This window comes from Pogona vitticeps, chromosome 3, assembly GCF_051106095.1.
Source record: "Pogona vitticeps strain Pit_001003342236 chromosome 3, PviZW2.1, whole genome shotgun sequence".
NCBI classification, from domain to species: domain Eukaryota; kingdom Metazoa; phylum Chordata; class Lepidosauria; order Squamata; family Agamidae; genus Pogona; species Pogona vitticeps.
The window spans coordinates 96270857-96415035 of NC_135785.1; positions in this window are offsets into that span (position 1 = coordinate 96270857).

The window sequence follows — 144179 nt, forward strand, 5'->3', positions numbered from 1 at the left end:
ATTCCATCAGGCTTCTGGAAAATCCAAAGTAAACTTTCTCAATAGGAAAAACTCAAGCTTACTGTCCTTTGAATTATATAGTCCATGCCGAGTCCTGTATGTTGGCATCCATCTTCCGTCTCCCTCGTGGTAGAATCTCCTCCTTTCTTGTTCCCATGAGGCTTAGGGAAAGTTGTTTAGTCTTCCTTACTCTGTACTAGCCAGGTTGCTTAGTTACGAGATAAAACTACGCTGGACAGTCCAGATGTACAGCTAGGAATCAACTTTGGAAATTTCCACTCTCAACTCACACACAGAAATCAAGATGAATTCATTTTGGCTAACTTTGTGATTACAAATCCCATCAATAAATCATTTTATGAACTTTCATAACCAAGCTTATCACAACAGCCATGCCGATCAGTGGGAGATTCAGAGAGTCATAGGAGGGCTAAGCTAAAGGCCATGGCTGTGCGTTTAGTGTCTTGCTTTGCCTCAATGGTAACGCTTTAGTGCCAGAATGAGGATGAGGTGTGTGGGACGCAGACACCAGAAGTTGATCAGTCATCAGCTGCAATTAGAGGTTGGCAGGATGAAAGCGAGGATGCTGCGTTGGGAGATCAGTTTGTGATGCCGCAGCGCCAGGGCAAAGAGGAGGAACAAGGGAGGCTGACATCAGAGGTTGCAGAGTTAGCTGCAGCAGCAAGAAGTTGGTAGAAGTGAGTCTCAGAGGCGGCAGCAGGTCAACAGTTAGCCAGGCTGAGCATATTTCAGCAACAAGCTGTTTACAGGTGAGCTAGCGGTTGCACCGGACACCCTCCTGACATTGGCTGCTGGGCTCTGGCCAGGCAGTGGTCAGAGTCATACATCATTACACAGCACACATTCTGCAAGGGTTTAGGACCCATCCAATCTCTGCCTACTTAGAGCATGCCAGCAGAAAGCCGGATGGCTCCCTATCCATAAATTAATTTTCTAGCACCATGGGGTTTGGCATACAGTGCGGGGGTTTGGCCTTACCCTCTGGTGCCTGACACTAGATGTGACTTTGCTCCTCTAAAGCAGTGGTCCCCAACCTTGGCCCTCCAGATGTTCTGGCCAGCAGAGGTGGTGGTGAAGGTTTCTGGGAGCTGTAGTCTAAGAACATCTGGAGGGCCAAGATTGGACACTACTGGTCTAAAGGCTCTGCCTTTTGGAGCTCATGACATGCTGTTCGGCAATTGCATCACTCTAGCTACCAATGAAAATATGGATGGGGTCATGTAGCCTTGTTCAGCCTTTTATGTTGGACATAGACAATAAGGAGCTTGAAAGAGGAGAACCCGAACTTACGCTGGGACGAGCCTTGGCCAGGCCTCAGGTTGTATTATTATTATTATTATTATTATTATTATTATTATTATTATTATTATTATTATTATTATTATTATTATTATTATTATTATTATTATTATTATTATTATTATTATTATTATTATTTTTGTTGTTGTTGTTGTTGTTGTTGTTGTTGTTGTTGTTGCTGCTGCTGCTGCTGCTGCTGCTGCTGCTGCTGCTGCTGCTGCTGCTGCTGCTACTACTACTACTACTACAGTGGTGCCTTGCTTAGCGATGTTAATCCGTGCAGCAAAAATCACTGCTAACCGAAAACATTGCTAAGCGATTTTTAAAGCCCATAGGAATGCATCAAAACCCCTTCAATGCGTTCCTATGGGCAAAAAAACCCTCACCTTTGAGCGAAAATCCTCCATACGGTGGCCATTTTCGCTGCCCGGTATGCGAGGAATCCGTCCCAAAACACAGCGGGCGGCCATGTTTTTTTCCCGGTGGCCATTTTGGAACCACCGAACAGCTGTAGGAAAAAGATCGCTATGTGATAATCGGTAAGCGATTTTTTCCTATTTAAAACATTGCAATGTGATCGCTTTTTCGATCCCAAATTCTTCGTCGCTAAGCGGTTTCATCGTTAAATGGGGCGCTCATTAAGCGAGGCACCACTGTGTTGTTGTTGTTGTTGTTGTTGTTGATGATGATGATGACTTACTTACTTACTTACTTACTTAACTTATATGCCACCCACACTACCCAAAAGTCTCTGGGCAGCTTACAACTATTTAAATACAGTAAAAAAAAACAATTAAAATACAATTAAAATATATACTTTTAAAACTGCCATCAGGACCCACAGTTGATATTATTTTAATTAAAAGCATTCTGGAACAGGAAGGTTTTGACCTGGCATCGAAATATCATCAACGTTGGCACCAGACGAATCTCAGTTGGGATTGTGTTCTATAGTCTGGGGGCACCAGATACCAGACAGGCTGAAATTTAGGTTGTAGGTGTGGCACTGGGCAACCTAGCCACATAGCTGGTCAGACTAAAGTCCCTGGTGGGCACGAGGCAAGTGGGTCACCCACACTCACTTTGCAGGGACTATAATGTGAGGGGGAACTTGTAAGTATGACGGTTAAGTTATGAGGATCGATATTCAGCAGTCAGCACTCTAGCTCATCGCGTCTTAGAGCTTGGGCATAGAGGAGCATCAGCAAAGTCCAGGGAGGTAATAAAGGCAAATGGCAAAAGGGGTCACTTTAATAAAGGGCCCCAGCTCAATTGAGATATGGTATAAGAGACATGATTACAGGTCTACCCTAGGCAGGCAGATGTAGTTCACCCTTTGTAGGTTTTAGGAAGGGTTTCAAGACACCGGCTGTAGGGGAACAATGGACTTGGAAATGGACTATGAAATGATTTGGCCCGCTCAGGTGGAGCACTTGCAGTAGTTTATAGTTGTTCACATAGGAAAGGACTGTTGCCAGAATCTATAAGGGTTAGGATGTCAGCATAGATTTTCACGTCAGGATTTGGGGGTATCAAGATCATACCTCTTATTTATGCACAGGAAGACAATTACAAGATGGCTTAAAGAAACGGGTCAGGTTAAGGATAACATGTTACCTGTGTACCAAGCATCGTACAAATTGGCCATCAGCGGATTGCCATTTGTAAAGAGGAATCTGAGGCAATGTTCTTTAGGGTGGCATCATTGTTTACATATTTTGGCACATTAAGGATTGGTGAACTGGGAACTGTACGAAAGAGTGACTTGACCAAATGAACATTACAGTGGCAAGATGCTAGGCAAGAGGATGGTACAGTCGGGATGCACATTCACCGATCCAAGGCTGAAAAGGTGCTGATCTTACTTTAGCACTATGTCCTATAGTGGAGGTATGCCCAGCAAGAGCAGAAGGTACATGTTTAGAAGTCAGGAGGCAAAGACAGGATTACTTCCTTGTGCACTAAGACGTGCTCCTTTAACAGAGTACCAGTCATGGAAGATCATAGACATGGCACTGGATTAAGTGGGAATTTCAAGGTTGAAGGTTTGGTGCACATTCTGCTAGAAAGGGTGCTGTTTCAACTGCAGCCGCCCTAGTCTACTATCCTGACGATACACAAAGGCTTAGACGGTGGTAGTTCAATGGCTTATCATGAATATATCAGAACACTCCCTCATGTCTGGGCAGGCGCCTGGTTCTTTTTGTCGTTGGAGGTCCGGTAGTGATGGAGAGTGATTAGCAGCATTTGGCTTGCAACTCCCAACTGTGTTGTTAATACACTTGGGAGGTAATGATTAGGCCTGTACAGTTGAATGGACTTGATCTTGATGTACTACTTGACCTCAGGCGTCTGAGGGCAACTGACCCTGCTATGGGCATTATATGGTTCACGACCATCCTGAGGCTTGAGTGGAGAACAGAATGGTGAGTTCAGCAAGTTAACACTGCGTGGAAGATTGGTCACCAGAAGATCTGTGTGGTTTGGCCCAAGCTCTTTTGGAAGGCCCAGCTCATTAATATTGCATGGAAGTGTTGACAGTGAAGTGTATCGAGCAGTGCTCAATGGCTTTGGTTTGGTGAATAGTCATCAGAAACCGCAGGGAGAGGCCTGAGCTGTGCTGGCATGGCCAGTGGATTAACACTGCGTGGAGGAGTGTTGACAGTGAAGTGCATCAGGTACTGTTCAATGGCCTCGGATCAGTGAATCGTCACCAGGAAATAAGCATGGCTCAACCAGAGTTCTGTAGCACAATAGAATGCACCTCTCAGACAGAGATTTGGATTTATATATTAAAGACATCCAGGGGGGCCTGCCTATGAAGCCTTGGAGGTTGGTTGGCGGGCATCAGACTGTGGTGGGTAGTGCAGATAGAACAGGTTTTGGTGAGTCCCCTCGGAATCACAGGTAATGTATAGCTCCTCTGACCTCCCAGTGCTGCGGATCGTGCGATTGCAGTGCTTGGGGGGGGAAGATGAGCTGGGGCCACACCCGGACCAACAGTCAACAAAGAAAAGGTGGCTCAAGGTCCAGGGGTGGTCAAATTTGGGCCGGCTGGGTTCTCACTTTCTTCACGACCGTGAGAACTTGGGGCTTGGGATTCGCCCATTATTTTGGTTAGTGGTCCGTTGAGACGCCTCTGAAGAACCTGAATTCCGCATTATGGCAGGACCCCCTGTTACATACAGCACTGATGGTACCTGTCTGTCATGGGTTTGGAGGGAAAGTTCCATCCTATGGGGAGTGGAAGGCGGGACATCAGGGGGAGGAGCTGTACTGTATATATATTTGGAGCTGATGTGAAGAGTGAGGAGTTGGAGTCTGTGGGTCAGACTGAGTACAACTGTGTGTCAGTTGGTACCTACCTGATAGGTTCAGGTTTCTATCTGGGTAGCCAGAACTGATAGGTTCAGGGTCTGTGCTTTACTTTAAAGTGTTCTGTGTGAACCAAACTGTTGTATGTATGATTGAGACTAAGGCACGTTACAGTATCTTATTTACTTGATCTTTTTATTTACCCTGTTTGTTATTTAAATAAACCTTGTTCTATTGTTTGTTAAAAATCCATTCCTGGTCTGTGTGACTCCTTATAGGGAATGGTTGGTGGCAGCTTAATTAGAGTGTGGTATACTCCAGTAGGTCTGGGGTTGTCACACCCCCCTTTCACATTGAGGGCAAGATTGATTATTCAATAAAGTGTGGCCCATGTTTATCCCATAATACTTGTCTCCTGTCATTATTCCGGGATGGGTGGCAATGTATGATCCGCTGACGAGCTTACCTTCATCAGCGCATGTTGCCATTGCCTTCCTCCCTGGATGGGGTGAGGCGCTTGGAGTCTCGTGCGAGCATTCCTGGAGGGGAGGGGGGAACCCTCTCTGTCCTCTTCCTTTCTGGCAATCCACCTGCCCGCCCTAATTCTAATGTGAGTTTATCTGGTCGCCTTTGGGGGCCAGATAGGAATTTTTGACCCATATCCTGATTGTTTTCGATGCAGGGATTTTTTGCCTATCCCACACTGGAACAGGTGCAATGGCATTTTAAGAGGTGGAAAATATTCGGTCACACAGGCAGGTAGTGCAGATAGAACAGGTTTTGGTGAGTCCCCTCGGAATCACAGGTACTGTATAGCTCCTCTGACCTCCCAGTGCTGCGGATCATGTGATTGCAGTGCTTGGGGGGGGGGACCATCGGTCAACAAGGAGAAGGTGGCTTGAGGTCCGGGGTGGTCAAATTTGGGCCAGCCGGGTTCTCGCTGTCTTCACGACTGCAAGAACTTGGGGCTTGGGACTCGCCCATTATTTTGGTTAGTGGTCTGTTGAGACCCCTCTGCAGAACCTGATTCCACATTATGGCAGGACCCCCCCTTTCACATTGAGGGCAAGATTAATTATTCAATAAAGTGTGGACCATGTTTATCCCATAATACTTGTCTCACATCATTATTCCGCGGTAGGGGGACAGTGCTGTGTGACAGAGCAACAGTTCCTCAATACCTTCTGGACAAGATAGAAACAAAAGCAACAGTTTGATCACCTGTTTTGAATTTTGACAGAAAACCTATTCAGGCGTTCACCTGAACATGTGAAGAGGGCTCCAGTCATGGTGCAAGTCACCTTTACTGGGCCTTCATATTGTTTACTGTGAAGAAGAGCTTGGAAATGTATTTGGTCAGTTCCCATGAGCCCTGCTTTATTGGGGTTCCTGATCTCAGGAGCTATGTAAGGACATTTAATAAAGTATGCTTACAAGCTTCTATTCAGATCCTTGTGCTCAACACGTGATAGCCTGAATGCATTCTGGAGTGACAGTGGGGCATAGGGATAGCTTACATGTGTACCCATGTTACCACCACAATTACAGACTTATCCATGGATTCATGCCAAGCTCCTGTGGGACTCTGTTGCTGTGTTCTGGTGTTTTTATAGATTGGAAATACTGCTTAATAAACAGCCATCTGCATTCAACCCTTTAGTCTTTACAAAACTTTGGAAATATGTCATTAAAGAACAGCCAGGATAACACTCCAACCTTAGAATTCATAGTCTCTTGCGATAGTCTGGTTGAAGCATTATGTTTGCATCAGAGAACAGCAACTACAGTGAGGGCCACACCTCAAAGGTCACATCATTGTCTACACACTCCCACTCTTCTGGGGATGAGGGAGAAGGTCTGAGGGGAGCTTCTGTGCACATCCTCTTTAACTCAAGTATAAGCCCTCTCCAGACTTTCTCCTTCAAAACAGAAAAGCAGGGGTAAAGCGTGTGTGCATTGCCTCATGCCTTTTCCAATATGCTGATTAGCTCTGTTTGGGCACAATGCCTGAACAAGGCTATTATTCACATCTCTCTTACACTCATTTGTTCCCTTGGGTGTCAGATGCAACATTCTTTTATATCCTCCCATTTTCCCCTCCTCCTTTTACCCACACCATCTTCATGTTCAGGCATGCCAAGATGATGGAAGTGTTTGCTACTGTCTACATCTAACTTTACCATTTCATTTAACCCTGCAGTTGAACTCAGGAAGTCTGGTAAATCACAGTCATGTTAGATGAAGTATGAAATAAAGAGAAAGAAGGGATGGCTGACGCTGAGTGATGTTGTAGCTTGGCACTAGAGTGTCCTTAAGAAATCATATGTTTAAAACTCAGCTGGGCCAGTCTTCCAAGATAAATGGAGCCAGGCTCCCAGTTGTTATCCGCAGTAATGGCACAAATGTTTGCCAGCAGATGGATGGGGAATTTTGCTTAGTTTCAGATTTTTCCCATCTGCCAATTCTGGATTGATTTGCAGCTGTTCAAATTTAATCCTCACCTGTATTGTATTGTGTGACACATACCTTACTTACATCCTGCCTGGGTAACTGTACTGCAGTCTACATGGGGCTGCCTTTTGAAAGTGCTAAAGAAACTTCAGGAGGTCCAAAACGCTGGGGCTGGTTTTAGGGTGCACATATCCTCCCTGTTAAGAGCACTTCCTCTGGCTAAGGATCTGTTTCCAGACACAATTCAAAGTGCTGGTTGTAACCTATAAAGCCCTGAACAATTTGGGTCCCAGCTATCTCAAAGATTATACAGTGGTGCCTTGCAAGACGATTGTCTTGCTGGATGAAAAACTCGCTAGACAAATGGCTCCAGCGAGGTTTTTGGTGCATCACAAGATGATTTTTTCTATGGTGGTTTTCCGCAAGACGAATGTTGCCGTTCAGAGGCTAGCCAAGCGCCATGTCTGAAGATCCCACCCCTTTCCCCCGCCTTCAGCAAGCCTTCGATTGGAAAAAGGAAAAGGAAAAAAAAAGAAAGCCTTTTTACGTTCGGAGCCTTACCAAAGGCAGGGGGAAAAGACACGATCTTCAAAACTCATGCTGGGCTAGCCTCTGCAAGCGTCCATCGTCGCATGGAGGGATCCCCGTGAGTCCTCGGATGGTGCAGGGAAAGCCGCCATAGGGCTCCGAAGCCAGCGCGCACAGTTGCAGGGGACCTCTGCCAGTGGTCCGATGGTGCAGGGGAAGCCATCGGAGCACTGGCGGAGGTCCGCGGCAAACCCGCACGCTGGCTTTGGAGCCCTTTGGAGGCTTCCCTTGCACCATCAGAGCACTGGCAGGGGTCCCTCCACGTGGTGATGGGTGCTTGCAGAGGCTTGCCAAGCACCATTTTTGAAGTTCCTCAGATGGTCCAGGGAAAGCCTCTGAAGGGCTCTGAAGCCGGCACGCGTGTTTGCGGGGGACTCCCGCCAGTTCTCCGATGGCATCCCCTGCACCATCGGAGCACTGGTGGAGGTCCCCTGCAACCATGTGTGCCAGCTTCGGAGCCCTTCTAAGGCTTTCCCTGCACCATCGGAGCACTCGCGGGGGGCCCTCCATGTGGCGATGGGCACTTGCAGAGGCTTGCCAAGCACCATTTTTGAAGTTCCCACCCTTTCCCCCTGCCTTCGGCAATCCTCGGAACGTAAAAAGGCTTTTTTTTTCCTTTTTACATTCCAAGGCTTGCCAAAGGCAGGGGGAAAGGGTGGTAACTTCAAAAATGGTGCTTGGCAAGCCTCTAGAAGCGCTCATTGCTGTGTGGAAGGACCCATGAGTCCTGGGATGGTGTGAGGGAAGACCCGGGGGACCCCCAAAGCCAGCAATCACAGCAAGAGGACCCCCCACCAGCCCTGCGATGGTGCTTCCCCAGCTCCCCTACCTGGTAAGTGACTTTTTAAATTTCCCCCCATAGGAACGCATTAATTACATTTCAATGCATTCCTATGGGAAACTGTGCCTCACAAGATGAATTTTTCGCAAGACGGCATTGACCGCAGAACGACTTCATCTTGCGAGGCACCACTGTGTCTCCCTTTATGACCCTTCCTGGGTGTTAAGATCATCAGGGGAGGCCTTTCTCTCAGTCCCAAGACCCTCAAAGGGCCTTCACTGTTGATGCTTCTAGGCTCTACAACATGGCTGGCCCCATCTCTGCTGTCCTTCCACAAGCAGGCAGACATTTCTCGACAGGCAGGCTTCCTCTTAGTAGCTGGCTTTCTAAAAGCAGTTTGAAGGCAGAATGGTTTGTCATTTTTTGGGTTTTAAATTCATTTTAGTAATGCTTTCATTTTAGTAATGCTTTTCAAGACATCAAGAAGAGGTGGCAAGAATACACAGAGGAATTATATCAGAAAGATTTGGATATCCTGGACAACCCAGACAATGTAGTTGCTGAACTTGAGCCAGACATCCTGGAGAGTGAAGTCAAGTGGGCCTTAGAAAGCCTGGCTAACAACAAGTGGAGGTGATGGCATTCCAGTGGAACTATTTAAAATTTTAAAATATGATGCTGTTAAGTTGCTGCATTCATTATGCCAGCAAGTTTGGAAAATTCAACAGTGGCCAGAGGATTGAAAAAGATCAGTCTACATCCCGATCCCAAAGAAAGGCAGTGCCAAAGAATGCTCCAACTACTGTACAACTGTACTCATTTCACACACTAACAAGGTTATGCTCAAAATCCTCCAAGGTAGGCTTCAGCAGTATGTGGACCGAGAACTCCCAGAAGTACAAACTGGATTCCGAAGAGGCAGAGGAACTAGAGACCAAATTGCTAACATGTGCTGGATTATGGAAAAAGCCAAAGAGTTCCAGAAAAATATCTACTTCTGCTTAATTGACGATGCAAAAGCCTTTGACTGTGTGGACCACAGCAAACTATAGCAAGTCCTTAAAGAAATGGGAGTGCCTGACCACCTTATCTATCTCCTGAGAAACCTATATGTGGGACAGGAAGCAACAGTTAGAACTGGATATGGAACAACTGATTGGTTCAAAATTGGAAAAGGAGTATGACAAGGCTGTATATTGTCCCCCAGCTTATTTAACTTATATGCAGAATACATCATGCGGAAGGCTGGACTGGAGGAATCCCAAGCCGGAATTAAGACTGCTGGAAGAAATATCAACAACCTCCGATATGCAGATGATACCACTCTGATGGCAGAAAGTGAGGAGGAATTAAAGAACCTTGTAATGAGGGTGAAAGAGGAGAGTGCAAAAAACGGTCTGAAGAGCAACATTAAAAAAACTAAGATCATGGCCACTGGTCCCATCATCTCCTGGCAAATAGAAGGGGGAGATATGGAGGCAGTGACAGATTTTATTTTCTTGGGCTCCATGATCACTGCAGATGGAGACAAGCAGCCACAAAATTAAAAGACGCCTGCTTCTTGGGAGGAAAGCGATGACAAACCTTGACAGCATCTTAAAAAATAGAGACATCACCTTGCCAATAAAAGTCCGAATAGTCAAAGCTATGGTTTTTCCTGTCGTGATGTATGGAAGTGAGATCTGGACCATAAAGAAAGCAGACCACCGAAGAATTTGTGCCTTTGAATTGTGGTGCTGAAGGAGGCTCTTGATAGTCCCCTGGACTGCAAGGAGAACAAACCTATCAGTTCTAAAGGAAATCAACCCTGAGTGTTCACTGGAAGGACAGATCCTGAAGCTGAGGCTCCAGTACTTTGGCCATCTCATGAGAAGAGAAGACTCCCTCAAAAAGATCTTGATGTTAGGAAAGTGTGACAGCAAGAGGTGAAGGGGACGATCAAGGATGAGATGGCTGGACAGTGTCTGCGAAGCAACCAACATGAATTTGACACAACTATAGGAGGCAGTGGAAGATTCGAGGGCCTGGTGTGCTCTGATCCATGGGGTCACGAAGAGTCGGACATGACTAAATGACTAAACGACGATGAGTAATGCTTTCATCTAACTTTTTATACAATGCTTATTTAATTTTTTTTAAAAAAAATTCAATAATTTGCTGTTTTTAACTTTGAAAAACTGTCTTTTTTAATGATGTAAGCCACCTTGGGTCCTTTTTCAGGAGAAAGACTGGGTAAAAATATTTTGAATGAATAAATGAATGAATATTGTTAATACTTATGGTACTATGAGTTCCATCTGCATCTAGACAAAAATGTATTTCTCACACAACTTTGGAAAGGCATTGATTTCTACAGAGCCTGATGAACCAATGAAACAAATTAACCCAGTGCACCTTTAGTACATAACTACCATGTTTTCCCAAAAATAAGACAGGATCTTATATTAATTTTTGCTCCAACAAATGCATTAGGGCTTATTTTCAGGAGAAGTTTTATTTTTTTCATGTACCACAATCTACAGGGAAACAGGGTACAGCTTGAACAAAACAATTCACAAGTGAAAGCTGATCTGAATTATGAAAGCATTCACTGAAGAGCTGAGGTACAGTACTGTAGTTAAGAGCATATTTAATTTTACTTGTTAAAAGCCTGATTCACCCCCTTTATATGTATAAAAAGAAGATGGCAGAGGAACAACTAATAAAGGTGGGTAGCATTGTAAAAAGATGAAAATGAGAATTTGACTTCTTCTCTAGTTTTAATTGGAGCTGGACAATGAGGGGCAGGTCTATTGTTTTGTATAATACCTTTCCTTTGAATCAAGTTCTACTAAGAACTATTACTGGTATATTTGGGCTAAGTATGAGTATTAGTGAAGTTGCTATGGGAAAGATTCAGCTCATGGACTAACCAGAGCTTATGAAAGGCTCTCATAGCCATTGATTGTGTCTGGACATCCAGTTACAGCGCATGTTCTCTTGGGAAAAAGTTTTATCAGTCATCCAACTATGGGGGAAAAACATGGGCATTTGTGCCACTGTTTGGTCCACTGTGGGGATGGGCTGGTTCACTCCCATTGCCAGCAACTAGATGACACAAGGGCCAATGTGAACCAGCTTATCTGCATAGTCTTCCTATCCGCTCTTTTTTGGCTCCCTGTTAAGGGTTACTTTTTTTAGTTGCAAGTAAAATTGCTCTGTTTTGGTTTGTTTCAAGCACATGTAATTGCTAGAATCAAACCAAAGCAGAGTTTGCTGCTTTAAATTTCCCTTCCACTTTCAATTTCCCAATATCATTAAGTCGTTCAAGAAGATAGCTTAGGGTTATATGGAAATAGCTTTTTAAGTAAGTATCCTAGTCTACTATTCATCTTCAGTTGGTGGATCAGGCCTCACTGCTGGGTGACATCATTCACCCAAAGTGGACTGAAGCAACATCACTACCACAATAAAAGTACTATATTTTTCCAATGTATAAGACGATCCCCCCTTTTCTAATCCCAAATTAGAAAAATTGATCCCTGCCACAAAGCTTAGCAAAAGGAAGGGAAAAGCAGGGATCAAAGGGCTCCTTTCCACTGCTGCTTTTCTTTGCCTTTTGTGAAGCCACGGGGCTTAGGAAGTGGGTAAAGTAGCCATGAAAGGGCTTCAGGATCAAAGGGTTGTGATCATGAAGCCCTTTCATTGCTGCTTTACCATAAGGGAGCCTTCCCTTCCTTTTTGCTAAGCCCCATGGCTTTTCAAAAGGCAGGGAAAAGCTGTTGCCTTCCATGTATAAAACAACCCTCAATTTTTTTGTCTAATTATTTAAGGAAAAGGTGTTTTATACATGGAAAAATATGGTATATTACAAAATAATTGAAAAAGCAATATACAGTGGTGCCTCGCATAGCGAGGTTAATCCGTTCCGGATTAACCTTCGCTATGCTGAAGCATCGCTGAACGGGGCAGCGATTTCCATTGGAACGCATTAAACATCGTTTAATGCGTTCCAAATAGGGCAAATACTCACCGTTCAGCGAAGCTTCTTCATGGCCGGCAGCCATTTTCGCGCCCTCGCCTCACTTAACGAGGGGGCGAAAACGCTGCGCGCGGCCATTTTAGGCCATTTCCCGGCTTCCGGCGGCCATTTTGGCCGCCGAACAGCTGATCGGCAGGGGGCGAATTTTTCCCTATAGGAAAAGCGTTGTGCGATCGCATTAGCGATCCGAAAAAACGGATCGCTATGCGATTTAATCGTTATACGGTGCGCTCGTTAAGCGAGGCACCACTGTAGATGGTTTGTGATGAGCTGGTTCACACTGGCCCTTATGTCATCTAGTTTCTAGCAAAAGGAGTGACCCAGACCACCCTCACAATTTAAACAATAATGACAATACAAATAAAAGAATGGAACAAACAATATAGATGGCTTCTGACCAGGATGTGGGAGGCTTCCTGTAATATGAGGGAAGTGCCCATCTACTCCGATCATGAGATGCCCCTAAAATATGATCCATAAATGCATATTCTGTCAACTGTGAGTCCAAGGTATGAAAAAACTGAAGACTATTCCACCTAGTATGAGCCAATTTTCACTTCAGTTGGGTCACACTTTCAAATGCAAGTGAGGAAGTGCTAAGCATCGATGGTGCTTTGAGGGGAGGACTTGGGAGCACAACCTACAGTCCCACTCAGCATAATGATCAGGGGAGCCCAAAACATACCAGGGCTGATTTATGGCACTCTGAAGTAATAAACATAACCTCTTCCTCTGTCCATGTTTATCTGGTGATCTAGTGGTTTAGATATCCGGCTATGGAGCCAGAGGTTGGGAGTTTGACTCCGCAGTGTGCCCTTTTGACAGGGGCTAGACTTGATGAGTCAATAGGGTGCCTTTCAGCTTTGCAGTTCTATGATAATCAAGGAGTAAAGCATAAGTACAAATCACAAAGTGATATGCTACAGATTGCACACTGAAATGTGTAACTGAAATGAATGGAGTGGTTTATTGATAGAACATGCTCCACGCACATAATTAGGAACCTAAAAGATGACAAAACAATGGCCAGTATCCTGTTGTTAGTCCCAACTAGCATGAGTCCATTGATTCTATGGAACTATCTTGTTATTTACTATTCTACAATTGATTCAACAAACCTGTTTTTAACTGAAAAAAGGAACAAGACACCACTCAATATGATTGCTAAGAAAGTATGGCATGCCATTTTCTACTCCATTTTCCTCCAGAATGTGTAGCATCAAACATCCTAAACAATTCATTTTCTTAGCCATTTCTAACTGTCTGACATTTTGGAGAAATCTGTTGTGCATTGAATGGGCTCAAGGATCCTTTTGCCACCTGAAAAGTCAAATCATGAGAAAGGGGGGGGGGATGAAAGGGGATGTAGTGAAAAACAAAACACCAGAGTCAAGAGAAATGAGAGGAGGAATTTGGTGAAGGGAAATGGATGGCATGACTGTGTCCCTGAACAGCTTTTAAAAAAACACTGATCAGAGATGGGAGCAGACCAATTCTTCACTTCCATCTTCTTTAAACATTTTCATTGGCTTGAGAATGCAGCATGCAAGTAAATGTATAGATTTTTTTCACTTTGCTTAGCCCGTAGTCTTTATAAAGGAAAAAGCATTTTATTGCTTTCTTTGTCATTTCTTTTTTTGTCTTTCCATTTCCTCAGAAGTAGATTCCACATCAGCATGCTTTCTTTGTCCTTAACATCAAGAAAGCAAGGTCTTTAAATTGGCTTTCATTATGGTTCAGAAAAAGTTCCAAGAAGCTTGGACAAAATGGAACTATTCTACCATTGTTAACCATTTTGATTCATCATGGCTGCTCTTAGTTAAAAAGGGGGGGGGAATTAGCATGCCACACCAAAATGTACATAGGTAGGAAGTCAACTGTTGAAGATGAAATTACATAGATTAATATTGCACACAGGTATGTTTTTATTACAAAATGTAAATTCAGGTATTAATCCTTTCTTAGGAAATCAACATTTGTGTACTTGATTAAAATATGATAATGTCTATAAGCTGTCCAAATCTTTTGTGTATTAATGAAAACAAGAGAGCCAATTTCTCACAAAAATAATGATTCGGACCTGTAGACAATTCAGATACTACATCTGAACTCATGAAATCACAGTGGACTGCAGAGTTTCCTCATCACGCAGCAATCAGGCAGAGAAAGAAAGGAGTGGGGAAACTTGTGAGTGAAGAATATGAGAGGATAGGTAGATTTAAAAGAGGGCAGAGGAAATAGCTGATGAAAATAAAGGAGAGGGAGAGATGATTCCAGGACAGGTAAAACCAGTCTAGATTTCTGCCTTTGCAGAGCGATTGGCAGGGAAGCTGGAAAAGGTTAAATGAAGATCTTGCCTTCAGACATCTTCTTTCACTCCCACCTTGGATGTCCCTGGGAACCAGCCCACCTATTGGTTCTTCTACTCTCTCATTCTGGGTGGTGATAAACTCCCTTAGGCAGTGGCTAAACAAAAACCCAACACAAAACTGAGCTTCTTAAGAAAGCCATCATGCTTGAAACTCAAGTGGCCAAGCTGCTAGCCCCCTTTGCCTGGAGTTGCCACATGCTGGAACTGGAGGGGAAAAATGAGGTCAGACTAGAACTTGACTATATGTAGTGACAGCAAATTTGGGAGCTCTAGTGATGCCTCTCTGTCTGTGTGGGATTCAATGATGCTGACAACCTATAAAGAACCGACAGAAGTCCTGAAACAATTAAGTTCAGTATCACATGATCATGTAAATTGGTGCACCCCTTTCCCAGGAGTGGATTTCATGTGTGTAACCAAGGTGGTGTTCTCTTGGGAAAAAGTTTTATCAGTCATCCAACAATGGGGGGGGGGGGGAACCAACCAACCAAAACAAAAAAAAGTGTTGCCATGTAAGTCCACAATCCAGAAAAACTGCCCACATGACACATGTACACTGTGCATTTCCCACCATCACTATTAGACAAATAACAAACAATAAGCCGCACTTTAAATTGAAGTGTAATAATTTATTAATGAGCTCAGACAGGCCAAAAGAACCAAAATCTTCCAATAATTAAGTTGTGCTAGCAACAAGAATGGTCAAAATACAACCACAGTTGCTCAGAATTATCACAGCTAGTCACAAATTCACCTTATTATGTGCAGAGAAGATATCCTGCCATTTTGCTTTCTGATGTATCCATTTTCACAGCTTTAAAAGTGCATTTATTGTATTTCTTATCATATAGGTACATTGTGCCCAGTGTTTGTGAACCACGTAATTGTCCTCTTTTTTCTTTTTTTGGCTTGTTGTAAATGCTTGAACCCAGCGGGTAGTGTTCACATTCTTTTCTGAGGGCTTTTTCTCTTATTTTGCACATGCTAGCTAAGAGCCCATCTGTACTCTATGTCATGAGAGTCATTTAACATCCATCAAGTAAACGGGCCTTTACAGGCATACATATCCTGGCCTCTCTTGATACCATTAGCTCAGTTATTTTGATATCTGCTTACAGTCGGTTGTGGTGTGGGGAAGCACTTCACATCAGTCATGGGAAACAAGGCATGCATACTCACCCACTTGGACCACGAATCACCACTCAAAACGAGAATCTTTATTTACATGCCTTATCGAAAGATATCCTATGATACAACTCAGTGGAGTGGTTCTGGAAAGCTGAGGCAAAGTCAGACAGCATGGCTACTTACAACATTACTCTAAACCTCTTATGGATATGAGAACATCCAAGATGGTAACCAAATTGGGTAATTCAGGCCTACTGATAATAGTGTTCTCACTGAGAACATCTTATTTATTTATTTATTTGTTTGTTTGTTTGTTTGTTTGTTTGTTTGTTTATTTATTTATTTATTTATTTATTTATTTTTTATTTTATTTATTTATTTATTTATTTTTTATTTTTTTTTTAATTTAAACTTCTATGCTGCCCACACTACCCAAAGGTCTCTGGGCGGCTTACAACAATTAGTTGTTAGTTGGTATGACGATGGGTGACCATGGAGGAATGCCACATGCTTGTACTGGGAGGGGACCACAGCTGAGGGGCAGCACAGATGCTCTTTTTGCAGATGATACCAAGGTTCAATCTCTAGGCACCTCTAAGAAAAGCGAGGGAGAAAATCCTGCTGGAATCCCAAAGAGTCACGGCTGGCTTGTGAATGATATAATGCATGCATTGATCAATCAAGTACAAGCTCTTCAAACGAGAATGGAATATGGTCTAACATGTGCATACAATATCATAAACAACTGGAGAGATAGCTTAACTATAACACTGTTCAACAGTGGAACAAATGAATTCAGGCATTGGTGATTTTTGCATGCCAGGAGGTAGGAAAGCAGCCGTCCATTAGAGATAATGTCAATCCCTGCATTGAAACCATGTTCCATTTTAACTGTACAGTTATATGATTCTGAAGTCCCTGATAATTTGAGAAGTGTAGTGATGTGTTTTCTTCAGTCAAGATCAGGATTCAAAGAAGGCAAAAGAATATAAATATGCAAAGAGGTATCTTCCTTCTTTACAGTATATCCCAGTAGCACCACTGTTCCCTATAGTTACTGCTCCATTCCCATCAATTCATCATCTCTTCTCCAAATTCTGTATTCCACGGTCAAATAAATATAATAAATATAATGAGTCTTGTGATCAGTGGTTAAATTGCTGTGCTGCAGTCAAGGCTCTGCTAACAACGTGAGTTCAATCCCAATAAGCTCAGGTAGCCAACTCAAGGCTGACTCAGTATTCCATCCTTTTGAGATTGCTAAATTGAGTACCTCACTCTTGTGGGGGGGGGGATGTGTAGTCTGCATAATTAAATTGTAAATCATTCAGAGAATGTTCTTCAGGACCTCATGACCTCAGGGCATGGGACTCACCTGTTTTTTGGGAGAAGGGGTGAGATCCCAGTTATAAATCTGATTCTGCACTTGACAGGCCCCTTTATTTGTTTGGATGTTGAAATTTATATAACGGTCAATAACAAAGTGTGGCCCATAGTTTACCATTACCTTTGTCTTACTTCATTATTCTGGGGTAGGAGGGCAAAGAAAGAGAAAGAGAAAGAGAAAGAGAAAGAAAGAAAGAAAGAAAGAAAGAAAGAAAGAAAGAAAGAAAGAAAGAAAGAAAGAAAGAAAGAAAGAAAGAAAGAAAGAAAGAAAGAAAGAGGATTTTGCAGATAGTAAATTCATTGCTTCCCCCCCCTTTTTTTTTTAACTAGAGTAAACTAAATCACAGATCTCATCTTTTAGCATTTTTATCTGCAGTCTAAAGTTGCTTCATAACCAAATAATGTCTCATCACTTAGATTATTTTTCCAACAGGATGCCTATTTCAGTGACAAATACCCCACATATTTAAGCATTCAGCAGAGGTTATTGCTGCAGTATTAAAAGAAAAAATTGGTTCTTGTTTCCTTAGAGTTCTATGTGAAATCCCTACAGTTACCTTTGAAGTATGCAGTACCAGCAGTTAACAAAATGCTATATTAGCTGGAGCTTTTAAGAAATGAGCTTCTTTGTATTAATAAATATAGACAGCTTATAAGGAAAGGAGAGAAGCACTAAAATTAGCATACAATGAAAGAAGGATCAAAATCAAAATAACAGAGTGAAGTAAAGGAATTTCGGCAAGCTGCAGTGGCAGCTGCTGGGGTGGAAAGATTATTTCCTCAATAGCTCATTATTATGGATTTCATCTCTTTCAACATAACAAGAAATCTGAACAATTTTAAAGCCCTGTGAGATTCTTCACCTCCACTCATGGCTGATGCAAAAAATAATTAAATACATAAAATTCCACCTCTCTCTGCGATTTTAGCAAAGTGTCTTTTATGTACTTTCATAAGGACAAAAGGACTGAATGATTGCTTGAAAAGATGAAAGCAATCTATTCGTTGCTTCAAATTGTTATAGTAAGCTCCGATTATCCTACTTTGGGGCAATGTGTACCATTTTAACTGTTGTACAATATGCAAAGTTTTTTTTACCACAATGAGCAATTTGTGCACAATGCCATTCTCACAAATACAAGAGCTCTAGCAACAGTGCAAGAAAATTCCATGCTATTCTCTTCAGTAAGGATGAAAATGTTGTATTTCCTTAGCCTCATTTATGATGACTAGGGATTGGCATTCAGATACGTAGGGAATTCTAATCTTCATCTTCTTTGTCCCCATCACAGATATCCCGCCTGAGAACCCATTCCCTTCTCTCAGTTAACTCAGTAAAAATTCAGATTCTGCCCGTGTCTCATTAAAATCAAATCCATATTCTGTGTTTTTGCTTGCCATGTGGGTGTGAAATAAACGTAACACTGACTGGATAACATTGTGAAATGGCTACTTATTTCCAAATAAAAATTATTTGGACTTTCCATGTCTGAGACAAATGGATCAGTTTTAGTTTACTTCCTCGTCTAGCCTGTGTATTAGAACCTTGTTACAAAAGGCGGAGGACTCAAAGCAAGCCAGGCTACCATGTGTTAAGATTTCAACTTGACAGTCTCTGCAGAAAAAGTGAATAGCAAATAAAATGGTTTCTAAAACACACACACAGAAAACAGTAGACAGGAAAGGAATGTATGAAAGAGAGCAGATTATATATTTCCACAGCCTTGTCCCTCTTTCTCCTGAGTCTCTGAATGCAGACACGTACGTAGGATCAGTTTTGTGACGCCACATAACTGAACTGTAACATATTCAGTGGAGGTTCGTGAACTAATTCCATAAATGTCAGTGAGAGAATCCACGTTGAGCATTTTGATTGTCATCCACAGTACAAAGCAACATCAAAACCTCCCCTGTAGGGAACTGTGGGTTGAATGGGTATTGCATATGAATATCTCAGAATTTGCCATCTCTTGATACAAAGAAATGTTTCCTTTTTTCAGGTGGCAATCTTTCCCCCTGCACAGATCAAAAGAGGGGGATGATCAGGTGGACCCAAAATGAAAGTCCATGGATTTTGAAAACTTGTCATCATGTGTTCAGCCTGTATCTAGTGAAGTCAAGAAAAGCAAGTATTTACATACCTAGTAGCTGCCACTGAAGACAGCCACACCAGCTCTTAGAATTCTAAGGATCAAACTAAAAAGGCATACTTAGTATGTTGTTTGAGAAGGTGCTCTCTCATACAGTGAAAGGGATCTGTTCATCACAGCACATGATTTTTGCCACATATGTATCTTGCATTTAGAGTGCTTTTTAAATGGTTGATCAGTGGAAAGTAAACATGGGCCAAATGTCGGGTCCACTGGCATGTGTCACCATTGTGGATCTCCTATTCCTTCCCCCTCTGGAAACAGCGCGATAGATTGATATATTCCCTTATCAATCTAATACTATCTATGTATCTATTAGATAGATAGATAGATAGATAGATAGATAGATAGATAGATAGATAGATAGATAGATAGATAGATAGATAGATAGATAGATAGATAGATAGATAGATAGATAGATAGATAGATAGATAGATAGATAGATAGATAGATAGATAGATAGATAGATAGATATAGCATTCAAAGGTTAGAGTGGCTTTCATCTAAGGGGTAAGGCATAATTGGTAATTAATATGTTGGAATAGACAATAATTAGTGGTACAGTATTTTGTTTGTTCATTTATTGTCTTGCTGGGCTGCTGTGCCTGAGGTACAGAGCCTAGTGAATAGGGGGCATTTGCCTCAGCTTGTGGAGTCAATTGTTTTGAATTGGGCATTGTGTGTAGTTGGCAAGACCCTGCTGCCCAAGAAAGGACAGGGTGTGAATAAAGGAAAACAGCCTGCCAAATGCAGGGCATGCAGGGCTTTCTGTTCAGCATTGTCATCATCTTCAGATGAGGAGGGATGACCAGTTGGGGAGGAGCTACATTCCAAGATAGCTGCTCTGGATAAGCAAGGGGCAGAGCATGAGGAAACAAGAACCAGGGAGGACCAGCTGAGGCAATCGGCAAGGGAGTCTAAAGCACATAAAAAGGCAAAACCTAAGGGCTTAGCTAATGACCTCTTGTTCCTTCTTGCATCTTTAGAAAATGATAGGAAAAGTGCATCTGGACTGGCAGTGGACAAAGAAGAGTGACATTCTGGAGAATTTGAATGTACAACTGAAGAAGGACATGCAACTTGATCACGTAAATCCATTGGGAAGAAAGAAGCCCTGAGACGCACTGCACTGGCTGAGACCAGATCTGATGGGGAGTTGCCTTCCACAAGTTCACTAGTGGGGCACTAACAGTTTGGCCTTGGGGCAGTTGGACCAAATTGGACAGATCAGGCTGGGGTCGGCTCACATTGGTCCAGTCAGGGTGGGATACAATTAGGCATAGGCACTCAGAGTGGGCCAATGGGGCTGGGCGCTTACTAAGGACCAGTTTCTGGTACTTGGTGGCCTCCTTACCAGATGCCATCTTTTACCAACCAACCAACCAGGGCAGGCCGTTGGAGTTGGAGTTTGCCCTTGCCCCTCAGTCCTAGACACAGGTTATAATTCTGTTCCCCTTAAGGCTTTGCCTTTTGGGGATTACTCCCTCACAATGGGTGATCACTTGACACCGGCTATGAGGGAAAAAATCTGAAGGGGTAATTATGTACACATCGTTGAATTATTAAATAGAAATGTGGATACTAAAGAAATCGAGAAGGAGGATGAAGTAGAGAAGGAAAGGCATAGACGCAAGAAGCCCAATCGTTCTTGGGCCAATTGGCTGCCAGGGTTTTTGATCTATTTCAGAGTCATAGTTAAGGCAACCATAGTGGGCTTCATCACTGGTACAGTATTTAGACCTGATTTATAGGGCATATATGGATTTTCCAGGTCACTCTTGGTTGGCCTATGATGAAAATTTCCATATGAGAGCTGCTATTCATGCCAACATGCAATGGGACGAACCACACCTGGGGCTTTGGCTGCAAACCATGACGCCAGCCCACCCAGCACAGGGTGAATGGTTCTATAGCGGTCATCTGATTAGGAAGGCAGGCCAAGCAAACATTCTCCATGCTGTAGTGGGCCAGGTGGTTCAACCCTGCATGCTCTGCTGGGAGTTTAATGCATGAGGATCTTATTCCAGAAAGCCTTGCTGCTATAGGCATGAATGTTCTGCCTGTGGAGGATCACACCCCAGTTCAAGATGCTTTAAAGGGAAGAACTCCAAAGGGGAAGGCAAGGACCAGAATTTTGGGAAGAAGCTTGAGGGAGCCTCAGGTGTGGAAAAAGGGGCCCAGCCCCATTAGGTTAGATATTTTGGCCCGTTTGCTGCCTGGATACCTGAGGAGGGAAGATGCAGCATATTTGTTTGAAGGTTTTCAGATGGGTTTTCTTATACCAGTTATAGGCGAATGTAAGGCATTTGGGACTTGAACCATCCGTTAAGTTGAGCTGGATCAGCCAGAGCTCAGCTCTGTGTTAGTGAGATTTCACTGAATTATTATCGGCAGAAAGTTTCAGTACACCACCAGATGTGGTGTTGATCCATCTGGGTGGCAACAAGTTATCCAAGCAAAATGGCAAGTCACTTGTTTTGGATCTCTTGAGAGACGCAGTTGAAAGACAAAGTATCTGAGTTCCAGAAGTTTGGTCCACAATCATACCATGTTTTGTGTGGCCTGTGGATTGTAGTGCCAGTTGTTTGAATAGGGCACATAGGAAAGTCAATAAGGAAGTTTGTAGAGCAGTTGTTAATGGCTTATGTTTGGTTATTGGACACCCAGAGATCCCTTTGGACCGACGGTGGCTTTACAGGGGTGATGGTGTTCTCTTGTCGGATGATGGGTTGGAGGTCTTCTTGACTGACCTGCAAAGGGGCCTACGTGCCGCAATTTTCTGCTTCATGGGGGGAATGGGACATAGTTAGTTTAGCCCATTCCATGGCGGGTAGTGCAGAAGGAAGTTGAATCAGTGAGAGTGTCCAGGGAGTTCAATGTAAGGATTAGCACATCCAACCTCTAGGCACTGTGGATCGTGAGGTTATACTGCCAGGAGGAAACACCTGCTGGGGCCCTCCCTGGGCTGAGGGCTGCCGAAGAGAGGTGGTTTACAGGCCCGGGGGGGACCCCTTGAAATTATGCTGGCCATGGACATGCTATTTGGAGGACAGCGCAACAACAGGGCGTGGAACTCACCTGTATAAGGTTGGTGAGGAGTCGCGTGAGACCTTTGGCACCAAACCTGATTCCGCACTACCGCAGGCCCCTGCATTTCAATGTTACGATATGTTTCAATAAAGTGTGGTCCTAGTTTTGTCCATCACTGGCGTCTCGCCTTGTTATTCCAGGGTGTTAGTCCAGTTGCTGAGGCATATCTTTTTGAGGAAATATGACCGCAAGAGAGAAAACTGATTAACCATAACAAATAAAAATTTCTTTTAATGACTTTCAGTGAGAGCCCTCTTGTAGCTGGCCTGAACTGTTGCAAAACCCACATTACAACCTTGAGTCAGAGAGACCATTTTTCAGTTTAACCTACTGAAAAGAGTTGTTATGAGGCCAAAAGAGGGCACAGATACAGTATATATCCTCAACAAGATGGAGAAATAGCAGATAAAAGTTTAAATAAATCAATAAATACTGAGTCTTGAGATGGGATACAGGAGTACAATTGGCATGTCTGTTCTGAAGTGATTGCCTCTGGTTTGAGTGGGTGCAAAGGCAAGACTTTTCCTCCTACAGACAAGCACTGAAGCAATTGCCTAATTCAATCATCACCGTTCATTCAGCCTGCAGTGCCTCACCAAGCGCAGCATGCCATGTCATGCTCACAAACATACAAACACACACCACACCACCAGAGAAGCCTGACAAATCTTAAGCAATGCTTCAATAGAGGAAACATATAGCGCTGCAGTCTTTAATCGGTAATTGGTGGACAGATAAAAGTTCAACTGTTCTAAGTCACATCAATTGCGGTTGGAGAGGTTTAAGCACATGTTTAACTCTGCCATTTAAATCAATGTATGTGTGTTCTAAAGCTGCCTGACAAGGAAGTCCATAAAAATACTATCTCATAAAAGTTTTTAGTGGTCTGTCCTTACAAACACAAACATTAATCACTTCTAGGATGCTGAAACTCTAAAAGAAGAACAAACTTTTGAAGTGGTTGCTACCTTTTGCCAGGATCTGAAGCCCACTCTTAAAAGCCATAGCATCATTGTGGAACCGGAAGGGGCACCCCAGAAAGAAGGAAGGCCACAGCTAAAGCATCCCTTATATGCGATCATCCAATCTAAAAATCTTTTGAGGAGAACCATGCTCCAAGGCAGGCCATTCCATTGCCAAACAATTCTGACTGTCAAAATGTTCTTCCTAACATTCCTCAGCAGGATTGTTTTGCCTCCCCCAGCCCGGAATAAAGAGATGAGATGCAGGTGATGAGCTTAACTACGGCCACAACTTTATTGAACATTTAAACTTTAATATTCCACCTCCTGCCTACTGTAGTGCGGAGACCTAGATTATGATCTGGTCCTCTCACTGGACCTCTGCTCCCTACCTCACATGCGTGAGTCTCCTAGGCAGCCAGTTTCTGGCCAGCAAAGACTAGGCAAACACCACCCCAAGCTGCCTGCCTCCCAAGCCTTATGATCTGAGGCCCCCCACACATCACCCATTACAGCTATGAAATCTCAAGATCCACATTGCCATCACACTGGATGAGCTCGCATCTGCCCGGGTGCCAGAGGGAGCTCACCAAAGCACCTCCCATTTTGCACTATCCTTCTGCTTGCCTTTTGGTAAGCTTCCTGCTCCCCAAGAATCTTGGCTGTAAGGCTTGATGTCATGCTTTGCCAACACTGTGCCCACTCCACAGGTGCACACCATGTGCACAGCAGTGTCGGAAGATGCCATCATTTACCAAATCCCTCTCAGGATAAGACGGATGATGGATAAGCTGAAACTTGCAGGTTCCTTCTTAAGCACCACTCCCAATGGGAGAACCTCAAGTATGGTACTGGGAGAAACAACAAAAGGGACAGGTACCCTGCCCTCTTGAACTGCCTTGTCTACTTTGGCTCACGCTACATCCCCATTCCAATCACTGACTTCAGGCTGTCAGCCCACAATGCAACCCTAGCCCCAGCTACTAGTAGTCTGAACCGAAACATAAACCCATGTAACAAAAACTGGCATTGTCCTTCTTGGCACAATATCTTAACCAATTGGCCAATACATCTAACTTAATTGGGCTTTGTCCCTTTTAGAGGATTAAAGGAGTCTCTGAGACGTCTTGCCTCCGTTAGAGTCCTGGTTTCCTCCCTCCCCGGGTTACCCTTTAAAGCACATCATGAGATAGTATGGTCCTCTGGAAATGGACTACACATGCTTACACTTACAGGGTTTCCTGTTGCACACTCCCTGTGCACCAAACTCCCAACACAGGAAGCGGGGTTGAACTTCCTGCCCCCACCAGCACAAGGGGAACATTGGGCTGACTAGACTTCTGCACTAAATGCCAACTATCAAACCTCTCTCCTAACAAAGGTTGAGCTGATGTCATGAGCTGGAGCCACAAACCCCCTAGCAGCATTGTCTGCTCTCAAAGGGGACAGCCTGAAGTGGCACTGAGCTATCGCTTGCGTCTGGCACAGATCGGAATTGCCAGATACCCATCCTTGATGCCTGATTGGAAGAGGACCATTGAAGGTAAACCACGGTCCATGGTGCCTGGCTAATGCCGGGTGCAGGGGGCATGCCTATGTGTCCCCCAAGGTCCCCAGGTTGGCTGTTGTCATCATTAGGGTCATGGCAGGCTCCCATTGCTCCAGCGCCATATCACAGCCCCCCAAATCCATGCCTGGTACAGACACAGACTCAACTGAGCTTGGAAAATGGCCTTCTCTGCTGCTGAGACTAAGCCTTGCAATGCCACCACCCACTGGGACTTAACAGCCCCAACCAACTATATTGCAGCACTGCCACCAGTCCTCGGGAGCTCCTCTTTAAATCCCAGATCCACCATTGGAGAAGCCACAGGCCGCTACTCTGAAAATGGTAGCCACCCTCCTACAGAGCAGCTTGCAGGTGATTAGACTGGGATGAGGGCAGGATTGCCTTAGGCATGCCATCCCTGTCCTCACCCTGGCTACCTGGGCAATGCACCAGCTTTCTCCGTCATCACTTGCCTCAACCCGGGAGGGAGGCAAAGAGTCTTCACACATACAGCTCCATGCGTTTGCAGAGTCGGACATTGGGAGGAAAGGCCTTGCGGACTGTAATCTCTTCTTCCACTGTAATTCCTACTGGGAATTATAACTCCTGGGAAAAATAAAGTAGGGCACCTGCATGTCACAGCACTGGTAAATATTTGCAGACTGCATGAGAGGAGAGCAAGCAGCTGCATTTTTTTTCCACTGCTCACCAAGAAGCTTGTAACTAGCAAGCCATTTCCAAATCAAGCTGTGAACTGCTGGGGAGAAAAATCCAGCAGAAGAGAAAGGTCCGTGGCTCCTTATCTGATAGTTGTTTTTATTTGACCCAGGCAATTAGACAAATAACTATTTAAAGCAGTGAGGCTTCTTTGATGGATTTGCCCTGAAATTCTGTGTACTAAACTCCCAGAGTCTTCTTTCCAAAGTCTATTTGCACGCACACCCCTTCCTTGTGCTCGCATTGATGAAAGAGTACAAAACAGAACAGAACAAAACCGTTTCAATATGACTGCAAAAGCATTTGTGCAGAAAGAGGTAGGCATCTGCCTGTTAGTAAATGGCTACATCAAAAGAATCCTGAAGCTGGTTTACGGTATATATCAAGATGGCTCGCTTGTATTTATTGATGTTCTAATAGCTGTTGTCCATCCCAGAGTTGATCCATGGAGCCAATAGGAACTGTCTAAGTGTCAGCCTACTAAAATATCATTGATTCATTGGCTGAAATCCTGTGTAAGTTGCACAGTGTAATTTTTTGGAAATTAAAATGTTCTTCCTGCTGCCCTTCTCCAGGACATGACTTCACTGGAAGCAGTGATTTTCAGTAATTAGACTTCCTTCTCATAATCATGGCCTCCATGGGTTCCTTCCTTCCTTCCTTCCTTCCTTCCTTCCTTCCTTCCTTCCTTCCTTCCTTCCTTCCTTCCTTCCTTCCTTCCTTCCTTCCTTCCTTCCTTCCTTCCTTCCTTCCTTCCTTCCTTCCTTCATTTATTTATTTATTTATTTATTTATTTATTTATTTATTTATTTATTTGTAAACTACAACGTAAAATACATAAACCAAAATACAAATTAATTGCGTTCCCCACCACCCTAGTTGGGACCTCTTGCAATAGTCTTTTTCTTCCATTGTCTTTATTCTTCTTCTTCCTTTATTGTCCTCTTCTCCAGAACTGCATTGATTCCTGATTTGGAACGTTCCCTTTTCCTCTTGTTAGCACATATTCAATAAATCTGCCCCATATATCATTAAAATTATTATTTTTATCTCTTTTATTTATTCTGGCTTTCCGCCCTTCATTACACTATCTATTAATCAATCCTTGCCAAAATTTAAAATCATATTCTGTTAATTCTACTGGTAACATCCTGAATTTAAAAAAAAATAAGCTTTGGTAAAATATTCATTTTCATCAGCGCAATCCTTCCAAACCAAGAAAGTTTCAAAATGGAATATTCCTGTAATTTCTTTTTGATATCTTTTTTTAGGCCTCCATGGGTTTCTGATAATAAAGGAGATTAGTCACGATCCATGAACATCTCAAGATGGGACGAGGAAATGTTTAATTTCCAAAAAATTGAAACAGCACATGTTACAGGGAAAAGACAAGATGTGAATTGAAGACATGACAAGAAATGGAAAACCTTCTTTAAACCAGAGTTCATTGGTTTAAAGAAGCACAAGCCAGAGTTGCATATGGGGTGGAATGCAAGCCTACGACAGTCTATTTAAAAATCCGGAAATGGAGAGGTTTGATATTCCTATTTTTAATAAATCTGCTTCAAATTGCTCAACTTCAGTCCATTTTCTTCTCTTGGGAGCTGCTGACATTTTAAAAAGATACCTTAACTAAAAGTCCTTGAATATCTGTACTGGAAGCCTACATTGATTTTTATTAATGAAAAAGCTAACAAATTTGAGACATTAAAAACTGAGGTGACTAAAGGTACATACCTCTATAGCTAATGTTTTTCGAACAAGATTTTCCCACATCTTTCACACAAAATATCTTCTGTTGACATCAGCTGGAGGAGTGTGAATCTGAGAGAGAATTATATTTGACATAGCATTTGCCACCCAGAAGGGATACTTGTTTTCATCTTCTTGTTCCCACTTTTGGCCTTGAACTGAAATGAAGCCCAGACATCTCCGTTTATACCATGGCAGAGATATTAGGCTGTATCCAGTGGTGCATTTTTTTAAAAAAACTGACTAGCACATTTATTTCCACTAGGACATTAACTTAAAACTAAACAATCAATGCAAGTTCCTCAGTCATCTGAATTGGCCAATAGGGAAAGAATTTCATTTTAGATTTTTCTCTTAAATACAAATTTCCCAACATTTGCAAATTTCTTCATATTCAGCATGTGGGGGGGATAAGAGGTGAATGCGGAAGAAACTGCAACTGACATATTTGTCTGTCTAGGCCCTGGTCTTTCAGTGTTTTAAAAAGGTTAAACTCTGGGCTTGAACTCAATTGTATTCAATTATTTAGTCCCAACATAAGGTTGCCATTAGAGATGGGCATGAATCAGATAAATGGTGATTTATTTCAATTCATGATTCATCAAGACTTATCAATCATGAATTACAAATTTACAATTTTTTAATGATGAATTAATTGAAGCAATTCATTTTTTAACTTTAAAACTTGATAAAATGGCCCCTCAAGCACCTAGATATACCATATTTGCAAGGAAGCTTCCCCTGACTCTCCTCTACAAACTCTGCAAGTTTTTATTTCAGATGTCTGTGTTATATACCCACAGGGAAAGTTCTCCCCGGGTACCCAGAGACACCAAAATCATAGAGAATCATCTACTGACCCTCCTCTACAATCCATCCAAGTTTGGTGAAGATTGGGTTTCAGACCTCCTTCATGGATTGCTGCCTTGTCGTGGCGAAGGGGCTTGAGTAACTCAGAGAAGCTATGGGCTATGCCGTGCAGGGACACCCAAGACGGACAGGACATAGTGGAGAGTTCCGACTAAACGCAATCCACCTGGAGTAGGAAATGGCAAGCCACTCCAGTATCTTTGCCAAGAACGCCCCATGATCAGAAACAAAAGGCTAAAAGATATGACGCTGGAAGATGGGCCCCTCAGGTCGGAAGGCGTCCAACATGCTACTGAGGAAGAGTGGAGGACAAGTACAAGTAGCTCCAGAGCTAATGAAGTGGTTGGGCCAAAGCCGAAAGGACGCTCAGCTGTGGACGTGCCTGGAAGTGAAAGGAAAGTCCAATGCTGTAAAGAAAAATACTGCATAGGAACCTGGAATGTAAGATCTATGAACCTTGGGAAGCTGGAGGTGGTCAAACAGGAGATGGCAAGAATAAACATTGACATCCTGGGCATCAGTGAACTAAAATGGACAGGAATGGGCGAATTCAGCTCAGATGATTATCATATCTACTACTGTGGGCAAGAATCCCGTAGAAGGAATGGAGTAGCCCTCATAGTCAACAAAAGAGTGGGAAAAGCTGTAATGGGATACAATCTCAAAAATGATAGAATGATGTCAATACGAATCCAAGGCAGACCATTCAACATCACAATAATCCAAGTTTATGCACCAACCAGCATTGCTGAGGAGACTGAAATTGAACAATTCTATGAAGATTTACAACACCTTCTAGAACTGACACCAAAGAAAGATGTTCTTCTCATTCTAGGGGACTGGAATGCTAAAGTAGGGAGCCAAGAGATAAAAGGAACAACAGGGAAGTTTGGCCTTGGAGTTCAGAACGAAGCAGGAGAAAGGCTAATAGAATTTTGTCAAGAGAATAAGCTGGTCATCACAAACACTCTTTTCCAACAACACAAGAGGCGACTCTATACATGGAAATCACCAGATGGGCAATATCGAAATCAGATTGATTATATTCTCTGCAGCCAAAGATGGAGAAGCTCTATACAGTCAGCAAAAACAAGACCTGGAGCTGACTGCGGTTCTGATCATCAGCTTCTCATAGCAAAATTCAAGCTTAGACTGAAGAGAGTAGGAAAAACCACTGGGCCACTCAGGTATAATCTAAACCAAATCCCTTATGAATACACAGTGGAAGTAAAGAACAGATTTAAGGAACTAGATTTGGTGGACAGAGTGCCTGAAGAACTTTGGATAGAGGCTCGTAACATTGTCCAGGAGGCAGCAACAAAAACCATCCCAAAGAAAAGGAAATGCAAGAAAGCAAAGTGGCTGTCCAACGAGGCCTTAGAAATAGCAGAGAGGAGAAGGGAAGCAAAATGCAAGGGAGATAGGGAAAGTTACAGAAAATTGAATGCAGACTTCCAAAGAATAGCAAGGAGAGACAAGAGGGCCTTCTTAAATGAACAATGCAAAGAAATAGAGGAAGATAACAGAAAAGGAAAGACCAGAGATCTGTTCAGGAAAATTGGAGATATTAAAGGAACATTTTGCGCAAAGATGAACATGATAAAAGACAAAAATGGGAGGGACCTAACAGAAGCAGAAGACGTCAAGAAGAGGTGGCAAGAATACACAGAGGAATTATATCAGAAAGATTTGGATATCCCGGACAACCCAGACAATGTAGTTGCTGACCTTGAGCCAGACATCCTGGAGAGCGAAGTCAAGTGGGCCTTAGAAAGCCTGGCTAACAACAAGGCCAGTGGAGGTGATGGCATTCCAGTTGAACTATTTAAAATCTTGAAAGATGATGCTGTTAAGGTGCTACATTCAATATGCCAGCAAGTTTGGAAAACTCAACAGTGGCCAGAGGATTGGAAAAGATCAGTCTACATTCCAATCCCAAAGAAAGGCAGTGCCAAAGAATGCTCCAACTACCGCACAATTGCACTCATTTCACACGCTAGCAAGGTTATGCTCAAAATCCTCCAAGGTAGGCTTCAGCAGTATGTGGACCGAGAACTGCCAGAAGTACAAGCTGGATTCCGAAGAGGCAGAGGAACTCGAGACCAAATTGCTAACTTGCGCTGGATTATGGAGAAAGCCAGAGAGTTCCAGAAAAATATCTACTTCTGCTTCATTGACTATGCGAAAGCCTTTGACTGTGTGGACCACAGCAAACTATGGCAAGTTCTTAAAGAAATGGGAGTGCCTGACCACTTTATCTGTCTCCTGAGAAACCTATATGTGGGACAGGAAGCAACAGTCAGAACTGGTCATGGAACAACTGAGTGGTTCAAAATTGGGAAAGGAGTACGGCAAGGCTGTATATTGTCCCCCAGCTTATTTAACTTGTATGCAGAATACATCATGCGGAAGGCTGGACTGGAAGAAGCCCAAGCCGGAATTAAGATTGCCGGAAGAAATATCAACAACCTCCGATATGCAGATGATACCACTCTGATGGCAGAAAGTGAGGAGGAATTGAAGAACCTTGTAATGAGAGTGAAAGAGGAGAGTGCAAAAAACGGTCTGAAACTCAACATCAAAAAAACTAAGATCATGGCCACTGGTCCCATCACCTCCTGGGAAATAGAAGGGGAAGATATGGAGGCAGTGTCAAATTTTATCTTCCTGGGCTCCATGATCACTGCAGATGGAGACAGCAGCCCCGAAATTAAAAGACGCCTTCTTCTTGGGAGGAAAGCGATGACAAATCTTGACAGCATCTTGAAAAGCAGAGACATCACCTTGCCAACAAAAGTCCGAATAGTCAAAGCTATGGTTTTTCCTGTCGTGATGTATGGAAGTGAGAGCTGGACCATAAAGAAAGCAGACCGCCGAAGAATTGATGCCTTTGAATTGTGGTGCTGGAGGAGACTCTTGAGAGTTCCCTGGACTGCAAAGAGAACAAACCTATCAGTTCTAAAGGAAATCAACCCTGAGTGCTCACTGGAAGGACAGATCCTGAAGCTGAGGCTCCAGTACTTTGGCCATCTCATGAGAAGAAAAGAGTCCTTGGAAAAAACCCTGATGTTAGGAAGGTGTGACGGCAAGAGGAGAAGGGGACAACCGAGGATGAGATGGCTGGACAGTGTCTGCGAAGCAACCAACATGAACCTGACACAACTCCGGGAGGCAGTAGAAGACAGGAGGGCCTGGCGTGCTCTGGTCCATGGGGTCACGAAGAGTCGGACACGACTAAACGACTAAACGGACGGGGTTTCAGACATCCAAATTATAAACCCACAAAGTGGGTCCTCCCAGGAAAGTGTCCTATAGCAGCTGGCTTTAGGAAACCCAATCTTTACCAAATTTGGAGGGATTGTAGATGTAACGTGGCTGGCCACTCCAATGTTTCTGCCCATTCAGAATGGTCACCACGCTACCACACACTCTTGCTGCCACCAACCTTTCCTTTAAATGAAAAGGACAAGGGTTTCTTTCAAAAACAAAACTTTGTTTATTGATTACAAAAATAAAATAGGTAAATCACAGAAAGATAATCAAGGTGTAAATCACTTTCTTATTTAATTAAACTCATAGACTTTCCCTCACTGACAACTCTCACACCAGATCTCTCCAGATCTCACTCACTCTCAATCTCCCCCACTCTTCACCCCCCCTTTTTATATACCAGCTCCTCCCCTTCATTTCCACCCTCCGTCACACCATTGGCTGATGATTCACTGCCCAGCTGTGACGGACAGGTGATGTCATGGCTGCCCGTTACAGTAGAGAAGTCTCATTAGAAGTTTTTCTGTAATTTTGGAGTGTCTAGGTGCTTGTGGGGGGGAACTTTCCTGAGGGGCCCTATTTGTGGGTGTATAACTCAGACATCTGAAAGCCAATCTTAACCAAACTTGGACAGATTGCAGAGGAGAACGAAAGGAAGCTATCCTGCAATTTTGGTGTCTCTAGGTGCCTTAGCAACTTTTGAATGAATTTGATTTGGTTTTTTAAATTCATGTCATCTCTAGTTGGCCTCTCTTTGTTTCTGCCACACTTTATGTTTAACAGCCATACAGCTTGCTGATACCACAAGATCCATTCCATGCAAGAATAGCTATATCTGTTGACTCTAGCAGCACAGGTGGATGAACCTTTCATTTCATTTCATTTTGGAGGGGGGGGAAGGTGGAAGAATTCACTAAAAGTAACACGCTGCATACTCAGAATGGGACGAATCTGCAATTTAAATAATTCAAACACAATAGGAAGTTAAATCGACTGAAATTCTTCACTTTTCCTGGCCAAATACAACAGGTCAGCCAGTCTTGACACAGAGAGGAACGTATACACATTTACATTGTAATTATTGAAAAGAAGGAGTTTGTCAGAGAGAAAGATATGGTCATTCCAATTTGGTACCTCATATGTACCTGAATATATAGAGATTTAAACCCAGACCTATAATAGTCAATTACTCAAAGGCCTGGCCTTAGATAAACAAATCTGTCAGTTTTCCTTTCTTCCACATTCAACCTTTTTAAAAAAAATCTCAAGTTATTTCCAGCAAACCTGTGAAGAAAACTTTGAATTTTGGGGAAATCATATCAATGGATGAAATAAAGAAAATTCTCACCTCTCACTAAAGATGATGCTCTGCTTGGCTGATTATCGATTGTTAAAAAGATCCACATGATCTGCATGTCCACAAGGTTTAGAAATTGTCTTAATAAAATGTGTTTTCCAAGCCATCACTAAGAGTATTAATTCTTCTTTGGGGAGTTTGCTCTAATTGTGCCCAGAAAGATGACATACATTGAACAGCCATAATATTTAGAAGCTTACAGCTTTAGCTGGCTTAATGCTAAAGCCCTTCTTTGTAAGCTACTAATTAAGCTGTGAATGGTTTGCCACTGAGTCAATGGTTTGTTGGAATACACATACATCTCTGTGGGGGGAAAAATAAATTTCCAGCAATCGTTTGCTCAATTCATTACTATTGTGAAAGCCTAAACAAAACCTTCAAAGGATAGCTGCTAATGTCCCAGTACTTAGCCTGAGAACTTCTGGAACTCCACAATAAAAATGTCACCAAACATCCCGCTTAAACTGGTCAAGATTAAATTACAACTGGCTTTTAAAAGCCACAAGGATTCACCCAAACCAGGTTAGGCACTTACAGGTGCAGTGACTTCAGCTTTCTAAAAGCATGATTATGATACTAATATGGTTTTTCAAAAAGCCATGATGAACTCTAAGTACATTAATTAAGGACAAGAATTCTAGAAGATGCAGCTTTTCTGGAAAGCTAGTGTTACAACATTCCTGGTGCTCTTTTACTAGGTATGAGATTTAAGGACAATGGAGCCATATAGCTCCAACTAAATAAGGGTTCAATCATGTTGGTCAATATTTTGGGAAATGCTCCAAGATTTGGATGGACTGATTTGCTTTTTTTTCCGTTGACCACATGACAAAAGGAAAAATGAATCAGCTTGAAGTCTCCAATCCATAATCCATAATATTTTCCTCTGCTTTGAGATTTTAATACATCCATTCACATTGGTTCAGGTGGTGTGATCCCTTAAACCAATGCAAAAAATCTGCCACACTCATAGGAACAGCAAGATTTTTTAAAAATGGTTTAGGATTATGAAAGGGGGAAATGAGAGGAGGAACCCCTTGTTCGCAGTTTGTTAGGTGGTTCCCCTGTAACTATGCCTTCTACGGGTCTACAAAACAGCTGCAAACAAGGCTTTCCTCCTCTTAATCTCTGTGGTCAATTATTGCCAACAATCCTGGGGAAACTCTAATTCCCCAATATGACTTCACAGCAAGTGAATATGGGTGCATTCTCATTTCTCTTACTGGGTAGCAGCGCCATAAATCTGATTAAATATACTTGTTAAGGTAGTTAACCAGCACTGATGACACAGATGCACCATTAGCTACTTCTATCTGAATTTGTCATTTATCTTTATGACATCACTATACTTTCTAACAAGGCAGTATATCCACCCTTCCCACAAACATAGTTTTCTTTTGGGGCGGAAGTGAACTCAGTGGTATATATGAGCAATTTTCTAATCAAGTCACATATCTTTTTTTTTGCTACACCAAAACATACTGGCAAGAAGACATCTGAAAAAAGAGTGGCTTCTGAATATTGGAACTTTTCACCACCAAGCAGCATACCAGATCTGTTGCAGCTCTTCCTGCCTTCTCTCTTTGGATTTTTAGTAGAAAAGGTTTAGTAAATCCCATTAAAGAAGCTTTAGTTATCTTAGCATCAGTGAATTAAGCCTCTCTTTAAGGATTTATTTGTTCACTTTCAATGTGGGTTCACTTTTATAATGAATATAACATTATGGTTTTTTATTAGGATAAAACAATATAGGCATCTACAAGCTTGATGAAATGCATGACAGCTGCCTGTCCTTGACTTTTTTCTCCTATCTGTTTTCTTTTGAACTGTTGCTGAACATGCTATACATTCTTGATAAGGAACAGCTTCCTAAATCTGAAAGATTCCTTTTGGTCACATCAAGCATCACCACTGCCTCTTGTATATCTCCAAAATCATCATTAAAAGCTCTGAGACTAAAAATAAGCATACTGCAGAGATTAAATTGTAGAACACAGCACTATTGAGTCATTGACAATCTGTGCTCCTAAATGGATTCAGGAGTGGCCAGATTAGGGGAGGTGTGGCATTAATCCCACGGAGTTTAAAGAATGGCAAAAGACTGATCTCAATCAGATGTGAGTCAATAATGAGGGTTCGTCTCTGGATGAGAGATAGCCACCCAGAGCAACCTGATGCCTAGAGACCCCATGCCCTGAATATCTCTTAAAGGACCATGCTTACCCCCACCACCCAAATCTGCCATGTTGATCTACTATATTGGATCTGCTCCAATGTCCTTAACCTCCCTCTCCCACAATGCAGTTGTGATAGGAGGAAAAAAAGATCAACACTAAACAGTGTGAAACAATTTTCATGTTGTATGGGCAATATGTGAACAAAATTCTCCTCTGCCTGGAAAACTGACAACTAATCCAAGTCAATATCATCAACCAAGTCCTTTGTCTTTCCAGATGTTACTAAGCCCCAATTCCTGGAGCATGATCAGTTTTCACAGATGACAGAAAATGTAGTCCAACATCATCTGAAGGATCCCAGCTTTTTTTTCGGGAATGGGAATGTATAGACCACACTCTAGGTGGGTGATCACAAGGGACCAAAGGCCAGTCTTCAGATTTGCCGGGAGTCCAAGGGCTGTAACCCCACAGGGAGTGGCTGGTGTGGGGGGGGGGGATGGCCAAAGGGTTTAATTTGCTTGTTTAGTTTTATTTATCCATTTATTTTGCAAAACCTTCTATAATGGTTTTTGTTAACTGAAAATCTGTTTTAACTTTTTTAAAATGTAGGTTTAAAAAACTTTACTCCCCGTTCCTTCTAATGGTAAACACAAATATTGGAGGATCCTTTCAGAAAGTTGGGGTTGTGAGGGGCCACTATGGCACTGTGGGGCCCTGGAAGAACATGAAAATTGCCCAGCCCAGCAGGGTGCAAGGGGACTACCTGAGCAGAATTTTTAAAAAAAGTAAAATTGAGGAGTGGGTGGACTGGGATCCTCAAAGGTTCTAGGCATGGGGGGAAAATCCCTCCCCCCCGAGTTTACATGCACCCCATGGACTAGACTTTGTCCACCCTTATTCTTAGTGGATCTGGCTATGTAGCCTGCTTGAAGGCATTCTGTAGCTGATACTCAAAGGGGCTCTTTGGCAGACAAGCTGATGGAAAAAGTGTTCTCTGAATGCTGAAAATTTGAAAAGCGCTACTGTAGCACTTACCGGATTATCTATTCTATCACTCTGCAAGCAGATGATGAGACATTTCTCTCTCTCTCTCTGAGGTTCTATCTCTTCTGTAGTAATTTTATTAAAGCAGGCTATTTGATAATCTTCACCTTTCAAATTTACTGAACATACCTTTTAGATTTCTTTAGCTGTCAAATGATGTAAAAAGAGAACAGCTCCAAATTACCTTCCATTATAATTAGACTGCCTTTTGTTAGCTGGGAGGAGGCCCCCTGTACCCAGTTCCTTCACAACAGAAGTACCTGTTGAGTCTACCACTAGATTCTTTCAGGCACAGAATAGCATTCTCTCTGTAGGCTCAAAGAAATCTCATATATTGTATGGAAAATGCATCCGTTTCAAGGGCTCCAAACAGAATGGAAAGGAATCCTTTAATGGCACCTTTTGCACAGGATGTCACAAATAAGAAATGAATGCAGAAAGCCGCTTGAAAACACATCTTAGCAGCTAGAATAATTATTTTTAATTTTACAATACAGTTACTCATATCATGAAGTATTTTCAGGGCACAAGACAACCTGGCAGCAAAAGAAAGGCCATAAAAATAATTTCAGGCAGTTCGCTTCACTTGCAAGGTTGTATCGGGAGACAGACTCCTACACGTTTTTTTTTTTTTTTTGAAGACCAATACCAAAGGCTAATCTGAGAACTATCAGTAAACCAATTCCTGCAATTGTGACACACACCAAATTAAAATATTTGAATGTCATGTTAGACAGTCTGCTTGACATCTTTTCTTCTGAGGCTCCTCTACCACTGGAAAAGGCATTGCTGGAACTGGAATAAGGAGAAATAGAAAAGAAAAATGGCCTGCCAATGTTCTCCTTACAATGTGCTTCCACACAAAACTACTGGACAGCCCAAGACAGCCGCCATGGGCCGAACTTTGGTCGTCCACAGATCTGGACAACCTTGGAACAACTTGAAGGAAACGAACATAATTACTTTTGCATTTATTAGAGATGGAACTTTTAGATTTTTATGACTCTGACTCCCAGAGTCAGACTTCACTCAGAAGTCCCCAAGGAGAATTCTGGGAATGGGAGCCAAAAAGCCCTTCCTATCTCCATGCCCTTCCAGGGCCACGTCTGCTTTGAAAAGCAAGCAGGCCACCCCAGTGTACTGTGGGAGTCTCAAGGCTATCTTGCATTTGTTCATGGGAAGGCTAGTCCCGATGCCCATTGGGCTGTATAGAAGGTGCCTCCAATGGAACTACTGCTCCCATGAACTTTTGCAAACACACTATAGCAACTCCCACCGTATCTGATCACTTAAGCTGACTAAAAATGAGTGAAACCTGATTTAGCATTTAGTTCACTTAAAAATTGCACTTGCTATAGATATAGAAACATCTGTTCTAGAAGCATGGGTTAGTGGTTAGGCAGCTGCACACCATTCTTTATTCATAAGCCATTACGAGTATTCCCATATGTTTCATCTTTTGATTGCCTCATGTTAATGTCAGGCTCCTCATCTCTTTTTTTAAAAAAGCGCAATGCATTTACTTTGCTGATGCTATTTACTACCTGTTTTCCTGCATCAGTCACATTAAGCACTTTATAAGTGGTTTTTGTCTATTTCAGGTATAGAGCTAAGGTCACAGAAGAATCTCATTTGTTGTGTCAAAATAGCTATGAATAAAGTGTAGAAGTCAGACCTTGATTATTTGTAGAATGGCAACTGTAACTGTATATATTTAAGCTCAAGTTCTCTTGGAGGCACCCCGAGTTACAATGCACGTCTGGTAGTGGTTTCTCTGCTGGCCAATAAAGTCTTCTTCTGTGTGGTCCATGGGACATTTTGCAACCTGCAATCATTTCCACAACATTCAGAGTTATGGTCAGTAACCTGTTCTTCCCCTGTGGAGCAGAACACTCCATAAGCGGGCTGATCCATAATCTGGGTAGCTGGGTGTGCAAAGCCGAAGGTCACCCTGTTGAAATGAACAGGGATTACAATGTGCTTCATGCCTTGTTGCACAAGCTCAGAAACAATGGAACTCTGCATGAAACAAGCAGGATTCTCCCCAAAGAAACTTATACATATCAAGTTCCCAGTTTGCGGTTACTCCTTGCCTTGCCTTAGGATCACCTAAGAGCAGCTGTGACTAACTTTTGCACATTTTAGGCCAGTATACCTGGGGTGTCTGTTCTTGGGATGACTTGGGATACCTGCCTTAGTTACTTTTAGATACAGTTATTGCAATGAGCCCTATCTGGGGATACCTTAGAAGAGTTACCAGAAGCTCCATTTGTTCCAGAAAGTAGCAGCAAAGATGCTACCAGGTGATCACCTTTTGAAGCAGACCTTACAGTGGTTGCCAATGAATTTCTGAGCACATTTCAAAGTTCTGATGATGATTCAAAAGTCCTTTTAAAAAACCTTGAGCTCACAATACCTAACGCACCATCTTTCAAATGTGACTCTCAGCAGCTGAGTCATCAGGAGGAGCCTTCTTGGTTTCCGAACATCAGTTGTGTAACGCTGTAGGTAGATGGGGAGATCCATTGGCCACCTTCCTCATTGCTTGTCACAAGCTGGCTAGGAAGTTTTAAATGAATGTTCTGGCAGGCATCAGACCTGCAGAATTCAGGATCCTTTTGTAACTGTTTCTTTTTTTCCTGCACCAATTCTGTGGTTTTATTGCTGCTTACTTTTTTAAAAAAAAATTGTTAATGCATTCCAAATTGAATTTTTCTAAATACATTGTTACTAGCTTTCCTGAGTGCTGCGTAAACAGTGGATAAACATTTTCAATGGACAACAACCGCAGATTTCCTTCTCCAGAGGGCAGGGCAACCTGAGATGTGGCTCATAGCTTGTTTCATCATGGCATGTAAGGATGAGGAACTGCAATGTTGTTCTTACTGCTGGTAAGGATAAGGAATGTTCTGGTGCTCTTGACAGTTCTCACAGTAGTGAGAATGATATTTAGGGCATGACCACAAATCTTTGCATGAAATTACCCTTTTGGCCATAAAAAATAATTTGCTGAAAATGTTTGGAAGAACTACTCCAAACTGGGATGACTACAGCATTGTTTAAGAAGTCAAGTCTAGATTGGTTCTTTGCATTTTTCTTAACAATCTCCCAGTTCTGCTGTGATTGCTCTGTAGGTGTTTTTGTGTGCTTACATTTATGTGTTGCTTTGTCTCTCAAAGGAAAAGAACAGTAGAGAAACTTAATGCAAATTAAAGAGAACTTGGGGGAGATGACATTTATGTGTCTCTGTAGGCCTTTCCCCTTCATTCTTGGTTTTATGAGGGGACAGAAGGCCCCTCTTACTCCCTTAAAGAAATTTTACCCAACAGATGGGAATCTGTTTCCATTCTCTTCTCTGAAACAGAGACAATAAACAAAAACCCTGTAATAAACAAACAAACAAAAAAACAAGAGATATTAATCCTCTTCTGGCAAATGGAATGGCTGAAACTGCTGGTTTGCCATTAGGGCAAACTTGCTCTGAGTTGTTCAGTCAAAACAGCCTAAATCATCAAAACTGGGGATTTAAAAAGTATTATTTCCATCTCTAAAGGGATATATATCCAGGCAGATGAAGGACTCAGTCCCCAGCTGTAGTCTGCCATGAAGCTAGGCCCCAAGTCTCAGTGATAATGATGTGCACATTACTGCTTCATTGTAGAAAAGGTATGAGGAAATATTTGGTAGGAAGAATCCCTCAGTAGTTGTTTCCTAATATGTACATAGTTGCTACGCTGTCCTATTTGTTTCTAATCATTCTCTCTGGAATGCTCTATTATTCCATCTGTAACAATTGTTTTGAAACTGTGTTATTGTTCTGTTTTATGGGAACAAGGAGGTCATTTCAGTTATCTTCTGGTTTATTTGAATAAATATAAGAACATCTTTATTGGTTTCTGATCATTGTTGACACCCACCAAATACTGTAGGATTCTACATACTTTAAATATGTGTCTTCATTCCATGATGAGATGGCATACATTCCAGGAAACCTTATACCAGTGGTTCTTAACCTTGGGTTACTCAGGTGTTTTTGAACTGCAACTCCCAGAAACCCCAGCCAGCACAGCTGGTGGTGAAGGCTTCTGGGAGTTGCAGTCCAAAAAACACCAGAGTAACCCAAGGTTAAGAACCACTGCCTTATACCATTAAAGAAAAGAAAAGAAAAGAAAAAGCTAGTATTTAAGATCCTGAAAAACTTTGTTGTAGAGATGTGCGCAATTCTGAGGTACTAATAATCAGTACAGTGTGAAGTAATTTAGAGTATTTTTGTTTTACAAATTTCCAAGAGGGGAAATCCTAGTGTTTTGCAACAAAATGACCACTCAGGCAAGGAGGCGGGACAGGAAGTCTCTCTGCTTAGCTGTTGAGTGGTTGGCTGCTAAAGGAGGCAGGGAAGGGCAGCCTAATGATGTGGCACAATTTAGGTCATGCCCATCTCCACTTTGTTGTTTTTGTTGCAAACCTCTGGGGACGTGGTGGCACTGAGGGGGACATGGTGGCGCTGCGGGCTAAACCGCAGAAGCTTGTGCTGCAGGGTCAAAAGACCAAGCAGTCGTAAGATCGAATCCACGCGACCGAGTGAGCTCCCATCGCTTGTCCCAGCTCCTGCCAACCTAGCAGTTCGAAAGCATGTAAATGCAAGTAGATCAATAGGAACCACTTTGGTGGGAAGGTAACAGCATTCCGTGTCTAAGTCACACTGGCCATGTGACCACGGAAGATTGTCTTCGGACAAATGCTGGCTCTATGGCTTGGAAACGGGGATGAGCACCGCCCCCTAGAGTCAAACACAACTGACAAAAATTGTCAAGGGGAACCTTTACCTTTACATTTACCTTTACCTTATTATACTCTAAATCAGTGGTTCTTAACCTTTGTTACTTGGATGCTTTTGAACTGCAACTCCCAGAAACCCCAGTCAGGACAGCTGGTGGTGAAGGCTTCTGGGAGTTGCAGTCCAAAACTCCAGAGTAACCCAAGGTTGAACCAGTGCTCTAAATCACTTCATGCTGTACTGATGATTAGTACTTCAAATTTGTGAAAGATGAAGGATAGATATATTTAAGATGTCCTGTTTGAAGAGAAAGGATGAATTTACAAAATGTATTTGGACAGATGGTTTTTCCAGTAGCAATGGCTTTTCCAGTAGAGATGTATGGAAGCGAGAGCTGGACCATAAAGAAGGCTGACCACCTAAGTGTTGATGCTTTTGAATTGTGGTGCTGGAGGAGATTCTTGAGAGTCCCCTGGACTGCAAGGAGAACAAGCCTATCCATTCTGAAGAAAATCAACCCTGAGTGCTCACTGGAAGGACAGATCCTGAAGTTGAGGCTCCAATACTTTGGCCATCTGATGAGATGAGAAGACTCCCTGGAAAAGCCCCTGATGTTGGGAAAGTGTGAAGGCAAGAGGAGAAGGGGAGGACAGAGGATGAGATGGCTGGACAGTGTCACTGAAGCTACCAACATGAATTTGGCCAAACTCAGGGGGGCAGTGAAAGACAGGAGGGCCTGGCGTGCTCTGGGCCATGGGGTCATGAAGAGTCAGACACAACGACTAAATAACAACAACAAATTTGGACAGAAAAGGTGTTTGTGAAAAGAATAAAAATTAGTTTTAAATTGTCACATGGTAATCAATTTTAGATGGCAATAGACTACAAACATATAATTTACTGTTCTCTCCTGGTGATACAAGTACAATACAGACAGTCCTTTCTGTGCCTGGAAAGCTATTGTTATCTGAGGTAGCAGTTTTATTAGTATTGATTTCACACAATTATGATGAGTGTGTCATGTCTTAATACATTGGCACTTGTCAAGGATTAACTGTAATAAGGAGAACTGGGAAACACAAGATGGACAATTGGTTTTGATGTGCTGTTTCTGTGAAGAAAATAAAGCCGGAGAGATTGATGAGGCCCAGATGGCCAACCTGAGGCATCAGCTGTAGGAAAGGACGCAGCCCTAGGAGATGGCAGAATAACAATTCTAGGGCTATGACACAGAATGTGGTTGATCTCCTGGGCTCTTCTCTTGCCTGGCACTTGCTCCGCAAACTACAGGCAGAAAAGAGCCAGGGAAAGGGAGGTGTAAGTACTTTGCCTCTGTGGTCAAAAAACTGCTCCCACTGATTGGGATAAGAGCTCTCTAAAGATGCACTCTTCCCCCCCTCCATTTGTATGCTTTAGGGTTTGTTTGTTTTTCATGTTCTTTTATGATTTAGGTACAATAAAAACATTTTTTTTAAAAAAAGGAACTTTGTATGATATTTATTTATTTATTTATTTATTCATTCATTCATTCATTAGATTTATATACTGCTCATCTAGAACATGTCTACTCTGGGTGGTATGAGGCTATATTGTTCGGTTACTTTATAAACACATAGACTTTCAGAAAGCCAAATGGCCAGAAGCCTGAGTTGCCCCATCCAACTCATCCTCAGGCCTAGTTTGCACTCTAGTGAGTCCTGGATCATAGACCACTGGCTCCTGTGTCTCTTTCCCAGACTGCCTTGCACCTGAGGAGGCAGCGGTGGTCATGTAGGACAGGTCAGCCAATGGGAATAAAGCTGGCCGAAGATGGAGGGGCAGAGGAATGCCCAGAGGCTCAGAAAGTGGGAGTTTCTGCTCTGGTTGGCCCTGCAGGTAAATAAGGGAGAACCCAGCTGCAGTTCTAATAGTCTGCAGATTTATATATACCCTCCCTTATATATAGAATGTGATTATTGTCTACATGTTGTTAAAGGGGCAGGGGGAGTGGTAGTTGCCTGTTTGTCTAGTTCCAATCTTGTCAGAGCATCATTTGGTTTCAGCAGGGGACTGGTTCGCCCATAAGAGTGGATCCCTGGTAAGCAAGATGGGTGGGTGGCCCTATCCTAGGCAGGCGTTCCCCCACAGTGGGGATCGGAGAGTACAGGCCTGATAGAAGTATGCCTGGCTCAGGAGGTCTGTCACAGTACCTCACAACTGGTGACAATGGCTCTCCTACCTACTGGTCTTGTGCTTGGGAGGTATCTAGACCCGCATTCAGTTCACCCATCCTTGCTTGCCCAGTGAGGGGTTGGAAGGTTGGTTATCAGCTGGCAGACAGGTCAGCCAAGGTGGGGATCCGTTCCTTACACTGTGCCAATATTCTCTCACCACAACCAATCCAAGCTGTGGCCTTCTATTATCCATCTATGATTCCTTCTTCAATAAATCTGTTAAATATTATTGGTGTGTGTTGTGGACAGACAAGAGGCATACATGGTTATCTTGCTCAGGTTCACAAGCAGCCAAGCACTTATATGTCCTGTTCTACAAACAGAAGAATCGAGACATTTTCTGTACATGCGTGTACATTCTGTGACATGCATGGTGATATCTCAGCATACCAAATCTTGAAAAATGAATAAATCATGTGTTAAACTCTGTTGTTGTAATGTAGGTTTGGGGGTTTCTTTTTTTTTTTTTCTTAAAGCAGAATCAGAACTGACAGAGTGCAATGTACCAGTCGCTCCTTTGAAATATATCTCTTGTTGACAATCTGTTGTGAAGTTGAAAATCAAGGAGTGTCACTTTGGGGCAAATAATATTCTCGTGATATGTGTCAGATTGATGCATGCTGAGTTTGCAGAGTCTATTTGCCGAGTTCCTTTTGTTCTGGGTTGTGAACCTTAAATAGGATTTCCATTATTCCTTTCATCCTTTATCTCCCTCTATGTCTGTTTTAGGTTCACTTATAATCCTTGCTTCAATCCACACAAAAATATAGCAGCTGCTGCAACTCTGCATGGTGCCAAAATATGTTTATTCCTGTGGATACATTGCTGGATACAAAAGCATGCTTTACCTTTGTTCATTTGCAGGTTGACACTCAGGAATGGCACTTGGAACATTTTGACGCCCTTGCTACCACAAAAGCTGACACGCCATCTATTGTGTATGATCCCTCTTACCGATACAGGAGCATTTCTATTTGCCCCATTGCGTTAACACCATTGCAGACAGCATTCGTCATTGCTCTGTCTGGTTACCAAAGCAATCCTTGTGAGGTTTCTGGGCTCAGCCATCACTGTTTTCTGACAGCTTGCAGAGCACAGCGACTCAGAGACTGAGCTATTAATCATGATGCACACCATTTGAATCTTGTCCACAGCACGAACTCATTGCATGATCATAGGCAGAATTTGGAAAGATACTTTTAAAAATAGTTACAAGTACCATTCCAATGAACAAAAAGTCATTAGTTATCATTTTGACAACTCTTAGAATTACTTTAAGTTACTTTTAAAAGAAAAGCAGACTGCTATGAGCTGTTGGCATATGGTATAAAGCATTCTTAAGAAGTGAGTCCACACAAACTCTTCATCTATGAGTGTAATTTAAACAGTTATCGTTACAGTACAAAAAAGAGTAATGCCATATTTTAAGTTCAAATCATTGTGTAACTTATGAAAGCAACACCATGGGTGTTCTCACCCCCTCTGTAGAGAGCAGCACATAGAACCCAGCTGCCTTCATGCAAGACACAACAGACACAAAGGCTATCTTCCCATAAAAAGTTATATTGGAAAATGTCAACAATAAGCACAGCTGCAGGTTGGAGGTGGGGGACACCTATTCCCCAAATCCCTGCTTTGGAAGCTTGGTCCATGGTGCCTGTCTTTGCCTATGATATTGCCTGGAAGAAGCAGGACCAAGATCAGACCTGTTTACTGGTTAGGAGAACCATTGATGAATAAGGACTTAAGTGTTAGTAAGCCTAGGTTAGTAAGGATAAGGACCCTCAAGCAGAGCAGAGATTTGCAGCCCTGCTGGGTCTTTCTCAGCAGCTATGATGTAGGAGTCAGTCACAGCAGTCGATGCTGCCACTTCACACTTAATTTTGGGCAAAAGGAATTATTTACAAGTAACTAAAAGTAACTAATTGTTTGTATTTAATTACTTCCAAGTACTGGATTTAGGCAAACCATTTTCTTGGCCTCTCCCCATTCTTTAATGTGTGTTCAGTTACAGAAAAATAATACTAAAGTGTCTGAAAAATTTCTGTAAGTAACGTGCAACAGTATGAGTGGGAAATGCTTCAAACTCCCATAACTTTGTTCAGATGTCCATCAATGTGCTGTGGTGAGTCTCAGGTTCGTGTACTACCCCGGCCCTCTCTGTGCATGCATGAGGAACATGAATGTCTTCTCTTTCAAATTTGACTAAAACTGCTTTGTTAGTCCATATGTGAAAAAAAAAAACCCTAGTTTAATCAAAAGAAAAAGAGGTCATTATCATCCTACTCCATGGACACACATGGAGGAGAAAGAGGAAAGAAGAGGGAACTGGATAAGTTTGAGGTTTTATCACAGATCATTCGCAATCATCCAAACCATGATTTTGCTCAATGATTCTCTGTGCTTGATCTTCCTGATATTTAGACTCCAATTACCAGAATTGCTGACCCTTAATCATGCAGGCAGAGGCTTCTGGAAGATGAAATACAATGCATTTGAAGGCTCAAAGGTTGAAAAACAGTAGCTTGGCTGATTATCTGAACTGGGTTTAAGAATGTTGTTAATAATGATGATCATTACCGTGTGTTTTTAACACCCATGTCTTGTTACTGTGTTGTATTATATGACATCTTTTCTCAGCAGCAAATCCAGCCATCCAGGAGTGACTACAAGGGCATACATGGCTACGGCCTCTTCTATTTCAGAAGAAAACTCAGCCTCTCAATAATATTAACATGCACCTAAGAATTCATAAATTCCTGCGTTATTCATATACTGTATATCCAATTGATTCAGAAGTTACAGAACATGTTCCTTTGTAGCAATAACGGACAAAACTATTTAGGAATACATTTATGATTATACAATTTAATTAGGATTCTACAAGTTTGGCCTCAAGTCTCCACAGATGATAATAGTTCTCTGATGACTACCACCTGCCTGGACCTCAGCCCAGAATAAGTCACCCACCTCTGCATATAAAGTCCACAAACAATTCCCCATCACTCAACCTTTCTGTTCTAGCATTTTGGCACTGTTCAAGGCCTTTGCTTTTTAATCAAAAATTACTCACTGTTTTCTCCATTGCTCTTAGCTGCTTCATCTTGACAGAATATTTTCATATCCTATTTAGCTTTTTCATTTGCTGGCTGTTTCTCCCACCTTCCTCCTCTTTCAGTTAATCTTGCTCTGTTTCCATATCATTGGAGTTTACATATGTTTCAACACAGTCAATCCAATGTTGCACAAGATAAATGTTGCTGCGTTATTCATTTTAATCTTTCCTCATCTCATTTCCTGAAAACTTTTCCCTTCCCCTGATACATTAGGACAGCTACACCAATGGAAGCATTAATGACTCGGATGCCTATCTCACCATTTTATTATCATGGCATAGCAAATCTTACCTATGCTAAGCACTTGTAAAACATTTTATATCTACTGCCAAATTTTGGTGTTCATTATGATTGATGACTCTAGCTCACCTCATATTACATTATTAATCATTTCTATTACAGAGCAAACCAAGTATATTTAAAAATATATTAGCCCTTGTATCTAAGTTCTGCTTCAAAGCTTATCTGCTAATGTTTAGCGACAAAATCATGCATTATATTAAGTCAAGGTCAAAACTGCAAGATCAGCCTTCACAGTGCTAAAATGTTTAGATTCCACTTGTTTCCATCAAAAGAAGCAATATATACACCTTGGAGGGAATGAACTCCTCTGGTTGTGAAACGTCCTCTCCACGGAGATTAGTCAGTCAGTTTTCTGTTGCCCATATACTATATACACACATACAGCAATAATTTTTTGTTCCATATGGCTTTGAATGTTTCATAATTTTATCTAGATCTAGCTTTGTATATCTCCTTCATTTTGGGTTTGAATGCTCTGTTGAATGCATATTAATTTTACTGTGGTACAGAAATGTTTGATAAATAAATGTAAACAGAAGAATAATTTACAACAGTTTGACCATAAATGTGGTCTTACATGCAACTGGAGTTCCCCCCCCAAAAAAGTTGTGCAGCATTTCAAAATGCCACCGTTCATGTTGGCGTGTGGCTTGAATTCAAAATCAAACAGCTATTTGTTTTATTTACTACCCACCTTCCACCCATGAAACTTGAGGAGATAGGTTTCATGTGTGTAGGCCACCTCCCATCACATACATCTGAGGCTCACTTCCATAATATGAGGAAGGCAGTCCCCTTTCCTCTCCCACAAGCCTGATGAATATATGTTGATGATGAATTAATATCGCTGCATATTCACTGACAGATCAGATCCTCAATATTTTGGAAGAAGATATGTAAATAGCCAGAGATGAGCTGATATGTAAATCTGATCATTTTCACAAAATTTGTCCCCAAATGAATTTTGCTCCACATGCAGACCTCATAGACTGAAAGTAAATAATTTCAAAATTATCAACCAATCTGTTGATTGTTTTGCCTGATATATAGTACAACAGCTTGGAGGTCTGGTTCACTATGCCAAGGCCTGGATATCTATTTATCATTTTTTTTGTAACTGCTGAAATAATGAAATAGTTGGATAATGCTGGTTGAATGCTGATGAAGATAAACTGATACAAATGAGCTGAATTCTCTAGTCTGTTGCCACTCTTTAATGCGCTGGAATCATTGCACCCTCATATATTGCCTTTAAGAGGTTTTGGCTGGGAGGGACTACTGGACTGGAGCTACTGTCAATTAATTCAGCAACAACCGGAAAATTCTCCGCCTCAGAATTTTGAAGGCAGCCACAACTCTCTACTCAAATTTCCCCACTCTTTTTAGTCAGATAGTCTGTGGACAGTTAGAGGTACTGTATGTTGTCCGTCGTAAGTATCCAGTCAGACATATCATGAGTCAAGCATGAAGCTAATTAGCCACTTATGCTCTGTTCATGTTATCAGTTATTTTTCTACAGAATGCTGTTTGTTTTGATCTATGAAGAACTCTGAGCAAATGGAACTTTTTATTGTTTTCTCTTACCATGGTCTCTGAGTGAATCATTGAGACACTACATGCCAGTTGAGGAGAACGAAGCAATAAGGGATGGTCTACTGAGGGGAGAATTGGATCTAATTCTGCTCATAGGTTTCTGAACATTTTCTACTATGCATTTAGAGATTTTTTTTCTATTTATCTTTGTAGCAGTTGGATAATACTGGTTGAATATTGATGAAACTGACATAAATGAACTGGGTTCTCTAGTCTCCTGCCATATAAATCCTTCCTTATAAATTCTTAAAGCACTTTTCAGTTCAGTGACAAAGATGGAAAGGAACTTCCTATTGCTCCAAACAGACGTCTCAGATTGGGAAGAATATTGTTTTATAAAATAAAGGAAGTGCTTTCTGAGGCAAATTATCAAATTTTGTGCATATTTTTTACTAAATTTATGTAACTCACAGAGTTGTCGGAATTATGTTAAATGTCCAAAATCAGGATGACTGCAGCTTTATTGAAGACTTAAATACACTTGATCGGTTGTTTCCATCATTTTAACAATCAACCAAAATTGATGTGAGTTTTCTTTCTGTAAGAGAAAGGACATTAGATATATTTTATATAAATTGTGGACACCTCAAGGGGGGGGGGAGAGCTGTTTGTCTTGCTCAAAGGAAAACATGGACAAACAATCTCTGATCTTTCATTACCCCACCTACCCACTGACTATACTACAAGAATGGCCTTGTGTAATACTTTTTGGCCCTAGCAATAGCAGAGACGAATCACAGCTCATATTGAAGGAATCTGTTCTGGAGAAAGTCTTAAGGAAGGAAGGAGAGGTGACTTGCATAGATCCCTATCAGGGGAGAAGAACAGCATGCAACAGTGTGGACATGTTAAGGATCTTCCAGACATCACAAAATCCCAGGAGCCCTTACTTCCTAGGTATGTGATAAAGCAGGATATCTTCCTAGAGCTGGGGGCACCAAACACTGGTATTTGTTTCTTATATGGAAGTGAACAAAATCCAGAAGAAACCCTAAGGCATAACTAGTAAAATCCAGATGAAGGCCAGCAGGTTTAGCAACAAACTCATGAGAGGAATTCTGCGGTTGAACTCCTGTTGCACAGCTCCACCTGCACAATGGGAGTGATGTTATGGGCAGCAGGTTGCTGATTAAAGGCTTCCTTTTGGGATTTCAGGTTGCACATAGTTCATACAAAATGCAATGAGCTATTGTGTGCCCCCCAAATTATGAAAGGAAACCTTGAATCAGAAGCAGTCTGATTAAAGTGGAACTGGAAGAACCACTCCTTAAATATCTCACTTGCCTTGAAAGCCCTATAGCGTCACTATACATTGGTTCTGGCTTGATGGCACAGCACACACACACACACACACACACACACACACACAAATCTGTCACTGCCAATGACATCATTCTCAGCAAACCTCTGCCAACAATACTTCGGCCAATTTTCTGCTGAAATAATGTTTTGAAAAGCAGTACCTACACCAGAAGAGCTAGGTTTTTTAAATACTGTACTTGAAGGAGAATTGGAACTTAGATGTTCATAATTTTTTTTACCAGTTTTGTATTTTATAGTTTCCGATTCACTACATCACTGGTTTCCTTGGTGATATCTACACTTTGTAAAAGCCCTACATCATTGTAATTATAACTTCAATTACCTGCAGATGAAGCTCCATGGGTTCAGTTAAATGATGTTATCTATACAGTATGACAAGAGTCATACATATTTATCCCTGAAACTCAGACATAGCTACATATTGTGAACTTGCATATCTTTTTTTTTTTCAGTCTTAAAAGAAGCATCTCCTAATCATGAATCCTTGAAACAAACACCTTTGGAGTTTTGTAGCATACCATCTCTCTGCTGATTGTTTCACAAATAATGTGCAACTGTTTAACCAACATGTCCTCTCAGCTGTTAGTTATATTGGAAATTTCATGCAAGGACACCCTGGGTCCTTTGATGCTGGACACGAAGCAAACTGTTCCTTCTTCCTCCTCTTGCCCACAGCCCGGAGGAAGGCCCCCCGACACCTGTTAGGATGAAGAGAAGGGTTAAAATACACTTTGAACATAAATGTCCTTTTTCAGGGAAAATATTCAACATATAAATTAAAAGATCTAAATCTTCCAATTCACTTTCCTCACACGTGCTCAAGAGTGAATGCTAGATTAGGGCTGGTGTGAATTTTCTCCCATTACTAGTTATAAAATTACTTTCAGAAATAAAAAATAACTTAGGTGTAATGAGTAATTACTATGACTATATTTGTTGTTATGCACTGTCATGTCAGAATTGACTTACAGTTAAGTATAATATTAATGTCTAGTGACTTGTAGAAGTTACATTTAAAACTTTTTAGTGGATTTTTGATACCAGTTTTTCAGACTTTAAATCATGGTCTTTTCAATCCTAAGTGATAAGGGGAGTATGTTAAAAGATTTTGTCTGTTATATTGACATACATATTTTCAAGGTTCAGTATCAGAATTGTCCACTAAAGCGAACCAGAGGGTAGTTTCTTATGTGTTCTTGAAGGCTTTCACGGCTGGGATCCAATGGTTGTTGTGGATTTTTTGGGCTGTTTGGCCCTGTTATGGAGGTTTTTCTTCCTAATGTTTTGCCAGTCTCTCTGGCCAGATTCTTCAGAGGACAGGAGCTGGAACTCTGTCTGTGTACTGGCATAGTGTGTGGGATTGTTGAGTATTTATAGCTATGGGATCAGGTTTTTCTTCTTTTCAGGAGATTTGGTGTTTCCTGTGATCAGGGTGTGTGTGTGTGTTTTTTTGTTATGGGTATTTTGTTGTGATAAGGAGGGAGATTATCTGTCACTGTGATTGATGGGTATCATTGGCTAGTCTTTTGTGTGCAGTGATCAACGGTACTTGTGGCGGGGTAGAGTTCATTGACCTTTTTGCAGGCTGTATTTTTCGGTGCTGGGAGCCAGGCGTTGTTGATTTTTAGAATTTCTTGTTTTTGTTGAAGCTCTGCTGGTGTTTGTGGATTTCAATGGCTTCCCTGTGCAGTCTACCATAATGATTGCTGGTGTTGTCCAGTACTTCTGTTTTTGAAATAGGATTTTGTGTCCAGCTTGTTTTAGGGGATGTTCAGCTACTGCCGATTTTTCCAACTGTTTTAGTCTGCAGTGTCTTTCATGTTCTTTGATTCTGGTCTGGATGCTATGGTAGAGATACTTTATCGCAGACATAGGACTAATGAAAACTGACCTGTGGACTTCTATTCTTTGGTTATAACTCCTAAACACCTGTTCTTTTATAGCTTCCCTCAATTCCTTTCCTGAAGGTTCCTTTTCTTTCCTGCCTTTAGGTGCCGCTGGTTCCTGTACTGTTGTTAAAGGGCCTCCCAATGGGGCCTCTCTCTCTGTGGGTAGAAACTTGATGTCAGATGCCAAGTGTAACTCTCTCCTATGTAGGTGCCACAAGAAGTTGTGCAAGGTGCCAAGGTTGACCCTTGCTCCAGGTTATTGGCCACCCCTTCAGATGCACCTATGGAGGTTGACTGTAGTTTACGAAAACTAATGCCACAGTAAATTTGTTAGCTTTTCGTTAGTGATATTGACAATCAAATATCCCTACTTGCTGATGTCACTGGAGTTAAATTAAATCAATTCCTACTGAAAAGGCAATCACTCTTGAAGCAATTACAGGCAAACTACTGATCTGTTTTGATGGTGCCAAAAATGTTGACACAAAAATGTTTTTCAGAGAATATTTTCAATGCAGCCTCATGAGAGATGAAACTAGAGAAAGAAAGGCACAGCCACTTTTCCATGAGCAAAATACTTGAATGGAGCTACAGAAATCCATTCTGAAGTAAATAAGAGAAGGCAGAATTTTACTAGTGCAACAGGATTTCAGCCACTGTACAATAATGGTTCAGTTATTTGTTTTAGGATTCAGTCTCTTCATTCTTATTATATTAATTGATGTATATGTCTTATTGGTATAATCGTAGGCAGTGGTTTTCAGCTTTGTGTCCCACACAACTCTCTCTTTCACTTGGTCTCTCTCCTTCTCTTAGCCTCCCTGCTTTGAAAAAACAACAATACACACATATTCATCTAACAATGGTTACTGGAATTCCGAGCCACAACCCAAACCCTGCCCCCACTCTGAAGATTCAGATACCTGAATCAGGAATCAGGTATCCATCCAGATAGTTGCAACAATTAAAATGACTAATTGCTACATGTGGAAGCCATCTTCAAAAACTATCTGGCACATTTCTGTAATGTTGCTCCAACCTGGAACCATGTGTTTTGATATAGGACCGGAGGTGGAGGGATGCTGAATGACAAGCAACCTTTTGTCCAACAAGCTTGGGAGAGACATTCTTGACTAGACATGAGGACGAATATAAAAATGAATGAGGATATTCATTAAATACCCCTGATTCATCAGATATTCTTTGCTTCATATTCTTGGGGTCTAGAGACCCCAGCAAATACAAAGCAATGAATATAACCCTTTTATATTAATCCCTTCATTCCCTATCTGATTATGCCCCTGCAGATCAGCTGTTCCTCGGGGGCATAAGCAGAGAGGGATTCTCCCTTCAGGTGGCTTGCTAAAGCCTGCCCGAAGAGGATCCTACCCCTGCAGATGCGGGGTGGCTTGGTTTGCCTTTTCTCCTCTTCCTATACCCACGCAACATGAGGAGAGGGAAGGGATCAAAGAGGGATCAAAGGGATCCCCCAGCCACTGCAGGATCGCTTTGATCCCTGCTTTGCCTGTTATTGCTAAGCCCTGGGGCAAAGCAAGAGGAGGGAAGGGGGGGAATGACCCAACAAATGATGAATTGATTCGTTGTTTGTCAGGTCACTGGGGGGCAATTCGTCATTCGTGGGTCATCAAGTCTGACAACGAACCAAGACAAAGTGCCAAAATGGCACTTAGTCTGCATCTTGACCATAAAGATGAAATCTGAAAACTACCACCTCTGACTTAAATTGGCAGTCTAGAGTTTTAAACTTATTTTCAGCAGAGAACCCCTGGCCTACAGGTCTGCCCATGCTTTCGGGCACTTTTGTGTTTCTTCTGCACCATCCCCCAGATCTCTGGTGCCCAGCCTGATACAGAGTATATAGGGTCAAAAGTCAGCTTATGTTTGTACTGTTTTAGTGGTTTAATAAAGGTATTATCCAGCCCTGCCTACGAATACATTTTCCTGTATGACTCTCATAGAACAAGACAGGATCATATTTAAAATCAAACCGAAGAATCCAACTTGGGCAGGACTACAGCTGACAGGTCTCAGTGTACCAGCTCAGTCTCAGATTTGCTATATTTCTCCAGGACTCTAAAGGGAGGGACAAATCTTAGGTCAAGGAGCACTGGAAAGGGAAACACCCCAATTTGTGTGTGTCTGTGTGTGCATGCATGTCTTTAAAGCCTGGGCACCTCTTTCTAGCCATTCTTTCCTGGTTGTAGGGCTCACTGAATCAACATGCAGGCATTTTGTGTGTGCATGGGTCCAAAATGGACAAGGGATGCTTTTGGACACTCTGATTTTGGAGCCATTGTGCCACCTAGAGTGAGACAGTGAGTGGTGCATCAGCATCATGATTCATGAGACTTCTTGTTGCACAACCCTGGCAGCAGCAGTGTAGTGCCAGGGGGCAGGGTCTCTCAACCTTTGCCTGGTTTACTTGCATGCCACTGCAAGATCTTCTCTGCCTTCTGGCCTCAGATTTGGACACTGAAACCTCAGGAAATGGGCTTTTATGGATTTGACAATCCGAGATAAGATATGCATGATGTGTCTTTCAGTGCAAAAAAAGAAAAAAAAGAAAAAGGAATAGTAGTAGTAATGCCCTACAGTGTATTAAATATGCTGTTTGTGCTTGCTTATTCCATTGGCCAAAGATTATTTCATGAGCAGACTAGATGCAAGTACTTCAATTTAACGAGCTCTTGGATGGAGAAGATTAACTGAAACCAAGTAAGATTTGAGTTGAAATTAAAAACAAAACAAACCTATCAACAGTGGGTCTTCTTGCCCTAAATCATGTTTTGCCTCTTCTCACATTGCTTGGCTTGTGTTTTGTTTGGAAGGAGAAAGAAGGCAGAAAGAGAAACTACAAACAACTTTAACATGAATAGCCCCACATGTAAACCAATTTTCTTTTTTCCTTTGCATCTGCATTTTTTACTTTTGTTTTAATTAGTTCTTCATTATCCACTCTAAGCTCCCTGAGCCATATTCCACGCAACAGAATGGATATCACAGATTATTGGAAGACAGTGTGGGTGTGGAGTGGGTATGATGCATGAGGTTTCCAAAGAATTCAATTATGTACCTCAATAAGTCACTTATAGTCTTTACGTTATGACCAAATACTACACGTTGCAGCAGCTAAAACATTTTGCTGCCTGTCTGGTTTATGATATTCTATTGCAATTAGACAAATTGACTTGGGTGAGTTGCAGTACACAATTCAATTTTTAGAGTTTCACATCAATCACAGACATCCACCTCCAGGATGGTTTGGCTTTCTTGTCAATATCACATATCTTTAATAAATTGCTGTGTCTGACTTTCCTCAGCAAAACAGATAAATAAAATCACAGAATTATTGGACTACATATAATCTAAAAAGCTCTGAAAAATGAAATGGAATGCAAGAAGTAACCCTGAGTTTTGCTGAGTCTCTTAATACTGTACCATCGTGAACAATCCATACATAAGAAGTGTATTTGTGGTACATACATACTTTAATCCATTTCTCTTAAAAAATAAATTGTAATAGGCATATCTAATACAAAGCTGACCAAACAGGGTCTCTTGAGATTTTCATGCCATTTGAATGTGAGGATTACACCAAATGGCATATTGGTGACCCTATTTAACGCGCTCCAGCAGACTGCAACACAGCTGTGTAAACAAGCTAGAAGTTGGGATCAGAACTCATCCTTCATAGCTGTATTTTCAGGATAGCTTCCAGATGGTCTTCCAGATGTTGTTGAACTGCTGTTTTTATAAACCTACCATATTACCCTGCTCGCCCGGTTTTACCTGGATTTTAGATCTATCTTCTGGTGCCCATTGGCTGGCCTGGATTATAAGCTTTAAAAAAAAAAAGAAATGAAGTCTCTAGTCCTTAGAGGACCAGAGGTACAGGGCAAACTGTGCATCACTGTTTTAACCAATTATTTTATAAGAAACTATCCTATCTATGTGAGTGAAACTATGTATAGTTTAACAGGAGCTTAGAGATGTGTAAACCACAGATTCTCAGTAAATGTTGCATGCTCGGTCTATGCAGAGCTGCCTACAAACAGAAACAATGAACCCACAGCAATAAATGCTGGATGAAGGATTATCAGAATATTATACATTTAACTGCATTTCCAGCTTTGGCAGGAATCTGTGATGCTACGGTCTTCCAAAAACATCAAGATCCCTTTTGTCTTCTACAAGCTTCAGAGAGTTTAACTGGGAATTTAGGCATTGGTGCCCAATAGAAACAAAGATTAGCAAAAACAAGGGAGGGGAATATGATTAGAAGCTTCTGCTTGTTGTTGTTGAACTTGAGCTTGTGGATGTTGTGAATATTAACTTTCTAAAAAGATGTTTCAAACAATAAGGACATGGCAATGGACTTTTCAAGTAATTAAATAAATAAAATCAGAATTCTATTGATACTAATTTGCATTTTCTTAGTAATATAGCATGGTTCTTTGAACTGCTCACTGAGGTACAGATCTTAAATTAAAATGGTTGTTCACCACAGTAAATGTGTATAGGAAATTGAAGCATTGGCACATATTAGGAAGCAGAAATTGGCCAAACTGCTTCCTCGAACTACAGATCCCAGAATTTCCCAGCCAATATGGTCAATGATTATTGTGGCTCAGGGGGTCCTGGATGGTGCAGCCTAGAATGTAATTATTCAAGATCTGCTATGACTCTTCTGCCATATTGCAACATAACCCATAGCATTGAAACAGAATGGCAGCTCTTGGGGGGGGGGGGAAGGGGAGTTGGGAAGGAGGTGCCAAGATACTCAGAACTTGCCTTTGTATGCATGCTTCTATAAAAAAATCAAACAAGGCAAAGAATGTTAACCTAGGAAATTTTGTAGTTATAACAAAAAATAAGATTTTAAAAAATTCTTTACTTTACAGAAAATGGCACCTTATTTTTGTCTGGATTTTTGCAGTTTCCCCTGCACTTTTCCCTTTGCAGATCAATAATAATCTTCCACTTGCGGTGCATGCCTGTAGTATTCTCAGGAACACGTAGCTATATTTTTTTTTCATATCAGGAAAGATGGTGGCAAAGAACAACAGCCATCTCATGAAAATACCATCAGAAGCCCTTGTATGTGGGGAAATAACACTATTTTATTTATGTCCTAACGGTGTTTGTCTCATTCATGGGTTGCTGCCTTGTCGTGGCGAAGGGATTTGAGTAATTCAGAGAAGCTATGGGCTATGCCGTGCAGGGACACCCAAGATGGACAGGTCAAAGTGGAGAGTTCTGACTAAATGCAATCCACCTGGAGCAGGAACTGGCAAGCCACTCCAGTATTTTTGCCAAGAAAACCCCATGGACAGAAACAAAAAGATAAAAGATATGATGCTGGAAGATGAGCCCCTCAGGTTGGAAGGCATCCAACATGCTACTGAGGAGGAGGAGAGGACAAGTACAAGTAGCTCCAGTGCTAATGAAGTGGTTGGGCCAAAGCTGAAAGGACGCTCAGCTGCAGACGCACCTGGAAGTGAAAGGAAAGTCTGATGCTGCAAAAAAAAAAAAAAAAAAAAAAAAAAAAAAAACCTGCATAGGAACCTGGAATGTAAGATCTATGAACCTTGGTAAGTTGGATGTAGTCAAACAGGAGATGGCAAGAACAAACATTGAGATCCTGGGTGTCAGTGAACTAAAAATGGACAGGAATGGGCAAATTCAATTCAGACAATTATCATATCTACTATTGTGGGCAAGAATCCTGTAGACGAAATAGAGTAGCCTTCATATTCAACAAAAGAGTTGGAAAAGTTGTACTGAGATATAATCTCAAAAATGATAGAATGATTTCAACATGAATCCAAGGCAGACCTTTCAACATCACAGTAATCCAAGTTTATGCACCAACCACCCATGCTGAAGAAACTGAAATTGACCAGTTCTATGAAGACTTACAACACCTCTAGAACTGACACCAAAGAAGGATGCTCTTCTCATTCTAGGGGAGTGGAATGCTAAAGTAGGGAGTCAAGAGTTAAAAGGAACAAAAGGTAAGTTTGGTCTTGGAGATCAAAACGAAGCAGGGCAAAGGCTAATAGAGTTGGTCATCACAAACACTCTTTTCCAACAACATGAGGTGACTGTACACAAAATCAGATTGATTACCGTATATTACAGTGTATACAACCCCCCCAATGTATAACCCCCCTAATTTTGACCCTTGATGAAGGCGGAGGAACAGTTAATGGGCAACTGCTCCTCCACCTCCATCTCCTGCTGCTGCTGTCTCCGCTGCCCACCTGATTACCTCCTCCAGTGTGACTGCCAGGGCTCATCTCAAGCTCACGTCACTGCCTTGTCCCCTTCTCTAAGGAGATCGTGGGAGGAGGTGATCTGGTGGCAGCAGCAGAAAGAGGCACCCGAGTGTGTGCAAATGCTTGTTTGCCTCTGCCTCCTCCTGCCTCCACCACCGGAGGGGACAAGGCGGCAATGTGAGTTGAGCCCATCAGTCCCAGTGGAGGTGGTGATCGGACGGGCGGGGAAGGCAGCAGCAAGAGGCGCCCAAGCCCGTGTGAATGCTCCTTCACCTCCTCCTCCTGCTGCTGCCTCAGGGCCACCAGAGGGGACAAGCTGTGAGCTCTGGAAGAGGCAACTAGGCGGCGGCGGCAGCAAGAGGCGCCCAAGCCACATGCGACTGCTTCCTTCTGTGTATAAAATGATACTCAATTTTTCCTCTAATTCTTTTAGGGAAGAGTGTCATTTTATACATGGAAAAATATGGTATATTCTCTGTAGCCAAAGGTGGAGAAGTTCTATACAGTCAGCAAAAACAAGACCTAGAGCTGATTGTGGCTCTGATCATCAGCTTCTTATAGCAAAACTTAAGCTTAAACTGAAGAAAGTAGGAAAAACCACTGGGCTAGTCAGGTATAATCTAAACACTATCTCTTATGAATACACAGTGGAAGTGAAGAACAGATTTAAGGAACTCGATTTGGTGGACAGAGTGCCTGAAGAACTATGGATGGAGGCTTGTAACATTGTACAGGAGATAGCAACAAAAACCATCCCAAAGAAAAGGAAATGCAAGAAAGCAAAGTGGCTGTCCAACGAGGCCTTACAAATAGCAGAAAAGAGAAAGGAAACAAAATGCAAGGGAGACAGGGAAAGTTACAGAAAATTGAATGCTGACTTCCGAAGAACAACAAGGAGCGACAAGAGGGCCTTCTTAAATGAACAGTGGAAAGAAATAGAGGAAAATAATAGAAAAGGAAAAACCAGAGATCTGTTCAGGAAAATTGGACATATTAAAGGAACATTTTGTGCAAAGACGGACATGATAAAGGACAAAAATGGCAGAGACCTCACAGAGGCAGAAGACATCAAGAAGAGATGGCAAGAATAGACAGAGGAATTATACCAGAAAGATGTGGCTGTCCCGAACAACCTAGATAGTGTGGTTGCTGACCTAGAGCCAGACATCCTGGAGAGTGAAGTCAAGTGGGCCTTAGAAAGCTTGTCTAACAACAAGGCCGGTGGAGGTGATGGCATCCCAGTTGAACTATTCAAAATCTTAAAAGATGATGCTGTTAAGGTGCTACACTCAATATGCCAGCAAATTTGGAAAACTCAACAGTGGCCGGAGGATTGGAAAGGATCAGTTTACATACCAATCCCAAAGAAGGGCAGTGCCAAAGAATGCTCCAATTACCGTACAATTGCACTCATTTCACACACTAGCAAGGTTATCCTCAAAATCCTCCAAGGCAGGCTTCAGAGGTATGTGGACCGAGAACTCCCAGAAGTACAAGCTGGATTTCGAAGGGGCAGAGGAACTCGAGATCAAATTGCTAACATGCGCTGGATTATGGAGAAAGCTAGAGAGTTCCAGAGAAGCATCTACTTCTGCTTCATTGACTATGCAAAAGCCTTTGACTGTGTGAACCACAGCAAACTATGGCAAGCCCTTAAAGAAATGGGAGTGCCTGACCACCTTATCTATCTCCTGAGAAACCTATATGTGGGACAGGAAGCAACAGTTAGAATTGGATATGGAACAACTGATTGGTTCAAAATTGGGAAAGGAGTATGACAAGGCTGTATATTGTCTCCCTGCTTGTTTAACTTTTATGCAGAATACATCATGCAAAACGCAGGACTGGATGAATCCCAAGCCAGAATTAAGACTGCTGGAAGAAATATCAACAACTTCCGATATGTAGATGATACCACTCTGATGGCAGAAAGTGAGAAGGAATTAAAGAACCTCTTAATGAGGGTGCAAGAGGAGATTGCAAAAAATGGTCTGAACCTCAACATCAAAAAAACTAAGATCATGGCCACTGGTCCCATCACCTCCTGGCAAATAGAAGGGAAAGATATGGAGGCGGTGACAAATGTTACTTTCTTGGGCTCCATGATTACTGCAGATGGGTGACAGCAGCCACGAAATTAAAAGATGCCTGCTTCTTGGGAGGAAAGCGATGACAAACCTAGACAGCATCTGATGTTGGGAAAGGGTAAAGGCAGGAGGAGAAGGGGACGACAGAGGACGAGATGGTTGGACAGTGTCATCAAAACTGCGAGCATGAATTTGACCAAACTCCAGGAGGCAGTGGAAGACAGGCGGGCCTGGCATGCTCTGGTCCATGGGATCATGAAGAGTCGGACACAACTTAACAACTAAACAACAACAGTGTTTGTGGCTCCTATTCCCAAGCCCCCCCATTCCATTTTATCTTAACTACCCTTTAAGATAGGTGTGACGGACAGTGCAGATACCTAGCCTGTCCATCACAGTAGAACACTGATGTGATAACCAATGACAGTACAGGAGGGCGGAACCAGGATAATAAAAGGACAGAAAGACAGTTAGAATCAGAACTAGTGAGGAGACAGTTTAGGCAGTTAGGGCCATGGTTTTGTTAGAAAGAAGAGTAATAGAGAGATAGAGAAAGAGATAAGAATAGGACAATTCTTGTAAAGTTTATGTGGTTAATATTGGAAAGAGTTAAAATTGCTAAGAAATAGATAAAGAATTTAATTATAAATACTTTGATTAAAGTGAATCTACATAAGCAAACTTAAATGTAATTAAAACAACATTTATTGAATGAAGAATAAAAGACCATCCATGATTTCCTGTATATGATTTAGATACAAACACATAAATAAACATTGTTCTATCGGACCACACTGATCTAATAGTCATATTTGGTATAGAGAGGAACAGATCCTCTGGTGGCAGCGAAAAAGGGTGAAAAGTACATGTCATGCCCGAAAGGGAATCTGGGTATGTAGAAAAACAAACAGGGGAACGGGTGTGTGTGTGACAGTAGGTTTAACTGAGAAATACTGACTTGATACCTTGGGTGTTTGTGACTAAGAAGGGATTTGAACTTAGGTCTCCATCTTCAAAGTCTAACACTGAGGCCATTACATTATACTGGCTCTCCCAGATCAGCAGTGATACATGAACACTGCCAAGGCTGAAATACAATGAAGGTGCATGTGAGTGTCCTCCATGACCACCTCCATCATGATGCAATGAGTACTTGCAGGAACAAGCTCTTTTATTCAAGCAACACCAACTTTTAAAGAGTCAATGTGTCTCAGCAAGAAACTTATGAACTTCTGTGGGGGCCTAGGAATTCACTCCCAAACAGTCCCAAACAAACAGATTGACTCCACAGCAGCCCTTCACTGGGAGAGTGGAGCCCTGTCTCCTTTACCAGCTCTAGAACCCCTTGAAAGTGTGCCAGACACAGAGTGCCACGAGAAAGATGCTGAATTCAGGCACTCAGCCGTCATTGCAGTAACGTGGTCTGAGCACCTTCCCCAGCAACACCTTTATAGTCTCTGCTAGTGGTAGCCATTCGATACTTGTGACACTTCACCTTGGAGGCATGGCCAAAGTCTATGTGGATATGGTTGGGGCTCACCAGTAGCAAGGGGTGAAGGGGGATAGGATAGGAGAAAGGCAAGTCAACTGGTGTTGGCTATGTTGATAGGGAGGTCCTTGATGCAGGGCTGTTTGCCTCTGTTCCTTGCTCTGCCAGCACCATGCCCATATCTAGTTAACAGCTTTTTCATCTTGCCTTGCCTTGCCTCTTCTCAGCTTACCTGGGCTGTTTCCTCCACTGACATGAAGAACTCCTCCCAATGCCCTATGCCGGGATCCTGCCAACAGATTGTTTCTCAGTCAGCAGTCAAGCGTTCTTGTAACACCAGCATCTCCTGGCCCTCTAATGCCTCCCAGCCAACGCTGTGCACCAAAAAAATCCTCCCAGTCCTCCTTACTCTCCTCCTTAAATCCCCAGCCCTCCATGCTTACATAGGTGACCTTCAAGGTGTCATCTGCATCAGTGCCACCAGTGCCCTGGTCCACAGGTGAACTGTTCATCAGGAATCTTGCCCTTACTCCTGGGAAAGAGGAGAACCCATTATCGCCAGCAGGGGGATGAGGGCCAGTCTCAAAATGCTCAATACGCATATTAGGAAAAGATGCACATGCAATTCACATAACATACAGATTTGTAAACTATGCAAATAAGGTTGCCTAATTTAATTACATTATGAAAATTAGGTAGGTTGGATTTGGAGAACTAGAGTATGGCAACCCTGCATAATCCCTAATTAAAGATCATGCTGGTTAGGGTTGATTCTATCTGGATGTAGTAATGTGTGCATCAATGGATGCTGTATGAGTCATTCCCTTCACCAATCTATTTATTTATTTATTTATTTATTTATTTATTTAATTTCATTTATATCCCGCCTATCTAGTCAATTGTGACCACTCTAGGCGGCTTTGATGCAATGCTCAATAGAATATTCACTTCCTTCTTGTTGTCCTTGTTCCTCTCCTCTTGAGATCTGATGTCATCATGGCTAGCTAGTGAGGCCACCCTGAAAAATGATGTCATATTGCATCTTATCCAAGCTCCATTTATTAAGATCTTCTCCTTCCTGCACACTCTTTTTAAAAATCCAAGCTTCTGCGAGTGAATGTTTGGCAGCTAAACCAAATTCAGAAGTCACATGCAGGTTTCTCCTTCTGCTCTGTACACCCATTAGCAGGACTTGACCTTTCCAAGAGACTACAAGTGCCTCACCCCAATTGTTTTGTTGGATGAGAAACAAGAAGTTTGTACTGAGGATGAGGGTCTTGTAACCTCATGAACTCAACAACAAAGTGAGAAAACTCCCCTTCCCCCCCTTTCTCACAGCAAGTTGTCTTTGTGGAAGATTTATTTTTTCAGAGAAAATGTTTCTGATGTCCTGCTGTCTTTTTTTTCCTGGAAGAACAGGCAGTTTATTATTGTTGGAATTCCTGGCAAAATGATGTATTTCCTTCACAAGAGTCCACAAAATGTTGCTGTCTCTTGCACAAAAGAATCAGCAAAATGTGGGGGGATTAAAAAAAAAAAAAACCCAGAATCTCATATTCATGATAAGCTATTTTCATGGTGGAGGAGGAAATCTCAGTAAACATCCTGGCATAGACAGTCTTGGAAAACTGCTAAGAAGAAGCAATTTTCCTAGTATTCTTTGTATCCTAATTTGTGTTGTTTGTGAACAGTGTTTACATGTACACATAAAAATGAATGTGTAAATTGTAAAGGCAGCATACACATATGTCATCTCCACAGACGCATCAAGGAGTCTGGCCCACTCCATGGGAGATTTAGATTTTTTGTTGTTTCGTGTTGCTTTCGACTTACGGATCACTCCCTAGTGCTAATGTACTCTCTGGGTAGTTTAGAATATATTGTATTTTTCCGTGTATAAAATGACACTTTTCCCTAAAATAATTAAATGAAAAATTGAGGGTCATTTTATACATGGAAGGATGGGGGGATCAAAGCACTTTGATTCCTGCTTTTCCTTTCCACATTTTGCAAAGAAAATGGAGGGGCAAAGTGATTCCTGCTTTTCACCTACATTTTTGTTGCAAGAAGCAGCCCCCCCATGTTTTGCAAAGAAAATGGAGGGGGAAAGCGTCGTGCTTTCCCCCTACATTTTCATTGCAAAACGTTTGCAACAAAAGTGTAGGGGGGAAGCAGGAATTGCTTTTCCCCTCCATTTTCTTTGCTAAATGTGGAGGGGAAAAACTGCTTTTTACAACGAAAGTGTAGGGGGAGAAGCAGGAATCGCTTTCCCCCTCCATTTTCTTGCAAAGAAAGAAATTTGGGGTTAGAAAAGGGGGGGTCATCTTTACATGGAAAATACAGTAATTATGCAAACAAGACCTTGCCCCCTCCATGAGCTTGGGGTGGGGCCAGCCTCGAAAGGATGGAAGGCTGAGTCAATCCTGAGCCGGCAAACTGAACCTGTCGAGATTGAACTCAGGTCATGGGCAGAGGCTTGGCCACAATATTGCAACTTAACCTCTCTCTCTGTAAAATGAATGAAATGGCAATTTGCGCTGAAAATAATAAGTAGCAATTTCAGCAAGAGGAGATCTTTTAGCACATGAAATTTAACACAGTCAAAAACAATAGAACACTCCTAATGTCACATGAATTGTGTAGCATCTTTGTTTATTGCTGACGTAAGGTTGAGATGCATGCATGCACTATGCAAAGTCAAGCATATGATTTTTCCCCATGGAAGCTCATTATTATTTTGTAAGCTCAGGAACTCAAGACCCCTAACTCTTCATTGCAGAATCTTCTGTATTCCTTTTGTTCACATAATAATCCACTTGATGAGTGGTTCAAGTTTCTTAGGTCCAAGAAGCACCCTTGCTTTGAATGGGATGATCTCCACTCGTACGTACTACGGCAAGACAGAGATTATGTAGGATCTCCAAAAGCAAATTATTACACTCCATCTCTACCTAAACAGGTTACTGGCCTAAGGTTCTTCAGAGAAAAGAAAAAAAGAACAAGCCAACAAAAAAAAAAAACCCTCCAGTTTTAAAAAAATCCGGCTCCTTAAAGGAAATGTTGTGCTACAGCCTTTCCTAAAAGATCCCTGAAACTTTTGATTAAATAGCTGCTGATGCTTGGAATGAGAATCCCTCCAAAGTTAAGCACATCATAAATCCCAATTCTATTGGGCAGAATACATCGTTCAGCCCAATTGATCAGCATGTTATTTGGAAATCTGACTGAACTCATGAGTCTGACTCCATCTGAACATGCACCTAGTAATGGAGCCTTTTAAATTTAGTACTGCTGGAATAAAATGCTTTCCTTTGGCTGGATCATAACCAGTTTTCTTTGCAATTTCGCCAGATTTATTAGTATTCTACCCACATGTTTAACATTTAATTGGGTCAGTTTACATCTCTTTCATCCTGTTAATATTGACAAATAGATGTCTTTAAGCTGTTCAGCAATATTTCATAATAAGAACATTAGCCAAGTCCCTTGATTACACACAGCTGCTACCTGAGTTACTGCAGAAAAACTAAGGGAAGTGGTTGGATTATGAATTTAGTCAAGTACTATTATTGTTACTGTAAAAATAAATGCATTAATTCTATTATTATTATTTTTCACTATTTAACACAAGTTTAGGATCAGTTGCACTAACTGGGCAGATCATAGCCTGACTCACATCCTGTCACTATGCTTTTAAAAGCAGCTCTCCATTTGTTCAGTCAGAAGCATCTGTCTAGTAAATTTGTTTATATTGCACCTTTTCTCCAAAGAGCTCCTGACTGGGGATGTGGCTCTCGCAGTCTCTGTTGGATCCTCACTGTGAAAGCAGGCCACACAGAGAAAGTGTGATTAGGCCAGGGTCACCAATTGAGATTCATGGTTCAGTGAAAAGTGAGATTTGGATCTTGTGAGTCAAAGTTCAAGATTCTAATCACTAACCTAAATTTCTCTTAAGGAATATCAATGTGTTGCATGCATTGTGGTGGAGGGGATATATGCCTGTCAACCATTTTCTTCCTTTCCCTTCAGTTATATGCCTGAACAAATCTTTTCTATCCTGCTCCAAAATGAATCAAGTAAATCTAGGGCTAGGAGCTGGAGAAAGTGTATGGAACAGAAATGTATTTGTCCCTGTCCAAATGTTCATTCTTTCCTTTGATTACATTGGCCTCCTAAGAGATTTCGCAGAGAAGCCCTGTGTCTCTTGAAATGAGACACCTTGGGTTTGCATCACCTGTCCTGTTGAGTCAGATTCCACACAACTTTGACAGTTTTGAAAACAGAATTCAGCATGGTCAGGTGATGTACCTCAGTGTTACCAATCCCAAGGGTAAAAATGATGGAAAGAGGGAAAATACTGTATTTTTGGCCCTATAAGACATACCTGACCATAAGACACCATCCATATTATGCCCCTTAATTGATATTGCCATCCATATTGTGCCCTTTAATTGATATTGCCATCCATATTGTGCCCCTTAATTGATAGCGTCATCCATATGTGCCCCTTAATGTCACCAGTCAGCAATTCAGCCAGGAATTCCTCGGTATTATGTTATTTACAATGAAAAAGGGCTAGAAAAGCAAACGGGCTGCAAGAAGATAGTTGAAAGTCTGCTGCTGACTTGAATAGATTGCTCTTGGTTGTAAGGAAGTATAAGGCAGACTGGAAAGCCCTACTCAGGATGCTGGGCATTTGCTGCCAGCACTGCATGTTCCTGAGCATTAAAAGAAGTTAAAAAAACCACGTACCAAGAAATGAAGCTTTCTGAGGTGTAAAGCCGAGGGAAAGCAACTTTGCAACAGTGAGAATGAGAATGACTAAGTAATTGGCTTTGGACAAGTTGTATGGTATCTCTATAGGCAGGCCTGGTCCCACGTGAGGAGGTCTATTACGTTATAAAATACATTTTGAATTATGTGCACCATTAGAGGAGTGAAGTAGACACCCCAAGGCGCAATACATCAGTGTAAAGTATCAAATGAAGAAAGACACCTTTTGGCAGGTTGAGCAAAATTCAGGTTTAAGATACCATTAGAGTGGGTTGCTTTGAATAGAATGACAAATCTCAAAAGAGCTAAAAGTCTTTCACTCAAGTGAGCAACTGAAACAAATCCTACTTTTCACCAACAATGTCTCAGTCATCCATATGTGCCCCTTAATGTCACCACTCAGCAATCTAGCCAGGAATTCCTCTGTATTATGTTATTTACGGCACCTGGACAAGTTTTCTCCCTTCCTCTGCGCCCCCCTCCCCCCTCTCTCTCTCCCTGCTTCCCCTTGGCGTCTGGGCTGATCACGTGATCTGACTGTCCAGTAAGCGGCGCTGCTCCTACAGGGCTGCTACGGATGCCCTGTAGTACCAGCACTACTAATGAGTACAGAGCCCAGCTGCATATGACAGCGGCATGGGTTCGGGGGGGGGGGTTTCTGCTATTGTCTACAAATAGCACCGTTTTTTACAGTATTCGCTCCATAAGACACACATACTTTTCCACCCACTTTTTTTGGAGGAAAAAGTGTGTCTTGTGGAGCGAAAAATACGGTAAAATGAGTTTCCATCAGGACTGTCTGAGTTTTAGGATCGAGACAATACATTTTGCTGCTTAAGGCAAAGGTTAAGATGTTCCCCCTTCACCCTAGTCCATAATTCAGAGCTGAATGGACAGTCAATTGAATAGTGGCAGTGGAAGAGCGCAACACCTGAGGGCAGCAGTTTAGGTGGTTTAGGAAAACAGGACTGGGCATATTGCATACATAGCTCAGAAGAGAGTGTTGGGGGGAGATCAATGGTCTGTCATTTTTGACAGGGTGTCTGATAATGGAGACAGCTACCTGATCTCATCCTGCCAAATAACAGGGCCAACCTTGAGCAGATTACAGCTGTTACCTGCTTTGGGCTGGATCACCCCATAAGGGCAACATACAATGAAAGAATGAGAAGTGATGCAACTATATTCTCTCTTCCATAGTTACCGCTTTAAAGCCACTGCTTGTGGCCTACATGTAAGGAGTAACATTCAGATTTATCCTACCTTTATGAGCTACATGAAAGCACTGTATTTGGGGAAAGGGGTATCAAATCCCGTCTATGTACTTTAGTTAGCCAAACGTGGGACGTCATAAAAGCATCATTCTTTGTATTTTCTGGAGCAAAAAAAGCTGCAAGAAAGAAAATACCATTTTAGGACCCAACACATAAACTAATGTTTCTGTTTGCATCTTCCATTAGTCATCATTACCCACCCATTGGCAAAATTCAGAAGAATAATTTCACACTTGACTCCCGTCTGAGAATGCCTCATACACAAATCTAATAAACCCAAGTCCTGATGAAGAAGAATTTATATATTGTAAATTTGTATATTCTTATTCAATGCTCTTATACATAAAAATAATTAACAAACTGATACAATAGACATGCCTTAGATTACCCTGTGTTGCACTTTCTCTGAAAGAGAAATTGTTCTAGCATGTTTCCCAGGTAAGACTGCTACTCAGATCCAGGCAAGACATTTGAACATTTCCTCTTTTTTTCAACATGTGAAATACAATTTATTTAATTGAGGTCACTACATTCTTTATTCAGTATTTTAAGAGATTTTTTAAAAACCAAATACTTTTGTTAATGTCATGAATCGGTGCATGGCAGCGTGCAATTGTTATGTGAAAAGCTACTGTCGTTCTTGTTGTGTGCCATCAAGTTGCCTCCAACTTATGGTGACCCTATGAATGAGCAGTCTCGAAAATGTCCTACTAGCCATACATTAAACTGACCTCAGTTTGGTTTGTTATGATCTTATAAGAGTCAACAAGCTCCACCATATCTATGATATAGACTGAGGGCTGCTTCACATCTAACTAACAGATGGATGGTCCTGTTCTCCCACTGAAGAGATTCAAGGCAGTTCCATGGAGTTTTCCTACGACAAAGTGCATATAATGACGCTGAGGTGCAATCAAATCAATTCTGAGATATGGTGATCCTTTCCAGGATTTTCTAGAAACAGTCGTGCCCCACTTTACGATTGCCCCGCATTACAACGAAACCACATTACGACAATGTTTTTGCGATCGGAAAACGATGGTCTGAATAGGCTTTTTTCGCTTTGCGATGATTGGTTCCCTGCTTCGGGAACCGATTCTTCACAAAACAATGATTTTCCTACAGCTGATCGGCGGTTTCAAAATGGCCACTGGGTAAATAAAATTGTTCCCCGCTGTTTTCTGGGACGGATTCCTCGCAAGACAGCCACTGAAAATGGCCGCCCTATGGAGGATCTTTGCTGGATGGTGAGTTTTTAGCCCATTGGAATGCATTAAACGGGTTTTAATGCATTTCAATGGGTTTTTTATTTTCGCATTACGATGTTTTCATTCTACAGCGATTTCGCTGTAACGAATTAACATCGTAATGCGAGGCACCACTGTATAGAATAATCAGAAGTGGTTTACTCATTCCTTCCTTTGCAAAGGTTTTATTTATCACAGCTGTTCACTCATCCCAGAAGCAACAAGAGAGGAAGCTGGAAATTGGGCTTTTTCTCAGGACCACCTCCAAATATTGCACAACTTCAGGCACAGTAATCAATGGCACCTGCCCCACCTGCTCAAATTGTGCTGTATATTACCCAGCAAACTTATATTTTGGCACAGGAGGTAGAAAAGTACACAAGAGACCCTCCTTATCCTGGGCAGTAACAAATGTTATTAAAATTATGGCCAGAACTGCAATGAAGAAATGCAGAGTGGAATGGCAATAGTGCAAAAGGTTTTTCCCCAACAGAGGGTATTCTTGTGTGATCAGCTGTGTGCTGGTTGCACAGCTAGGCCTGTCTGCAATCATCCAACTGATCATACAAAGGACAGTCCATGGAGCTCAGCCATTGCCTTTTAAGCAGATGGGTTTTCCCAAAAGAATTCCAGCTGGTACAAATCGCAATTCATAACATTTTCATCAGACCCAAATTTGCTATCAGAAGTGGCTTCATTCTGCTTAATGCTAGAGCTGACATTATTTCTTTTTCATTAGACAAACTTTATGAAGACATGTGTACTTGTCATAGAGACATGCGTCTTACCTCTTTTCACTGGACCCTGAAATGGAGGCAGAGGGCAATTGTGAGGCACTTTGTTCTTCCTTCCACCCTTCCTAGTTCTGTGGGATGTGGAAAGTATCACATTGCCTTCAGATATTTCTGCTGCTCAGTAGCAATATTCCTAAACTCAAGGTGAGCACTGACATGCTGTCGTCTTTTGCTCCAGGGACTCTCCAAGTTATAAGCTTTATAAACCAGGATATTTCTGCACCAGCCAAAGACACCACAGCATTATTGTTCTTTTGTTTTCAAGTGTCAATTTAATAAAGGAGTGACTATCCCTATGACAGCCAACCCTGACAGATGATATAATTCGCCTGTCAGCCCTCACTAGTGCCAAATTCCCAAGAGCTGAGGGTCCCTTTTCTAACTCGGGAATGGGCCCATTACCAAACTTTTAATGTTGCACTATTTCATTTCCTTTTTCAGAGATTAATCTGAATTATGAGTTATTTTGTTGTATCGGTGTAATAGAACCCTCATCAAGAGTCCAATAAATATGAGATGTAACAACTGGGAAGTAGTCTCTTCCCCCAAGGACCTGAAAGCATTAACAGTTTAGGATGAAAACACTGACAAACGACTGACTAACAAAGATATGCCAGTGTTAGACATGAGGCAAGTTAGGTTCTTGGTGAATACATTTATCTCTCTCAGGAAATGTCTTTTATGGCAACTCATTTGTAATATCCTATTCTGGTTTTGCACAAATTATTTCCCTGGGCACTCCTACTGAACATTAAAAAAGCAATAATTTTCAAAATTACCGCTTTGAAATATTAAAAACATACACAGTGCTAAACACCAAATGAATAACACTGGAGTTCCTTTGAATTTCGTTTTTAATACAGATATCAAACTGTTCCCAGTGCAAGCCAGTTTTGGCACTTGCTTTGCCAAACTGGCCTGTTCTTTGAATGGAGACACTGTTTTCCTGGCCAGCTGGCAGACATGGATGTGTGCAAAACATCAAAAGCACACTGAGATGTTGCTTTTGTTATCCAAATTAATGACAGATGCAATTCCAAACCACCACTCTTAAAAAATGAAACTTAAACTAAAGTTTGGCTGAGACTTGCTCCACAGTAAATGTATGCCTAAGATTTCAGCTTTGGTGTAGTTCTTGTTTTGTTTATTTTGTGTGCAAAAGTCTGTTTATGCAGTAGGTTAAAAAGGGGAGAAGCCATAATATAAGGTAATTGAACTAAGAATGATGAAAGGCAATGTGACTTGAATTCAGCAGAATCCAACACATTGTTTTTATTTTTCAAGGGAAAACATGTGTTTGGGACAGTCAAAACTGATTGTCTGTGTGGGTCTCTGTCTGCCTTTCAAAGCAAAATTTCTTTTATGGGTTTTTCACATTGAACATTTCCCTCATTTTCACTTTAGAAGATCCCTGTTCCTTCTGTTTTGTCCTACACAAATAAGCATGGTGCATGCTCTGATCTACTGTTCTTGGCAAATGAATTAGGGTCTCCAAACATTCCTTGGCCTGAGGGCTAACTCTCTTCTCAAGCATGTGAGTTGTCCATCTGAGCAATCTGACTTTCCTCTTTATCTGCTGGAGCAAACAGAGCCCGTCTTAAGGGTCCTTCAATACTTATCCTGAGGCTTCAAGCTGAACTCATGCTCAAGTGCACAAATGCAGTATGAACTGGCAAAGAGAACTGAAGAGCATTTGGCAGAACTGTCATTATAGTACTGAAGAAGAAGAAAAGCCGCAATCCTTGACTCTCCTTCCTTGCAAAGCAAGGATGAGAAAATCTGTTTGTTTCTGTTTCTCCTGCATTTGCATGTTTTAAAACTCAAACTCTTTTTGTCCACAATATGCTATTTGCCAATTAGGTAAAACTTTCCAGAAAGGAACTGCTATGAAATTCTTCCCCATTTGCTTTGGCAAACTTTGGTACACTGTATGGTACATCCCTGCCATTCAAGTGTTAAAGAAGTAGATCCTTGAAGACAAGACAAATGGTGGCAATCCTAATTCAGCAGTAACATGGCTGGTCACACATGGCTTCGAAGTCATATTTGTAGTAGTGAAGTACCCAAAATTCTTGAGTTGGTTAATAAGAATCTTAGAATATCAGAGCTGAAAGGGATCATCAGTTCCCCCTGTCAAGGAGACACAGCGGAAAGTCAAACTACTAATCTCTGTTTTTCAGCCAGATCTCTAAAATCCAGAATTATGGGTGTGACGTCCTCCTCACACGTCACAATGGTCATGACACTCTCTCATTCACACTTTACTTGCTGCCACCAACCACACTTATTGATCTGACTCATCAGACAATGGTATGGATTTAAAAATTAAAAAGGATTGTTTATTGAGAAAACATAAATAATAGTAAATCACTGTAGAAACTAAATAAGGCAATCAATGTAATAAAGTATCCCCCTCAATCACTCTCTCATTCAGACCTACTCTAGCACAGTACCTCATAACTTGAATAAACAGGCCCTAACACCCTAACCAAGTTCCTAACCGAACCCTATCTCATCCCAATCTTCCCATCTCCCAAATCTCCCCTCCCCAATCTGCCTTCACCACATTCACTCCCCCCTTATATACATTAACTCCACCCACTGAAGTCCCACCTCCTGTCCTGCCATAGGCAGATAAACTCCAGCCATAGCAGTGACAGGCAGGTGACATCATCACAGCCGTCTTAATGGGTTATTCTACCAATTTGCTTATTTATCTGCTTATTTAACTTATATGCAGAATACATCATGCAAAATGCTGGACTGGATAAATCCCAAGCCGGAATTAAGATTGCCAGAAGAAGTATCAACAACCTCCAATATGCAGATGATACCACTCTGATGGCAGAAAGTGAAGAGGAATTTAGGAACCTTGTAATGAGGGTGAAAGAGGAGAGTGCAAAAAACGGTCTGAAGCTCAACATAAAAAAAACTAAGACCATGGCCACTGGTCCCATCACCTCCTGGCAAATAGAAGGGGAAGACATGGAGGCAGTGACAGATTTTACTTTCTTGGGCTCTATGATCACTGCAGATGGAGACAGCAGCCCCGAAATTAAAAGACACCTGCTTCTTGGGAGGAAAGCGATGACAAACTTTGACAGCATTTTAAAAAGCAGAGACATCACCTTGCCAATAAAAGTCCGCATAGCCAAAACTATGTTTTTTCCTGTAGTGACGTATGGAAGTAAGAGCTGGACCATAAAGAAAGCTGACCGCCGAAGAATTGATGCTTTTGAACTGTGGTGCTGGAGGAGGATCTTGAGAGTCCCCTGGACTGCAAGGAGAACAAGCCTATCCATTCTAAAGGAAATCAACCCTGAGTGCTCACTGGAATGACAGATCCTGAAACTGAGGCTCCAAGACTTTGGCCATCTCATGAGAAGAGAAGAATCCTTGGAAAAGACCTTGATGTTAGGAAAGTGTGAGGGCAAGAGGAGAAGGGGACAACAGAGGATGAGATGGTTGGACAGTGTCATCGAAGCAATCAATATGAATTTGACACAACTCCGGGAGGCAGTGGAAGATAGGAGGGCCTGGCATGCTCTGGTCCATGGGGTCACGAAGAGTCAGACACGACTGAACGACGGCGATGACTACCAATTTGGACTTCCCGCATTTGACCCCACCACTGCTGCCTAAAAATTCAAGTTCTTTCCATGCTGAATGTGAAGCCATTTGAAAAGTTGGGTAAATTCTTATTTTAAAGATACAAACACAAATGAAATCCTCACTTATTTACGATGAAGAGAATGAATCCTCTTCTTTCCCATTTGGTATATTCCATATGTTGCAATATCTGTTAGAGAAAATCAGTTAAGTTTACATTCATTGAGTACCTAATTGCTTCAGCTGTTTTTTCCTCTGCCTCATGGAAAAATGTTTCTGAAATTGCTACTGTTAGTGGGGTGGGGGGCAGGTCATCATTGTAGCCTGTAGCCCTTCTTGCTTAGTAGGGGTGCAAAGTCAAACAACATGAGAATACACTGTAATGTTTTGTGGTATGTCCTTACCAGTTGTTTATTTGTTTGTTTGTTTGTTTACATTCCTGCAAAACTTGAAAAAGTTATGTTTTGGACCTTAGTTTCCACAACTATTACTCCCAGCCAGTATGGCCATATTAGTTTGGGAATTTGGATAATTGTCCCAAATATTAACATCCCTGAACTCTGAATTATAGGGAGCATGGCCCATTTCATATCTTGGGGTTATCCCTGTGAATGGGAACTGCCAATGACAAAAGAATGCCCATTCTTCACTCCATTGCCTACACTCACACAAGCACACGCCAAAGAGACTCCTTGGTTAAGTATATGTATGAAGATTTCTCTTTAAAAAAAAGTTTAATTACCATCCAAACACTTGTTGTCTAGAAAGTCCTTCCTTTCCCTCTTTGGTTTAAAGCAGGAGTCTTCAAGTTGGAAATTAGTTATATCGTCCCTAACAGGGTTTTCAGGAAAACGAGGCATTCTTAGATACAATGGTTTTAAATATGATGGTGAGTTTCCAAGGCTGAGCAGGATTTGAACCCTGGCCTTCTGAGTCCTAGTCTGTTAGTCTGTCCCCTGCCCCACACTGGGTATCCATTAAATTCATTATGCTATTAAAATGAAAATACGATTACAAATATCAAAATAGGATTAAAGTCATTATAATCAAATAAAAATCTCTAGCCACACTTGTGCTGAGACTTGGCTCCTCCCCTGCAGACCTAGGGAAGCACTGCACTCTTCTGAAACATCAGCCAGTGGCCTGAGGTGGCTTGTTTTCAGTCCCATGGAGAGCTACCACAGGGAGGGGAATGGAAGACATAGCAAAAGTATGTCAGTCAGGTCAGGGTATCTGATTCCTGAACCTCTCCCTAAAAGTCCTATAGAACTTTATAGACCTCCAGGGAAAAATCAGAAGCCTGCATTTGTCACAGCTGGCATTGCCCTCCCACTCCTGGAATAAAGAGACAGACATAGGTGATGGAGTTAACTAGGGCCACATTTTATTTATTCTTGTTTTTTTAACCTGCTTCATCCAGCAGAGGTGCTTGAACGTAGTGTGGATCCCTAGGGCAGGTGCCAGGGGTGTCTCTTACCACTTCCCTGTCCCAAAAGGGGCAAGTAACTAGCTTCCTGTCAGAGCTGTCCTCTGGATGGCTCCTAGCCAGTCGGCTAAAACTGGGGAACCCTCCCATCATCTCAGCGTCCAGTCCTCCTGAACTTAGATGCACACTCATCCCAGCAAGCAAATCTCAGAGTCCTAGTTGCTGAGATTGTGGGCACAATAACACTCTTGTGCCTATTGGGAACTCGCCTATAATCACTTTGCATTCCTCACTATCCGCCAGTGTAACCTATTTAAATACAACACCACTTTCAATTAGACCTGCAGTGTCCCATAGGTCAAGCAGTGTGGGATGGGAAAAAATACACATCAACTTTCTCAAGTCAATTGGGTGAGATGGACCTGAAATTCCTATTGTCCCTGAAGCAACCACTATAGTCACACAGGACCCAGTGGCGGGCAGGTTGCCACAAATGAAAGAGAGTTGTCTGGGTGAGGACCGGCTTTACAAAAATTCCTTGATCCCAACCCAGTCAGCCTTCTGGGTAGTGCCTATTGGCACACACGCCTTCCTGTCTCTCACCAGGAGGGGAGGGCAAAGAATCCCCACTGCAGCATGTTAGTACTGGTGGAGAGAACATTTATCCCAAATTGGTTAGTTCCAATATGATGCAGAGAAATATTTTGCAACTTGTACAGTCATCCCTTCTTCTTAATATCCTTTAGCGTATTTGCAAGACAGACAAACTGGATTTCAAGAGAACCCCTACTTTTTCTCCTTTTTATTGAAAAGGTATATATGAGCAAATGTGTATGTGTTATACTGTATATCCATTAAATTTCCAGAAACAGAACTATAACAACTTTATACAGTACAATGCTATACTATAAGAGTATGAGTATGGAAACTTAATGAACTAAATGAAAAATGTAAGTAACTACTCTAATGAAACTTTAAAATGTTCTAATGAAAAACTAGCATGATGTTTAAGAATGAAATAATAAAACTGTAACTAAAGTATTACAAACGCTTAATAATAAAAAGTATTACGAAGCAGTGTTTTCTACATTATAAAAATTAGCTCTCAATTAAATCACATCTATGAAAATATCTTAATAGATTATGGAGTTAATGAACTAAACTAGAGCATAAACAATAGCAGTATAAAACCATAGCATATGGGGGGGGGATCTTACCTCCTCCAGTACAATTTTCTCCCCTCTATAAGTGCTCTCGTGGCATCCTTTGCTCCTTGTTCTGGTTATTTTTTCTGGCCATTATTTATACCATTATCTTTCCTTCATCAATTGTAAACAACACTTCTGCAGGGCTGGAGATCCAGGGGCCTGGAGCATCAAGAATTTTTTTTCAATAAGATATTCTGTTGTTGTTGCACTCAATGCAACTCCAAGGGTTTGCAACTTTACAATCTGGCAAGCTGCCACTATAACAATAACATCATTGTTTTGATTAAAATTTCTGCTGAGCTTGGAGGAATAAAGCTCTAGAGTATAAAGCATTTGATGCACTAGGATACTGTAATGCCAAAATGTTGTAACACCAAGGTCTGGAATACCAAAATGTTGTAGCTATAGGGCCTACAAACTCTCAAGATTGAAATGATACAATGACCTTGCTTGGCCGGGAAAGCCAGCTAATTGTTTTGCAAAGAGTATAGTAAACCATTGTTCAGACCTCAATTTTAAAAGCACTTTCATTTTCAGGGCTATGTTTCCTATCCCCCTTAACATTCTATACATACAAATTTCACATCTTGACATGCCGCTGGATACATCCATCTATCCATCAATCAAAAAGTGAATCTTACATTTCACTGTACTCTGTATTTGGTGAGGACAAGTAATTCCATTTTCTCCTTCAAAAATGTATTATTCTTTGTGCAGTGTCCATTGCTGTAGGATCTGTCTAAACTATGAATGAAATAATTGAAGGCTCCAGCCATTGAAGATTTCTTCAAAACGTCTCAAAAGTATACTTTTATATTTCCATGGTGATGACAAGTACATGCTGTACATTCAATGAGGCCATTTTTGCATCACGATGTTTGCCCTTTAGCCCTGAACCCACTTACACGGAAGAAAATTCCGTTGAAATCAGTGGGACTGGCCTTCAAAGAAATGTGCTTAAAATCAAGTTCACTGTAATGTGAAGCAGACTTATGCTCCTCATTTGTTGTAAAGCATGTACCACCTGGAAAAAAACTCAAGAAACACCTGCTTCACAGAGAATATCCTCCAATTATTGCTGATTCTAACATAAAAAGAGTTACTTCCTATTCATTTCCATCAGAATTTTTAAATCTGGCACTGAACAACACATTTCTTTTGTGGCAGGATTTTCATCCAACATCTCCAAATGATGGCAAATTAATTACAGAAAGTTATCCATTGTTAGCAAACTCAGATTGTTTTGCAGCAAGCACCCTAGAATAACTTTCCACCAGCATCAAATCTATGAAGATTACTGATATCAGCTGTCCTCAACCCAGCAGTCCAGAAACCCTTGTGATTCCAAAAGCTCTATAACTTGCATGTTTCTCAGGGAGACAGTCGCTTTTAGTATTACTGTGACTAGCAAGAACTGCTATATTAAACAAAACAATGTTTGTAGGTCCTGCAGTGTAATTTATCTCACTGAGTGCAGGAGACCAGGACTCCATCTGCAATATGTAGAAAAAGCATCAACAGACCTATATACAATATTCAGAAACCATAAGACTGCCATCTTGACGAAAGTTGGAACAAGCAGAGTCTGAAAACGTTAACTCTCAATGTCACGGCCTATCTGATGGGCATTTGGCCAGAATAGAGACACCACCAGATCCAAACCCAATTAGAAAAGAGGGAAAACATATAGATTGACAGACTGGCTACCATGACTCCTCATGGCTGGACCTAGACGACAACACATGACATCATTCATCTGCTTTAGAATGTTCTGTCCTCTTCATTCTATAACTGCCATCTGGGATGCAGCACACTTTTACCAGAGAAATTGAATAAGGCAGAAGCTTTTGCTTAAACACTTCTGTTTGTTAGTCACTCTTACAACTGCATGTACACGAAAACAAACACACCCATATGTGTGGTCAGTCTTTCTGACTAAAGCTACTGAGTGTGAAATTCCTTTGAGAGAAGCAGAACAGCTTTCAAGGTAAGCAACAGCAATGAGAGATGACTGAAAGGGGTCTCTAGATTGTGGTACATGTACCACTAGTTGAGGATCCCAGTGCTTAAAAAAACCTAATTATCCTCCTACTGTTTAGAATATCATTTACTAAAATTGGTCGCAAAAGATTCAAAATATCTGAACTCTGACCAGTCTTCAGAGCCATAATTAGCCATTCTGGTATCTGGGGTAAGCAGTGCATAATGTAACTCCAATCAAATTTGTAATTTAGAATATAAATACATTACCAAGAATTAATTACAGGGCTGAACTCTCTGTGATACCCACCCACACCCCATATAAGCTGGCTTTCTTGCAATCCTACCTGGTGGCCCGGGCTACCAAGACTGATGCTATCCTGTCCTCTAATAAGAAAGGCTTCGTCAGTTGGTCACAGTTAGACCAACCCCATCTGGATCTTGTCTTCCCTTCAAGGTTTGGACCAGAGGCCTGGTCTTCTGAACCTCGGGAAGACATGCATTGTCTTAGGGAAACTTACTATACTAACCACCGTTTCTCCACTCTGACTTGACAATCTTGCCTCCTGCTGTAGTGTCTTATAATAGGAGACCAAACTGCTGGCGACAATTTTGGAAGTCTGGGGAAAGGGCACACCTTCCACCTTCCAAATTTGGCACCCTGGGGTAAGGCCCCGTTTTTCAAATCCTAATTGTGGCTCTTTTTTTCTGCTTTGCAAGCTAGATTGGTCTCCATCAGAAGCAGAATTTTTTCTAATGGTCTCAATGTGTTTGGGCTATTTTTACAAAAAGATTTATATAGCAAATCAATATTTTTCTTTTATAGTTGCAGGATGACTTCTTTTTCTTAAAATCATAGTTCTTTATCTATCATAGCAGACCATATGTCCCGGCTGCATATCTAGAATAATTGAAGGAACATCTCCTAAAAGCTGAGTAGTGGACTTCGAAATTGTTGTTATGTGCTGCCAAGTCACCACTGACTCTATGAATGAGTGGTCTCCCAAATGCCCTGTCTTCAACAGCCTGCACAGCTCAATCCTGTAGCTTCCATTAGGGAGATGATCCATCTCATAGTTGGTCTTCTTCTTCTCCTGCTGCCTTCAACTTTTTCTAGCATTATTATCTTTTCCAGGGAATGTTGTCTTCCCAAAATGTGCCCAAATTAGGACAGTCTCAGGTTTTGTTTGTTTGTTTGTTTGTTTGTTTGTTTGTTTGTTTGTTTGTGGGTTTTGTTGTTGTTTTGCCTGCAGAGATAGTTAAGGCTAGATTTGCTCTAGGACCCACTTGTTCATTTTTCTGGCAGTCCAATGTATCTTCAAAGCTCCCCTCTAACAGAATATTTCAAACAAATCACATTTTTCTCTGTCAGCCTTCTTCACTGTACAGCTTTCATACCTTATGAAGTGATTCTGGGTGCCAGAGGAAAGGGGGAGAAAAAACTCACTTCCCCTTCCTCTTTGCAGCAATAACCTTTGCTGGATCTGAGTGCTTTCCATGAAGAGAAGATGCCCCTTCCATGAACAGCAGAGGGCATCTAAATCCATCCCACTGTTTTGCAAGAAAAGATAACTAAAACTCCATAGAGATATTCTAAAATCTGCATAACATACATAAATGCATAAGGAAGGGGTGCACACAAACCTCTCTACACTTCATCTCCATTTTCAGTATCTTCCATATGTGGAAGGGCAACTTTATAAAGGAGACAGTTGGGACCATGAACAAAGGTTGTTCGTGAAACCACAAATGTTGAAAAAATGCCATTGCCTCTGAATGCTGAAAAATGTCATTGACTCAGACTTGTTTTGGTCCCTCCCTAGGGAGATCCATGTGGCTTCTACTTTAAGAGTCTTTTAAACAGAGCCTGAAAACCTTTTTACTACAAACTACTTTTTAATGTGCAGTACTGTGCATTGTTTTAACTGCTGCTGTTTTAATGCTGTAATGTTTTAATGTTGTCGTTTTATCGATAGTTAGTTGATTTATTATGTGGTATGCTTTGCCTGGAAAAAGAGAATAGTTCTTTTCAAGAACAAATAAATGCACTTATAGAGAGGCATCTCACTGAGAACTTTACAGGGTAAAGACCATTGCAAATATGTGGAATTATATCGATTTTTTCCTCTGATTTAGACTTCATAGCAAGTCGTATAATGAACCAGGCAGTAAAGGAGGGAACTGGAGTTTGTGAGGGAGGGGAAATAAGGAAGCCTATAAACCTGAGGAAAACACAGTTCACCAATAGCCAAATATGACTTGGCTGTGGAGTGTGAACTGAGCCCTCATGCAGCACAGCTTTCTGTATAACTCATGAAATTTTTATCTTAACCCATTTCTGCCAGGTTAGCTTATTGACCCTGCGTCTGGCCTGCACGCACAGACACTCAAATGTCTCCCAGCTGTGCTGCCATTATATATCTTGAGTTGTTTAAAACAGGACGGCACAGTCACATCAACTAATGAATAATCCCATTCATAGTAGAGGTCCAGCTTCCAAAAGGTAAAGCTCTATCTGCTCTTCGATACCACAGTTACATTTTGATATGACTAGTAAATATGACTTTCATCTGAACCCTAAAGATGTTATTACCAGCAGACACTGTGGAGCTATAAGGGTATACTATCAGAAACAAGCAGGGAAACATCAACCTACAGTGGTTTAGGCATATTATTAACCTCATCCTACCAAACACGATCAATCTTAAATTTAATAAGCTACAAGCCTCCAACGATTTCAGTTCTTTTACTTTTTAATAAACATACTTAGGAGTAGGCGATTAATGCCAATTAACTGTGCAGGCCTAACTTAACAACGGTGTAAGCGGCACTTTTATGTTGAAAGTCTTGCAATATCTTCAAGACTCTAGATAAATCAGTTTCACCCGTCATGCTATTATTGTACTTCCTAATCTCTTGCAATGGCACAAGGTAAAAACTTCAATGAAGATCAGCCAACAGGGATTTAAAAAGGTCATCTCCTTTGCAGAAAAGATGATATCTCAAGGCTGTACTACATGCAGCATCTGCTCTTCCATTTGTTCTAGGTTCTGCACAGATCTAATCAGAATTATTGGACTTCATATTTTGCTGCCTTTTCATGCCAGCTGATAAAGTCAGCTGCCTTAAACAACAGCCTCATCAGGGTTGGGCCAGCAACATAAGATTGTTGCCTTGGGCATCTGCTGAAGCCAACATGTCTTTTGGTCTTTGGTGAAAATTAAGCTTGGCTTGAATTCCTCAAAAAGGATTTCCTAAGCAGTTTTCTGGTTCTTCTTTTCTTTTTCAAGCTCCTCCCAAACTCTTGGAGTATTGAAAAGGGAGGTGCAGTGAACCAGCATCCCTACTTTTGTTGCCCTCAGGCAGGATAGAGAATTTAAGGCATAACTGTGAAACCAAAGTTGTTCAGTGGTATCCTAATAATGCAGCATATTGGTTTCTAGAACTTTCATTTCTCTTCCACATCTTTCTTTCATCAGCTAATAGGAACCGAGACCACCACGACACTTGCCTAATGTGGGGCCAGCAGGCACAGTGTCCTCAGATGTAACTTCCATGAGTTCTCCACAGTTGTAGCAACCAGAACCTGGGTTTATTGAAGTTGGGAGACAGGGGTTACAAAAATGTTGGGCTGACCTCCCTCATCCTTTTAATCCTTTTAATCCTGTCTGGTGTGCAAAAGGCACACCAGACAGTGTGCCTTTTGCTCTCCCCCCCCCCCGGTTAGCTTCAGTGGGGTGATCCAGCTCTCTGTCTCAGGCAGGCACACAAGCATTAAGTGCAGTCCCAGTTCACCCAGCTCTCTTTAAGAGTAGCCCCCTGAACTGGCTGAAGGTCATCCTCTGTGACTCCTCAGCTTCTCCTGGAGTCACCACTGCCTTTCTTTCGGGCATTTGTGCCTCCAGTGCTGCTGCTGTGTCAGAGTGCGAGGAGCTGGTCCCATCAGGTGCCATGAATGCCAAGTGGAATCAGACTGGGGAGGGAGTGTCGAAAGACAAATGAGGAGGGCCCTGCCATCCCAACCACACCCCTTCACTATGGGCACATGTACAAGGACACCCCTCAAGGGTCCTCCCCAGACAATATTCCACAGCACAGAAGATAGGATCCAGGGCCTCCATGGCTTCTCCTAAAGTTTCCTCTTCATTAGAGGTGTTCTCTGGACAATGATGTCACCTCCCTTTCTGTCTCAGCTCCTTCCTGCCCCCCCCACCTGTTTTCTCAGCTGTTCCTCATTGATGAGCCCTTTGGCTGGAGCCTGCTTTCCATCCTTTATGACTTAAGTTCTCACAAGGCCTGGGGTTTGCACCTCCCATCGGGCTCTCCATGGCATGTGCAACAAGGGCAGACAGCTCTGGGTGCTGGTAGAGACCCCCTCACAGGGACTAACAAAATAATTTTAATTTTGTTTTAAACAAACTAGCAATCTCCAAAAGTGAGTATTCTGAGAAGTCCACACATACAACTTTTGACGTATTCTTTCTCTTATTGGAGTATTTTGCCTTCCTAAGAGTTTTCATTGAAATCGTCGTTCCTTTTGCAATTTTGCAACAGCAAACGGAATGGAGAATTTATGAGAAGCCATTTTTGTTCAGCCCGCAAAAGCTTCCAACAAGAATACAAAATAGATGTCCCAGGGCCCCTGATGCTTGTCATCATGAATGAGAGTGAGAGTGAGGTACTGTACAGAGGAATAGAGAGAAGGAGAAAGAGGGGGAAAGAGAAACCATCTTGAGTTTGATGGCATCAAACTCATTTATTATTTTTCAACCAATTAAAAATACAGATGGAGGTAATCCCTAGCGCTGTGGGAAAATGAATATTCTTGGCAAATAAATAGAAAAAGCAATACTGCAACACAAAATATATTGAGAGTGAAGTTTTCAGGTATTAGAGAAACCTGGTATTGGGAGATAATTTCTTTTAGTGACCACCGATGCATGTCAGTAATTTGAAAGCAGCTTAGACCATCATCATGGCCAGACGTCTGCATAATTACTCCAATTACAATGCAGCTTCCGAAGTCCAGAATTGCTTCTTAATAATTAAATGAGTCTGGACACACTGAAATCATTTATCACTGCAATTATAAAATATATAAAGCTCTCCAATCTGTACCTGCAGTGTTTGGGCAGGTGGGGGGGGGCTAGAAAGAGTGAAAAAGTACTGTCAATCAAATCGTTTAAAATGTCTGTGCTCAGCAAGGCAGGGAGAAACATGGATTGCATCTGGAACTTATGAGTTGTATAAGGGAGTGTCTGGGCAATAATAGTTACTGAGCTTGAACTGCATAATTCATAGTGTCCAATGAAGACAGTTTCCGGGGTTCTTTTCTAAACTTTTAAGAGGCTGCAGAGGTAGCGTCTGCAATCAATGTGACTGAATCAAAGCACACTCATAAGAAATTCCTCAATTTACTTCTAAGACGAAGCGAATTGTCTTGAGAAGTTAAGTGCCATCTGTACTCAGAAGCCCAGACACTATAAAAAGTCATAATCGTTACACTCCAGTGGGAAGAGCTTCGCAGCCAATCAATGCCTCTCAGTTCAGCTTCTGACACACATTAAACTTCCAGATAGTGATGCTAATGATAACGGCCATGGCTGCACTTTCACCAACCAACCAGCCATTAAAACCACCCACTAGTCCACCACAAATCATCCCACATACTTCAGAACACAATGTTCCATATGCTAGAGCTACAGAAGGCAAAAATATCAAAAACTGACTTCCTAAGATTCTTTCCTAACTAGATGTGGAGACACCAGGAATTCAAGCTTGGACTTTCTAGATGTACAGCATGTGTTTTGCTAAGCTCTCTGGAAGTAATGTGTTTGGATGTCTCATTGGATGGCTAGTCAATTAACCAGACAGATCCTGTGTTATTGCCAATGTAAGACAATATTTTTGTCACCCTGACTAGGAATTACAGTGATGCCCAGATATTATTATTTACCTTAGAATACAGTTTACTAGGGATATTTAACAGACGATAGAGCTACATTTTAATAAATTGATTCCAGAGATATCCTAAGATTTAGATAGATGAGCACCTTTAAATCTGTCCTTTTGGGACAAAGTAAATACACTCAAAATATATGTGTCCTTCATGCAATCCGTTTCCATATATTTAGTAGATATTTTCATAAAACCAGTACTATGTTTCACAGCATCTTGAATCTCCTTGAAAAGGAGGCAATTTGCATTTGACTATGCTGAGTTCAGTTTATATCACCAGGTCTATTTTCTAAGTCATACTAATTCCTGCAACGAAGTCTCATAGTTTTGAATCTGAACAAGCTTTATTACTTAAAACTATAGGTCATCACATTATATCAACAATGATCCAAAACATGTAAATATAAAGTGACATAATTTCCCTTCTTCCTTTAAGACTTTCGATGTTTGGCATGTATCCTCTTTGCTATCAATTCAAATTTTGCTACTGGATAGGTAGTGGTTACATGCCTGCCCACATGTAGCATGCAAAGATGAGTCAAGGGGTGTCCATCACACAAAAGCCTAGGAATACCAGCAAGAAATTTACTTCTGTGGTTCTCATATAAAGGCAGCTTAATAAATAATTTTTTGGAAGGAGAGAATCACTCATACAGACCAATTCTAGCCAGTATATTGCAAGTGCAATGTAGGAATGTGTTACAATTGGAATTAATTCCACTTCAGCCCTTAAACGTGCAGCAGGTGTGCCTTGAGTACAGTTAGGAGAGATCGTATAAAAGCGTTTCGGACCAGTTCTTGAGATAGGGCCTTTGTATAACCCCATGAATCTGCCCCATATGTTATTTGGATGACTATTTTCTTTGGAAACATCTCAACTGTGTGGGCAACCAAACTCTCCCCATGGATTGTGGTAAGCTGCAAAAGAGACTGAATGGGATGAGACACTTTCAGGCTCATTGCATTCAGATGACATATTCATGAGAGAATAGGACATTAAAGCAAAGGCCAGGATATCTAAAATTCTGTAACTGCTCAATGAGTTTATCATCAAATTTCCATATGTGGATTTTTCTCCTTTGCAAAATATAGTATTTTGGTCTTGTGTAATTGTGTTCTCTTACACAGAATTTGCTCAGTTTAATCAAAAGTCTTTGCATGTCAACTAGTGTACTGGAGACCACTGCAATATCTTCTTCATATAGAAAGACCAAAAGCTTGATATCCCAGACCGAAGATAGGAAGAATTCAAGGACATTCAATTAATGTCAATTATTAATATACAAATTGAAAAGAAAGGGGGCCAATAAGCATCCTTGCTGGACTCCTCTATCTGTCAGCATTGTCTCTGATAGCAGTCCATTTATGCCAAAGAGTAATGTTTGAGGGAAGTTTTCATCATAGGTAATCTCTAGCTATCTAGTTCTGCTGCATGCACCTCAGTTTGTGGTAAAGTCATGACAATAATCTTATCTCTCACCTGGAGATTTATGTTAACTTTGGCTGTAACATTTTGTGTTTGGAAATATTCTAGCTGCATTTGATTCACTTCCCCTACAGGAGAAGACTTAGCAGAATCTGCTAGACATGGAGGGCTAACAAGGAACAATGATAGCTGAGGGGCCTTGGTTCTAATAACAACTGTTCATGTACCAAATCAATCTCTGATGAGATTCATGCATAAAAACCTTGTGATGCTATAGGGCAGTGGTTCCCAAACTTGGGTTCCCAAATATTCTTGGACTAAAGTTCCCAGACACTTTCACTGCTAACTGTGCTGGCCAGTATGTCTGGAAATTTATTTATTTATTTATATCCCGCTCCCATTAGTGTCACAGCACTACTCTGAGCAGGTTACAGCTCATAAAATAGAAAAAAATTAGAAATATTAAAATCAATAGCAATAACGCTTTTAAAAAAGATGGCACCGACTAATCTCAGAGCGGATGGAGGAAAAGAGGGGAGGGAAGAAGAGGAGGGGAAAGGGGAAAAATAGGGAACGTGGTCATCTGGGGTTGGTATGGAAAGCCTCCCTGAAAAGCAAAGTCTTTAATTACTTCCTAAAAGCCCACAGGGAGTGGTTTAGGCGGAGCTCCTCCAGAAGCTGGTTCCATAAAGTTGGAGCCACCACAAAGAAGACCCTACCTCTTGTAGCGGATACAGTTTATTGTTACGGTCCTTAGACCAATCACACATTCCCAGAAGCCTTCCCCATCAGATGTGCTGGCTGAGGTTTCTGGGATTTGCAGTCCAAGAACATCAGGGTCACCAAAGGCTGGGAAACACTGTCTTAACATATATGTGCAGGGACGAGTTGACGTTTTTGTCAAAACAGTTGCCTCAAGAGACAAAGGACAGGATGCTGTTACTTCTCAGTGAAGGGCAATAGCAGTAGCAGTGCTCTATACAATTTGTGTTTGCCATTGTGCAAGCCAGAGAGTGCCTCACTGGAATAAGCAGGGCTGAAGTTTGCACAGTGAAGTGCTGAGTGCCTTGTGGTGCAACTCCAGAGACAGCCTCAAGGCTCATGCCATGGAGCATTGCATGAGCAGACAGAATGAGCGGCAGTCTATTCAAACCATTTTGAGAATGTTCAAATTAAACTAAGAGTACAAGTATCCAACACAGATCTGATTTTTTTTGGGGGGGGGACTTCCTCCAAGATAGAGTAAGACAAGAGAAACAACTACTTATTTAAGATGATGGATCAGCACCATGGTGTTGTTGGGGATGTTGCTTATATAATCTCTGCAACTTTCATTCTTTAGATTAAACATTTTTGAGGATGGATATTCTGCCAACCAGACTGTTCTATGTATGTTTGGATGATTATTCAAATTCAGAGGAGAAACATTGCTGGCTGACACAGAATTTTTAGGACATGCTAGGTCAACCATCTCTGGCACACAGATGTCACAATTTTCTACGGTCTTCTTTCAGAATTATTAGAACTTTTTGGCAACTCCAAACATTAACACCTTCAGTGTAAACCAAGACACATGTAAAATACAAGAAGCAAGCTTGGTAATTTCACAGTTTCCTTCCATGGGTTTACTAATATGTGGAGAAGAAGAAAAAAGAAAAGAAAACAGATCAATGCACCTTGTTTATCTACCTATGTTTTTCTAAAAACTGGGAACCAAGGGAGTTGGTGCAGACACTGTTAATTAAATTACAAATAGCCTGTGCTAGCAAAGGATTCAGCTTAGACGAATTTCTCAAGATAAGTCATTCAGGTATGTAATTAGGTCTATGCTAGCATAACAGGTAATCCAGAAATACAGATTGCTTAGCCTCTGGGGGGATGTTATGGATTGTCTATAGAAAAGGAAACATTGAATGATCAGTTGTCCAAATAGACTCTAAGTGGCAAAGGCAAGGACACTCAACGTCCAGTTCATCTACTACAGAAGTGAAAAGATTTGGTCCAGCATTGATGTCATGCACCCCTTGGCCATTATTACAGTAATTATAGAGTCTGAGATATATGAAGGAGAGACAAACAAGTGCACAGATGGAGCACTACTACACTCCTTCAGCAGATATCTATCCCACAGATTATGGCTGGGCATAATCTGTGGGATTGTGAGCCTCCAAGATGTTGTTGGACTGCCATCTCCTTCCGGTGCTAGAAGGAAGAGCTAGTGGTGAGGGATTGGGCAAGCTGCAGCTGACCAATATCAAGAAGGCCACACTTATCCGCCCTTACCATGCACGCTGCTTATATTCAATTTCCATTTTTCCAACAGAATCAGCCTGAACATTGCCTCATTCCTCACCTCATTCTGGGCTTTTCACCAGACTTTCAAAATTCCGTGCACAGTCAAGTGTACCTCATTTTTCTCACTTAACTCCCCACCTTATGGAAGCTTATTTACCTCTATTGGGAGGACCTATGAGGGCTGCAGATGTCGGTAAATTCCACTACAAAACACCCCAATCCACACTTTCGAGGCTTGTGACAAACTTGAATTCAATTATCTATTGGACTTCTCAGCTTGTGTCCTGGTGCAGTTCTTGACTCAACAGGTATTTGCAGTGATAGTGTTTTGAGACAAAGGCATTGAAATGTCTCTTTTGTAAACCCCTTTTTTTGGGGGTGGGGGACTCAAAATATTTCAAATGTATATTGAAATGGACATTCTTCTTCCCATCTTTTGTTTGTTTAAATCACAGATGATTCTGGAACACCAGAATGAAGCAGAAAAAGCATCTGTTTGCATTCCTGCCAGAGTCTCCATCCTGTGCAGCAGTTTCTACCAATGAGGCATCACAGTGGTAGACCATAAAGGAGTTCAGCTGCAATTGAAAGATTTGATGTCAGGCTGTTAAGATTTTATGAAATCTTATTGTTGTTCACAGCCACAGGAGTCCATGGTAGGTTGGTTTTGGCAAGATAAAACCACAAAATCTTAGAATATCTCTTTTCTCCCTGACTTATTACTGGCTTCAATGGGGCATCCTCAGCTGCTCTCATAGTATACCCTATGATGATAAACCTGCTGTATTTAGACAGTAATTATGCAGAGTAAGAACAGTGTAGTATTGTTCACCTTTTTTTAAATGCATGTTCCTGCAACATGAGAGCCATATGGCTTTCCTTTGAGAGCTAACTTTTTAAAGATTTGCAGCAAAGCAGTCTTACAATTATCTACTTGATTAGCGTGCCATTACGCTAAGTGCTCCTCTGTGATGTATCAAAGAAAAAAAGAGGAAAAAGGACATTCGTATAATTTTATGGATGAATTAAGCTTTGACAGAGATACTGTATCGTGATCAGAGAGGGTGAAATATGTCAGTCTGAGTTTTTATTGACTGCAATTTTTTTAAAAAACACCAAAGATCTTTCTTTTTCAAATATGAAGTTCAAGAATTTGGTAAATTCTTCAGAATGGACTGAAACAAAATTATCCTATTTTTGCATGAACCAAATTCATTATGGAAATTCCAAGCATACAGAAAATGGCATTGTAACTTCTTGCAGCTCAGTTATTAAGATGAGAGTGTCATTGTAAATTGCCATCAAGTCACTTCTGACTTATGGCAACCCTATGAATTTGTAGCCTCTGGAAGATCCTGTCCTTATTATTCCTCTTATGTTTTGCAAACTCAGGTCTGTGATTTACTTTCTTGAGGCATTCAGTTTCATATCCAGTCTTTAACATTTTCCAGCATTATTATCTTCCAGTGAGTCTCCTCTCATTCAACACCCTAGATCTGTCATTTTTACTTTTGTGTGTGTTCTGTGCTATCAAGTCAGAATCAACAATATGGCTTCTAAGGTAAGTGAGATATATCAGAAGTGGTTTTACCAGTTCCACCACCACTGCTGCCCAGTGAGTTTACATGGCCAAGCGGGGATTTGAACCCTGTTCTCCAGAGTACTAGTCGGTCACTCTATCCACTATACCACACCCAGATTCAATTTTAATTCCTTTCCATCCCGAATATGAAGAAAATGATGTGTTTTGACAGACATTTGTGAAAACCAAACAAACAATAATTTCTCTTCCCTTCCTAATACCGACAGGACTAAACAGGGGGACCTTTTCTGGGATTGGAGAAGCTGTACAGTTTCTTTATCTATGCCCCTTTCATTGTTATTTTACTCCCAATCGTCATCTCCAGCAGCATAGCACCTTTTCAAAATCCTGCCTGCCTACTTGCTTGTGAAATGTCACTAGAGATAAAGGCACTGGACAAGGATTCCTGCCAACCTAGCAGTTCGAAAGCATGTAAATGTGAGTAGATACAGTGGTGCCTCGTATAACGAGTGCACCGTTGAACAATGAATCCACATTGCGATGCGGATTTCCCCATCGCTAATGCGAGGGCATGCTCGCATTATGATGGGGGAACAGCTGTTCAGCGGTTCCAAAATGGCCGCCGGAACACAAAAAATGGGTGCTGGTAGGACTCTCAAAATGGCCGCCGGTACAACCAAGATGGCCGCTAGAACATATAAAAATGGCCGCCGGAACACCCAAGATGGCCGCCGGAACACAAAAAATGGCCGCCGGTACACCCAAGATGGCTGCCGGAACAAGGGAAAACATCGGAGAACGGTGAGTTTTGGGCCCATTTGGAACGCATTAAACTTTGTTTAATGAGTTCCAATGGGTTTTTTGGATCCGTTTTACGATGTTTTCCCATAGCGAAGGTTAATCCGGAATGGATTAACCTCGCTATGCGGGGCACCACTGTAAATAGATGGGAAAGTAACAGCGTTCTGTGTCTAGTCGCACTGGTCACGTGACCACTGAAGCTGTTTTCAGACAAACACTGGCTCTACGGCTTGGAAACGGGGATGAACACCACACCCTAGAGTTGGACACGACTGGACAAATTGTCAAGGGGAACCTTTACCTTTAAGGATTTAAAGCCCTCAAAAGATTGGAAGGGAAAGGCTTCCACATACAAGTACATATAATCACCCCTTCCTATGTGGAGGCAATATTTTTTTAAAGAAGTGTCAGGTGGAAATTTGCTATATGTATCTATGTGATTATATCTAGTATTGTATCTTGGTCAAAGTTATTTTCAATCTTTCTTAGACACATACCTTAAAGGTTGAATATATGAACCATTTCACTATTTATACTTACACAAAGCACAGACAGTTCTGCAACGCCTGTTTAACCCACAGCTTTAATAATTCAGTGGAAGGTTTACCTTATTTCGTTCTGTTTGGAAATCCAACAGCATGGCGAGAACATTGTAAGTTAGACTATGGTTATTAAAAGACCAGGCAGAAAGATAGATTGGCAATAAAATCAAAACATGTAGTCATATTACAGTAGTAACAGAGGTATTAGGTTAGCCTAATATCTCTGTATTAGGCTAGTGCAGATGGTAGAAATGCTACAGCTGGAAGCTGCACCTATCAATAAAACCGATTTTGATTATATGATTTCATGTACCTGATATTAACAACAAAGATATCAGATAAAGTGATGGACAATGTCTGCAATGAACGAGATTCTATTTCTGGAAGCTTGGAGATAATTTGTTATTAGAATTAATGCATTAACTTTAAATTTGTTGCTTTTTTGGTAATGATGCCAAGAAAAGCAGCTGGAAAATTAATTAAACATTAATCTATTACAGTAAAGGTAATATTTACATATTAACTTATGAAAAGTAATATTTCAGAACTTTTACTGATTAAAATTATAGTTTGGGTATTCCTTCTACCAGAAGGCATCCTTCAATCATCAAAAAAAGAGAGAATGCCCAGTCCGCTGATGAGTCCTTCAGCAGCGCGGGCTCCCTTTATCCCTTTCCTGGGATAGCATGAGACATTACAGTCTCACAAGAGCCTTGAGAGAGAGAGAGAGAAGGGGTGGAGGAGCATATTTAAAGAAGAACTCCTGCTACCTTGGGCCTCTTCCGTTTCAGCATCGAGTGAAGGAGGACGGAGTGCTGCAGACAGGAGGACAATTCTTGCTGCGTCACTCAGTGGTGGCAGCCATTTTGGATGGTGGGGTTGCATCAGTGCCCCCGCCACAGTTTGCTGTTCTTAGTCTCCGTGCTTAGAGCCAGACACTGTCTGACTTTGCCTTTCAAAAAGAGAGAGAGAGAGAGAGGAGAGAGAGAGGAAGAAGGGAGAATAGGGAAGAGGGATTTGGAATAGGAGACAGGGTGCAGCGTTGCCTTTCTGGACAGATGGGTACATTCTCTAAGCTCATAAGTTACAATGTTGGAGCGGCCCTACAAAAATAATATTACTAAATAAAATAAAACGATCTAAGAAAATAAAGGAAAATAAATTAGGAGCATGATTGGGATTTTGTTCGGGCCCAAGGAAGCAGTTGAAGTGCGGGTGCACACACGTGTTCAACCCCCCCCTTTTCCCCCCAGCTTGAGATCCAGCACACGTACATAATAATCACTTTGGGATACTAATTAAATTAGTACCAATTAAATTGAGTCAGGTTAATTGAGTAGAGTTTTTTACTTAGTGTGGGGGGTGTTTGGTGTGTTGTCTGTCACTAAAGAAAATCTGATTTATTGGTCATTGGTTTAATTGATATTGATTAATTGTATTATTTATTATTTTATTTATTTTATTTATTTAACTTATATGCCGCCCACACTACCCAAAGGTCTCTGGGTGGCTTACAGCATTTAAAATACAATAAAAAGGCAAAATAAAGGGGCAAAATAATTAAAATGCAATTAAAATATATACAGTGGTGCCTCACACAACGATGTTAATTGGTTCCAAAAAAATCAACGTTGTGTGAAACATCGTTCTGTGAAACACCATTTCCCATAGGAATGAATTGAAAACCGGTTAATCCGTTCCAATTGGAACAGATTGCCGTCTTTAAGTGAAAAAACCCATAGGAAACATCGTTGAGTGAAACAATGTTTCCTCCATTGGAATGTATTGAAGCCGACTCAATACATTTCAATGGCTTTGCGAAGTCCTTTTTCGCTCCTGTAAAAGTGCCTTACAGTGTTTGGAACAGGTTTTAAATGCTTACAATCGTTAGCCCACCTCCTGAACCCTATGCAAACTTAATTTGATGTTGTTCTGAGTCGTCCTTAATTTTTAGTGATTTTTTGAATTTTCTCTCATTGGAATGTATTGAACTTTCCGTCCAATGCATTCCAATGAGAGAAAATTCAAAAAATCACCTTAAAAATGAGCGAAAACGGAAGGGCTTCAAAAGCACTGAAGCCGGCTTCAGTGCTTTTGAAGTCTTTTCCGATGTCCCTTTTCGCTCATTTTTAAGTGTCTTACAATGTTTGGAACAGGTTTTAAATGCTTGCAATCGTTGGCCCACCTCCTGAACCCTATGCACACTTAATTTGGTGTTGTTCTGAGTCGTCCTTAATTTTTGGTGATTTTTTGTTTTCCCTATTTAAATGCATTGAACTGTCCATTCAATTGATTTAAATGGGGAAAATAAAAAAATCACCAAAAATTAATGAAGACTCAGAACAAAACCAAATTAAGTTTGCACATGTTTCACAAGGTGCACTATGGAATCCAAGCATTTAAAACAGGTTTCAAACATTTTAAGACACTTTTAAATGAGCAAAAAGGGACATCGTTAAGTGAAATTCCCCCATAGAGAACATCGTTAAACGATGGGGGAAATTCCTCAAAAAAACCCATCGCTGTGTGAATTCATCGTTGTATGAAGCAATCGTTGTGCGAGGCACCACTGTATTCTAAAAATTGCCATCAGACCTACAGCTGATATTATTTCAGTTAAAAAGCCATTTGGAACAGGAAGGTTTTCACCTGGCGCTGAAATGTCATCAGCGTCGGCGCCAGACGAATCTCAGTTGGGAGGGCATTTCATAGTCTGGGGGCAGCTGCCGGAAAGGCCCTTTCTCTACAAGCCATCCCTCTCACCTCCTTGAGGGACGGCTCTTTCAAAAGGGCCCCCTGGTTAGATCTTAACTGCCGGGTAGGTTCATATGGAAGGAGGCAGTCCTTGAGGTATCCAGGGCCCAAGCCGTTTAGGGCTTTATATGTCGAAACAAGCACTTTGAACTGGGCCCGGGCAGCAACTGGTAACCAATGTAAATTAAACAGTATTACAGGTATTACAGGTAGAAAACAGTAATTAATTTGAGAAAATCAGCATTGGGGTAAATAGGTGGAATTAATTTAGGGCTATTAACAAAGCTGATGTTACATCTTGGTTTTAATTGATATTAATTAAATTACAATTCAGATAAATAAGAATATCTAATTCTTGGGGGTTATAAGCAAAGTTGATTAGGGTAAATATTGGTTTTAATTGATATAAATTAACTTGCATTAGGTAAATGGTAATTAATTTGCAATCTGTATAGGCAGAATTAATTAGGTTATAAAAAACAAAGCAAAAAAGGACTAAGATAAGTTGATTGATTGATTGATTGATTGATTGATTGATTGATTGATTGATTGATTGATTGATTGATTGATTGATTGATTGATTGATTGATTGTTCAGTAAGTGGAAGTGACCAGCAGAGATTCAGCCACCTGAACCTACCCACATACAGTGCAGATGGTAGAAATGCTACAGCTGGAAGCTGCACCTCTTGCAACTCAGAGACAGTGTCAGGGACTACTGACCCTCACTGAAGGGCATTGTTGGACTAGTGAAAGGAACTCAGCCTCAGTGAAGGGTGACAGATAGACTGGGTGAGAAGTCCAAGAAACCACTGCCTGGTGTGTAGAGCAGCTCTAGGATCAGGACAGTTCAGAGTTCTCATTCTGCTGATTATTGGGCAATGTGACATGAATACACACACACACACACACACACACACACAGAGAGAGAGAGAGAGAGAGAGAGAGAGAGAGAGAGAGAGATTTGCAATTCTTATGCAAAACCTTATCCCTTGGTCTCAGGTGTTGGCCTTAAAATCTGCTGATCTGGCACTTCTATGAACAATTCACATCACGAAGATGCCAGAGTAACCCACAACTTCTTTGTCAAGAGAACCTTTAGCCCCACCACCACCACCACCACACATATAACCCCCAGGGGTATCTAGCTAGAGGATTATCCCACTCAGACCTTTGCAGAGTAGCTAAGTCACATAACCACTCTGATCTTGCAAGTCACCACACATGCAAAATATTTCTGTCAGGTTTTACTGAGGATCTTGACATTGTGCAACCATACATTATTAAAGGCTAACAACTGAAACAACAGAAATATAAACATTGACTTATCAGCAGCCTACTACTAGCTGTGTTATACTATTTGCTACAATTGTTTTCTGTAAACACCATTCTTTTGTTTTAATATCACAGCATTTTCTTTAGGTAGGCTTCATTTACTCCAATTACATCGTACTTCTCCTGTGCCAACTGCAACTTACATTTTGCTGATTTTGTCCGAAACTAGCATTAGTTTAGGTTTCTCTTCCTTATTCAGTATTTATTTTCCAATTACGTAGTTTATTCAAGTCTCACATTTTACTTGCTGCTCAATGTATATTTCAGCCATAGTTAAATGTTTATGTTTCTCCATGGAAAAGTTTGTTTCTTAAATTTACCCATTACTTTCCATAGAAAGTGCCTCAGAGTTACCAGCAGTAAATTTCATGACAGAGTACAAATATAGAAATCTGTAATCAATATTTGTAGAAATCATAATCAACACAATAAAATATGGTACATGCCATAAAACTGCAATTAATATGATGCAGCTGGCTGGATAGGCCAGTGGTTTAGGTATTAGGCTGCAGAGCCAGGTTTTGAGAGTTTAATTCCTCACTGTGAGAAGAGCCATACTGTGTTGCCTTGGGCAAGCTGCACAGTACCAGGGTACTCCCCAAAGAAGGGGATGGTACACCACTTTTGAGTGTATTCTACCTGGAAAACCAGGGATAGGGTTTCCATATGTCAGAATTGAGTTGACTGCACATGAATTATTATTATAATGTAAAGCGTATATCTGCAGTGCACAAATCCCTGTCACCTCATTCTTGAGCAAACACCGTAATGTAGCAGACAACAATCTGTCCATAACTTGTGTCCAAATGTCAGGGGAAAATCTGGTTGTCAGACCATTGCACTGAAAATATTTTAACTTTGGTGCCAAGCAGATTTCTTTGAGGTGTGTCTTCTGCAACATAGTGCAGGACACATAATTATGGGCTCAAACTACAGGAAGCCAGATTTAGAGAGAATATCAGGAAAAAACGTCTTAACTGTTAGAGCAGTACGGCAATGGAACCAGTTACCTCAAGAGGTGGTGAGCACTCAAATGCTGAATGCATTAAAGAGAAAACTGGACAACCATCTATCAGATCTGCTTTGATTCTGATTCCTGCATGGAGCAGGGGGTTGGACATGATGGCCTTATAGTCCCCTGCCAACTCCATTTTTCTGTGATTCTGTGAACATGGAACTACCACAGAAAATGTCCATTCCAGATTGCCATCTGTTAAACTTCTCTCAGAAGGTGCATACACACTTAGCCTCTAATGTTCTCCTCAGCTGTATAGACAAAATTCAACATTACCTCTATTTAATACCCCTGACAGCTGTTCTTGAGACATCTGTTTATATTTTCAAACACATGCATGTTGATTATTTAGAGTCAATAAATACAACTTGTAGTTTGGCTGTAAAAAGTCAAATTTGACAATTTATCTCATCCCCCTTATCCTCATGGAATGCATGCTATATGTACTCTATCTCTTTCACTAATTTCATCTATTTCATATGATGAAAAATGGATCATTTACCTATCCCCATAGCATGGTAAATCTTTCTGTTTTTCTTCTCTCATCTCCCTTTGAGATTTTCTCTCCTTTTCCTTCTCTTTGCTGGAATTTCCAAGCCAGAAAAATGGCACCTGTTTCTTAGCTCAGTGGTTTAGGTATCTGGTTGTAGAGCCAGAAGTTGGAAATTTGATTCCCCACTGTGCCGGGCTGTACTCGATGAGCTATAGTGTCCCCTCCAACTCTGCGGTTCTAAGATCTAAGATCATTTCCAGGCAAATCCTGCAAATAATTTCTGGGAATAATGTGCAGGAATTTCCAGAGAGCTGCTTTGGATAATCTATACAGAACTTTTAGTGTCCTGTGCAGCAAATGACATTTCTCCCCACAGCTGCCAGGGAAATCTCAGCATTGTCTGTGTTCATCCTGGAAGGAAACCCTGATGGGACAAAATGTCAGAATTCAACACTAATGGAAAAATCAAAATATTCAACACATTCCTATCCAGGAAGTTCCCATTGCATGGACTGCCTCCTTACTTTGTTGTATCACTTTGACGGACTTCATCCATTTTTCTTCAGCTGCAGTGATATGTTTTTCTCTTTCTTCTCAGTTCTTTATTGATGTCACTGGTGATTTCAAGGATCATGCTGAAGATCCCATCATTTCCTAGGAGTTAAATATGGATTGCCTGGTGATATTCATCTACTCCTAGAAGGCAAGAGAAGAGCAAATAATGCAGCCTACAGTTATTCCAAATAAATCCATGTTCTTTGCTTTTTTTTCTAATAAACAAACAGAGGGAATTGAGCAAACAGAGGTTACCAGTGTTATCTGAGTTTTAGCAGACTTGATATATTCTGTGAGTATGAAAAAGGATGAAATAATGGCATCCTGTGAAGCTTTTCACATCCCCCATTCCAACCCTAAAATCTGTTTTGTAGCACAGAAGATACATTACTCAAGGGAGTGCCACTGACAAATGCTAAATAATCCAAGTTAAAGAAAATGAAGTAATCACTGTTCTGTCTAGCATGACTCTGTCTTCTACTGAACTTTCCTGGCAACCCAATATGCGAAACCATGCATCCTCTTATCTTTCTCAAAAATACTGCACTGCAATAACCAAGGTATATTTTACAATGGACATAATGGCAGGGTAAATAATGTAGTGAAGGTTGGAGAGACAAACAGGAAACGTCAAAAAATGGAAAGGGAAGAAAAAACTAATTTCGGGAAAGAAACATGTGGCCAATAAACATACAACTGATAAACGGAAGGCAACATTCCCAGCATATAAATAATCACATTAGAAAATCCGGAGAAAAGGAAACAAACAGAATGCAAACACCAGTCAAAGTCAAGATAAACCAGTTGGCATTTCCAGTCGAAAGGAGCAATATCCATGAAACATCTAAATTGTCTGGGCTTCCAAAGGTAACATGTTCCACAGCTTCCATCTGCAAGGTCAGGTTTCAAGGGCAGATTGTTGGCATTTCTACATTGTTCATTCATGGAGGTTTAGTTTTGTGGGTAGCAATTCTGAGGCATGTTTTACCTTTTCCATAATTACTGCAATCTAATTTGATCACCACACTTGTTTTTCCACTGCTGGGTTTCAAATATATTTTCTCAGCAAGATTGTTTCCACTCCGTGCATTGTTTATGCTCAGTCTGCATGTGTAATATGCACATACAGACTGCTGATATGTACAATCATCATTGTATGCAACAACACACGGTGCTGTTCTGTATTATTTGTCTGGTTGTGCTGAGCTACACAGGAATTTCTTTTTGTAATCTGATTCAGTGACAGGTACCTGAAAACAAAACAAAAAAAAACTTATGGTTTTTGTGATCATATATAGTCATGGGAAAAGATACTCTATGATGTGTTATTGAAGAGAGCTTTGTGGATACCCTGGACTACCAGAAAGACGAACAGGTGGGTCCTAGAGCAAATCAAATATATCAGTAACAAAGACAAAAAGCCAATATTTCCTTTTACTCTATTGCTGTAACACTGCTACAGATAAATGCTGACTTCACACTGCCCTTCTAAGAGTAAGAATACATTTGGTGAAACACAGCTTTATTTATTTTGGTGAGAGTCCCTAAACTATAGTGTCACAGCACTGATCAGTGATATCGGTACATGTAATATCTTATGGATGTGATCTATAAATAATAACAAGGGTTTGCATATTGGTTTACAATATGCAGTAAAAAGAAACAACACTACATAATACATACAAAAATACATTAAAATACAATTAAATCCCGTTGCTAGCCGAGAATACTTTTAAATACAAACACGTAAATCGCATAAACTCATTTGAACATCTCAGGACAAATTTACACTAGTAGAAAGCAAATTTGTATAATTCAGCTTTAATTGGCTTCCTAAAAACAGAGAGGCATGGTGCCTGGTGAATGTCTGTAGGAACCTTGTTCCAAAAGATAAGAAAATCAGTGGCACATTCCTCTGCCACAAATCAGTGGCTTGGCTTTCCACCCTAATTTGGTGGCCCTATGACTGTTTTTTCTGTAAGTTTCTATTACTTCTTTGTCTTATTTCTACTAAAGAGTGGTTCTTTGGATTTTGTGCTTCTTTTCTTAAATTGTGAAAAATGTCCATCAAATACTTTGGCTATTTCTAAATATTTTCAATCAGCAGATACTTCCACATTGGAGTATTCTCCCTTCCTAATCGGAAACTGGAAGCAGACTGTGACACTGATCATGAACTGTTAATATCCAATATTAGGGTAAAGCTGGAAAAGAACACTAAAAGAATCACAGTGGTAAACTATAATCTAAATATCATTCCTGGTTAATTTAAAGTCCACATAAAGAACAGATTTAACTATTAAACTCAATTGACTGTGAACCAGAAGGACTGTGGTGTGAAACCAGAGGTATCACTAGAGATTGGAACGAATATAAAAAAGAATTGGCCTTTTTTACTAAAATAGCTGATTCGTTAAATATTCATCCCTTTATATTCATGCATTCCAGAGACCCCCACGGATATGAAGGGATGAATATTTACCTGTTTTTATTTGTCCTTTGTATTTAAAAAAAAAAGCCCCCATTCTGCCTACTGGCCACCGATCAGCTGATCGGCGGCAGATAGGCAGCCACCAACCCCACAGCGACCCCACCACAGTCTACCCTCCCACCCCCTTCCTCTCTATACTTTAGCCCTCCACCACCAACACCCTATTCCTATTAAAAAACAACAAAAAACATCCTTCTGCATACCGTCCGCTGATCAGCTGATTGGAGGCCGAAAGGCAGCCACCACCACCCCTGCAGCCAGCCACCCCCACAGCCTGCCCACCCTGTTCCTTTCCCTACCTTAGCCCCCACCCCACCTCAATCCCACTGACACCCCCTTACCTTAATTGCTGCTGCTGAGGTCTACATCAGGCCTCCGCAGCCACATCATGTAAAAAGGGAAACTGGCTGCCCTTTGCAAAAATGGCAGCTACAGCTTCATTTAGGGTATGGAAGCTGCAACTGCCATCTTTGCAAAGGGTAGCCTGGAGGGGTGGGGACTAAGGTAGGGAAAGGAAGGGGGTAGGCTCTAGGGGTGGCTGGCTGCGGGTGTGTGTGGCTATCTATCGGTCTCCAATCAGATGTTCAGTGGCCTGTAGGCAGAATGGTGGTTTTTTTGTTGTTTTTTGTAATGTTGCTGAAGACAAACTCAATGCCTCATGCATGCCTCTCAGTGCCAAAGACCACTAATTATGCTGGGGCCAAAAATAACTCCCTCAATACCATGGGCTTCTGTGCCATTTAGTCAACTCTGCTGGGGGGACCCATTTTGTGGGTGTATAACTCAGATGTCTGATATCCAATCTTCACCAAAGTTGGCAGGCTTGGGGGAAAGACATAGGAAGTTCCATTGTGATTCCTGATTCTCTAAGTACCTGGGAAGCTTTCCTAGGGGGTGTCCTCTTTGTGACTATATAACGCAATGGTCCATTATCCAATATTCACCAAACTTTCAAAGATTATAGGAAAGCGTCTGAAGAAGCTTCACTGCAAATTTGGTGTTTCTGGGTGTTTAGGGGCCAGTTTTATAGCCATTTAAAGCAAAGGCAAATTGACGGATCAATTTGTTGATTTGTCAAAGAATATTTGTATATTTGTATTCATTGAGTCGTTAACCTTGATGAATCACAAATGAAAACAGATCACAAATGAAAACTTTTTTTTATTTGTCTCCATCTCTAATTATCACAGAAGGCAGCAAAAAGACAATTCATGTAGAAAAAAAAAAGAAAAGAAAAACCTAGATGGATTATGGAAGATTCTTAGGTTCAGAGGGACATTGATCCAAATAGTATATGTTGGAATAGTAAACCAACAAAATTCAAATCTCACTGTGTTAAAATTGCTTATGAATATTCACCCAAGAACTTCAGCTTAATAGGCTTGCAGAATTTAACTGAGGCTATCACTTAGAGCCAATGTAATATAGTGGACAGAGTGATGAAGTAGGACTGAAGAAAACTGGTCTTAAACCCCTGCTTCATCATGGAGACTTGGGGGTTGGGATTGACAGTCAAACCCGTCCTTAAATATCTCACATACCTTCAAAACCCTATTAGATTTGCCATAACTCAGATGTAACTTAACGACACATAACACAACATGCACTGAGCAAATCTGCATCACACAGGACAAGGACTTAAAATGATAGACTCATAAACATGCTCCTCTGGAAGTCCTGTGTTTCAAAGGAACTGGTGGACAAGCTGTTTAGAGGCTTCCATCTGGAGACTGGCCTCAGTGGTTTGTAGTGAAGACTCTAAGGGTATCATCAGCGGATGAATTGCTGTGGATGTTCCCCATGGAAAAAGTAAACTACATGTTCTAATCCAACCCCCTGCCATGTGCTGGTGCAGCATTACTAACCCTTGCTTGCAGCCAGCACCCTGCTAGTTTCAGCATACAAAGAGATACTGGAACTTCTGCCCCATTGAAAGTCAGCCTCTGCACTGGTAGCCCATCTGTGCAGGTCCCGTGCAGTCTGACCTTAGCCAGGTTGACCTAGACGTAGCACCCAGTACTGAGCCAGACATCCTGGAGAGTAAAGTCAAGAGGACCTTAGAAAGCTTGTCTAACAACAAGGCCAGTGGAGGCAATGACATTACAGTGGAACTATTTAAAATCTTAAAAGATGACGCTGTTAAGGTGCTACATTCAATATGCCAACAAGTTTGGAAAACTCAACAGTGGCCAGAGGATTGGAAAAGACCAGTTTACATCCCAATCCCAAAGAAGGGCAGTGCCAAAGAATGCTCCAACTACGTACAATTGCACTCATTTCACATGCTAGCAAGGTTATGCTCAAAATCCTCCAAGGCAGGCTTCAGCAGTATGTGGACCGAGAACTCCCAGAAGTACAAGCTGGATTTTGAAGGGGCAGAGGAACTCGAGATCAAATTGCTAACATGTGCTGGATTATGGAGAAAGCCAGAGAGTTCCAGAGAAGCATCTACTTCTGCTTCACTGACTATGCAAAAGCCTTTGACTGTGTGAACCACAGCAAACTATGGCAAGCCCTTAAAGAAATGGGAGTGCCTGATCACCTTATCTACCTCCTGAGAAACCTATACGTGGGACAGGAAGCAACAGTTAGAACTGGATATGGAACAACGGATTGGTTCAAAATTGGGAAAGGAGTACGGCAAGGCTGTATATTGTCCCCCAGCTTATTTAACATATGCAGAATACATTATGCGAAAGGCTGGACCGGAGGAATCCCAAACCGGAATTAAGACTGCTGCAAGAAATATCAACAACGTCCGATATGCAGATGATACCACTCTGATGGCAGAAAGTGAGGAGGAATTAAAGAATCTCTGAGGGTGAAAGAGGGCAAAAAATGGTCTGAAGCTCAAAAAAAAAAAAAAAAACCTAACATCCTGGCCACTGGACCCATCACCTACTGGCAAATAGAAGGGGAAGATATGGAGGCAATGACAGATTTTACTTTATTTGCTCCATGATCACTGCAAATGGTGGCAGCAGCCACGAAATTAAAAGATGCCTGCTTCTTGGGAGGAAAGCGATGACAAACCTGGACAGCATCTTAAAAAGCAGAGACATCACCTTGCCAACAAAAGTCCGCATAGTCAAAGCTATGGTTTTTTTCCTGTAGTGACGTATGGAAGTGAGAGCTGAACCATAAAGAAAGCTGACTGCCGAAAAATTGATGCTTTTGAACTGTGGTGCTGGAGGAGGCTCTTGAGAGTCCCCTGGACTGCAAGGAGAACAAACCTATCCATTTTGAAGGAAATCAACCCTGAGTGCTCCCTGGAAGGACAGATCCTGAAGTTGAGGCTCCAATACTTTGTCCCTCTCATAAGAAGAGAAGACTCCCTGGAAAACACCCTGATCTTGGGAAAGTGTGAGGGCAAGAGGAGACGGGGACAACAGAGGACAAGATGGTTGGACAGTGTCACTGAAGCAACCAGCATGAATTTGACCCAACTCTGGGAGGCAGTGGAAGACAGAAGTGTCTGGTGTGCTCTGGTCCATGGGGGTCATGAAGAGCCGGACATGACTTAACGAGTAAACAACACCTCTTAGCACACCCCAGCAACCTCAGAAATGGGAAAGGCATATGGCAGCCTACAGCGAAAGGAGCTTGTTCTGCAGATGCTCAGAGGGATACTTCACCTTGATTGTGGTTTCTTATGACCCAGGTCAGTGAAACTGGTTCTGAGGCTAACCCTGTGTACTTTGGGGCCAGAGTCACCTGAACACTCCAACAAGACCTTCAGAGTACTTTGATGGGAAACCCCCCCGCACATACACCCCAGTAAAGGGAGGAGATTCTCTGCCAGGGCAATGCTAACACAGGCAGTGTGCTGATTTATGGAGGGAGCATACTTGTGAAAGAATGTTCTCTTGGTTGTCAGCCTCATCCTGAAATGGCATGCTATGGGGGGGCAGAGGAAAATTGGCGCTGGCCCACCACGCTGCTAGCAGCGTGGCAGGCTAGCAACAAAGCAGCATCATAGGCTTCACCATGGACAGCGTAGGCAGCAAGCTGACTTCTGCTCCTCTTTGCAGCTCTGGCAAGCAAAACGGGATCAGCCATGCTAGGCAGGAGAGGCAGGGGCACCTGCCATCAAGTCAGCCCACTTGCCCTCGGCTGGAGGCGAGGCAGGCAGCCTTGAAGGCAGAGTGTCCCTCCTTGGTTATTGTATCTGTCTTTCCATCTGGTGGCGGGGTTGCCACAGCTTGTGGAGGAGAAGCAGGCAAAACAGAGTGAAACACCTTGAGAGGGTGGAAGGCCAGGAGCCACACCCTCTGGCCCTGGTCCAGGTGGATCTGCTGAGAGAGCGAGAGTATTAGGGCAGGGGATGAGCAAAAGACCAATCCTGTTGCCAGGCACTGTTAAGGAAGGCAGGGAGGCAGGGGCGGGGTGGGAAAAGTCCTAGAGTCCAGATTGGGTCAGATAAAAAAGCAAGGCAGGCCGGATGTAGCCCGTGGGCCATAGTTTGGAGATCTGTGGTGTAGCTAATAAGAAACTATGAGTTGTTCTGAAAGAAATGGGTGTGCCTCGGCACTTGATTGTCCTGATGTGTAACTTGTACTGTGGACAAGAAGCTACTTTTAAGACAGAATACAGAGACGCACATTTTATCTCCTTATCTGTTCAATCTGTATGCAGAACATATCATATGGTAAGCCAGACTAGATTCAGATAAAGGAGTGAAAATTGGTTTTTTAAAAAATCAATAATTTGAGATCTGCAGATGGCATCATCTTACTGTCAGAAAGCAGCAATGATTTGAAATGACTTTTAGTGAAAGTGAAAGAAGAAAATGCCCAAGTAGGAGTGCAGTTGAATGTTAAGAAGACAAATCATGACTACAGAAGAACCACACAACTTTAGTGTTGACAACGAAGAAACTGAAATAGGGATTTTGTATACCTTGGCTCAGTAATCACTCCTAATGGAGACAGCAGCCAAGAAATGAGAAGACTGGCACTACGGAGGGCAGCAATTAAGGAATTAGAAAAAAATCCTCAAGTGTAATGATGTGTTACTAAAGACCAAGACCAAGATCATACACACTCTTGTATTTCTGGTGACCATGTATGGCCGTAAAAGCTGGACAGTAAAGAAAGCTAACAGGGGAAAAAAACATAATTCATTTGAAATGTGGTTCTGGAGGATAGCTTTGTGGATACCCTGGACTACCAGAAAGACAAGCAAGTGGGTCCTAGAGCAAATCAAACTTGAACTATGATTCGAGTTTCCAGGAAAGCTTGGGCTTTTCATTGGTGCTTGAGCTGCCAGTCTCCTTTTGCCTTGGGCTTTTGGGTTCTGCTGAGGCATTACTTTTGTTTTCTGAGTGAGACTTCCAGACACCAATGTTTTTTTCAAATTTACTTCAGTTTTTACAATGGAGACACCAAAGCAATATCTGGTGCTTAAGATAGACCCAATTTGATTTGAATGTCACTTCCGACTTCCTTGCTCCAGAACCAGATACATTGCCTCAGATTCTAAATTTGAACCTGAAGCATTTCCTAATGTTGTCCTTATTGCTGGTTTCTACCCTTTGCCTTCAAGCTGCTGTTGTGTCCTCCATTGTCATCTAGGGGGTATTTTCTGCCACAGTTGTTATAACATCTGAATCAGCCTTCTGATATAAATATTGAATAAAATATATGTTAAATCTATTAACATAGATTGCCTTACTAAGGCACAGTCCTAAAATAGTGCTGACAGCTACAACAAGAGAATGTCTGCAGTGCTTTGCCATTCATTGTAGCCCAAACTATATTTCAAGCTAATTCAACCTTCATGGTTATTTAATCCCATCCTTCCTCTCTAAGGTGTAAGTTGATTCTAATGAAATGGATTTTTTTAAATGGCACACTGGCCACGGTCTTATTTGAAAGCGTTGGCTGAATTTTCACGTCTAATGCAAAACAAAATATATTTTGTCCTTCATGAATTTCGCTGCACACGCAGAAGCATTCTGTATATTTTTAAAGTTAAAATAATATGATTTATATACAGTATGGCCTTTAAAATAATAAGTGAAAGCAATTAACTGGAGGATATAAATCTTGCCTTAATGACAAAAGCAGTAATGCATTTTATAATAAATGGGCTGGAAATCCTATCAGTTAGCACTTGTGTGTTGCGTGGTGCTTTTCCGCTAAATATCCAATCTTGTTGAAATTGTATTCTTTTAACACTTGAATAATCTTTGCAGATAAATTTGGTGGTTGCTGTTACATTCATATATAAAATACAACCTGGTATAAAGCAGAGCTTGTTTTCGTTAAGTAAAGAGGAACTTCTGTTGTGGGGTGATTAATTCAATTTTCAGCATCACATGTTTAAAAAATGCTCTCTAATTGGGTTTTATGACTAGAATCTGTTTTGTCATTTCAGACACTTTTCTGGGAATTTCATGGTTTGGCTCTATTTTGAGCATCAAAAGAAACATTAAGGGGGGGAAGCACCACTGAAAGCAAGAATATCAATGATGGGGCTATAATTAAACCTTTTCAAAATCTTTTTGCTCCAATAATATAATCAGTGCAACAGAATAGAGGATATGATCAAAGGATGAGAACACATGAAATATAATTAACAAATCCAATTCTACTAATATATTATAAACATGTCCAAGATGAGAAAAACTCACAAACATTGAATAATAAAAAGTTAGTAAGTAGGAATGCAACTTTTATATTTTTGGGGGCTACAGCACCCATAAATCCTCTAATATTTCCCCAACCAGAGTTCTGGGGGCCATGGTTTCCTTACCCAAAAAAGCTGTATCATATGTTTAAAACATGCTTGATGCTTGTTACAACAACTGGTGCATAAATGAGAAAAGTTGCTCATTATAAGTTGCTTTCTGATAGTGGTTTCCAACCTTTTTCAAGTCATGACCCCTTTCATAATGGCCTAATAATCGACATCCCACTGCAACGTTTGCATAAACAGGCATTTTTTAAAATTCATTTTCCATTAGGTAAGGGAATTTTTAATGGAGTAAAGACATCCCTTCTTAGAAAGTAGAGGATTCTTTCTCCCCGCAAAGGGGAGAGACACATAAAATGTGCTGCTTACATACATACACTCTGCAATGTCAAGGAAGAAATGATTTAACAAGGGAAACATGGAGTGTTTTCTGGGGAGTTGTGGGTCACCTTATATCCATGCTCCTGTTGCAGGTCATGACTCCCAGGCTGGGAAACACTGCTGTATGATAATGAATAAGGAGCTTGGTGGGGCTACATTTTGTGGGCACTACAAAGCATTAGAGTTAACATACAGTAGTTTCCCTGAGAGACACTCTGAATGAAATGCAATGTACTCAGAGACTGCAATACCCCTAATGCTTCGCAACACAGAGCTGAGCACCATCCAGCCATGTCTACAGTCTTACAGCTCAGAAATGGAGGGCAGTTTTTACATTGCTCCATCAGCCATGTTAAGTTTAATTGCAAACACCTGAGTGGGTTTTTTGCATACGTGCGCACACACACTAAAGCCCCAGAATTTTAGCTGGGGCAATTCCAGCAGACGTGTGTGTGTTGCAGTTAAAAAGAAAAAGAGAGAGAGAGAGAGAGAATCCTGTCTCTACTCATGAATCTTTTAATATTTTTAAATTTAACTCCTTGTTAAATTGCCATTATATCATAACATCTAATGACAAAAATCCAAATAAACACAAGCTTCATTCCAGCACGGTTAACAATCCTGGTATGAACTGATGTGAGATTCTAATTAATTAGAATCACACACCATCCTTTGAATGGTTTATAGCCGCTGGGAGGGCCACCTGAGGAATTCTGGGACTTGTAGTCCAGAAGAAAGAAAAACAACAATGAGCACAACTTTTCCATCCTGTGCTCAAGATATATTCAACCATGTGCATTGCCTACTTCCTTCACTGACAATGTCCTTATATAAGAACAAGCCTAAGTAAGTCCAATGGAATGTATGTTGGAGTGCCCACATGTAAAACTACACTGACACCTGAGTGGCCAGATTCAAGGAAATTCCTATTTCACAGCAACACACTGTTGCACACGTGGCAGGTTGCCCTGCACTGAAATTTTCCAGCTTTGACTTCAAGGTAACAATTTTAATATAGTAAAATCTCCTATAATGTGTTTCTTGGAAGAATTCCAAGAATTGAGCCTAAACAATTTAGGCCCAAGCTGTCTCAAGGACTGCACCTCCCTTTATGAGCCTGCTCAACTGTTAAGATCATCAGGAGAGGCCTTCCTCTCGGTCCCGCCACTTTCACAGGTGTGTTTGGTGGGGACGTGGGGGAAGAGCCTTCTCTGTTGGTGCTCCCGCAGGAGGCTAGACGGGCCCCATCTTTACTGTTCTCCCGCAAGCAGGCAAAGACCTTTCTCTTCAGGCAAGCTTTCCCCAAGTCAATGGCTGCCAAGTGTGGTTTTTAAAATGGATTGTTGTACCTCACTGCATTGAGTGTGTTTTGAAGTTGCTGATGTTTTTTGGCATTGTATTAATTGATCATTTTAGTATTGTATACTATGTTAATTGTTGTAAGCTGCCTTGGGTCCTTTTTAAGGAGAGAGGCAAACTAGAAATACTTTGAATAAATAAATAATAAATTATTCCAAGCTGTGGAAAGTGGGAGTTAGATAACGTGATTTATACACTGATTCCATAGTTTCCCCCAATTCTTTTGCTAATGTATTGTTTTCCACTGTGTTTGCCAACTCTTCCCTTTTCCTAGATTACTTTTATGCATGACCCATCCCAATAAAAGGTCTTCTAATAAATGGGACAGCACCCCAGTATTTTACAACCAGTTTCAGTGACCACTGGTGCAAATAAAAGCACCCAAGATGATCAAGCAGAACATTTTCAGAATAAATGCTTAAAACAAACAAACAAAACAGAAAGAGATTTGACTTTTCCCACAATATCACATATCTTTGAAAATGGGGAAAGTAAAATTTAAGAACATCATAGTTTTGGCTGAGTTCTGCTGGTGCTGGATACCACAAGGAATTTGCATCCTCACAAACCCATCACTTGCAAAAGAAGAAGCAGAGGAGGAGGAGCAAATATATTCTTAATGATTCCCAACGGCATTAAAAGTAATGGGAACATTTTATGAGACATAATTTGTATAAAATGTGATTACTTGCCTCTATCCCCCAGTGCTTGCCCTGTAATCAACTTAGTTATAGAAATGTTATGACAGAATGAAAAATGCTATTTCTAGTTTTTGGTTTTATATCAAATTAAGTGTGTCATTTTTGCCTCGTTTTGAATGAAAACCCCTTTGATCAATTATTCTTTCTGCTAAATGTCAAAACAAAAGCAGAGTAGCCATATTAAAATTTCCTCCATTATAATAAAGTTATAAAATAGCTTTTTTGCCAGTTCTGTTAATCAGCTATATGAAAAGCTATTACTTTCCTCTATCAAGTCCTCATATTTCTCAAGAACAACATGGCTATTAGAATTTAATATTTCAAAAGGTACATGCATTTCCAAGTTCAACTTTTTAAAATAAATATTTCAGTACCAGCAAATGTGCCAGGTTTTGGGAGGGTTACAAATGTGTGAGTTCCACTTTACTCCAATGCCTTCTGTCTTCTCTCTCACCTCCATTTCACCCTTCTCTTCCTCTCTGTTTTTCCATTTCTTTCTCTCCCTCTCTGTCTTTAACCTAGTACTCATTCAATTTGCATCAGGGCTAGAAACCCATTAGAGTCATTTCACTGAACACAAGTGTTCTGTATGTGGCAATTATAGAATACAGAGGAAAGGCTGTTCCAAAGTGGAATACATCTGTTATGGAGATCTTGCAATGTGGAACAACTACAACTCTCAGAATCACCCAAGTGGCATGGCTGGCCAAGATGAAACCTATCAGATATTTAAGCATGGGAATCACTATTATGTATCCAACTAATTATTTTGGCTTGGTCAGAAGAACAGGACTTGTAGACGCTTGCCCCCTCCCCCCCCAAAAAAAACCCATTACATCCTGTACATTCCTATACATAAGTTGTCTACAGTATCTGTACAAAATCCACATTTAGTCCTTTTACAATTTGAGGGACCTTTCAAGGCAAGAGCACTACAATTTCCAGAAGCAATCTAAATGGACTTGAAGTTGAAGAATCCTTCAGATAGCATTATTGGTGAAGTTATAACCTGTGCATCTCCTTCAATTAAAAAATCCATAGTATCTATGCAAAAGTTTGTGTTTCTTGCTCTGACCATTTTGGTTGGATGAGAGGAATATAAATCCAGAGCCACCAACTTTCAAGGTCAGTTTGGTTATAGTTGTGGCGTTCACCCTTATTATGTTAAATAAGTCATAGATTATTCATGCTTTATGTTGATGTGGTTGAGAAGTGGGGCCACTAGAGATTTTAAAAGATGGAGCCTGAGAGGAGAAGAGTGGAGAGTAGATTCAGGATCGGAGTTCAAAGGGAGAGAGAGAGGGAGTTAGTTTGGGATCTGAGGAGTGATTAGTCTGAGGAGTGAATAGTAACCAGTAAGATAATATAGAAGATTGTTATTGATGCTTGATGAACCTGAAGAAGATACTTATGAATTATTAAAGAAACATCTGTAATCAATATACCTGTTTTATTCAAAAGATAGTGATGAATGGACCTTCGTCTTTCCTAAGTAAAGTGCATTGATAAATCAACTGGTGGCAGCATGTGAAAAATTGTTTGGTTTGCCTTCGTGAGCTCTCTGTTTTGGGGAGACAAACAGGGGCCACAAGGGGCAAATGTCACAATAGTCTATCAGTTTATTTAAGGTGGGGCATCAGTAGTGTCCATATAAATTAGAGATGGGGTATTTGTATTCGTAGATGAATGCGAATATCTCCCCGTAGGTGGAAATAACTAGGGTCCAGCCCCATGGAGTGAGACTGTCCACTCACTGTTTGGCCACTGCTGTGGGGGCAGCAGCGTCTTCCCATCACACTGTGCTCCTCAATGGATTAGCCACTGTGTGACCTGGCAGAGAGGCTTGTCATGCCACCTCCAGCCTGGAGTGGCTACTCAATTCTGGAGCACAGTACAGTAGGAAGACACTGCTGTGCCTGCGGCACTGGCCAAATGGTGAGTGGACGCTCCATGGGGCCGGACCCTTGTTATTTCCACCTGTGGGGAGATACTCGTATTTGTCTATGAATACAAATACACCCCTCTAATATAATTTTTGGTGCCTGGCTCTTACCTGTTTGCATATCTGTATGTTGTGGATGGATATCCCACAATCCACAATCCAGGTGAGGTTAAATATATATAAATGAATTTTAATTCTATCTATACTTTCTAATGGGTTTTTCACTATCAATAGTGAATCATCAGCAAATAAATTAATATTTATTTTATTATTTTCACCCATACCTTCAATTAAATAATCATTCCTTATTACATTTGCTAACATTTCAATAATCAAACAAAACAGAACTGGAGAAAGAGGGCAACCTTGTCTGGTGCCTCGGTCTAGAGCTATCTGCTCTGTCATCCCATCATTAAAAATTACTGCAGAAGTATTCTCTAAATATAATTGGTATATTATCCCCTAAATTTCTTTCCATAACCCCAACCCTTTAAAAGGATCTTTAATGTTGACCATTCTACACAATCAAATGCCTTAAAAATCTAATGATAAAATACCTGCCTTTGATTTATCTTTTTCTATATTATATATAATATTCAAAACCCTCCTAGTTAAACTTTCCATTTGTCTTCCCTTTAAAAACCCATTTTGATCCTCTATAATATATTTTGTAATAAACTTGTTCATTCTATTTGCCAAGATTGCAGTAAATATCTTTGCATCTTGATTTAATAATGAGATAGGTCTATATGAAATTGGGTCTGTCAAATCTTTATTGGGTTTTGGAATAAGAGTTATTAATGAATATTTCCAAGAATCTGGTATTTTCTCTCCTTCCAATATCCCATTATAAAATATTTTTAACTTGGGGATCAGTATTGATTTAAAAGCTTTATAATATTCTGATCCCATTCCATCAAAGCCTGGAGTTTACCATTTTTTAGTTTGTCAATAATCTCTGTAATCTTTTCATCCTTTATCTCTTTTTCTGATTCTCTTTTATTATTTTCTAATAATTTACTCTTTACATTTTCTTTAATATAATTTTCTATATCTTCTTTCAATATATAAATTTTGATAAAATTCTTGTAGTATCTTTAATTTTTCCTTCATTAAACTACAATTCTTTCCTGTTTTAGCTTTGATTACTCCAATTATTCTACATGATTCTCTTATGACAATTCCTCTTGTGACTTGTTTCATAGTGTCCCATAACACTATTTTACTCCCACCAGCTTCATTTATTGACCATATTTCCATCCATTCTTTCTTAGCTCTATCCATTACATCTGTATACTGAAAAATACTGGAATCTATTCTCCACCTTCTAGCTTCTCTGTAATCTTTCTTAACTTTCATCTCCATCATAATCAACGCATGATCCGTTATTTTAATCACATTAATATTTGTATCTACTACTTTAGAAAATAAATTTTGAGATATAAATATAAAATCTATTCTTGAATAACTATTATATACAGAGAAATAATACGTAAACCTTCTTTCATCACCCTTCTATTCTCTCCATATATCTTTTAAATCCGTACTTTTCAATATTTTACTCAAAAGGGTACTTCTTTTATTCAGCTCATCTTTTTACATACAGATTTATCTTTTACTTTATCCAAAACCATATTAAATCTCCTGCCATAATCACATATCCTTTTCTAACCTTCTCCATCTCTTTAACAGTTTTATAAAATTCTCCTTTATTCATATTCAGTGCATAAACATTTACTAATGTATAATCTTTTCCCCCTATTAGACCCTGTACTATCAAATATCTACCATTACTATCTTTTACTACTTCTTTTACCACAAATTCACAATGTTTAGAAATCAATATTGCTACACCTTTGGATTTGGAATTCCCAATCCTTTTTTATAAATGTATATATTTTGTAATTTCAGTTCATTAACTCCATCCTTTGATTGACGAGTCTCTTGTAGATAAATAATATCCACCTTATTCTTCTTCAATAATGTTTCTATTCTCTTCCTCTTTGTTACAGATCCTAGGCCTTTCACATTTAAAGTAGCCACCCATATGTTTTCCCCCGTATCCGTTCTATATCCCATCTTCTTTTGGTCCTGTTGTGCATCCCACAAAACAAAAACACCCCCAAAACACAAATTCACATTGATCCCTATCCCTAACTTCCCACTCTACATGTAACTTCTTTTCCTCCCCCCCCCACTTCCCTGTACCTCGCTAAGGTTTGACACGAGCTCCAGGAGGGAGGGAGACACCACCCACACCAGTCTGGGACACAGCCAGATCCTCATTCCTAATTCACCCTACTCTGTTTCCTCCCCTTAGCACCCTCGCTTCTTTCATTTGATGTGTTTATTTTTCTTAACATCCTTATCCCTTAATCTTTCCTCTCTCTTCTCCAACCCCACAAAAAGAAACAAAATAAGCAAACAGGGAAAAAAAACCAAAAAAGGGGGGATGGACTGTGTAAAAAAACCTTTAAAAAATAAAGGGGGGGAAGTACAGTGTAAAAAGAATTCTAAAAAAAATAAAAAGTGGGGGAGGGGATGAGTCTTCAAACATCAAATGGTTTCTCTCAGTCCAGATATCTTCTCTTTCATATTTCCACTCCTTGTAGGCCTACTTGCTCGCACCTTGGTCATCATGATCTTCTTGCCATAGGCCCCATGCAACCAGCAAGTCCTTGCCTTCTTCAAAAGAGACGATTCTGAAGAGGACTCCATTCTTCCATATTTTAAAAAAGACTGGATGACCCCAGTTGTATTTCCGTCCATTCTTGATTAGAATTGATGTAATGGGTTTCATCGTTTTTCTCCACTGTATAGATTCATTGCTTAAATCCTGATAAATCTGTATTGGATTTGACCTTCAAAAATTACTCTTTTTTAACATAGAAAAAATAAGAATTCCCCAGGCAACATGGCTAATCAAGACATCACCCACATTTCTGTAAAATGTTGCATTTCTGGGGGTTCTAATTTCAGAGTTGTGGCTGCTTCACTTACAGGTGCACAATGCCCCAGTTCACATGGTCAGGCAAAATGTAAGTGAGGCATTTATTTAACCTGGGGCTTCAGTCATAGTCATGCCAAATGCTGTGTTTTCAGCTCTTACTGTTTAAGAGATCCTACTGGACAAGCTAGCAAGCAGAACTTTCTGCTACATTTATGAGATTCATCATCTTTTCTTTCACACAGGATAAACAATCTTCTCTTACAATGACAAAGAACTGTCTCTCACACACACATCCAACATAACTGTTTTTAATGGGATTGTTGCCGTTTTGGCTTATGGTCAGATGAATATCTCCAGCACAATAGCAGGATGTGTACAGATGGTAATCAGCAGGAGAGTAGGATGCTTACAAAAGGGCAGAACTTATTATTAGTTAAAGATGTTCTAGATGCTCTCACAACAGCTGCTTTATAATAATGGTTCTACAGGCATTTGTAGTTCTGTCTTGATGCTAAATCTGGAGGAACATCTGGAATTGATGAACAGCTCTGGCTGCTCCACAGTGAAGCTAGAGGAGGAGCAAACCAAGATCTGAGAGGATGACCACCAGATGCCTAACTGCTTAGCATATTTTTAAAAAAGATGAAGTGTAAAGCTAATATCTGGGTTATATCATCTTTTAATTTTATTGTGGTGTTTCCCCCTCATAAATGGTTACTATAAAAATAGGTTCCTGTTTTAAGACACACATGCTAAAGAATATCCTATCAATATCAGTGGACCTCATCGTTGAAACTAAGCCTATACTATAGCAAGCAGAATGTATATTTCCTGTGACTAATCACTTTTCCCTGCCACATTAGGATTTCTGTAGAGATATGTGCCTTGACTATCAGATATATAAATTAAGCCCATGTTTACCTCCTAATGACCAATAAAAAACAAAGCATGCTGAAAACTAGATACATACGTCAGGAAAAGCGCATGCTATGATAAACAGACATCTTCCATCACTTGTGGGAAAAACAAAAACAAAAGTTATAAAGTAAGATAAACTTGGTATCGAATTTGACCCTAAGTAATCTAAGATTAGAGATCTTAGATTACTCAGGACCCGTTGTACAAAGTACACTTTGTGGCACCATAGGTGCCACACAGATCCATTTCCCACCCCATTGGCTGGCTGGGCCACTTATCTTTCATCTCACACTGCTTCATCTCCAGCAGCGCTCCAGTCCAGGTAGGAGCCAATGCTGCCCATCCCCACCTCCTTTGGCAGCTGACCACTCACTGGTTGCAGAGGCAGAATCCCTATCCTGCCTCCTCATCAGAGTGGTCAACTACCAGAGGAGGTGGGGACAGGCAGCCTGGATTGGAGTGCCACCAGAGATGAAAGACCCTGGTGGAATGCAATGAAAGGTAAGTGGTAAGTGGTCAGCAGACCTACAGCATGGGAGGGGGACTCACGCAGAATCTGTGGTGCTGCCACACAGTGTACTTCAAACCCATCTCTAACTAGGGTTTATAAGTGACAAAGCCTGGAAATACAGAAGTCCTCTACTTTGGAATGGCATACTTAAAATCTAAACTATATTCTCCAAATTATATTCAGATTTGGTAGTGAAAAATAATTTCTGATAACCAACAGAAATATAGCAAAGTTGCATGCAAACTGTCTTTCCCTTTCCACGAAGAAGATGCAGACGCAGCATTAAGATTTTACAGTATAAGGGTAGGGTGACCAGATGAAAAAGGGGGGAGGGCTCCTGTACCTTTAATGGCTGTACGGTAGAGGAAATTTCAGCAGGTGTAGCTTGCATTAAAACCTGAAGCTGCTGAAGCTTCTTCTTCTGAGCAACTATTAAAGGCCTGTGAATCCTGTTCTTCTTTGTCATCTAATCAAGCCTATATCAAACAGCATTATTTCCTAGAAAAACAAGGCACTGCAGATCTTCTGTAAATTAAATACTGCTTGGTCCCATTTTGCTAACAACTGTGCACACATACTCTGCTAGAATGGTTCTCTACGTCCTATCCAGCAGCTACCATAATTAAACTATCCTTTCTAATGCTGCTGCCTAAAACTATTTTGATTTGCATAAACCAAAGGATTTTGGTCATAGTCTTTGTCTCGCTCCTGCTCCCCAAAAAGTCTACTCTAGATTTCTCTCCCTTCCCCATGGAGGTTCTGTTATTTGCCAATTACCTTTCTTTTCCTTTATCTATCAGCCTCCAGAGGGCATAATAATGGCAAGTGGATCCCAGTTAGAAAAACAGTTGATTTTTCACTAGTTTTGGCTGCTTACTCAAGTTACATTTTTGGTTGTCATAGCAACTGTTATTTGTTGATTACTAATCTTGACATGCTACTGAATAAATTTTGTTACCAAATCTCTCTCTCTCTCTCTCTCTCTCTCTCTTTGTGTATACAAACCCTTCTAAAACTTAAAAAAGAAAGCATTATTAAAGAACTCAGTGAGAAGGAGTGGGAGCTTATATGGATGTCTAGCCTCAGAACTCCCAAGGTCTTAAAAAAGGGTTTGATCGGCAGCTACCAATAGAAGGTAGTAGTTGAATGTTACGACCTTTCTTTTGATAAAATACATTGACCGGCACAATGCGTATCTGTTTGCTACGAAGAGACTCCTGTACAAATGGATAATGAGATTGCTGGATCCGGTATTGCTCATACAATGCCTGTAATTTCATTTCAAAATGAACAAAGAATTGGCTTGTTCTTGAAAATTATTGTTGTAGCTGAAACCTCACCACTTTCAGGGCTATCAGCAAAAAAGGAAAGAGGGACTCAACTCCTTCAGATCCTTCCCTTGACACTGTTTACCTCCAAGGAGGCCTACTTCTCACATTGCCAATATTTTGTTATAGCTACAACAAACAAGGTCTTCTGCATCACTTCTTCCATGCCAGGAAAGGAAAAATGAAAGGAAAATATGGGGTTTATGTTCACATAGGAAGGAAAAGCATATAGCTGATAAATTTGTTCTGTCCATGTTTCATTTGGGTTTACCAAATTCACATTTCTCAGTCCTACACACGAACCAGAATGACGTTATGTGGCAAAGTTTTACGGATTCACAATATAGTTTGTCAGTCAACATGAAACCAAACATCCAGAAAAATGTGCATAATTGGGAATGTGTGTGCAAAATGCATATATTAGGGGGCTTGTGCACATTAGAAAAATGTGCATGAATATCTGTATGCATTTTTGCAACTTTTTTTAAAATTGTAAACTGATGTGGAAATATGGCCAAAAGCACGTGTCTCTTTAAAAAGAACAAACTATACAGCAATGAACTTGACAAATCCATCCATTTCTAGAAGGAACGTGAGGATGGGGCCTCATGGAATCTGGAGTTTCCATACGTCACCAAGACCTCATGAGAACTAACGAAAATAACATTTTACCCCCAACCATTCTCGCGGTGTCCTATTGACGCATAAATCAAATCATACTTGGATCAGGAATGATGCCGTCTGCAATCTGAAAATTAGGAGACCATTTTCTGGGGCAACTGTGAACCCAAGCAATTTGATCAGACTATCTCCCTTAGCATTTATCACAGTAATGGTTGGATGAGAGTCTCAAATGGCTTTTATCAGCTCTGATAATCTGATCCCTGTATATAAAGATCCACTTCTTTTCATGGATCTGGAGATTAATTCACCATCTGATTTTTCTAAACCATGAATGTGAGATTAGAAAACAGGCAAAGAGACGCTATGATAAAAGGTATGTGTGACAAACCCAGACCTACTGGGATCTATCACACAGTTACTAAGCTGCCACCAACCATTCCCTATAATAAGTCACACAGACCAGGGATGGATTTTTAAACAATAAAAGAATAAGGTTTATTTTAAATACAAACAGGGTAAATAAAACAATCAGGTGAATAAAATAAAGTAACGTGGCTTATTCTCACACACACAAGCATACAGTTTGGTTCACCTAGAACCTTTAACTTAAAGCACAGACCCTGAACCCATCAGTTCTGGCTAACCCACAGACACCTGAACTTATCAGGTTGGTACTCTGACACACAGTAGTACCCTGTCAGACACCCAGACTCCCACAACAGCTTCTTCTTCCCCAGCTGCTGCTTCGTCCCAACCCAGTGTCTCACAGTCTGTCTCAGCATCTACTCTTCACCACACAGGCATCACATATTTATACAGTACAGCCCCTCCTCCTGATGTCCCGCCTTCCACTCCCCATAGGATGGAACTTTCCCTCCAAACCCATGACAGACAGGTAACATCAGTGCTGTTATGTAACACCTCCCCTCTTTAAAAGTTGTTTTGTAGGGGGAAAGCTAAAAGTGCTTTTCACCAAAAAACAACCTGCATAAAATACACAACAACATTTATACATACCATATAATACTTACATATACTTACACTCCAAGTTAACCATAGCAAATATGCATTTAAACATTTTACCATATACAGTACATCAATTTACCTTTATTAATACCAACCAAATTCAAAACCAGGTACATTTTAACTTTTTGTTTTCATTATATACATATAGTCCATGTTCTTTCGCCGTCTTCAGTCTTCAGGTCTTCTTGATAAGGCGTCAGCAACACAGTTCACTGACCCTCTGACCACCTTCACTTCAAAGTCATAGTCCTGTAGGTTTAAAGCCCACCTCATAAGTTTGCTATTGTGGGTTTTCATTGTCTTTAACCATTGCAATGGTGAATGGTCAGTACACAGAATAAAATGTCTTCACCAGATGTAAGGCTTGGCCTTCTGGATCGCGTAGACTATGGCCAAACACTCCTTCTCCACGGTTGCCAAATGTCTCTCACCTTTTTGAAGTTTCCTACTCAGGTAGGACACTGGATGCTGGTCACCATTCTCATCCTCTTGGCACAGAACTACTCCTACCCCGCTGTTAGACGCATCGGTGTAGATGATAAACTCCCGGTCGAAGTCTGGAGCACGCAGGACAGGATAGTTGATTAACGCCTCCTTCAACCTCTGGAACGCCGCCTCACAGTCGCTGGTCCACGGGATGCGGTCATCAGCCGTCTTCCTCGTCAGATCGGTCAGCGGAGCCGCAATCTCGCTAAACCTCGGGATGAACTTTCTGTAGTAGCCCACCAACCCAAGAAATGATTTGACCTTTTTCTTGGTGTTGGGTCTAGGCCAATCACGAACAGCTTCTATTTTGGCCTCCAGGGGTTTTATCATTCCTCCCCCTACCATGTGACCCAAGTATTTTATTTCTGGGCTACCCAGCTGACACTTGCTGGCCTTTACTGTTAGCCCTGCTGCACTTAACCTCTGCAGCACTAACTCCAGGTGTATCAGGTGATCTTCCCAGGTATTACTGAAGATCCCTATGTCGTCAATGTAGGCCACTGTAAAGTCACTGAGCCCTACCAAGGTCTGGTCCATCAGCCTTTGGAATGTGGCTGGTGCATTTCTGAGACCAAAGCTCAGGACTCGAAACTCATAGAGACCAAAAGGGCTGCAAAAGGCAGTCTTTTCTTGATCCCTGGGATCAATTCTTAATTGCCAATATCCCTTTACCAGGTCCAATGATGAGATGAACCGACAACCCCCTATGGTTTCAATCAGGTTGTCTAGCCTGGGCATTGGGTAGGCATCAGGAGTGGTTACACGGTTTAATTTCCTGTAATCGACACAAAACCTAATGCTCCCATCAGGCTTGTCCACAAGGACTATTGGAGAGGACCAAGGACTAGAAGAGGGGACGATTATGTTCTCCCTCAGCATTTCGTCCAGCTCCTTCCGCACCTTGTCCCTATAGGGTCCCGTTACTCGGTATGGGGATACTGCCTGCGGGGGTGCATCCCCTGTATGGATCCGATGCATCACTCCCTTCACTATCCCCGGCTTGTTGGAAAACACCTGTTGATATTTACTAAGCAGCATTTTTAATTCTTGCTGCTGGTCTTGGGTGAGTGCAGGACTGATCTTTACCTCCTCTGGGTTGTATTTTACTTCCCCTCTACCCTCCCAGAAGGGTAAGTCAGCTTCCTCACTCTCAGCTGCTTTTATCGCGAATAAAACCCTCTGTTCCCCTCTGTAGTAGGGTTTTAGGGCATTCACGTGAACCACCCTCCTTGCTCGGTTCTCCTCCTGCTCTATTAGGTAGTTCAGGTCTGACATCTTGGAAATGACCCTATATGGTCCTGCCCATTTGAGCTGCAGTTTATTCTCTCTGCAGGGCCTAAGCCAGAGCACTTCCTCCCCTGGGTCAAAGTGCCTCTCTCTAGCTTTGCGGTCATACCATGTTTTCTGTTTGACCTTCTGCGCTTGCAGGTTTTCTGCTGCCAGCTCTAGATTTCGCTTTAGGTCATTCATCAAGGTGTCTATGTATGTCACAACATCTTGTGGGTCATCCTGGGTGACCTGCTCCCAAATTTGTTTGATCAAATCAAGGGGCCCTTTCACCCCTAAGTGTGCAGCAAACATGTCAGAGTGACCCCTTTTTAAAATCATGGGGCGATACTTTTCAGGTACCACCAGCTGACTTCTGATCCCATCTCCCCCTTTTGAGATATTCCTCAGGGTTTCTCTATATAAAATCCCCTTTTCCTCCAGAAATCTCACTGGGGTTTCAGGTGTTAGCTGGGCGTCAGTCACCTGTTCAAAACACTTTTGGAGAGTGGCGTCTGCCTTCTGCTCCTGTCCAAATCTGCTGTCTGTGGTTAAGGTTTCCACCACAGCTTCTGAACTTCCCCCACCTGCTTCCGTCTCTGGCTCATCATTACCCCCCTGAACTGTCCCTGTGGTGGCTTGTGAGCGTGTAATCACTAGCACCCGTTTCACATGTTCAGCCAGGTCATTTCCCACGAGCACGGCTGCTGGCAGAGTCGATGAAATCGCTATCCGCCAATCTCCCCTCCAGCCTTGAAAGTTGACAGGTACCTCTGCTACTGGCAGAGAGATTACCTGCCCCTCAATACCTGCTACCTTTATGCTCTCATTTGGGATTATAAACTCCCTAGAGATGATATCTGGATGGCACAGGGTTACCTGGGAACAAGTGTCCCGCAGTCCCCTATACTGACGGTCAAGTATTCCTACGTCCACCCCTGCTGTCTCAAACAACTGAGAATCTGTTTTTATCAGCAAGCAGCGCTTTACCTCCCCAAGAGGACCATTTTCCTCAGCCTGATCAGCAGAGGTAGCTGTTCCAGACTGAGTAGTCATGGCAACAGGCTCCCTCTGTGACAATGAGCTTTGCTCTTTCTGGACACAGAACACAGCTTTTGGCTTGGTCCCACTAGAATTCTGAGGCACCATTCCTTTTAGCTGCTTTAATTTCTCACACTCTGAGATTAGATGACCCTTTCCCTGACAGAAATAGCATTTTCTGGTATATTTTGATTCTCTCTCATCTTGTTTTGGTTTTCCCTCCAAAATCTGAGGTCTTGGTTTCATGTCTGAGGGCTTCCCTTCACCATGGGCCCCTCCCCCTTGCTGGCTTTTCCCTGGTCCCTGAGAGTACTTGCTGTAGGTTTCTTTGGGTTTACCTACAGATTTCCCCTCACCCAAGGGCTTTCTTATTTGGGAGATAAAATCTGCGATCTCTGCGGCTGCTGCCACAGATTTCGGTTTCCTTTCCCTCACCTGGAATTTCAATTCCCCCTGCAGGACTGAATAGAACTGTTCCAGGGCTATCAAGTCTTTAAGCTGCTCATAGGTCTCTATTCCCTCCTGCGATAGCCATTTCTCAAGCAGCCTCACCAATTGGGCCCCCACTTGGGTAAAAGTCTGTTCTGGTTTTTTAGTGAGGGACCTGAATCTTTGTCTCAGCTGCTCTGCATTTATCCCATGTCTTGCAAACACCAGTTTTTTAAACTCTGCAAAATCTTTCATCAATTCCTCAGGCATCTCGGCATAAACCTCAGCCAGGCTACCACTGATTAAAGACCGCATGATGGTCATCTTCTCAGTTTCCCTCACTGAGAAGTCCACAAACGCTCTTTCCACTAAGGAAAAGAACACCTCAGGACAATCTCCCTTGTGGTACACAGGGAATTTCTTCAGGTCAGCCTTAGACAGTTGGCCTCCCTCAGAATCCCTATTGTTATTATTGTTCTGGTTCATCAGTTCCAGTTTTCTTAATTCAAACGCCATTCTTTCTTTCTCCAGAGCAATTTTCTCTCTCTCCCTCTCTAGTTCAAATTGCCTTTGTTTCTCCCTTTCCTCTCTTCTTTCTCTCTCTAATCTTTCCTCCATTTCCCTCACCCTCAGTTCATGCTGTTGGGCTAGGAGTATTTTTCTGAGTTCTGGGTCCTGCTCTCCTGTGCTGTCACCTTGCACTGAGCCAAATTCATCCTCAGAACCTTGGTCAATCTGGGGGTCTTTCACCTCACTCATGTCTGCTACTTGGCTTCGAGTCAAGGGCATACCCCCCCTCAGAACAGGCTGCTTTAAAAAGTCAAGCCTCAAAATAAAACGACCACTTTTTTTCCTTCTTGCCTCAGAACCAGCTCTCCCTAGAGATTGCTGCTGTTCTTCAGCACTAAAGTTGCAACAGTATCGAGTCAGAGCCTACCCCCCTCTGCTGGGCCTCTCAGCTGGCAAGCTAGCTCACTGTTGCTACGCAGATTTGCCTCAGCTTTTCCCGCCAAAACTAGGCTGCCTCAGAGCACCTAAATCTAAGTCTCCCCAGTTGGCACGTTCTTCTACTAGTGCACCTCCCCGTGAGGTACACCTAGAAGATTACCTACGCGCCTCAGACTGTCCCTGACTAGACCCCCCTTGCTCTGGGCACACTTGCCAAGGCTTTGCTGGACCGCTGGACAACTGGACCAGTCGTATCCCACACGCTGGACACCAATCAATGTGACAAACCCAGACCTACTGGGATCTATCACACAGTTACTAAGCTGCCACCAACCATTCCCTATAATAAGTCACACAGACCAGGGATGGATTTTTAAACAATAAAAGAATAAGGTTTATTTTAAATACAAACAGGGTAAATAAAACAATCAGGTGAATAAAATAAAGTAACGTGGCTTATTCTCACACACACAAGCATACAGTTTGGTTCACCTAGAACCTTTAACTTAAAGCACAGACCCTGAACCCATCAGTTCTGGCTAACCCACAGACACCTGAACTTATCAGGTTGGTACTCTGACACACAGTAGTACCCTGTCAGACACCCAGACTCCCACAACAGCTTCTTCTTCCCCAGCTGCTGCTTCGTCCCAACCCAGTGTCTCACAGTCTGTCTCAGCATCTACTCTTCACCACACAGGCATCACATATTTATACAGTACAGCCCCTCCTCCTGATGTCCCGCCTTCCACTCCCCATAGGATGGAACTTTCCCTCCAAACCCATGACAGACAGGTAACATCAGTGCTGTTATGTAACAGTATGTTAATAGCCATTTTTAATTGGTGTAAATCACAGACACCAATGATTAGACTGATAATCACAATGCTCAACTGGGTATAAATTGCAAGCAGCGACTGCAACATTTTATCTATATATACTGCAAACAATTTTTCTGAAATTGAATGCTGGTCAGATTGCAAGACAGCATACTGTGGTGGCCTGCTACACACTTACATAATTCCTTTATTACTGTCAGCAGGTGTTTGACTGAGTTAATCCACATACAACTGCTAAAAATAATTTCTCTATTAAAATGTCATGTCTTACATGTTAACTGGCCTCTAGTCAGGCTATCAGGCCACAGATATTGCCCTTAAAACACTGCTGCTATTTTCTCAGCCACTGAGCTGTGAATGTGAAGAACAATTTGCTCAATTTGAATATTACAACTCACAGTGCTCTCCAACATTCAGAATACTGTAACAGTCACCTTTAATGGAGACCTTTCTCTGGAAAAGTTTAGTCTGTTTTATTTTGTTTTTTAAATCTTGGCTCCCACACCCGTCGTCATTTAGTCATTTAGTCGTATCCGACTCTTCGTGACCCCACGGACCAGAGCGCGCCAGGCCCTCCTATCTTCCACTGCCTCCCGGAGTTGTGTCAAATTCATGTTGGTTGCTTCACAGACACTGTTCAGCCATCTCATCCTCGGTCGTCCCCTTCTCCTCTTGCCATCACACTTTCCTAACATCAAGGTCTTTTCCAAGGAGTCTTCTCTTCTCATGAGATGGCCAAAGTACTGGAGCCTCAGCTTCAGGATCTGTCCTTCCAGGGAGCACTCAGGGTTGATTTCCTTTAGAACTGATAGGTTTGTTCTCCTTGCAGTCCAGGGAACTCTCAAGAGCCTCCTCCAGCACCACAATTCAAAGGCATCAATTCTTCGGCGGTCTGCTTTCTTTATGGTCCAGCTCTCACTTCCATACATCACAACAGGAAAAACCATAGCTTTGACTATTCGGACTTTTGTTGGTAAGGTGATGTCTCTGCTTTTTAAGATGCTGTCAAGATTTGTCATCGCTTTCCTCCCAAGAAGCAGGCGTCTTATAATTTCGTGGCTACTGTCTCCATCTGTACTGATCATCGAGCCCAAGAAATTAAAATCTGTCACTGCCTCTATATTTTCCCCTTCAATTTCCCAGGAGGTGATGGGACCAGTGGCCAGGATCTTAGTTTTTTTGATGTTGAGTTTCAGGCTGTTTTTTGCACTCTCCTCTTTCACCCTCATTACAAGGTTCCTTTAATTCCTCCTCACTTTCTGCCATCAGAGTGGTATCATCTGCATATCGGAGGTTGTTGATATTTCTTCCGGCAATCTTAATTCCGGCTTGGGATTCCTCCAGTCCAGCCTTCCGCATGATGTATTCTGCATATAGGTTGAATAAGCTGGGGGACAATATACAGCCTTGCCGTACTCCTTTCCCAATTTTGAACCAATCAGTTGTTCCATATCCAGTTCTAACTGTTGCTTCCTGTCCCACATATAGGTTTCTCAGGAGATAGACAAGGTGGTCAGGCACTCCCATTTCTTTAAGGACTTGCCATAGTTTGCTGTGGTCCACACAGTCAAAGGCGTTTGCATAGTCAATGAAGCAGAAGTAGATATTTTTCTGGAACTCTCTGGCTTTTTCCATAATCCAGCGCATGTTAGCAATTTGGTCTCTAGTTCCTCTGCCTCTTCGGAATCCAGCTTGTACTTCTGGGAGTTCTCGGTCCACATACTGCTGAAGCCTACCTTGTAGGATTTTGAGCATAATCTTGCTAGCGTGTGAAATGAGTGCAATTGTACGGTAGTTGGAGCATTCTTTGGCACTGCCTTTCTTGGGGATTGGGATGTAGACTGATCTTTTCCAATCCTCTGGCCACTGTTGAGTTTTCCACACCCAACAACATCCAAATATGTTGAATTCATGTGTATGCTTGTATTGACAGCAAAGACAGGAAAAAACAAATTCATGTATTTAGTATTTCCAGTTTATCCATAGCTGCTTTCCTACTTTATAGTTCCCAGTGGGGCTTAGGACAAAATTACAATGAAACAATCTAAACAATAAAACACTCATAGGATTGCAAAAGACCAAGAAAAGTGCTGTTTCCTTTTTTATTATGAAAAGTATTTATTGCCCACTCTTCTATGGCATTTGCCATGCCCAAGGGGTTTACAACAATAACATCCAAAAGAAATTAAATGAACAACAGCATGAGAGATAAACACAGAAAGAACAAAGATAGGTGAAGTGTATGAGTGAGACAGTTACCAGTCAAAAGAAAAGAAAAGAAAAACTGATAGACCTCAGCATGTGAAGAACCCTTATGAGTAAATCATCCCTATATGGTTACAGAAGAGTAGTTTATATTGTTGCACTTGAATTCACTCCCTTCCATCCACAAGAATAGTTATGGCTCTTGTGATGCTCAAGTCTCCCTAAGGAGCACATGGCATTCAGGCAGAGAGTTCCACAGTCCACAAATCTACCACTTTACATTCAGGCAAGTCCTCAACCTTCAGCAGTGCATAGCATCTGTGCCTTGAACAAGCCTGACCCTTAAAGAACACTTTACTAAGCAATTTGCAAGTACTTCAACATGGGCTTTGTGATTCCTTAGAACTCACAACAGCTCATTTAAATAAGACTTCTCTATGGTAGCTAATCAATGACCTTTTGCCTCTCTTCTGGATTTAGCCAAACCTTGTTGGTCCAAGAGACTAGTCCTCAGTTAGGATTTTTATAATTATTTTTATTAAGAAAATATAGTTTCATAGAACCAGTTCGTTTGCTTAAGCATAGCATAAAGACATGTTAAAAGAGTTGCATTAGTTAAAACAATTATCACCTATTAAAATAATAAACACCACAAAGCTGAGCTAAAGTGGGCTAACCCCACCTCCTTTCTTACCATGCCACATTCTGTACCATTCAATCCATTAAATTACATAACTCAATCCATCATGAACTTCTCTTAGGAAAAAAGTCCTCCCAAACATAACCCATTGTCTATTTTTCTACATTTCCTGGACCTCCTCCTTCATGGCTGTAAACCAATTAACTCCAAGAGGCGTAACTGTCCACTCTGCCTCCAATTCTCATGGAGATGCAGGTGGGTTATCTCCTTTCCAATTAGACAGGAATTTGTTGGGTCTTCGTACTTTTGGGCCTCTTCGACCTTTCACTCTTACCAGGATTCACTCTGTACCAGCCTGGCTGTAAATTAGGAAAAACAGCCATTCAGCCTTTACCACATTCCCATGTCTTCAACTCCTTTCACTTTGAAAACCTGACTCCATTTTCTCTCCTCCTCATTGACTACAAGTCCCACTCTCCTTCAATATCATCACAGCTCTCTCCTAAAGAATCCTGGGATTAGTCGTTTGGTGAGGTAGTTAAACTTCTCTGCTGTTGTTCAGAAGAAAGCCCCAAGAACACTCTAGCAAAGAATTTTAAGTACCTCACAAAAGAACAGATTCCATGACCCAATAGTATAGTAACATAGTTGTTTAAAGTGGCATCAGACTGGTATCATTGTACAGTGCCGATGCACTTGTCTAAGGACAGGTGGAATGTGAAGGACTGGAAGACAGGAACAAAGAGTTTCAAAGGAGTCAATAAAGAGGCTTCAACAAGCAGGAAACTAAAAATCTAAAGCCAGAGCTTCCAATGACCCAGCTGAAAATGTCCATACAGAAGGGAGCCCTGACTGAGGCTGAAAATGCACAGGATCAAATCAGAATGAAGCCTGATCCTGAGAAAAGTGTCAAGAAAAAATCTCTGGGGAGAGCTCAGATTGATTTCACTGGATTCTATTGACGCACCACTCACTTGACCAAGGAGCCCTTTTGCATTCCAGGCATGGCAAGGGGAGTAGAGTGCTTTATTTACTAGAAGTGGCCGTGTTCTAGAAACTTCTTGCTTTTTCTTTTAAGTAGTTAAATGGGGTATTTATCACCTTTAGGGATGTGTGTGTGTGTGTGTGTGAGTTCTAAGGCCTGCTACTGTCTGAGGCAGGGTACATTTATAACAGGGCGAGAGTTGGACAAGGAGTAGAGTGAATGGTTCCTAAAGGAGATGGGAAGAAGGAAGGCCAATTGTTCCTACACACCTATTTTCAAAAAGGTGAGCATGCTGTATAGTACTCCCCATCCAAGGCCATAGCCATTTGCTTTCTACATTTTCAGTTTTTCCCCTCTGATTTGGAAACATACAAATATCTGCAGAAACAAAAACAAATATCCTGAATTAGCAGCTCAGTTAAGATAGGACAAATGCTGTAGGCTACATTGGTTTCCCTTACCCCCAGATTTTACTCTCAGGACTTTTGCAAGTACAGTGGTGCTTTGCAGGACGAATTTAATTCATTCTGCAGATAATGTCGTCTTGTGAAAAATTCATCTTGCGAAACGCGTTTTCCCATGGGAATGCATTGAAATCTAATTAATGCATTCCTATGGGCAAAAAAGTCAGAACAAAGTCAAATTTGGTTTACAACGGGTTTATTGAGTACTCTTTAAAGCCATGCATATTGTGCAGATGGTTTCAAAAATTTCAATAAAAAAACTTTAACTTTTTAAACATCATAGAAAAACATTTAAAAATCAGCAAACATGGCAGGAACATCTGCTTTCACTGAAACTGAACAGAAACAGTCACTAACTGTTGGATTGTGGAAAACTCTTCAGAAAGTGCATTTTCAAGGCATGTAAACATACAGAAACCAACAGTACAGAAACCTTTTACATTTCACATTTTAAAGTGAACAAGTGAGGCTGAAGTCTCTAAACCACCAGGACCAGTGCTTTAAGTCAGGAAACTGGAGGCAGACAAAACTGTTTCCACATCACAGCAGCAGTCGTTTACATTCCCAGACCTGCAGAGGGTCTCTGGCAATGGCCCGAATGATGGTCAACTGGGAGAAGGCTTTAAGCCTTGACCTCAAGGCTTATAGGAGGACGAGGAGGAGGAAGAAGGCAACTGGGCACCACTGGTAGAAGCAGCAGGTTCCTCTTCCTGTCTCGGCCTCTTGGTGAGGAACCTCTCCATGGTCAGCTGCTTCTGCCACCTTTTCAGTATCCCTCTGAAAGGGGACATGATCCTTTCGTCATATGTGTTTGAAAGGTCATGTGCCAGAGCCTTGTCCTGGTGGTACCACTGTGCTTGAGTCTGCACATTCTGCCACTGTTCTTAGAGCTCCTTCAGTCAAAATGTAGTCACTGGGACCACAGTGCTTAATGGGTTAATAACTGGGAACCCAATGCTTCTTCGAGCCAGTATGAATTTCACCTCAGATTCTTTTCTGAGTGCTTAATTTCAATAGACATTCATGGACTTGCTTGTTCAAAGGATTTTTTGAAGTGGTGAAAAGGGTAATATATTAAATAGTCACAAGAAAGTACATATTTTAAGTCAACTGTGCTCTATAGCCATTCTTCTACAGTAGCAATGCCAGGGCATATTATCTATCTTTTTAAAAAATGAACAGCCCTACTCTCAGCAAGAATGGGATAAACATTATTAACAGCCATTAATTTGCTTACTGGTGTGAAAACCATAAATACAGTACAGAATTAATAACCCTCCTTGCATTATTATTGAATAGTTGCTAAAGAGTTCATGTTCCTGTGAAGTTGCTTTTTTCTTTTCTTTTTTAAATATAATACCTGAAGTTATTTGGGAGTTCCATTTATGTTGATTCTGAGCAAGCTTTCAGGCAGTTATTGAGAACAGAAATTACAGCCAGTGTTGATATTCTGACTCTGGACAACAGATCGTGTGTAACAACCAGCACCCCCGGGTGGTAAAAATCAAACCCTTCTAGGGGATGGGGCAACAAATCCATTTGGCCCAGGCTTCACCTCATGGGGGGGCACACCTCAGCCATGTTTGGACTAATCATAATTCAATCTTATTGGCAAGCCATTCCTGTGAACTCCAGAATACTTGTGCAAATTTGAGATTCCTCAAAGCAACAGCGCTTGGCTGTAGGGGAATGAGAGATCAGGGCTGAACAACCCTATGAAAAGGTGCTGCTTCAGCTTAAGTACTGAAAATCTGTATGTGAACCAAAATACATACAGTGGTGCCTCGCAAGACAAATGCCTCGCGGGACGAAAAACCCACAAGACAAATGGTTTTGGCGATTGGGTTGATGACTCGCAAGACGAATGTTCCTATGGCTGTTTTTCGCAAGATGAATGTTTTTGGTGATTGAGTTGATGACTTGCGAGACAAATGTTCCTATGGCCGTTTTTTTTGCAAGATGAATGTTTTCAGGTTTTTTTAAAATCTCAACCATTAATACCCAGGATGCATTGTGCCAGGAGGTTTAAAAAGCCTCCCCAATGCAGCCTGGTTTCACTTTTCCACATGCAGTTCTAAGGTTGACTTCAAGAGGAGCAACTGTGGTCTGTGTTGTGGGCGCATCCTGTGTTTGGTGTAGTTGCTGCTTTTAATGTGTTTTGGTGTTGCTTATGTTTTTGGTATGGTATTTGTTTGATTCTTTTTAGTATTTGTATACACACTGTTATTAGCTTCAATATTGTGTTTTAATGATGTTAGCTGCCTTGGGTGGGGTAAAAAATAGAGATGGGGTAAAGGTAGGTGGATAGATAGATAGATAGATAGATAGATAGATAGATAGATAGATAGATAGATAGATAGATAGATAGATAGATAGATAGAAAGAAAGAAAGAAAGAAAGAAAGAAAGAAAGAAAGAAAGAAAGAAAGAAAGAAAGAAAGAAAGAAAGAAAGAAAGAATAAACAAAGTAACATATTTTCCGCCTTGATCATGGTAAACCAGAGAGATCCTTCAAGGCATCTCAACTACCTTGAATACCCTATTAGAATTGCTATAAGCTGAGCTGTAACTTATGAACATAGAACAGCAATAATGTTTACTAATGAACTGAACTGCATCCTAAAGTCCAGTGGAGTTAGTCTTGGTGATCCTGTTCTTTGCCCATCTGTACTGAACCGTTGGCAATATTGAAATGCAGCAATTTAAGAATCCAAGCTATAGTTATAATTTTAGAACAGGTAGCCATGTTAGTCTGTGCAAAAATATCAGGCAACAAACAAACAAACAAAAGACAAAAACATGTGGCACCTTAAAGACTAGCTATTATATTTTGATGTGAGCTCTCATGGACAAATCCACTTCATCAGACATATGGGAAAAAAGGAATGCTGGATGAAATACGAATTACACAAGTAAAGCATACTAATTATTCATTGGCTCTAAGAGTTTTGAGTATTTGGTTACATCTCACATGAAGGGATTCATGATCTACGTTTATAAATGTGAATAAACATTGACATCCTGGGCATCAGTGAACTAAAATGGCAGAGAAGAGAAGGAAACAAAATGCAAGGGAGACAAAATTGAATGCAGACTTTCAAAGAATAGCAAAGAGAGTCAAGAGGGCCTTCTTAAGTGAACAGTGCAAAGAAATAGAAAAGAATAGAAAAGGAAAAACCAGAGATCTGTTCAGGAAAATTGGAGATATTAAAGAAACATTTTGTGCAAAGATAGACATGATAAAGGACAAAAATGGTAGGAACCTCACAGAAGCAGAAGACATCAAGAAGAGGTGGCAAGAATACACAGAGGAATTATACCAGAAAAATCTGGACGTCCTGGACAAGCTAGAGAGTACAGTTGTTGAGCATGAGCCAGACATCCTGGAGAGTGAAGTCAAGTTGGCCTTAGAAAGCATGGCTAACAATAAGGCCAGTGGAGGTGATGGCATTCCAGTGGAACTATTTAAAATCTTAAAAGATGACACTGTTAAGGTGCTACACTCAATATGCCAACAAGTTTGGAAAACTCAGCAGTGGCCAGAGGATTGGAAAAGATCAGTCTACATCCCATTCCCAAAGAAGGGCAGTGCCAGCGAATGCTCCAACTACCATACAATTGCACTCATTCCACACGCTAGCAAGGTTATGCTCAAAATCCTACAAGGTAGGCCTCAGCAGTAGGTGGACTGAGAACTCCCAGAAGTACAAGCTGGATTTCGAAAGGACAAAGGAACTAGAGACCAAATTGCTAACATGCCCCGGATTATGGAGAACGCCAGAGAGTTCTAGAAAAACATCTACTTCTGCTTCATTGATTGCACACAAGCCTTTGACTTTGTGGACCACAACAACTATGACAAGTTCTTAAAGAAATGGGAGAGCCTGACCACCTTATGTATCTCCTGAGAAACCTATATGTGGGACAGGAAGCAGCAGTTAGAACTGGATATGGAACAACTGATTGGTTCAAAATTGGGAAAGGAGTACGACAAGGCTGTATATTGTCTCCCTGCTTATTTAACTTATATGGAGAATACATCATGCGAAAGGCAGGACTGGAGGAATCCCAAGCCGCAATTAAGACTGCCGGAAGAAATATCAACAAACTCAGATATGCAAATGATACCACTCTGATGGCAGAGAGTGAGGAGAACTTAAAAAACCTCTTAATAAGGGTGAAAGTGGAGAGCGCAAAAATGGTCTGAAGTTCAACATCAAGAAAACTAAGATCATGGCCACTGTCATGGCCCATCACCTCCTGGCATATAGAAGGGGGAGATATGTACTGACAGATTTTACTTTCTTGGGCTCCATGATCACTGCAGATGGGGACAGCAGCCACGAAATTAAAAGACAGCTGCTTCTTGGGAGGAAAGTGATGACAAACCTAGACATCATCTTAAAAAGCAGAGACATCACCTTGCCAACAAAGGTCCGCATATTCAAAGCTATGGTTTTTCCAGTAGTGATATATGGAAGTGAGAGCCGGACCATAAAGAAGGCTGACCACAGAAGAATTGATACTTTTGAATTGTGGTGCTGGAGGAGACTCTTGAGAGTCCCCTGGACTGCAAAGAGAACAAGCCATTTTGAAGGAAATCAACCCCAAGTGCTCACTGGAAGGACAGATTCTGAAGCTGAGGCTCCAATACTTTGGCCATCTGATGAGAAGACTCCCTGGAAAAGACCCTGACGTTGGGAAAGTGTGAAGGCAAGAGGAGAAGAGGACAACAGAGGATGAGATGATTGGACGGTGTGACTGAAGCTACCAACATGAATTTGACCAAACTCCAGGAAGCAGTGGAAGATAGGAGGGCTTGGCGTGCTCTGGTCCATGGGGTCATGAAGAGTTGGACACGGTTTAATGACTAAACAACAAAGTAAACATTCTTCCAGGAGACAGAAAACATATGACAGGCATGAGCAAAACGGAAAGGGGGAGAAGAGGTGGGGGCTTTGAGGCTGTTAAAAACACAAGAGGTGGGGAAGAGTATATAAAAGTAAAAAAAGATAGTAGGGGAACCATGTGTGTTAATGTAGGGAATACTGACAGTTTTTACCTTTTAACCTCATGATGTGAGATGGACATGGTAGCTGTGAAGAAAATAATAGTGGCAGTAGATAAATAATGTAAATTTTACATTTGGTAATGACTTAGGAAACCTAGGCTTATATTCAATCCCTTTATATGGGTGTCCATCATTTTATCTCAGCTATTTCCCTCTGTATTCTTGATATGTAATGATTCTGTTCTAAAATAGTGACTTTCAAATCCTCTGTAGAGTGTAGGTATCAGATATCCATCTAGAGCAGTGGTCCCTAACCTTTTCCAAACTGTAGACTGGTTGGGGGGCAGCCATATGCACACACAGAGGTGGACGGCACAGCTGTGTGAGCATGTGTGGGTAGTTGGGGCACCCGTACACGCACACAGGGGTGAGTGGGGCACCTGTGCACCCATGTGCAGGTGGGTGGTGCACCTGTAGACACATGCAGGGTTTGGTGGGGCAACCATGCGTACATGTGTGGGTGGGCAGGGCATCCATATGTGGGGGGGCTGTGCATGCTTGTGTGCATGCATGGGGGCATACTTGTGGGGTGGGTGGGAGATCTGTCTCCGCAGCCTGGTCCTGCCAAGGCCACGGCCCGGTATTGGGCCAGGGGTTGGGGACCCCGGATCTAGAGGCCATGGCTTCAGAAATCCAAAAAGAAATGATGTAACATTGAAAGTTAACTGCTAAAAACAGAACCATATTGGTAGTGGCCCCCATTCTATATCAGCTCCCATCCCTGGACAATCTGCCTCACTTCTCATTAGAAACATTTACAGCCACACTAAAGTCTTTCTTTAGAGACAATTAGAGAGCAGAGCTTTCTGTCAGGCATTCAGTCCTTGATGTTTTATTGTGGCTTTCAATATTTACATTATATTGATGACTCTCAACATTCTTAACATTCCAAAATTTTAATGTTTTAATGTTAATGGTACTGATTTTTTTTTTAAAAAAAATGTAAACTACCCTTAGAACATTTTCTAGTTGGATGCTTTATAAACATAAATAAATTAATAAACAAAAATAAACAAATTACATGGAATCTGTAGCTTGGGGACTGATTCTAAACAGAATAGGGAATGTTACAAACGGCTACTAATTTCTGAGCTCAACAACCCTGTTCTTTTTCTGATGCTCCTTCAAGTCACATCCAACTTCAGGTGACCCTGATAGGGTTTCCAAGGTATGTAAGATATCTAAGGAGTAATTTTATCAGTTCTGCTTCCCTTCCCACCCCACCCTTGTCAGTCTCCATGGCCAAGGGGAGATTCAAATCCATTTCTCAGCTGATAAAAGATCTCTTGTGAGAAATCCAAATGTGGAAGCATCTAAACCTGTCAGAATAAGACCCAAAGCAATGGTATTCAGACTTTTGGGTATTCAAATGATAATATCCCCCACAATGCCTTAATAGGGAAACTGAAATCAAGATGCATCTAAAGTACTACTATGGATTGGAACCTAAAGAGAAGGGTATACTCAGCCTAATAATATATTATGAAACATTTCAGGAGAATCAAACACTTCCTCTGTTCAGAAAGTTGGCATGACACCGGTCCAAGTTGTGGAGCAGAGCTACTGTACATCCTTTGTCCATTTACCACTTTTCTAGCACATTTAGCTTAGCTATCTTGGCTGTAGGGATATTCTGGTTAAAATTATTATCCTGTCTATTTCTACGAAAACAGCCTTCCTGTTTGACTATAAAAATGTTGAGTAATATTTGCTAGAAATGAAGTGATAATGGATTAAAACTCTTTTATGAAGTCTTAGCTGGCTGGATAGCTCAGTAGTTTAGTATCTGGCTCCAGAACCAGAAGCTGGAAATTCAATCTTCCACTCTGTCTCCTGGGAGAAGAACCAGCCTGTATGCCCTAGGGCAGTGATGGCTAACATTTCTGAGTGAGTGTGGAGGAGAAACCAGGTGGGCGGCAGGCAGCGGCGGCAGAAGTGGCGGTGGCAGAAGTGGAAGTAGTGGAAGAAGGGGGAATCCCGGACACGGAGGTGTCTCCAGACCCCACTCTGGATCCGCCTCCAGTGGTGCCCAACCCCAGCCAGTGTCAGCTGCTCCGGATCCTTGCCTGCTGCCTGTCAGGGCGCTAGCACTGCGACTGCAGCTGTCTCCTCAGGTTTGGCTGCTGGGGGTAGGAATCCAGCGACTTATGGTTCGCATGCGTGCCATAGGTTTGCCATTGCTGCCCTAGGGCAAGCTGCACAGTCGCAGGGCACCCCAGAATGAGGGGATGGTATTTTTGTGTATCCTCTACCTAGTAACCCCTGAAAAGTGTTGGCATAAGTCAGAATCAACTTGACAGCACACAGTAAGACATGGGAAACTATATGTAATGAAAGAGCACTGGAAACAGTGACTACTACATCTAATTTGCAAATGAGATGCACCATGACACATTGCCAATACTGTAACTCACTTCTGCATGTTATATAAAGTTTATGGAAATATAAATAAGATTCCATCCAGTATTTTTTTGCTCACATATTTTGTGATTCTCAAGACCAATGGTCAAGGGATTGCCTTGAAGCACTCTTTATCAGAGAGGTTTATACTATTGTGTCCTTGCCACCCTGTTTTTTACCTCAGCATAGAAGAAGTTAAAAGATATGAAGTCCATCCGTCATCCCTTCTGGGGTGATTTCACTTTAATCCCAGTTTCGCTTTGGGAAGCATCATTTGTGATCTTCTGGAAAGCAAGAGAGCTCAACCAGCCTGCCTCCACTGTTATTGATAAGCAAGCAGTACTTTCTTCTTTGCAGATACATCTATTGTGATGCGTTCAGATGACATTATGATTAAGTCATGTGACAAAATCATAAATGGCCTGCTTCTGATCTGCTTCTTTGAGCATAAGAGTACCAGCAGGGCGACTTGACTTGTCCACATAGCAACAAATCAGAGGTAGTGTAACTCAGTATAACAGATATTGGGAACTTAAGATGGAGGATACAGTTGTATTCATATCCTGTTGCTGGACTTCTCATAGATTGACCACTGCATGAAGACAATATTGCACTAGAGAAGCCTTTGATCTGATCCTTCTTCTTAGAATTTAACAAGGGTTGGCTGTTTTTCAAAGAAAAAAGAAGAGGCTATTAGATTATAGTGAATTTCAAGATAGCTGACACTATTTATGAAGCCAGTAACAACAATAATTATTGCATAATTAGTCAAATGAAAATTCTGTAAATCGTTTCTGACAGGGGACAATCTAAACAAAATGTCACAATTTTTTAAACAGATTCTTGGATCAGGACTTTGTTTGACAAAGTGACTGTAGACAGTATGTGTTTGCTGTGGGTTAAATTTGAACAAAGTTGGATAAGTACTTTTAAAGATCTAATTTCTGATTTTAAAAATCCCACCCTCCTTCAAACATGTTTTGCTACAACAATTGGTCAATCTGTAGCAAATTTGGCAGTTATTTCTCAAATGCCTACCACCCCTTCCTCAAAAGGAAATGATTCCAGCTATAAGAGCCACAGAAAGAGGGGAAAAACAAAAGCGAGAAAGAGAGAGAAAAGGAGGAAGAGTGAGAGAAAGAAGACAAGATGCATGGGAGAGGAAGGGAGTGCAGTGAGAGGCAGAGACAAAGGGTGAAAGAAGGTATGAATGATGACAAAAAACATTGGGCTTGATCACTATATTGACACTTACTTTATATATTCACACACACTGATTCTAAAGCTGGGAGAAGCACATGGCCTGACAGGAGGTGAAGGAATTCCAAGGAGAACATATGAATGTGGGGTTTTCAAAGTTTTAAAAAAACATGATTAGCTTAAAACTTCAGTTTTTACAAACAAAATTCAGCTTATGAAATTTGTCTAGCCAAATTCATAGAAAATTCTTCGCAATGGCCATTGCTCATTGATAAAGGCAAGAAAAGCAAACATGATAAGAGGAATTCTTGTGGAGTCTTGCTTATTGAAAGCAGGCAATATTGTGCCGGGTGCTGAAAGCAATAAAAACTGACAGAAACTACTTTCTGACAATTTTGTGAAATGTTGCATCAATGGTCAGCTGAATGATATTAAACTTCAAGTTATGCAGACACTGGAAGTTTCTCCTTTTTTCCCTATTCAGTGCGGCAGTAGAGGTTAGGACTGTTCAGTACTAATTGCAAGAATACTGGGTAGTGTTTGCACAACTGGTAATCCAGTAATGCTGAACTCTTGCTCATCATTTGTAACACTGGTAAAAGAAAAATAATCAAATAACTTCCATTCACTGTGTCATACAAATATAGGTGTTGCTTGCTAAAATCTTTCCAAGTGACCTTTGTGCCTTGCTGAATATGGTTATCAAAACTGTCAGTTATGTGAAGGAATGCCTTGGCAGAGTTTTAAATGTTGTGGATTAAAAACCCTTAGCTATGTAGCAGAAAAAGTTCAGTAACTTACAGAGCAGAATTAACTTCAAGTCTTGCCTCTGTAGACCACCCCTTTATTTGGTGGTTCTCATCAACTAGTGCTTACATTCTCAATAACTCACTCCAAGACATTTGTTAAGAGAAAGAATAAAAAATGCATTTACTCACAGTTCTTAATAGATCAGAAACAGCAAATTGTAGGAAAAAGAATGACTGGTAGTTACACGAACAGAGGTTAACTGATTCATAGCTGCATACTACATGACTAATTGACTAGGTATATGACTGAGTGAATACTAACTACTGACAGAACACTGATTCTGACTGACTACATAATTCTAACTGAGCTGACTGACCACAGACTGACTGACTGAAAAAAAGTGGGAAAAGGTATATTGAAAAGAGAGGCATGGCTCTTTGCAAAATCTGAGGCAGAGACGGGACAATTGGCTGCTACTGGATTGATTGACAGTAACCTCAGTCCGAAAACATCTTTCACAGCCAAAACCTCTTAAAGGTATCATATTAAGACTGCAGAAACTCCAACAAAATGTGCTGTCTGCATGGTTTGGGAATGGATCACAAAACTCCTTTGTTTCACAAGGAAGTATGATTGTCGTTTAAAAGGAACATGTTTTCAAGATTATTTCAACTGCAGAATGAAGTAGGATTTTCCCTCAAGAAGCAGAACGAGCAGTTCTATTGTACAGCTCTGGTCCCCATGTTTCCACATGTTCAAAGCATACCTCATGGACATCTTTGATCTTTGAAGAACCTCCGTTTGAAGCTGCAGGGAAATAACAGGGCAAATAACACAAAGATGCCATCAAAGCATTTATGGAAAAAGGTTCTGCTTTGGAAATTATTGAACCCAAGCTCAGATGCCTAACTCTTTATCTTTTTTTAACACAAAAACCTTTTTGAATAGGATGAAAAGAACAAAGCTGTATTTCATCTGGCCTGTCAGGCTGATAGTCCACCTACTATTTTCCAGACAGCTCTTCTAGCAACCCTGTTCATCAGTTAGCACATGATCCATTCAATGTTTATATTAATTCACTATAGAAGCACTACAGGAACAACTTCTCAAAATGAAATACAGCTCAACTGTGTTGAAATAATCTGAAAACTCAAACGTGGAAGAAAGTATGGAAAAATTTACCGAAGGTTTTGTAAGTTTCATCACAGCTATAATGAAACAAAGAGTCAACAAGATGTTGAAAAGGGTGTATGCTACACACTTCCATAAGATCTGGAATTTCCCAGTTTATGAAGAAATGCAGCATCACTCATCATATGGAATTTGTTTTGTTCCCACTATTTCTTAAATGAGGTTATTACATTTGCATTAACTCTCTGAATCAAAACTACTGGTCTTTATTTTTAATCTTACAAATATTTTCAGAAGTGTGTTTAGCCCAAAAATCTCCAGAGCAAAAAGCATGGGATTTTGCAGATATATTACTGATTTCCCAACTTAAATACTGTAACTGGGTCCATGAGTTCTCAAAATGGTTCTGAAAGTTTTATTAGTTTTTCCTCAAAACATCTGAAAGGTAAAGCATAACATTTTATATGGTTGATGATTTCCCAGCTAAAATAACTGGGTTGGTTAAAATCTCAAAATCTGTTCTCTCGGAATGCATTGGGCCCACTCATAATTAGCTTTTAGTAGTGCCTGGTCATAACTTTGCTGCAAAGCATGCCAGATACACTTCAATTATAAAACCCTTTCCCTCTGGCTACAAACTAGGGTAAGCAGCTATAAATATTTTTGAAACATTGTTTTGTTTGTCCCCAAAGACCTCTAAAATCATAACAGCTAAAAACATATACATTTTCACAGATGCTGCCAGTTTCCCAGTTTAAGTATACTTGAATCAGTTATATCTCAATAGATTGGATCATACAGTGTATATCTATATCATTTACATAAAAAATTACTGAACAGACATTGAAAACTTCAGACTAAAGATGTCAAAACAACCATTTTCAAGAAATTAATTACATTTCCATTAAATCAACTGGCAATAACTTCTTCAGGGATTCATATAAAATGAACACCGCATCAAAGCTTTATCATTAAGCCCACCAAGGAAAGTGCACAGCATGGTGCATGATTCTAATTGTACAGTAAGTAGATGCTTTGCCATGACAAATGTTTGTCCACACATATCTCAGTTCTGGTTCTGTCTCATATATAACAGTAAGCAGGAAATGTGTGGTTGAATTAATCCATGAACTTTCTGCCCCTTAGCTGAAGCAATTAGTAGCTCACAGAAGCAAAATTAATGGCAAAGTACTACGCCAAGATATTGGCATATCCATTATAAAAATTGCAAATATCCATGACAGATTTCCACTCTAGATTTTGCTACTTCAGAAGATTAAAATATTCAGCTTTTTAATAATTAAATAAAATATCGAGATTATATAGAAAGAGTGAAAAGGAGGACCAAATAGCATAGAGTCCTCTTTCCATTTATTCTAGGTCTTTCCCTTCAATTATCTTGATTTTCCCAGAAGTGTTGTGGAGTATCTAGTGGATACCTCGGTTCTTTGCCCCAAAAGATTCTCAAATTCTCAAGAATTTGTAGAAGTGATATAAGGCAAAACAGTTGGTCGCTTTCCAGCCCAGCTACTTTTCAAGAAACAAACCTGTTACTGCCTTTTAAAATGGCTAGTCAATTACTGAATCCATTGACAACTTAATGGACAAGATTGTAGAGTTTATGTAAATATAAAGTGACCAATTATTTCCCAGTTACTGAGGAAACATTGATATTGAACTGCTGGATAGCTCAGTAGTTTAGGTATGGAGTTTGATTCCCCACAGGCTTCCTTGACAGGGGCTGGAGTCAATGATGCATAGGGTCCCTTCTACCTCTGCAGTTCTATCGTCTGAAGAGTGTGGTGTGGTGAAGGTAACTTCTTCAACCTCCTCCTGACTTTCGTGGCAGGCAGATGACAGCTCAGATGCCCCCAGAGTGGAAGATCTCTGCTTTTCCGTGTTTCAGGCCCCCCGAATCACAGAGGCCCCATCCACATCACGCCTAGCTGGGATTTCCTGTACCTGTGTAGACTTAAGCGCAGTAAATCTAAGCATTAGGTCATGAGCCAATTCTTTTAGTTTACTCTTGTGATGGCTTTTTGTCTCCCTGGCTGATCTGTGTGGTACAACTTCGCTTGACTGAGGAGACTGCCTTGCCAGCCTTTAGGCCTCAAGGTCTGATTTTTTTTTCTTGGAGCTCCTGCCACAGTGGCCAGGACTCCTCGTCGGATGATGATTGTGGGAAAGAGACCTTAGGGGCTGGCCTTTTCTCAGCAGGCTATTTCCCCTTGCGCAAGCCTAGCCATTTCTTCAATGTCATTGAAACCTTAAATTAAGTATTATTCAAGGGATCATGGAAGCTAATTCATTTAACCCAATTGGCAGCACAATATGCTCTGAACGTCAAATAGCCACCAATGTGCCATCTGAACAGCCCTAATAAATCGCACAGACTGCTACCCCTAACCTACTGAGGTCCAATGCACTGGCCCCCACAATATTGCCAAGGACGGTGCCCTCTAGAAAATTACAAAACCCAATGAAATATCCAATTATATTCAAACCAAATACTAAATCAAATATTTAATTAACTGATTATACCTGATAATTGCACTTGATTAAATCAAAGATCTATTCTTCCAATGAACTAACTAAATATTATTATAATTACCTTTGATTGACCAATGTATTTTAATGTAAAATTAAAAGACTACTCAGTTAAACCTTAATTTGTAAATTAAATAATTAGCTCACCCTGAAATACTTATTCTTATTCAGTATTCGTGTTCCTCCCTTCTTTTTCTCCCTCTTTTTATTTTACTTTATTTATTTATTTATTTATTTATTTACTTACTTACTTACTTACTTACTTACTTACTTACTTACTTACTTACTTACTTACTTACTTACTTACTTACTTACTTATTATTAATATTAATATTAGTATTTTTCCTTTTTTATTCCCCTCACCGTCCTTTTCTAATATAGCTTTACCTGTATCTAATATTCTATTCTTATCTTTTTATTCTTACTAGCACTTCTTTTTCTTTCTTTTTTATATACTGAAGGCACTTCACCGCTAGACTGTCCAGTTAGCCAGCGAAGGTGCCTCCTGGCCATTAAAATTTAAACGCAAGGGGGGAGAAGTTCGGTGCAGGTGCACCAAAACCTTCTGACAAAACACAGGTTCCAGTGCCCTCCAAACTCAACACAATGTAAGTAATGCCATAGAAAGAAAAATAATTAGAAAGGAAGCAACCAAATTCAACTAAAGAAATGATCCGAGAAAGCAGATGGCCAATAACCCGATTTACGTATATGCAGCACCCTTTCCTCTGCTCTGTTCTTTGCCCCAAAATAATCAACCTCTGCAAAACTTAATTAATAAAACAGCGCCTTTCTTGGTCTCCACACTGGCTCTCTTCCCCTTTGTTAAATCTAGGTGTTCTCTCTTTTATTATTGATTTTAACTATTATTTATTTATTACAATTTGTTTTTAATCCACACCACCGCTCCTTTCCCCCTTTGCTCGTCCAATACAAAGCAATAAACTTTAAAGGAATAAATCAAATATACAATGGCTAATTAAATGAAAAAGAATAAAGCAATGCACGAAAAAAGCTTAGACCCTGGGAGGGAGCGGGCGCTGCCCTCTCGTCTGATAGCCTTCGCAATGCATGACACAGCACAGGATTGCCGGAACGCAGCAGCTCTCCGTCTCTTTCTGTGCCCGAAAAAGAAGAGGGCAGTGCAAAGGAGGTAAGCCCTTTAAGTACCCTGGGGCTTTCCCCCCCACCCTTGTGCAAGTCTCGAGAGACTTAAAACAGTCTTGCTCTATCCCAGGTGGATGGCAAAGAGCGTTCATGCTGCCGAAAGTCAGGGGCTTGGCAGTGATTGCAGCATTCATTTCTCCCCAAAAGGGCTCTGAATCCAATGAAGGTGGAAGAGTAGCTGAGTATGCCGAACATGTTTTACATTCATCTGGTTGATATCCTGCTATTATGGCCTTGAAAGAAATAACTTCTTCCATCTCCCTGAGCATTATGTACAAGGCTTTCTCTGGGCATTTGAATAATCCTTTCTTTTGTTCTTAAAAAGATTACATTAAATCACTGTAGGCAAAACACTTTGGAACTGCATCAACAGACAACGGAGAATGACTGTAAAATTAATGGCATTGTTGTGGTGGAGATGAGGAACGAAATTCTTAGGCAAGTAATTCATTGTTAGTCTTGACTGAAGAGTAAACCCACAGCATCAATTGTTGGAATGGTAAGTCAACATTTAGGTAAATGCCACTGAGCCAATGAGTCTACTGTAACTGGGACTAGCAATAGGACACTGTTTTTTAAAAGTGTGGTCTTTAATTAATTTGATAAATTAATATCTCACACAAAAAAAATTTGTGTGAGATATTAATTTATCAGATTTATACCCCATGATTGATATTCAAGGTGGCTGTTTACCAAACTGAATTACTGAGGATCAGGTCTAATAATGGCCCACCCCCCTGGGCCCACCTGGCAAAGCGCTGCTTTCAGAAGCCTCCTGGGGCTTGTTCAGCAGTGGAAAAGCACCCGGGAGGCTTCTGAAAGCAGCGCTTTGCCCGGGGTGTGTGCAGAGGGGTGTAGGGGTGGCGGGCCTGCCCCTGCCACCCACCCCTGGCAAAGCGTCACTTTCAGAGGCTTCCCCGGTGCATTTCCACAGCATGTTTACCTGCTGGGCATGCCTGGGGAAGCTTCTAAGACCCAGCACCAATCAGTTGTGGGGTGGAGAGGGGGGGCTGGAGTGGATAAGAGCACAAAATGGCTGCCGGCTCCCTGCTGGATTCCGGCTCTGAGCTGTTTGGTGCTCTTTTTCCTGCTGCTGTGGGGCTACCAAGGCACTGTGAGGAGCCAGGCTCAGTCTACAGCACCTGGTAAGTGACTTTATTTTAAATTTTTTCCCCATAGGACTGCATTAATTAAATTTCAATGCATTCCTATGGGAAACCGTGCCTCGCAAGACAAAATTTTCGCTAGACGGCATTAACCGTGGAACAGATTAATTTCGTCTTGCGAGGCACCACTGTAATTCTATTGCATAGCAAAAAGAGAGTTTTACTAGAAATTCAAAACTCTGCAATACTATGATGTTGCACTGGGACAGCATTCTTAGTACCTCATCATCATATGTGCTTTTGCTAGTGTAGGTAAGTGTTTCAGATATTTCTCATGTGTTTAATAGACTCCAATGGCCACAAAGACTTAGCCAAAAAAAGGAACAGAAGGCTGAATCTTAAAAGCTACATTAAAATGCATTGAAATGACGATACATTTTATCTTCAGATGTAACCTCTGACCGCAGATGGAAGAATATGAAAGTAAAATACGAAACATTTCAAAACTAGTTAAAATGTATTGAATGTTTAAAGCTCTATCAAAAACATCTAAAGTGTTCAAATATTTGAGGTCAAAGGAAAAACTACGAGGTCTCAGCTGAGATGCAAAAGAAACTCATTTCATAAAGTTTTCTGGAATCTCAGCTAGGTAAATCTTTAGGATAACACTACCCAAAATATTTGCAGGATTAGACACAGTGAATCTGATTGTATGGCTGTTTATTTGAAATTACATTTCACACATCTTGCTTTTCTGCATGAATCCAGAGCAGCATTTACACTTAAGTTAACTTATTAACAACTAAGTATTAACATGTTAACTTATTCTATGCCTGTCTTTTAGAGCTGTGGCCCCCAACCTTTGGCCTCCAGATGTTCTAGGACTTCAACTGCCAGAAATCCTAGCCAGCAGAGGTGGTGGTGAAGGCTTCTGGGAGTTGCAGTCCAAGAACATCTGGAGGGCCAAGGTTGGTGACCGCTGTTTTAGAGAACTAAACCCTACTAAGGTCAGTGAACCTTACTTAGAAGTTACTGGGTGCAGCACAATTTACCCAATTGGCTTTTCCAGATGTTGTTAGATTCTAACACCCATCAGCCCCAGCCAGTATGGACAATAGTCAGGGATGGTGGAAGTTATTGTCCAAGGATATCTGGAGTCTAGAATTGCAGACTTAACAAGTCCTGTTAATCTTCTATATTTTTCTGGATTAGAGTCGTAGGTTAACTACCTTTTTTGAAACCGTGAAGGAAGACAGTTCCCCATATTAGACTCTAGTAGAACAACAAGGGATTATAAGAGTTATATTTTGCAGCCTCTCTCTACTTTTTTTCTGGTCACTTCATATCAGTTGGCGAGGTTAATAATTAATAATTATGTGCTGCCAAAAGCCCAGGCTTTTGGTGATCCTTTCAAGGATTTTCTAGGTATAGGATGTTCAGAAGTGGCTTTATCATTCCCTTCTTCTGGCAGCATGCTGACATCATGCAGATTGCCCAAGACTACACAAGCTGGCTCTTTTCCAAAGAGGCACAATAGATAATCTAACTCCACTCTCTGGACCCTCAAACAGATACCTAGGTCACTGGGTATCGAGTGAGCTATGGGCTAAATAAAGCTGGTCATTTTAGTAAAAAATGATTTACCTTTGATAATAAATACATAGAAAAATAAGGGAAGAATCAACTCAAATAATGTTGGGTGCAGAGTTCAAAAAGGTTACTTTTCTCTAGACTACAAGCTCTGAAATTTTGTAGCCAAAATGGTCTTTTGATTAGGTACAATTAATTATGCATTTATAATGTTATTTTTGTGGGGAATGGCTGACAAGTTCATCTCTTGCAACAGAACCAGTAGAGACACTCAAAGCATTCTAAAGATTAACAAATTCCGTTGCCATATGTTCTTGTAGACTGTCGTCACTGTTAGCATCTGATGAAGTAAACTGCAGTGCTTGAAAGCTTCTGCACAGTGAAATGTATTACTCTTTAAGGCTGTTAATTATGTCACAGTATTTGACACTGAGAGCAAGCTTTTAAAAGGAGTTCTCACTTTCAATTCCACTGGAGAATTGGTGGTACCACTTTCAGGAATTCATTCAGCCCAGGCAGGATGGTCAAATTGATGAGGGAACAAAGAAGACTTGGTCTCTTCTTTCATGTTTA